The sequence below is a fragment of the Dendrobium catenatum genome, unplaced genomic scaffold (assembly GCF_001605985.2).
Source record: "Dendrobium catenatum unplaced genomic scaffold, ASM160598v2 fragScaff_scaffold_716, whole genome shotgun sequence".
In the NCBI taxonomy this organism is placed as follows: Eukaryota; Viridiplantae; Streptophyta; class Magnoliopsida; order Asparagales; family Orchidaceae; genus Dendrobium; species Dendrobium catenatum.
The window spans coordinates 3,207,290-3,315,316 of NW_021319178.1; the positions used below are offsets into that span (position 1 = coordinate 3,207,290).

The window sequence follows — 108,027 nt, forward strand, 5'->3', positions numbered from 1 at the left end:
GGGTAGAATTGGCATTATGAGACTTCTCTTAATTTTAATTCCTAAATTAAACAAAATTAAATATAAGTCCTTTACATCAAATTTCTTAGAATTTTGCGTAGAATTTTTCAAAATTATTTCCATCGAAATCCGACATCCTCGAATTTTCCACTTAAAACTCGTCGCGACGCTTTGAAAAGCGTGCGAGGTCTAAAACGACGTTTTGCGGGTTTTACAAATATCCCCATCTATTTCACCATCACTCTGAACAATAGACCCAATATATCTAAAACATGTACTTTTACTAATGACTTGATCGCCCAAAGTCACAATCTCCCCATTAGATCTATTATTACTAAAATTACACTCCATATATTTAGTTTTAGATCTACTCAAACGAAAACCTTTAGACTACAAAGTTGACATCCATAATTCAAGTTTACCTTCAACTCTCTCTCTAGTCTTATCAACAAGAAGAATATCATCATCAAAAAGCATACACCAGGGTACAACCTCTTGCAAATGTCTAGTGAGAACATCCATCACTAAAGCAAAAAGATATGAGCTTAAGGCTTGTAATTGATGTAATCCAACTGAAATAGGAAAATAATTGGTCAAACCATCATGTGTTTGAACACAAGTAACAACTCCTACATATATATCCTTAATGACATGAATATAAGTATTATTAACCCCTTTCTTATGTAGAACTCTACATAGCAATTCTCTTGGAAATTATCATATGCTTTCTCTAAATCAATAAAAAATCATATGTAGATCCTCCTTATTCTCTCTATACTTCTCCATCAAACCTCTCAATAAATGTATAGCTTCCATAGTAAACCTACCTGGCATGAATCCAAATTGATTTTGAGAAACATTAGTGTCACACCGCGACCTATGCTACATAACTCTAAATAATAAGAAAGGAGCAAGAAAGCAGAAGTCAAACAAAAATATGATTGCAATATGAAAAACCAAAGCAATGAGAAGACGTCCCAAATAGACCGTTAGTTGCAAAGACTCTGAGAAGCATTATGATTCTAAATGTGGTAGTACCAAAGCACTACTAGATTACATGTTTCAAATTATGTTTGCTAGGACAACTAGAAATCAACAAAAAAATTTTTGATCTGCATTATTTTAAATTGCAAGAAAAATATTCATAAGAGAAAGCACTCACATAATAGAAGCGAGCAAAAAGAATGCAAGAAACTAAATAAATTTGTCTCACCATATTAAATTATTCCATAGCCTAAAATAATTAAGCTTTTGTTGATTGCAAATCTATAAGTGAAAAAACTTCACCATTTAAGCAACAAGATCAACAGCTAAGTCACTAGCATGTAAACCCCATAAATAAAAAAAGAAATGACCAAAGTGCTGGCAAAGTTCATGAAGAGCAGGAAATTTAGATTTGTGACCAAGGAATTCACAATGTAGATTTTCAATCAAAAGTTTAAGGAAAGCTAGATTTTTTTCATGAAGGAAATTGAGTATCAAACAAACTGTTCACTAATTTCCGAGAGGAATGAATCCATGATACTTTTCTTGTTTAGGCCATTTAAATTCATAATAATAGTCTTCACAAATAGCACAAGACAAACTAAACGTTTTCTTGTGAAGAAATGATTAATTTCTAGTATATGATTCAAGTGCATGTATCTGAATGTGGATTGGGTTGGAGGTTGTGGAAGCCGGGATATATATAGTACTTACAATCCAAGAGATGTGATTTTTCAAATCTTCAATGATATTTGGGTCCTTGGATTTCTTAATCAATTTCTGAAGTTTCTGCATGCTTTCAGTAAAAAATTAACGTTAGAATAAAAAAAAATTAGCAAGAAAATCACTACAACAAGTCAGCCAAGAAGGTCTATGTAAAGAATGACATTCACCGCTTTCTCTGCAGGAAGCTCAACCTCATACAAGAAAGAATATCTATTCCTGAACCTGGCATATAGGACAACAGTAAAACACGTCCCTATCAGACATCATTCAAAAAGGTTAATTTGATTTGCAAAGATGGAAACAACTAAGGCTACCTTTTGTAGTTATTATTTTTAATCAATGGTCAAAGCAGAAGACAGTAGCTTTGTCGTGAAAATAAAACCAGAAAAAAAAATGAATCTTTTAAAAAATGCAGTACTTAAACCACATAATTCCAAAAAATAGTTGGCTAAAATGAAAACATCATAAGAGAACTAAAACAGCTACAAATACAAGCCAAGTGAGTACTACAGAATACATGGCAAATGAATCAAATTTGAAAGCTACAGGAGCAACAACTGCAAAATGACATGACATATTAAGGAAATTAAGAAAACGCAACTTAAATATAAGAAAATCTATTATTAATCATATTAACCAGGTAAAAAAATATTTCATCATCACAGAATAAGGCATAATCGGCCACGTAAGTGGCAAACTAGCAATTTCCTTCGCAAATTTATAATAGCGAGAAATCATTTGGCAACTGACTTTCTAAAATGGGGCGTTGTCTTCCATTTCACATTAGAGTTGGAATATGCTTCATGTTTGTACTATACGTTTCAAAACTATGTGATTTAGCAGAACCATATGTTTGTTTGAACATCACTGACGCTAATGATGGAAACAGAATAATAAAAAATGCATGCATCTATCTTATAGGACACCTTTCTCGAGAGAAATAGATAAATGAATGGTTTCCCAAAATATCACAGAAGCAAAAGGTAATCAACCTGGAAATAAGAAATTAAATCCCTCTCAACCATGTAAGAAGATAACGGATAAAACTATATTTTACATCAAAAACCCTGCACTTATTAAAGTGGTCATTAAAGTAATGCATGTTTTTTAACTTACAAATGCATCAAGCTAAGGGTTAATACGCAATCCCACATTACAAGTTGAATTCAGAGATCGAACAAATAACGCAAGTGCAAGTTCTAGCATTTGAACTTAAGATATCAGAACTCACAAGAGAACTGTTTCAAAGACTTCATTGAGTTATAATCTACCGCTCTAAATATTTTCAAGTAAACATTCCCAAGAAAGTTAGAAACCATTCAACATGAATCACACTCCAAATAGCACTTCTTGATTGAAATCCTCGCTAAAATCAACATTTCTCCACTTAAATTAGCCTTGTTCTTTCTCAAGATTCAGGTTCTTGAAACACACTACTCCAATCTTTACAATACCTTCCTCCACTGAAATCAGTTTTCCTGCAGTTCTAGACAACTTGTTTCCAGCCTTCTTTAGCGGTTCATTCCTCCACAGTTTTGGACAGCAACAGGTGATCTGAAACCTGCAGCAGGTCTTCAGCCTCCTTCATCCAATGCAGCAGAAATAGAATCAGGAAGGACAGCAGCCACAAGAGAAAACGGACAGACGGACAACAGCAAAACTACTGTAGGCTTTCTCCCCGAGCCATGGGAAACATAAGAGGAAAAGTGGGAGAGGGAAAGAAAGCAAAGAGGAAATTTTGTAGGATTTGAATTCAAAATAGTGTGTTTACAAACATGATATCTTAGAGATCTTATAGAATCCATATCCAAGGCTTCAGAAATGCTATATAATGCAAGAAACTTAACTAATTTATAGCAGTCAAAAGAGAAATAAATTGGGTTAGTTACAAACAAGCAAACACTCATAACGAGATATAAAAACATATCAACAATCTCTACCTTGATAATATATCAAATTTACTCAACATAGAGCCACAGTTAACATCTTCAAACATAAGTCAAATTTGATAGTAGGCAATGTCTTTGTTAGCTTGCCCACAAAATTATGATCAATTGAAATCTTTATGATCTTCACCAATTCTTTGATCACCACATCCCTGATGAAATGAAAGTCTACGTCTGCATGCTTTGCTCATTCATGATTAACATGATTTTTGGACAAGCATACAGCACCTAGATTGTCATAGCAAATAAGCATTAAATATAAAATATTTTCATTGAGTAGCTCAGACATCAACCCTTTTATCCATAGGGCCTTCTTCCCAACTTCAGACACAGCTATATATTCTGATTCAATGCTAGATAGAGCTACCACAAACTTGAAACTGCAGACAAAATTTTCCACTAACTGTATTTTCAAAGACATAAAATACAAAACCAACAATGATTTATAGTGCCCACGTTTAAAGCAAAATAAGAATCTACATACCCTTCAACTATCTCTTCATCTAGAGTTGCACATGCATATCTCAAGCCCAATTCATATGTTCCATTAAAATACCTTAGAAACTATATCACTGCCTTTAAATGATTCCTGCCTAGATCAGCAATATACTTGCTAACCCCAGTCAGATCATGAGCCAAATTGAGTTTTTTTGCAAACCACGCATACATAATGCTTTTAATTGCATTTTAATAAGATGCCCGCAACATGTACATCTCATCATAATTTGATGGCAACTAATGCTTGCTTAGCTTCATATCTTGATGGCAAATTTGGTTCTATTAACCTCTATTTCAAGAATCTTTTTGTAGGACCTAATCTTTCATTTAAACCTTGGCCTGAAGTATTCTTTTATCTTTTGATATTTTCACCATGCTTTCACCGGGAAATAAACATATAAATGACATACAAAAGGAGAAAAACTATTTTTAAAACTACATTATTTTTATAATAAATGCATGAATTATAATCACTTCTTTTAAAACTAATCTTCAACATGTAATCATAAAGCGTAATATTCTGTATTCTGGATGATTACTTAAGCTCATGCAATAATATTTTGAGAGAATGTGCCTGATTTTCAACTCTCATTTCAAAAAACCATCGAGTTGCTTCATATATATAGTTCTTTCAATTGTCCATGAAAAAATGTCATCTTCACATCTATATGCTCAAGCTTCATTTTGAGTTGAGCACTTATGGCAAGCAAGATCCTGATCAATATGTGCCTCACAACTTACAAGAATATTTTATTGTAGTCCACACATTATGAAAAGCGTCTTAGAACTAATCTAGCTTTGAATCTAACTCCTCTAGATTTACTACAACATTCCTCATTTCTCAACAGCCATTTGCAACTAATTATTTTTTTAGCACTTCGGTGTGCTCATCAATTCCCATCTATTTGCTCCAGCTTCTTTTCGAATTGAGCACTTATAAGTTATGGCAAGCAAGATACTGATAAATGTGTGCCTTACAACTGGAGAGAATGCTTTATTTTAGTCCACATCTTATGAAAAGCTTCTTAGAACTAGTCTTGCTTTGAATCTATAGATTTAGCACAACATTTCTCCTTTCTCAGTAACCACTTGCAACTAATTACTTTTTAGAATTTTGTTGTGTCCACCAATCCCCGAGAATTTTTTTTGCTTTGATGACAACATTACTTCTTGCATAGCTTGTTGCCATGGACTTTTTCATCACTCTTCATGGCTTCTTTGTAGGATTTTGACTCATCTTAATCCATCAAATTTGTAAAAAAGCACAGCTATTCGATCAACATGTCTATACCTTTGTGGTTTTTTAATTGATGTCGAGGTCTATCTCTTGCCCAGCCATAAGTTCTTTGCTTTTGTTCAATAGTTTGTTGTTCAAGTTCTTTAGAATGTGATTCGGCCAACTCTTGATTTTGGACATCATAATTCTCTTTGCTTGGTTGCTCCACCTCAAGCTCCATTGCCTCTTTAGCATCAATTAGTTTGTTATGAGCATTATTTGATGAAATAATTTTAGCAACTTGATGTTCATTGAACACAACTTCCCTATTGATCATGCTTTATAAATCTTGGCTCAAAGCATTATAACTTATACCCTTTACTCCTCAGGGTAGTCCATAAAAATACATTTCACTGCACATGGCTCAAGCTTGTCTTTCTTGATTTCAACAGAAGCTCTACATTATGGATTAATTAATTAGTCTTCCACTCCGAGCTTCTACAGCAGTTCTTAAACCAATAGTTTAGGATGGGCAATTAATGATGAAGTAGACTAATGCTAATCAATTCAGTCTAAGACAACCCTACAATACTTAGCATACAACTTATCTTTCAAGAATTGTCCTCTTGAACCTCTGTGCCAACAATTATATAGTTGAACCATTCTTGATATATAATGTTTTGATATCACATAAACTTTGCAAATTTAGTTAATTCATCAGCACAAAATTCAAGCTCATTGTTAATCCTCAGCTTATTTACTATCAAGCAAATTTGAGTTTCAACAAATTATTTTCATTCCTTGAATTTCCAAAATGCTTCATCCATGTGTTTCAAAAAAAAATAATTACATCTTTCTAGAATAATATTCAATTAAATAAATATAATAACTTGCAAAGACGTTTAAACCACATAACTTCAGAAATCTCATGGATCATGGCCATGAATTCTACTTGAGCATTTGCTTTAAGCAGCCACAGACTGCTTCTTGTTTCTCCAAATGCTAAACATCCCGCATAAATGAACAATAATCAGAAGTGGATTTTCAATTTGTTATTGATACAACCAAGTCAGCATCGAAAAAGATTTTAATACTTACTTCAATCCAATTTTTTGAAAAATAACCCTTTTTCAAGTGCCTTTTTGAGATAATATCCCATATATTGTATCAAGGTACTCCCTTGTGGGTTAATTCAAAAAATAATATTAACAGAAAAATAAATATCATGTCTTATATAAGATAGATAAATATGTTTCCCTACTAACCGTTGGTATCTTCCTTAGTCAATTACGAGTTAAATTCCTTAGTCTCAATTTTATTTATTGGATCCATAGAAGTGTTTGCTGATTTATATCCAAGCATACTAGTTTCCTTTAGTAAGCCCAAGGTTTATTTCTATTGCGAGACAAACATTCCTTTTCTTTGCAAAAGATGTGCTTGGAGTATCAAAGGGAAAAGCTTCTAATAGTAAAAATAGTTGGTGGTGGAATCCAATTGTGCAAGAAAAGATTAAAAACAAGAAGATTTGTTATAAAAATTGATGTTGTTGTTGTTGTTGTTGATCTTATTATTTCTATGCCAAAGAAATATTCTAATAAGCCAAGATCTTTGATTTCAAATTCTTAGCAATGATACATTTCAACTTATTTATCTCTTATTTATGGTCCATTGGCAAGATGAAGTCAAAAACATATACAATCAAGCAAAAATTTTACCTTCAAATATTAATTGGAAAATAAAGTGTGGTCAAATTGTTCTTGAGAGTAGCCATGCCTTTTAAATACCACGATGAATCTATCAAACCAAGCTCTAGATGATTGTTTTAAGCCATATAAGGATTTCTCGAGTTTGCAAGCTTGGTTCGTATTGTTGTTACTCTCAAATCAAAGAGTTATTGTCACATGTATTTCATCTTCTAGGTACCCATTTAGGAAAACATATTTTCATCTAATCGAAAAAGTGGTCAATCTAAATTTGCAGCTAGAGAGAAATTAATCTGATAGTGTTCATCTTAACAAAAAGAGAAAATATTTATTGATAATCAATACCATATGTTTGAGTGAAACCATTTGCCAAAGTATTACTTTGCATTGGTCAACTGATGTAGAATGGGTAGGAGGCTTTGCTAGGAAGAGGATCTCTTCTCCAAAATCTGAAGGAAATTTTGATTTCTTTGCCCAAAACCTGCGAAGAATCTCAGATTTTCTCTTGGTAGGAGAGAGGTTGCAAGCTCCAAACCTCCTCTCCTATAATCTGAAAACAATTTCAGATTTTCAACCAAAAAAAAAAACTGAGAGGAGTTCTCAGATTTTAGTGGGCTAGGACGTATAGAACTTGAGGAGGAGTCTAGCCTTGGTTGTGAATAGAAAGCTGAGAACAAACTTCCTTTACAGGTTTTGGAAGAGAGAGCTTAACTAATGCAATTAGGAGTGAGTAGGGGCGGTGACAGGGAGAGGGGGTCGGCGGGATTGAGAGGGGGTGAGCTCATGTTTCCTAAATCCAACCTCTAGTATTAGGAAATAATTTAGAGCCAAGATATGAATGAGAATTTCGGCCAGGTAAGAGTTACAGGAATTGTAATTATTTCCAAAGGAGGGACTAAGAATTAGGAAACAATTAAATGGAAATTGCTAGGCTATTGAAGGGGGCTAGCGGCAATATCATGGGGAAATTGGGATTTGGTGCCATGTGTACAAGCTTGCCTAAAATAGTTTTAGACTTAGGAAATTAATTAACTCTATTTGAATTTGAATTCAAATATTGATAACTTAAGAAACTTTCCTAAAATAGATTCGCTAATTTATGAAAGATTTCAAAATTCACAATGTTTTGAATTTGAAATGAGGGACTTGTGGAGGGAAAATTTTGAGTAAATGAGGGAGTTAATTAGGAGCATTCATTGGCTCTTAATTTGGCAAAGGAGGAAGAGGGACCGGCCTAGGAGAGAGGGAGGGAGAGGGGTTTGATTTCAAATAAGTGGGCCCCAATTGCTTAAGGGAATTAATTCTTAAATCTAAAATTGAATTTCAGATTTAAAGCTGCGATTAATTCCTTGATTAAATGGAGGAAATTAAGGGGGGATTCAACTCCTAATGCAAATTTGAATTTTGAATTAGAGAGTTAAAACCTTCCAAATATGGATCAAACCCAATTAGGAAAGATTTCAAATTCAAATTCAAAAGGATTTGAAATCTTTGATCATCCCAATTAAATCATCAACCTAAATAGGAAATTTCACGGAGACGGAGAAGTAGGGATGAGCCGGCGGCTTGGAAAATTTTCTGGTGAGATGGCCGGCGGCTTAAGGCGGAAATGGAGACGACGATGGTGGACGTAGGTAGAGGATGACGACAACGGCTAGGAAATAAGAAGGAACAAAACAAAACAAAGATAGAAGATAAAAAAAAAAACAACCGTGAGTCTTGGACCCTTCCAAAGACTAACGGGTGATGCTTTGCCCTTCTCCAAGGGACTTCACGCCACGAGCCCGGACCCATCCTGCGGCTGGTGGAAACTCCGATTCCTTCCCATAGGAATCTCACTATCGTCCTCTCAAAAGAACACAAGTGTTGAACACAAATTTTTAATATCAATAATCCCTCTCTATTACAATAGCTTAAGGCCCTATATATAGGCTACAACATAAGAAAACTCAAAATTCAAAATTGTCCCTTAGGCCACAACACTCATATAAACCAACCTAGGGGTAAAACAGGAAATACATCAAATAAGAACTAAAATTCAGAAAAATAACTCATAATTGAAGATTTAAATTAGTCGTCGATTTACGACGCCTCCTGAATCTTCGTACCGATGTCCGCATCATCAACACTTCCATCTACTTCATATTTCACACCCAAAAACATCTTTCCCTTTAAGTAGATTTGACCATTTCTTTGAAGGACGTGAATTTCTTCATGAATTCATGAAATATAACTATCTATCTATGATGCACTGACACGCCTCTTGAAGATATAATGCAGGGTCGGACACGTGTCAGACACAGACATGTGTCCGACACGGCTGGGACACGTGTCCGACACGGCAGACATGTGTCCAATTAAAATAATGTTTAAATTTAACCTGCACGGCTGTGACACGTTTCGGACACGGCTGAGACACATTTCAGACATGGCTGGGACACGCATGTCCTAATTTTTTATGATAAAATTATTTTAATTATAAATAATATGATATCCAATGAACTATTATGAGAGATGACTAGAGAACTAGAGAGTATAGAAGTAAATAGATACATTTTTTTATGATTTAGATTAGAGGATAAAAAAATATTATGGTAGAGATCTAGCGAACTAGAGAAGTAAACATATATAAAGAAGAACCAACTTTGATTAAATGATATCCAATGAACTATGCAAATCTTTCTCTTGATGAACCAGAGTTAGAAGCAATGATATTCAATGATAATGATATTGAAGGCAAAAAACAAACCTCTGAAGCTAATTCTATTAGTTGAAGCTTGAATGCATTATGTTGTAGTAAGTAATTATTTGCTTATATTTGCTTATAGACACAAGACACGTCGTGCTAATATGTAATGTCGTGTCAGTGCCGTACTCGTTTCCTATATTAAAAAAAAAAACCGTGTCATGTCCGTGTCGTCGTGACCGTCTCCGTGCATCATAGCTATCCATTCAAGTGCATTTAAAACTTCTTGAATACAATTTGGAATTTCAAAGATTAAAAGATTTGTAGTATGGGTATAGACTTGGGAGGTAATTTGTCATAGGAAATATAATGATTAATCGAGCATTTGGCACAAATTCATGTGTTTTTACTTGAAAGCAGTCATAGGAATGTTTAAATCATCCTCAGAATCAATATTATCGTATCCTTGTGAAGTGATGTCAAGAATCGGGTCAAATTTTGATTTTGGATCAAGAGAAATGCTTTGCTCTACCATGTCAATTGATTTTTTCTATCATCTAGAATAGATAATGCATTTACACATTGCTTATTATATGGGATATTCACCCTTCTAGATATTTGAAGGAGTGAGATTCAAATGGATGTGATTCAAGTAGGTTTGAAAGAGGAGTTGGTTGGCAAACCAATACAACAAGATTTTTATTATAGCAAAACTCATATTCATAAAGCGAGCACCAATGCTTTCCCCTTGAATGCTAGTTTTAAGACAGATTGATTTTCAAAGAAGAAAAACAATTGTAACATTGTCAGAGATGAGAGTAACAAATAATAATAAAATTTAATGTCTTCGGGCCTAATTAGCTTCTCTGATAAAGAGGAATATGGACAAAAGTAGAGTAACCAAACACTTTAGGAGGAATGTTGGTTATAACTCAACATTAGCGATATTACTGGGAGAAAGTTTGACAAGGAGCTTTAATTTTTAGGATTCCACCAATAATATTTTAGAACATTATTAACAATCTCAAGAAAGTATTTATTTTTTTCTTTCTGCTCACAATTTGTACAATAATATTGATACGAAAAGTTTGGTGAAAATTTTGTTGTTAGAGATATCCTCCAATAATGACATGGAAATATTATTTCACATTATTAATTCTAAGAACTTGAACTTGGGTTTTGAATTAGGTTTTTATAAAAGAATGTAATTTGTACATAATAGAGTGGGTTTTAGAGAAATTTTGCCATCCTAAACGGATTGAGATATTTTGTGATCGAGTATGGCATAGAACATAATATATTATCTCGAATGACAAAAATATTATTTTGATATGAACTCTAAAACAAAATTCACAATTTTAATTTTAACAGAGATTTTCCCTATTCAATATTTGGTTGAATAGAGTTTATTTTATTCTGGATACAGATGCCCCATAGGGGCAATTACATCTGAAACATTTATTATTTGAAAACACTTTGATTAAACTAGTGGTTTCTTTTTTAAAGTATCAAAACATTGGCTAATCTTATCATTTTAAAATTTTATAAAATTCTTATTCAAATATTTGGTCTTTGGAAATTTCAAGAACGATAAGATCAACTTTAAATCAGATTTTTAAATGAGAGCCAAGAAAGAAAATTGGAACGTATGAGCACTTGATTCTGAAACAACTCAGAAGTGCTATATATTAGGTTTTATATTTTAAAATCAAATTTTTGTTTAAGTTGATCAATTTAACTTATAATATTGTGGCTTTTATTCTAACAACAAATATTTGAGTAAATGTCTAGAAGGTCATATGAAGTGAATGAAGTCAACAATAACCTCGAATCATAAAACTAAGATGAAGACTACTGAGGGGTAGTGCCATGAACTTAAGTCTAACATAAACACAATGAACTTACAAACTACACCTCACAAGAGACAAAGTCAGCCTAACCTCCGGATATATTGCCCTAACTAAAAATGGTTATTATCTAAACCCGCATAATCATTTTTAAAATCATGTAATCCAGTCTTAATGTATATGAAGAGTAGGGGATGACTATCTTATTAGATAGGAGTTATAACTTGGTTTTAGAGCCAAGATGCCTAACCATGTAGATATGCACAATGCTGACTCAAAAAAATGAAAATTTTTATTATATGTTCCTTAAGTGAAGGCTTTTTACAGGAGACATACTTAGCCCTATATGATCATTTTAGTTTTTGAAATATTGGCTCCTTGGAAAGAACCATGCAAATTTTTCTAAGCAAAATAGTTTTATCTGCTCTTCACATGCATTAAGACCAGACTACATGATTTTAAAAGCAATTATGTGGGTTTAGCTGGCAACCCTTTTCAAGTAGGGAAATAAATCCATAGGTCGGGCCAATTATGTCTCATATGAGATGTAGTTTGTAAGTCCCTTGCACTGCGCTAGACTTAGGTTCGACATAATATCCCTCAGTAATCATTACCTTAGTTCTAGAATATGAAGTTGTTGTTGACTTCAATCACTTCATAAGCTCTGGCCTTCAAAGCATTTTCTCCAATGTGTGTTATTAGAATATAAGCCCCAACATTCTAAGTTAAATTTACCATTTTAAATAAAAAACTGATTTTAAAATATAAAGTCCAATATATGATAGTTTGCGCACCCTAAGTTTTCTCATAATTAACTACTCCTACATTCTCATTTTCCTTCCTTAACTCTATTCAAAAATCTGATTTAAAGTTGATTTTATCATCCTTAAAATCCTCAAAGACCAAATCTTTGAGTAAAAATTTCATAAATTTTCAAAATGATAAGATTAGCCAATATTTTGATGATCCTCAAAAGAAAACCATCAGTTTAATTAAAATTTAAAAGTATTCTCAAGTAAAAAATATTTGAGATGTAATTAATCATAAGGGTTTGCCCTTATGGGGCATCTATACTCTAGAATAAAATAAATCATATTCAACCAAATATTGAATAGAAAAAAATTCTTTTAAAATTAAAATTGTGAGTTTTGTTATTGAGTCCATAACGAAATAATATTTTGTCTTTCAAGATAATATATTATTTTATATATCGTGCTTGATCACAAAATATCTTAATCCATTTAGAAAAATAAATTCTTTAACAAATTTTCTACCAACTTTGCTGAGGAAGAAGTGTCTTTCCATCTAAACTAATTGTTTCAATTATTCATCTTAAATATTGGCTAAAATTTTACAACATCAATTTATGTATCGTGTCTCTCCCATTTCAATTCTGAGTTGAGAGATATCAATACAAACAAAATAATGTCTAATGGCTTCAATTATGGAAGCAGCTTTGCACCCATTTTTATTAGTATTAAAGGAAAAAATATATCAATAGCATGCGCAGGTGAAAAGATTGGTAAAAAAACATTGGAAGGGAGTACCGGAAGATAAATATAAACTAAATAAATCAACGTTATGAAGATTTTCATTAAAAAGCTCTATGTTACTGAATATAAAAACATACCCTATAGGAAATGAAATCCCTTATGGCTTCTGCAATATATTGTCATTAATCAGAAGTTCGACACCGCTTCCCAACATTTTTATAATGAGTAAATTTCAAAATAGTCCACCGATTATTCATATATTGTTGCAATTTAGCTTCTTGACTATACAAAATTGATTCAAAATGATCCATTTGAGATTAAATTGGAACCAATTTTATATAGTTGATGGACTAAATTAGGATCAATTCTATATCACAATTACAAAATGAGGGATCATTTTGAATCGAATTTGTATAATCGAAGGATTAAATTGAAGCAGCATGATACCATGGACTAAATTGACCACATAATAATAATTTGGAGACTATTTTGATGTTTTTCTGTTCTAATTAGACATTCACAATAAAGTAACCTGCTGATGGCCAATTTATGCAAAGAAAGCTGTCAATCAGTGCCAGTCATTTCTAGATTTACCTAAGCTACAGACTGGCTATGAAATGTTTATTTGTCAGCTTAGAAATGACTAAACACACATTAAAATTGAATACTAACAAAAAGCAAAATTTATATACCTCGTCTCATTATGTTTAAAACTCCTGCAAAACATTGATATACAGATCTACTAAAAAGGCTTCACAGATACAGTATGAAGTTAAAAGGAACAAATCATGTAAAAAATATAAATTCAGAATGCAAAATTCAAAAAAAAAAAGAAGCATCCAGAGAGAGATACAATTTAGAGTGTTAAAAGATCCATTCTTTTGATACGTACAGTTTGCATGGTTATACACTGATTTGATCACTTAAGATAAACATTTTAACAGCACTCATAGAACATGCAAGTAAAAGTATCAAACTTGAAGACGTGTTTCACGTCTAGAACAACTTGCAAAACAATTATAAAAACAATGTGCTAAACTCTCCTAGTCCCACTCTTTAATAAAAAATTCCATTTGTTATTTGACATGCATCAACAGATTTTCAGTGTTTTGTTAGAAAGGGTTGCCATTACTCCAGCTGAGATATACCACATAAAAGCAAGGCAATAATGCAATTTCAACGCTCCAAAACTAACCCAAATAAGGTATTGCCAAAACAATTAATAAAGCTTCAACCAAGCAAGATAAAATATGTGATATTCTAGAAAACCAACCAAACATAAATGGAAAATCTCCAAGTAAAACAAAATGCCATGTTGCCAGGGAAAAATGAGAATAAGAATAGTATGAATTATACCGTTCAGTATCAAGGTTTCCACATAGAGATTCAAATCGTGGGTCTCGAACAACCTGAAATTAGAAAGAAAGATTAATATAATATATGGAATAAATAAACAAAAGTAATTTCTACAATTAGGATCTACTTAGTAACAAAAAAATTAAAGGTAAGTGCAGCTTCCATATTCCTTGTTAGTGAGAGAAAATTAATCATGTTGTTGGATACAAAACAAAATCTACAACGAACTACAAAGCATGCACTTTGAGATGTTGCAAATTTAAAAACAAATCACTTTGCTTACCAGAAAGTAATCTTATTATGAAATTCAAATCATGATTCTTAGAAGCAATTAGATGCATAAAAGCATTTTTTCCATTCAATTCACCATTTGTCATTCCTCCAGCCCACCAAAAGTCGAGCATGGGACTTTCGACAACCAGCTGTCAATCCAAAAGCTATCTGCTATTGATTGAGCTCCTCATTTTATATGAAACAAAATCATCACTTATAAATGGTTTGTGGAGTTTAAACTGAAGTTGGTTTCAAATTACATATTACCAACTGACGAAATCTGAGAAATTCATCCTTTGCTAAATCATATTTTCTAACAAAAAGCAACTAAATTATCCCGAAAAGGAAAATGTCAAGAACTAAATAAATATAACCAATGACTTCCCCTGAATTTAACTTCATTTATCTGGTGAAATAAGAATGGAAGAATTCATGTGCTAATGTCTAATTAGTGTACTTCCAACCCCTTCATGTTTTTTTTATTCTCTTTTTTATCCAATTCAAGTTTAATAAATTGACCCCTTCATGTTCTTATTGTAGGTATTTCCATCATCAATCGCCCAAAGCCACCACCCTACTTGGGAAAATTCATAGTGCCATCTTGCAATTCTCATTTGATTCTTTAATTGCTGTACAAACAGAACCTTCGTAACAGTTTCCTTTAGCATTCACCATGAGAATTGTAATTATGACTTCTTGGAAGAGGATATATAAATATATATATATAATTTTTTTAATTTTTATCATTTAGCAGAAAAAATTGCAATTGATTGTGTCAGAATCGAGCTAAATGAAAACAAGAAAGTTGTAGAGAATTTTTGTTAGCTTTTTAATGATATTAATATCAAAAGATTCTAACAAGGAATGAGAAAGACTCAAAAATAATGAAACAAATTCTAAATTTAGATTTTTCATTTACGTTTCTTGAAAAATTGAGACCTATCTCGTGGAAATTGGTTGAAGTGGAAAACAAGAATGTTGTAGAGAATTTTATTTCTTTTTCAACTCCGAAAACATATAATTACAACAAGATATGAGAAAATCATACCAAAGATAGTGAGGTGCTGATTTTTGGGAAAACTGTAATTTTATTTCATTTTGATTAACGTTAACTCAAATTGCAAATTTGATTTCGAATTTGAGCTCAAATTTTATTTAAAACTAAATTTTGGATTCAGGATAATAATAAAATACTGTTTCTATTTTAATATTTTTTATAATTTTAAAATAATTATTGGGGCAAAATCATCCTCTTTGATCTAAAAAGAATAATCATTCCAATACATGACCAAACCACATCCACAAATGATGCACACAAGCCACTTAGACCATGTTGATGATCTAGACAAAATAGTGTGATCTATTTTATGAAACAAGGTCCCGATTAAAAAGTTTTATATGAGAAAAAATTACACGCATGACAAAATTCATGCACACAAATCTACACAACACTTTGGTCAACTTAGCATTTCATTTGTCGCATACAATGTCATACATGATAATGAATACGATGCAACTCACAAAACTCATAATATTGTTCAATGATGCATGGTATACCTAGGCCAGTGCAACCTAATGGCTCTCTTAGCGAACAAGAGGCCAGCAGGCTTGGACTAGATTTGTGGCTTCCAAGTCCTAGCTACCATCACCCAAAGGCTAATAAGGCCAAGGTGGATCCTATGTGATGACTCAAGGTTTATCTAGTTTATGTTCTAGGTTGAACCAAAAATGGTGCTAACAATATCATCTTGTTTTTTTAACACCATGCCCCCTCAAATATCATTATTTCCAAAATAAGTTGAGGATTTGACACGTTTGGAGTTGGAATTATTGCAAAATTATAGTACTTGTTCTCGAAAAGATATGTGCTATACAAGTGTAAAGAGCAAGCCAGTTGATACACATAAATAGGATAGAATGCATCTTGCATACCATGCATATTACGAAATTGTGTATGAGAAGATCATCAAACAACAATCCAACCAATCTGGAATCCAAGCTATCTAGAATCCGATGAGTTCTACATAGCTTTGATGAGTAAAACTCCCAGAAAAACTAAAGATTTTCTGATTCAAAATGGTCCTATTTTACAGAAGCCCACCTTTGCATTTATGATTTTTCATAAAAGGGCTTATGTGAGAACGACAGGCTTGAGGGAGCAGTTAGTTGCTTTGATTGGATAAGACCATTTAGCAAAAGATTTAAATGCATGTATAGTTCGCTCAATACACTCATCTAGACTGCTTCAATGAGTAAACCTCCCAATCTCAAAAAAGAATGCTTGATTCGAGAATGATCATTTGTCTGCAAGAACCTACCTTTGCATTTATTTTTGTTCATGAAGGAACCTCCATATAGGAGGGCTGCATGCTTAAGGTTGCAGCAAGTCACTTTGATGGCATAAAGCCGTTCTTTGGTTGAAGAAATAGGCTAATTTGCCCTGCTCTCGATCACAATCTCATATATAGTTTCTCAATACCACACCTGTCAAACGCATATTGGAAAAATAAAAAAAGTAGTATGAAAGAGTGAACAACATAATCCATTCCACCATGGGAAACAATTGACAAAAATCTTATCCATGTCTTCCAGTTCAGTACATTTAGGTGAAATATCAAGGTAGATAGATTTTTCAAGATAGCAAATTCTATCTCTTGCAAAAAGACAATTGATGTACAACATGTGGCGAAGCTTTTTTGGTGAGCTGGTTAGACTGCATTGCACATAAAAATTTAATGCAATTGACAAAGATGTCAAATACATGAGATATTTCTAAAAGCTCTGTGGAACATTGATTAGTACCCAACCTCATCTGTGCTCCGCTTATAAGTTCTAGACCAATGGGGAAAATAAGGTGGTTAATAGTAGCTGAGGGATTTGCATTATGAATAATATGGAAGAAAGACTAAATGCTCCTTGTGGTCAATTTTCCAAAAAATTGCTATAAAATAAGTTCACAGGCATGGCCATTTTGAGATTATTATGATATCACCAACTTAAACCTATAGGTTTAGCTGCATTATTACTTTTTAGCTTGTTATAAACACTTGTCTTCAATCTTAGAATACAATGAAGGAAAATTAATCCTTCTTTAATGAATTTTGTTTCTCATTTTTGGGTTCTCAAAAAATATGCATTATTTTGGCATTGTGACCAGCAAATGTTTTGATATGCACGGGCATGAATAATGGAAGGCCCAAACAGAAGCATCAATAGTTGTTGCCTGATTTTGGTGTATACCTTTTTTTTTTTTGTTTTCTTTCTCTTTCATGCACCATAGTAAACTCTATTACATCTATTTCAAGCCTAGAATTTGCATATGCTTGGTATGATACTTCTTCACTAAACTCTTTTTGTTTATTAGAAAACCTTCAACGACAAGTCAGTTATGTTTCAGCCTAGAATAGTGCGCACGAGTTTTTCTAGAGGGGGAGCAAGCAAAGCAATTACATGACAAGTAATTGAGCCTCTTAGTCATTAACCGATAAAGATGAAAAGTTAGCTTTTTCAAAGTCTGTATCAAGTGAAAGGAACCTTATGTAGGCCATCTACTTTGATTGGAAGAAGCTTGAAATGCTACTACACATGATGATCGTTTGAATTTTCAGTTTAATAATTCAACTAAGAAAATCACAAGGGATTTTCTTTTTTTTTTCTTTTCTATCTCTATCCAAGTTGCAGTTATAAATGGCTCTTAAAAAGGAAGTGCTCCTAATTAGAGATTTTACAAGATATAATATACATGCTTATGATTTGCAATATAGGTCAAAATTGGAAGTATGATGATTACGATGATCAGCTTTCTTGGCCCTATCCTGATTTTTTGGGGGTTAGATTTATGCATGTTGGAGGTATAATGCAAGAAATTATTGAGATATAGGATGATATGAACACAATCGTTCAACAACTCATTAAATGTTGTGTAAAATGATAGAGTGAAACACCAAATTACATATTACACAAATCCCAACAATTTTATATGATGAAAGGAACACAATAGATCTAAACTCGCATACCTGCAAATGCAATATTTCTTGAATTAAAAGAAAAGAGGGAATTTATCAAGAAATTCAGAAAATTTGAAACTGATAGTTTAAAATTGATGCAAGATAGAAATTAGATCATTCACCACAAGATCAATCAGAACTACAAGATCTACATGGAAGAGAATGGGAAGTACCAATATTCAATATTCAACAAAGTGATGGAACCCAAAACTTAACATGGCAAAGTTACGAGAGATAGGATCATTTGTTCCTTGTATTGTTTGACATATATAATTGAAATAGCAATCGTAAGAAAGAAGAAGATGAGAAAACAATGTTTGAAACAAGCTAACGTTTGCATGATTCTTTAAGCATCACATTTGACTTGAATAAAGCGTGTAAATTATATGAAATTAATGGGTTTTAATCAACGAGCCGCCGCTACACCTACTTACACATCCAACACTCTAATCTTCATATTTACACATCACCAAAATCAACACCATCCAGCCAAAACCATTTTTTTTATAACAAACTAACCATATTTGGTTGCTAATGTACACCTTGCCCAAACCCCATCACCATCCCCGCCACCTCACCAGTCAAACGATTGACAGAGGTCCACTGGACATTAATGACAAGACAACCATTGGTGGCCTGATAGCCCATCAATATTCTAGCACTAATAGGAATCTGGCAATAAAACGTTCTTTTACATTTGGAACTCATGGTGCTCCAACGACTAGTTGAAGCCTATCAATCGTCAAACGTTGATCTTAAAGAAGTTTATTATTATGAGATCATCATCCAAAAAGCGTTGAAGGGGAGAGGTGGGAGGATGGCTTAACAAAATATTAATAATTTTGAATGGAATTTAACTAGGATAGGGAACCATTTTACAATATTTAATTATTTTATGTACAAATATGCAGATTAAGTTGAAATATGTCAATTAGGAAATTTTAATGACATATAGGTGATATCTCAAAAATATTTATCAGCTAATGTAGAATAAAAGCGCCATAAGAATTGTAGAAAAGTATAACCGTAGCAAAAACTACTTTGAATTCTATTGCTTAATTCTGCATAAGGTGTCGAAGAAATTATAGACTTCTCCAAAAAGAATTCAAAGGCAAGGTCTCCAAGAGGGGTCGACAGTTAGAATAAAAAGAGAAGGCACACAAATTGCAATCTAAGGTCCATAAGAGGACAGACACAATATTTAGAACTTTTAATCCATGTGCTCAATGATCCCTACCAAGATTGGTTGACTTAGGGGCCACATGATCCTTCAAAAAAATTTATCTTCAAGTACTCTGAAGGAGAATAACAAGTTAAATGCAAGTTATTTGTAATGCTCAAGTCAATTAAATCAATCTAATCAAATTTCAACAAGATATTCAATCCAACACCAAATCGTAACTCCAATAAAGACTAAATTTACACTATCCTACTAAAAGCTCAATGAAGAAATTCTAACAAGTTTCTCATGATCCTAAAATGCTATAATTGTAAAATCTTTGTGAACTAGCAAAGGTGTTTCAAGTTAACTTCCTTCACAAACAATGAAGGAAAGATTAATTTTATCAAAGCTGAAATACTATATTGAGATACTTAAGACAGGTCATCCATGTACGAAACATCACCCAATCAAAAAAAGTCACTTCACCAAGAACTAAACAGGGAAAATTTTAAATTAAAAAAATAATAATAAATGTTAAAGCCACAAACCCTTTTTGGAGCTTGGATAACTTCTTTATATCTTCCAACACGGACCTTGCTGCTCATCTCCATTGGCCTATTTGAAGCAAACCCACAAAACCACAAGCATTTATTAAGATCACATTCTTCTTACGAGAGCCGAAAATATAATACATTAATATCCTAACTCAGGTTATAGAAGGACCTATTCTTGTTAGCACGACCAGGTTTATCAGGTTGCATGTATGCAGTTTTGAGTCGAATAACATGTGAGCCATCAGCTCGTGCCTTTTGTAACTCCTCAAATGGGATATGTGCAAGTGCTTGCTCCAAGTTCTCCTGTTGCTTCTATAAATAGAAATAAAATTTTATGAAAAGAGTTAATAAGAGGTAAAATTGGTCAAATGTTACAGATCATACATGGTCCCATGAACCAATCTTCTCATTTTTATCATTAATAGCAGTTTCTCCTTCAACAGCTACAGTGGGCGCCTTAGATTTCTTGATCACCATGTCTATCCATTGAGAAGATAATAAATCAGTAGAAGAATATTACACAATATATATTATAAAGGTAATTCCAATCACTATATATATATATATATATATATATAAAGATTTATCTCAAATAATCCTAAGAAAAAATTACCACTAGAGATGTGAAAATAAGTGCCTGAAGAAACAATCGTAACCTAACAAAGCAATCAGTTTGGTTTAATTCTTAGAATTCAAAGTTAAAAGAATAATTAAAACTGGTCTAATGGGTTGATTCACAATTCTACTAATCAGATACCCCATAACAAACCCAAACCTATGCCTAAAGGTTCTGAAATATATATATACAAATTCAATGAAATAATCTTCTCAAAAAAAAAGTACCTTGGTCATTTTTATTATAAATATTTAAGTTTTGCATGATTTAATGTGATACCAACACCAGACATTGTATAGTTTCATGCAAATTGATGAAACACAAATATCTACAGTTGCACATTGCAATATGATATTGTTTTATTGAGTTTTAAATGCTACATGATTGTTAAGATTGAACTTGATTTCATTGGGGTGAGATTGTAAATAATGATCAAAGCGTTCTTCTTTGAGAAGCACAAACCACGACAAGAATAATCACAAATCTGCAGGCGTTAACAAGACCAAAGAACATAACCGAAAAAAATATTTTAGCTCCAACTCTATTTTCAAGTAACTTGAGAGTATTGATTCCAACTATGGTTGAACTGAATAGACTAAAAAGATCTAACCTGATCCAAGTTGCAACACTAACAAAACTAAAATATTGCAAGTACTGCCAGATGTTTTGCTATAATAAAGTAAAGGACTATTAGTGAGCCCGGAATCAACAATAGGAATCTTGATGAGATAAATAAAGAGATGGAACAATTCAAAACGACTGTGCAGGTGTCACGCTATTTTTAAAAATGATGCAAGTGCCACATAATTTCTATTAAATTATAGACGAAAATACCCCTTGTGTCTTATGTATGAAGATCACATCAAATCAAAATTTTCAAGTACATCTTCCAAATGATCAGAATCACATGGAATTGAAATTTCTAAGTATGTCTTGTGTGATCACTAATAATCAAAATACATGCAAATCGGGGAAAAAAAAAACTTAAATGCAATTGACAGAAAGCAAGTCAAGGATAAACAGATTGTTGAGTTTAAAGTCCGGTTGAATAAATAATGAATAAGCTAACAAAATATCTAAAAATTTAGAATAAATGATTGACTTTTTTTAGGCTTTAATGAAACAAGACGCCATCAACTTGGTGTGGAGACATGTGAGTTCCTTCACTGAAACATTGAGTCCGCGGACAAATAAGCTTATGAAAATAGAGATAATAATGAGAATCAATAGTTGAAGATAACTTTTTAAATGTTTTCACTTCGGTCTTTGCAAGAGGTCCTACTCAATAGGCACTTATAATTTTATATAGAAATAAGTAGAACCACAATCTCTACTAAATTTACTATTTGTGATGCAACTTTAGCTCTTTCTTGTGAGTATAATTTTTTGCAATGACAATAACATGGAAAATCTCTTTCTTGTAAATAGTATATAGATGATCGTTCTAATTCTTACTCGATCATTTATCCATAATATATCTATTTAGGACAATTCAACACCTTGTATGCATGGGCCTCTCATTATTCCATAGCGTTCATCTTCAAGAGTGTAACAATCTCCAAGACTTGTTAGTTGTTACTAGTCTAAGAACCGGTTGGACTGATTCAATTGAACCGGCCCTAATCAAATCACGGGCAAAGCAGCGGATGAAGCAGATGAGTCAAGCGGGCAAAACCACGAACGCGGGAGCAGCTAGCGAAATCGAATCATGCGAATGAGCAAGGAAATGCGTTCAAATGCGAAAAAGCAACGACTCCTCGTGGGAGATAACTTTGATTCGCTCACTCCTGTGGAATCAAACAAGCAAATGAAAGCAACAACTGAGGGGTAGCCGTGACCAAGAGGAAGAAGAAGGGAGGACATAGAGAGAAAGAGAAGGAAAAGGGAGCGTGAAATGAGCTTGAACACAAATGAGGGAGATCAAGAGGGTGAGTGCTGAAGCGAGGAAGAAGGAAGACACGTGCGTGATAGTTAGAGCTCAGGATTGATCAGCAAGCAGGAGAGTGCATGTGGCACGCGTGAGTTGCGTGTGAAGGGAGAAGGTATGAAATATTTTTTAAGTTATAAATTAAGAAAGATGATTTAAAAATACTTAAAAAGAAAGGTTAGATTTTTTAGAAATTTTAAATTCAATTTATATAGATAATTATTTCTATTTTAGGAGATTTAAAGACTTTATTAGTATTAATTAATCAGTTTATGAGATAGTATAATTTAAATTTTTCATTGAAGAGAATAATGAGTAAAATTATATTTAAAAACATAACTTATGATATATAGAGAACATTTAGAAAATTGACTAAAGCAAAGAAAGATCTAAAACTTAAGATCTTATCTTACAATTAAATAATTAGAATTTATGGAATTATAAAATTAAGATTAATGTTAATTACTATTTAAAATTTATGCTTACATAATTTAAAATTAAAATTAAAATCTTTATGTAATGCCATCTAATTGAATATAATCATAATTAGATTTTAAGGCCAATCAATGGTGTACATTTAAAATCTTCATATAGGTGTCATATCATTGAAGTCAGAACAAAGCCAAAAAGGACAAAAGCTATTTAAATCAAGATGAGTACTCATGTTTTTTTACTTATAATAAAAATTTTGTTTCTCTCATAAATTAAATGCATAGAAAGATAGCAACACCACTTTATTAAGTCTTTATTGCAAGCTAAATTATGATTTGACATTTTCATATCCAATGATTGGTCAATGTTGAATGAAATAAAAATTAATATGTTATGATATACACTTTTCATAGAAAATAAATGAATATTATATGAATGAATTGGTTATATGAATTTGCATGTTGAATGATGGAGCACATCTCATTATGATACTGGCTGGGAACGCAATGTACCATGCACATAAATGAAAAATGTTATAAAAAAATAATATCTTCATTGATACTATTTTAGATTGTGGCTCATGTAACGGTTATATTATTTACTAGAAAGGATGAAGATATGGATGAATATATGACATATGCATAATATTGAAGGTCACAACCGAAATGATTAAATAGAATTATTTTATGATTTAAATTGAGCATGCATATTTCTGATGTCTAGTGTTATTGTAATTTAGAAGCATAATTTACTCACTGGGTTATGTTACGACTCACTCCTAATGAAAATTAATTACAGATATAATTCAATTAACTAAAATGAACATACGATGAGAATGCATATTATAGGTGAGATGTTCCGAGAGAAATGAATTTATCTTATTTGAATTTTAAATGTTTTGAAGTTTTAGTGGCTCTTTCAATTTATTGGAGATAGTTTTAGCAAATGAATTTTAATCACCATCCAAGCGTCTTTTCTCGTCTCGTTAATTCAAGCCTCCAGGCCAGGTCGTGATAACTAGAATAGACTTTTTGTTGCTAATAGTATTTGTCATAATGGTTGTTTATTTGACTTCAAGGAATTCTAAAGAAAACCAATTCCAAGGTAATGGAAATTAACTTAAAGAAAATAAATATCAATGGAATGTTCTTTTTTGTTGACAATTTAGTGAGTAATAAGTTGTATCATGCCATAAATGACCAATTAAGATGATAACTATTGGCTGGGCGAGGATTATAATTTTTTGTAATGAGCAACTTGTTTTATTACATATCATATTGCTTTTAAGTAACCTTATTTTAGGCATTAGGGAAACTACTTCATCAAATGCTAACCATACATCTACTTGAGGATCATAGCTCATTTGCAGAGAGTAAACTCGCACCTTTTAGACTAGTCCTTAAGTAGTGATCACACAAGTCACCTACATTAATTTGCCTCTTGCTTAACTAGGTGAGCATGCATTCAACAAATGAGTTTTTTTTTCCAATTATGATCTAAGTTAACAACAACTAAAGTTTCTTATCTTTAGGCTTGGTTTACTTCAAGTAGAGGTCTAGTTTAAGGGTTTAACTCATAAACAATTTCTCATATATAGGGAACTGTTGATTTTTTGAGTGTTGATGAATTCTAAACTGACAAGGTTTGCAACATGTTAGATTTATTGAGATTGTTTTTAACTATAGACCTATCAAATTTTTTGACTTAACGAGTTCAATGAATCGATGAATATCAAGGTATGAGCTCCCCAAGTATATTGAGTTGTAAATATAATTATGAATTGTGCATTGATGAAATGCCAAGTTGCAAAAATATGATAAATTGATAATAAAAAAAACTCATGCAGAAGAGTACTTGAATTCCTTAGGGATGAATTCACCGAGTCTAATTTGATGTTATCAAAGATGTAAGATTCCAAGTTTGCACGAGCACGAAATTTTCTAATGAAAAAAAAATTAGACTGATAAGCTTTAAAATTTTAGACAAAATTTTCTAGCTCATTTATAGAGAGTAAACTCGCACTTTTAGACTTAGCCTTAAGTAGTGATCACACAAGTCGCCTACGTTAAGTTGCCACTTGCTTAACTAGGCAAGCATGCATTCAACAAATCAGTTTTTTTCCAATTATGATCTAAGTTATCAACAACTAAAGTTTCTTATATTTAGGTTTGGTTCACTTCAAGTAGGGGTCAAGTTTAAAAGGTTGAACTCACCAACAATTTATCGTATAGAGGGAACTGGTGATTTTTGGAGTGTCTGAATAACAATGTTGATGAATTCTAAATTGACAAGGTCTGCAACTTGTCAGATTTATTAAAACTGTTTTTAACTATAACAACAACATCATCAAGCATTTATCCTACTATGTGGGGTCGGCTACATGAATCCATTTTTCTTTATTGTGTCTAGTTAAAAGTTAAATTCTCATTTAAATCTAATAAAAAAGTCATTTCTAATATTTTCTAACCATGTCTTTTTAGGTCTACCTCTACCTTTCTTAACATAAGTCAAATCCAATACATCTATTTTCCTAACCAGGTCATCGGAAGGCCACCATTTTATGTGACCAAAACATCTAAGGCGACTCTTTCTAATCTTATCTTCCACTGGAGCTACTCCAACCTTTTCACGTATATGCTTATTTCGTATCCTGACTCTATGAGTAAAGCAACTCATTCACCTGAGCATCCTCATCTCTGCAACACTTATCTTAATATTATGTTTCTCTTTTAATGGCCAACATTCTAGACCACAAAGCATTATAGGTCTAACCACCATCTTATAGAAATTTCCCTTAAGTTTGGGGGAGACTTTTCTATCACACAACAAGCACGACGCACTTCTGCAGTTCAACCATCCAACTTGAATTCTACTAATAAAATCTTCATCTATTTCACCATCACTCTGAACCAAATATCTAAAATGTGTACTCTTATTATTGACTGAATCGTCCAAAGTCACAATCCCCCATTAAATCTATTATTACTAAAATTACATTCCATATATTTCGTTTTAGATCTACTCAAATGAAAACCTTTAGACTCTAAGGTTGACCTTCATAATTTAAGTTTCCCTCTCTAGTCTTATTAAACAGAAGAATATCATCATCAAAAAGCATAAACCAAGATACAACCTCTTTCAAATGTCTTGTGAGAACATCCATGACTAAAGCAAAAGGATATGGGCTTAAGGCTGGTCCTTGATGTAATCTAACTAAAATAGGAAAATAATTGGTCAAACCACCTTGTGTTTGAACACAAGTAACAGCTTCTACATACATATCCTTAATGACTTGAATATAAGCATTATTAAACTATTTCTTATGTAGAACTCTACATAGCACTTCTCTTCGAACTTATCATATACTTACTCTAAATCAATAAAAATTATATGTAGATCCTCCTTATTCTCACTATACTTATTCATCAAACTTCTCAATAATTATATAGCTTCCATAGTAGACCTACCCGACATGAATCCAAATTGATTTTGAGAAACATTAGTATCACGCCGCACTCTATGCTCCATAACTCTCTCACATAGTTTAAAAGTATGACACATTAACTTAATTCCTCTATAATTCATACAATCTTGTGCATCACATTTATTTTTAAAAATAGAAATCAACACGCTCATTTTCCACTCATATGGCATCTTTTTACTCTTCAAAAAAATATTTAGATCTATCAAATTTCTTATGACTTAACGAGTTCAATGAATCGATGAATATCAAGGTATGAGCTCCACGAGTATAGCGCGTTGTCAATATCTTTGTGAATTGTGCATTGACAAAATCCCAAGTCACAAAAACATGATAAATTGATAATCAAAAGAACTCATGCAGAAGAGCACTTGAATTCTTTAGGGATGAATTCCCTGAGTCTAACTTGGTGTTATCAATGATGTAAAATTCCAAGTTTGCACGAACACAAAATTTTCTAATGAAAAAATAAAATAAAATTTAGACCGACAAGTCCTAAAATTTTAGATGAAATTTTCTAGCTCATTTGTAGAGTGTAATCTCACACTTTTAGACTAGGCCTTAAGTAGTGATCACTAGGGGTGTAAGTGAGCCGAGCCGGCTCACGAGCCGGCTCGGGCTTGACTCACTTATAGGCTCGCAAGCTCGAGCTAGATGTAGATTGGCTCGCGAGCCGGCTCGAATTATTTTTAGGATTTTTTTTAAATAAAGTAATTAATTTTTTTATTAAATTTAAATCTTAAAAAAACTGTAGTTGGCAATTGTTTAAAGGAAACGTGAAAGCTGCATGTGCAAATTTTCACAAAAATATGTATGATAAATGTTAAAGTTGAAGTAACTATAGTGCAAATTTTCACAAAAATAGGTATAATAAATAGTAAAGCTGTAGCTACATTGTTGTAGGATGGTTTTTCAAAAAAAAATCAAATAAAATAAATGCTTTAGCAACAGGTCCGCTGATCTAGAAAACCAACTTTTTTCAAAAAACTACACTTTTTTATCCATTGGAGAATGCAGTGAACTGGGCGGGAAAACAGTCATTGGCGGGCTTGAAAACGAAATTGAGCAGCTCGATGAGCTCCTTCCGCTGTCGTGAGTCGAGCTCGAGCTCGATTTTTTAGCTCAAGCTTGATATTTGACTGTCAAGTCGAGCTCGAACACCCTCTGACTCGAGCTCGACTCGACTCGTTTGCACCGCTAGTGATCACACAAGTCGCCTGCATTAATTTGCCTCTTGCTTAACTAGGTGAGCATACATCAACCAATGAGTTTTTTTTCCAATTTTGATCTAATTTATCAACAACTAAAGTTTCTTATCTTTAGGTTTGGTTAACTTCAAATACATGTCAAGTTTAAAGGTTGAACTCAACAACAATTTCTCATATATAGGAATTAGGTAACTATTGATTTTGAAGAGTTGTGAATAACAATGTTGATGAATTCTAAATTGACAAGGTGCTTATTGAGATTGTTTTTAACTATAGAGTATAAATCTATCAAATTTCTTATGATTTAACAAGTTCAATGAATCGATGAATATCAAGGTATGAGCTCCCCGAGTAAAGCGAGTTGTCAATATCTTTGTGAATTATGCATTGACGAAATCCTAAGTTACAAAAATATGATAAATTGATAATCAAAAGAACTCATACGAAAAGTACATGAATTCCTTAGCGATAAATTCCCTGAGTCTAATTTGGTCAAACAATTTAATTTCTATGTTATTTAAATACAACCATAAAATACAATCTAAGTGATGATGAGATTGTCTTGGGTTTTAATCCTAAGTGCGTGTTTTATTTTTACGTTAGTATTTATTTTGAATCTTGTGTTCCAGTAATATTATTTTCAAGCAAAACATTGTGTTCATAATTTACTTAATATTTTTGTCATTTAATTGAATTATTTATAATTTTTAAAGTACTTTCTTTTTTTTTTTCTTTTTAAGGCTTACACCTCGCCTTGCTTAGACAAAACGCCTTGATTCCCGATTTCGCCTTATAAAACCTTGATTTGGTGTAATCAATGATGTTAGATTCCAAGTTTGCACGAACACGAAATTTTCTAATAAAAAAAAAGAGAATTGACTCAAAATTCAATTTCATTTCTATGTTATTTAAATACAAGATTCTTGAATCAATTCCCCTTTCTAATAAATGTTGATCGCTTAAAAATATGTCAAAAAATTGTTGGTATCATTTGAGAATTTATGGGATTTCTCCTGGTACTTGGATCACTTTCCACATAATTAACTAATTTTCCTATTCCTCCATGATGCCCTATTCAGTCAGGGTTAGCTAGAAGGAACTTATAAAGTTTTCTAACGCAGATGAGCTCATCAACAATGATGATAAATGATGATAAGGCCCTATAGGTGGTGATAATCCTCTATGTTGTGATTAAGATCTTTATAGAAGACAACATTTTGAAAAGTCATGGGTATGGGACATTGTGAGCATCGATAAAAATCGAATAAAATACTCATTGTCTCGTCATCTACAATATTTGCAAGAGAAATGGTTTGCATTGTTCAGATTAAATCAAAACTGATCTTATTTAGTTGATTTAGTTTAGTGGTTGAAGTATCGGTTAGATTACTAGTTGAAGTTTTTACTTTCTTTGGTTTATAGTTATTTGTTCGATTTTTAAAAATGTAAAAAATGTCAACTCAAAAAATGAATTATATTAATTACTTAAATTTTCAATTAATAAAATCAATGAACTACAGATAAATAAGCAAAAGAAAGATCAACGAGGTTAACATTTATTCCATATGCCAAAATTACAAAATTTAGCAAAAATTACTTAGTATTTTTCTTAATGTATTCTATTTAAGAAGAGGGGTCATAGGTTGGATGTAGATGTGTAAGTAAGTAAAGCTGATTCGTGAGGCGGCTCAGGCTCAACTCAGTAAATGGCTCGTGAGTCAATCTTGTTGAGCTAACAAGCCAAGCTTGAGCCAACTCTGACTCGACTCGTTAGCTCGTGAGCCAACTCATTTAAAAAGTATTGATATAAAATATATTATCATTTAGGATTTTAAGTACAAAGTTAAAATATTTAAATTTTATATCATACTTTATTATATTAAGTGACTATTTATTATTTTTCTTCTAATTTCCCATTTTTTTACCATTTTATTAAAAGCGTGGTTTAAATAATAATCATTTTCTTTCTTTTATAAAAAGCAAGCCGGCCCAAAAAAACATTTAAAATATATTATAATTTAAGATTTTAGGTAAAGGTAAATATTTAAAATTTAAATCATTTTATTATATTAAGTGATTGTTTATTAATTTCATCTAATTTCTCTTTCTTTCACCATTTTATTAAAAAATTGCTTGAGTAATAATCATTTTCTTTCTTTTGTAATAAACGAGCCGGCTCAAACTCGTCAAAAAAAACTTGAGGAGCTTGACCTCAATTAATTAATCTTGCTAAAGCCAGGGGTGCTTGAGCTCGAATCATATCATTTACACCCCTAGTTGGATGCTTCTTTCAAGTCTCTCAAGTTGGAGCTTTAGGTTTTGGCAATATCCCTAATGATGATGATGCAACTTCTCAACTTAATTGACCTTTATTGTTGTATGACTCATTTCTACAATCTCGGGATGTTGTCGTGAGCCTCTAATGGGTTCAAAATGGTGCATCTACTAATTTAGGCTAATGTTATAAGATTGTATTCTTTTGAATTAATGTGGTTGTTGGCAATTTTCAGCAACTTGGCCTACATTATCTTGATCATAACAAAAGAACCCTCACAAAGACCATGAATGAACATTATTTGGGCGATAGCATACTCCACATCTTGTATGTTTAGCATCTCACATCAAATTCAAATAGTAAATGGCTAAGTGACTTGATGGCTCCCGCTTATGTTCAATAGGGCTTGGGAATTCTTTAGAAGCATCGAAGCACTAGAAAATTGAGTAATAAATTGATGCTTGAAATCAGAAAACAAGCATTATAATAAATTGATGCTTGAAATCAGAAAACAAGCATTACTCCCTAGCGGCAAACAAGAGGACTACGATGATAGTTTCTTTTTAAATATGAAGAAAAAATGTTTGCATTTCACTACATCACTAACGGTTAAAAGGGAAATTGTTGACTTGAAGCAGGCACGTAAATAGCCATATCTGCATCACTAATACTTAAAAGGGAAATTGCTGCCTTGAAGCAAGCAACGTAAACACCCATATCTAAACATCTCTTATAACAATCTAAAGCAAGCAACTTGAATTTTTTTTATGGCAACGCTCCCACCATCTCTATAAAGAAAGTGTTAATGCGTCGGATCTAACATTTGCTATTATAGCGAGGGAGATGAGTTCCTTTAGTACTCTCCTATGAGAGATCTGGCTCATCAATGTAAGGAGCCGGTGCAATAACTTTGAGAGTGAAGTTAACTTTGAGAGTGAAGTTGTGGCCCTACAAGAGATGGCTAACTGATTCTCTCATGACGAATGAGCTAAAGGAGCAGCTTGAGGAAAACGTCATGAGGATTAAGTCAATAATACTTGTAAGACAATCCTTCAAGTGTTGCGTCTATTAGCATGATGTTTGTTATGTAGGAGCTTTTTTCATTCATCTAGACGCTCCACAATCTAGTTCCTTATTATTAGGCATGGTCCACTATCATCACACATTCTATCCAATGTTGGTTATGGACTCAAACCAAGATGTTACAACACATTAAGATCGATTCAAGGATGAGAATGCCAAAATTCAATTTAGAGATATAAATTAGTGACTTTGGTTTATTGAAGACTTGGTTAATCCTTTAAAGAGAATTATGGTGCAACATAGCATGGTTACAATCAATTTTAAAGAGAGAGTCTAAGAGAGAATCTTAGATAGAATTTAATGTTCAAAGAGAATATTTGGGCCCAAACATCTCATGCTCGTGCTCAAATAATAACCCCTATTTACAGGTAGGGGCAATGCTCCATGGTGCCAAACGATTTACATAAAAAGATAAGTGCATATAAAGATCTAGTGTAGCTAGTTGTGTAGAGAAAGAGTCTAACCGGCATTTTTTCAACTAGCGAGAATTTCAAGCAACTTCCAAGTAAAGGGTGAATACCCTTAAGACCTTAACAAGTTTTTTGGGCGAGAACACTAATCTTCTTAGCAAGTACTTTGAATGAATAGCAGAGTTTTGTAGGCAAATAGCCATGACAAGCAAGCATGTTCATGGATTTTGGGTGGTCTCTCATAGTATCGAGCAACTTCAACCTTTTGGTACTGAGCTGCTTCTTTAACCGACAACTAGTTGAAAAGGGTTCAAGCTTTTGTAATGACTTAATCAACCTAAATACAACGAATATGGGTGTACGGTATTGACATAAGATTAGATGCCACCCATTGTGTTTTTTTTTTTTTACATCTTCATATGCAAGAGTCCAATTTTACCAATGTCATTCAACAAAACAATATAACAGGTTAGAGAAAATCAAACAGCCCCAAAGACTTAAGCAAAAGATTTATCGCACCGTTTTATCCACCTAGGAACACAGACATAGGAGACTAGAAGAATGAGAAAATTGCTTCTTTCTCTAATAATGAGAAGTGGCGCCACCTTGAAGAGGTTGTGTTAAATGGTGTTGTTCGAGGCTTCTGGAAGAAGCTCAGCTCTATATTGGAGAATTGTTTGGTTGGTTATGACATGGAAGCTGTATATTTTGATGTTTGTGTTAGAACCTCAAAGAGAAGACAATTGGAATCAAAACTTCGTCAAGTACGTACTTCACAAAAATGTTTGTTGTGTGAATGCATGCCAATATTTTAGTCTGCATTTCAAACTCATGTAAGAAAACCAAGGAATCAAACAACAGGGAGAATGTACTAAGTTTCTCTTAGAAGCTCAAGCTTCTCCAGTTTACCTTTTTTTTAAAAAAAAAGAATGAGGAACCTCAGCAGTGCCACTACTGGGAGAAGGAATAGCAAAACTCTCACTGGACAATATATGTTCGCTTGGTCGGGGAAGAAGAAGCTGCTTGGGTTTGGCAAAATGTAGAAGTGCGATAGGGCTTCTGAGGGTTGTTTTGTAGCAGGTTTTTAGCATGGTTTAAGAAGGATTTTAGTTAAATATTGACAAACGCAAGAAAATGGCTGCTTAAATCTCACGGCAAGGTAAATCGCCGAAATCCTAGATTTAGTAAATCCTATTGTTCACCCGATATACCGGATTTGGCCGAAGAAGCGCACGAAAGGGGAAGAAAGATAGTTAACTTCGCCGCAGGCTGCCGTCCTGACTTCCGATCAGTCCAATACTACAAGAACAACGTCGTCAAAGAGGCCAAGAAGCTCTTTAGCGACTCTTTCAAAACTCTGCTTCCTGCGATGCACGCCAAGCCGAAGCAAACCCTAGACAGACACAGGTTTCACGAGGCTGCTAAGGTGCTGTTAGGTATCGGATTTACAGCGGGATTTAAGTCGGATTTACGCTAAATCTAACCAAATGGTTTTTGTGCGCGCGTTAAATCCCGGCGATGGGTAAATCCCGGATTTAAGGATTTACGGCTTAAATCCCGGATTTACTAAATCCCCCGGTTCGGCGGATTTATGGATTTGGCCAACGAAGCGCGCGAAAGGTAGAAAGTTACCTTCACAACCAGCGAGCTCCCGTTGTTGCTTCCGATCAAAATGTCGTAACTTCCGATCCGACAGGAAGGTAAAGTCGTCGAAGGAGCGAAGTCGAACGACCACGAAGGAGCCGAAGAAGCGATGCGTGCACTCTCTACACCTCTGCGAAGCAACGAAGCCGAACAGCAACGACGAAAAGAGAAGATGAAAGACAAACCCTAGACGCCTCTAAGTTATTATTGATTAAATTAATTAAAATAATTTAAATATTAATAATTAAATAATTAATGGTATAATTAGTGAATAAATTAATTATATAATTTTACTTAATTTAATAATTAGTAATATAATTAATAATTAACTTAATTAATATAACTTAAATATGTATAATTAATAATGTAAATAATAATTAATGAGTAACTTGTACTTAACATATCATTAAATTTATAACACATTATTTTTTTTTATTTATAATTATCTTCTTCACATTTAAATTCTTAACTGTCATAAATTTTGAAATATGTTACTAAATAATTTTTTAAGATTTAACAGGATTTAATATTTGTCATATCAAATAATTTTCAAGATTTAACACCTTTAGTATTTACTAAATTCGGATTTACAAGATTTACTAAATCCCAATAAAATTAAATCTCATTTGTTGCTAAACAACCCCTAAAAAAGATGCATTTTTCTGCGATGTGAACCTACTAGTGAGGAAATTTTTTCCTTTTTTGTTTTATCGAGGAATCATCAAAATTTTATTATTATGATAAAATTATAAAAGATCTAAATATTTATACAACTAATAAAAATCTGTAAATTATAACTGAGTTGCACCCACAAAAAAATGAAAACTCCAAGTGCGAAGTTGAAAAATCTCAACACTTCAATAAAATGCAATGTAGAAAAAAACCAGATTGACAAACATAGAAAAAGATGAGAGCTATGGGCTCATTTAGCACACAATAAAATAAAGTTTCATACATAGGATACAAGATTAGTAGCACGATTAGAGGCACCGGGGCAAATAAGCCAAAAAGGCTAGGGAAAGTGCCTAATAATCATCGTCCAAGAGAAGTTGAAACTTGCAAAGCGAGACGCCCTTGTGTTGTATGGGCACAAAATTATTATAGATATGCTCTGATTTCATGTTAGTCTTTCCATCTAGAAAGTTTGAAATAGTTCCTCTTTTGATTTCTCATATAAAATAAGAGTAACTTTTGATCTGAAATCCAAATTTTCTTCCATTGGGTTCCCTTGATAGATAGTAAATCAAATCACAAGCCAATAAATAAAAGCCATCGTTTACCCTAGTGGATAAATCATCCCTCCCAGCAATGAAACCCAAAACTTGGCCAATATTGGGATGAAACATATTAGTAGAGAATAATATCAAAAGTATAGTGAAGAGAATGCATATAAGTTTTCACCTTCAATTTTGTCTTTCCATCCCAATTGATATAATAATCACCTTCTCTAAGAACGGGAACAAAGGAGATAATGTGTCTTATTCATTAAGGAAATGTTAGTGATAATTGTCAAGGCCCATTGTGGCATTGTGGATGAAATAAGATATAAGAGAATCTAGTCTAATCATAGAGCAAATAAGGTAATCTCCATCCAAGTTTTAGAATTACCATTACCATTAATCTAAGGGTCCCAAAAGAAAGAAAAGTTACAACCTTCCATAACATTAAACTTCATAAGAGCAAACATGAAATTTGTAGCCTTTTTTAAGCTTTTCCACCATTTAGAAGCATTAGAGTTGCCCTATTTCCATAAAGATAACTATTTATGCTTGAAATAGTTGAACTAAGGAGTACTTTTTAGTTAATCCACATCAAATAAAAGCACAATTATGAGCAAAAATGAGATGGGGAATGTGAGGAATGAAAATACCATCATAAAGAAGAGGTTTGCATGTACTCTTCTATGATACAAGTTGCAATTCCATATCATCGATATCACCATGAAACAAGAACCGAGCACATATTTATTCAGGAATTTAATGCAAGTAATCGGAAAAATTATCCCTCTTATCATATATGCAATTATATTTAGGGATTCTTACATACATAATACCTAAACCTATTGAAAATATATATTTAACATCTAAACTTCTATATTTACTAATATACCGCCTAAAACCCCTCTTTTAATCAATTCTAACATTCCATTTAAACCTTCCATAAAAAATTACTATCAACGACTGTCTTCCCCGTCAATGGCATCCTTTCACAATGAATACAAGTATCTCATGGCTTCAATGGAGTGGTAGAATATAAGGAAAATATGATTTTAGTTTTATTTGATTTCCCATATAACATAAGAGTAACATTTGATCTGAATTCTAAATTTTCTTCAATTGCATTCCCTCGATAGATAGTAAATCAAATCACAAACCAATAATTAAAAGTCATGATTTGCCCTAGTGGATAAATCATCCCTCCTAGCAATGAAACCCAAAACTTGGCCAATATTGAGATGAAACAGATAAGTAGAGAATAATATCAAAAGTAGAGTGAAGATCATGCATAAAAGTTTTCACCTTCAATTTTGTCTAAATTTTTTCAAAATTTTGGTCAACAAAATTTTTATAAAATTAAGTATTTTTTTCAAAATATGCGGGACTTGAAATCTACAAACCATCATAAGATGAGCAAGTAATATTTAAATAAGTGAGATAAATATTCAACCTTTAACAAGCAATTGCAACTAACTATTTTATTTCAAGTCTTATTTCACTAGATGTTCATAGTTGCAAACTTTAATGAAACCAAACTATATAAAGTTTAATTCCTCTTATTTAAAATTGTAAACAATAGAATATTTATTCATGAGCTATAAAATACAAATTTAAAATTCATGCTATTCATTGATCATACATTCAACCATTTGAATTATACTATAATAAATATACCAAAAGTTTCTAAAACATCACATTTACTAAAAACAAGTTAAAGAGAAGAAATATGTTGATAAATAGGACATTATTAATTGATCATGATAAGAGATTATAGTGTAAATTGGATACATACATACAATAGAACCAAAAAGGAGGATATAGGCTACTTGATTATATATTAAAATTTGTTCATCAAATTAATAATATCACATAAATATATAGCAAACATAATGAATTATAAAATGAAAAAGTTCTACTCATATGGTACTCAACAAAAGATCTCTCTTTTTGAAAAAAGTTTGCAATGAATCCCCCTTTTGTATGAACTTCAAAATGAGAAAAGACTGAGTTCTAAACAAGGTGATCTTTTCCTTGACATATAAACTCGATTAACATGCACTTTATAAAATGAAGTTTGTTCAATCATCTAAACCTTAAACAAATCAATACACATGACATGATCACCTTTGACTATTGTTGACCATTACTAGTGACCATCTTCTCTAACCACCAACCATGTACCATTTTTTTTATAAGATATGTAAAAGGGAATGTAAAAGTAAAATTTGAGGTTTATTTGAAAGGCATTTTTTTATTATTATCATGTTAGTTGCATCAAAATATTCTCATTAGCTTACCTCAAAAGAAATATTAAGCAAACAATAAAAATTATAGAATTAAACTTTATATTATAGTTTTACTTCCAATGTAAAGCACCAACAAATAAATTTACGTCTTGTTTTTTATCAAAGCAAAAGATTAGCATCCTCATGCACAGACAAAATCTTAAGATCTAAAATCTTACTCACAAAAATATTTTGGTTAATATTCTTTAAATGCCCCCATCTAATCCTCGAAAAACAAATGAGAAAAAATACACCACCGTGTTAAGGAGAAGGATAGTTCATGGTGAAGAAATAGCTAAAGCTTGAAAAAGTCACATGAGCAATAGATCTTAAATCCTGTAAATTTGTCTACTCTTCCAGTGTTAAAAATGGTGGATGTAATAGAATTGTAGAGTCAAATGAGGGTCGGTCGGACTTAAAGACGAGTAAGTTGAAAATGTGAAGCAAGGAGAAATGAAAATCTAATGAGAAGAAATTAATTAGAAGCAAATTGAAGGGGGAATATTTTAGATATCAAATAAGAATTTGGAGAGTTAAATGAGGAATAAATCAAAATTTAAAATTTTGAATAATGACACATTAATAGTATCAATAAAAGATAGTAAATCTTTCAAATTTTAATTCTTGTTGTTGGGTCCAAGTGGAAGTTCTATTTTTACAGTCATTGGAAATAAAATGTTAAGACTAAAATAATCAAATTAAATATAAAAATTTTTAATGAGTAAAATCAAAAGCCACTTTTATAATATTAATACGCATGCTTGCTTTGAGCACACAACCTTCTATATAATTAGCCTCATACGGAGGGCAAATTATTGCATCCGGTCACCGGACGCGGAGATAGGTCCGGATATTAATAAAATATTATTTTAAATTAAGCGCATCAAAAGTGCAGGTAAAGCGCAAGTAAAGTGCAGGTAAAGTGTAGGTAAAGCGCAGGTCAAAGTGCAGTCAAAGCGCAACTAAAGCGCAAGTCAAAAGCGCAGGTGACGTGGCAAATTTTTATTGGATGTCAGAACCTATTTTCCGCGTCCGGTGACCGGATGCAATAATTTGCCCATACGGAGCCTAAAGAAAGTGTGATTAAGCGGAGCTATGAGGAGGCGGCAAGGTATTCAAAGAATTATTTTGAAGATAATAATGAAATGAGTGGTCTATATTTACATTTGGTAAAAAAAAAAAATGAAAGGTTCAGATTTAATTTGGGAAGAAATTCAAGCAATTTTTATAATAATAGTATATAGATATAGCTTTTCAGGCACAATAATTCCATACATCAATTATTTTAATATATCTTAAAACTGATTAAAAAGAAATCATCAAAACTTAATCTTCCATCAATTATTCCAAATATTTAAATAATTAAAAAAAATTGTGATAATTTTCTTACTGATTTTTATAATATTTTTTTAATACAAAATTATCTTATTAGTAAAAAAATAATAACAAAAAATTATCTCAAATGAAATCTATTAAATCTTATTGTAGCACCAAGGTCAACTGTCCTCATCAAAACATCATCAAAACATCCTAAAGCTAGTGATGTTTTGATGTCCTAAAGCAAGTTTTGAATCAATCATACTAGTTGTAGCTTAATGATATTAATGCCACTATCTCCTCATGCCAATGAGTGCTATGTAAGCTTTAGCGGTCATTTGGTTTAAAGTAAAATATTTATAAGTATTACAAATACAAGGTTTTGAAAATAGTTGTATTATTTAAAGTAAAACAAATGAGTGCAAAATTTTGATATATTTCACATGCACCATCTAATATAAAGTTGGTGCATTTAGAATTTATCTGATTTGAGTGATTTCTAAATACACAAATTTATTGTCATTGTCATCACCTGCAGCCTTCGCCATCACCGCCTGTCGCAATCATCACACCACTCTTACCACCACCACCCGCTGTGGCTGACACTGCTACCAATCACCATCTATTGGCCATCACCGTCGTTGCCACCCGCCATCAAGCATCATCACTGCCGTCCATTGCCACCCGACATTAGTTTCAAGGCGTTCCTATATATGAACAGTACAATAAGGAAGTTAATGACTTATTCTAAGACATTTTACTTGACGAGAACCCCCAACATCCGAATTACTACTCTATACTCATACAAGCTTGTAAGGATAACTCGTAGCTACCTCATAGATAAAATTGAATTCAACAACTAACTAATATTTTCCTCATAACTCTTTACTTACCGCTTTTGTTGCTGAAAGTCTAAGACTTTGTTTGGGACGGCTTTCTTTCTGCTTCTTAAAGCAGCTTTCTTGTACAAAAATTTTATTTTTTATACTAAAAAGTGGCTTTAAAAAGCAGAAAGAAAAACTCCCCAAATGGAGTCTAAGTCATAGTTTCCCACAAAATAGAAATTAAAAAAAAAAAAAAAACTACTGCCATTGCATGTCAGCAAAGATTAATTCCCTTGGTAAAAACAATGACTTCGGCTGCTCCTGCCCTGTTGAGTGCAATCCTTAAGCTACTGGCTACTATTTTTTTTACTTCTTATTCATTTGTTTAGGGTCTATTTTGATATTATTTTTTTTAATATATTTATTTAAAAAATAATTTTTTTTTATTCATAGAAATGCTCAAAATAACTTTAAAATATTTTAACAGCCAACATATTATGGTAAAAAGGGACAACAGAAGCAAAGTGAAAAATGTATCTATCACATCATTAAGTAAGCTATTTGCATTAAAAAAACTCAAATCAATGGTTACTGATTAATAATCAACTCCCAAATTATTTGAATTTCATTTCATTTTCATTATTAGTAGAATTCAAGTTGGATGGTTGGAATAGAAAAATGCATAAGATATGTTTTGTGATAAAAAAGTAACTCTCAAAAAATCTATAAGATGATGGTGAGACTTATAATGCTTTATAGCGCAAAATATTGGCTATTAAAAGATATGAATAAAATTAAGTGTAGTGTTGCATAGATGAGGATGTTTAGGTGAATGAGTGGCTTTACTCTTGCAAACAAAATGTGAAACGAGTATATACAGGAAAAGGTTGAAGTAGCTCCAATGATAAATAAGATTAGAAAGAGCCACCTTAGATGATTTAGCCATATAAAACATCGGCCTTTCGATGATCCGGATATGAGAGTAGATAAATTAGATTTGACCTATGTCAAAAAATGAATAGATAAACTTAAAGATTTGATTAGAAAATATTAAAAATATTTTTTATTAGAATTAAATAAGAATTTAAATTTCAACAAGATATAATGAAGAAAAAGGACTCTAGTTGTTGACCTCATATAGTTGATATTGTTGTTGTTGTTGGACAAGAATATACCCCAACTTCAAAGAACCTCAATTGAATAAACGTTTCTCTACATCTTAACAACTACATTTCTGCGTTCAAGATTTCAAATAGATTGGCATTGCTTAGCTTATTTATCACATGAACTGGGCACTGAATTTAAATAAAACTAAAGCAGAAGGAGAGTATAGTCCCCTGTGAATAGGAAAATCCAAAAAATATCAACACAAGAGTCTGGTTTGAGCAGGAAACTGAACTTAGCAGCCAGTCACTAAAGCTTGCTTGTCTAAGATCAGTTGGCTTGTTTTACAGACGGTTGACCAGAAGAAAGCCTTTGGCTCCGTGCTTTATCAGCTTTTTCCATGTAATCTTGGTGAGATTGATGCTTTGAACCTACAGAAATTTAACAAAGAAAATAATCAGATAAGCAGCAATATCGACAATATAGGATATTGGCATCAACAGCAAGGGGGATGGAAATCAAAGTCCTGCACGGGGTCCTAGATGGGTACCCATTGGGTACCAACTCTATGCATGGGTGGGCTTTGTCCAACCACACCCACCCATGGCGACTTTACAGACGTTGTACCAACCCATACCCACCCACTTCCCTTGCTTTTTGAATGCAGTCCGTCATGGACTGATGGACTTGAGGCTTGTTGCCCTTTTCTTTGAATGCAAACTTTTGAGCCCCATATCAAAATTCATTGTGGTCATAGTAAGATTCAGTGCTGAGTATTACGTAGTAAGGATTGCACTAATATACGACATAGAGTAATTAACAACGTAAATCTATTTATCCCTCGATGCTGAATACCCACCCATATCCACCCATGAGGCCATGGGTGTTCTCATACCCACCCATACCCATTGGGTTTGGGTGGATGTGGGTATGGGTACCCCATACAGGACTCTGATGGAAACCACCATGGAGGGAGAGGAGACCTAAGAGGAACAGTTGAATTGTCTCATTAATCATAAAAGCCTCCAAATGATGGTAGGTAAATTTAAAATAAGGTAGCTATATTTTAGTTCATATTCGCCCTGAATTCTTCCTGCAGAATACCTACAAAAAACAACACGCCCAAGCCTCTAGACCTTACAAAGCTCTTACAGATCTAACAAGCGTATTGATCCTATTTTTAATGAGGAAATATTTTGCCTAATCGAAACTTCGAGCATTCACAGAGCTCAGCCATCACGAATTCGACCAGATTCTAACAAATCAGATAACAATTAGATAATTTGCCGTTCATTCAATCCTTTTTTTTTTTTTGGCGAGAATGCCACCATCAAACGACGCATGGATGAACTATGAAGAGCTTGCCTGCATTGCTAACTCCTTTTTACCACTAACCAATAACAAGAGTTATAGTCCCTCCAGAGGATAGTTTTCACACCGAAAGAGTTGCTAGAGGTCATGAAGTCATTTACCATCGTTAGCAGTATCCTACTCAACAACATGTTAGACTGGGTATTAGTAACTTTTACTTCTCTATTTATTACTTTTCCTTTCTTTTTAAGTAGTAGGGCCATTTATATCATTTTTGGACAATCATGTTGACACAAAGTAGCCCTAAATGTAGCTAAGATCCATGACGAATGAAATGATCAGCTGAGAGGACGCAATAACAATAATATGTACCTTTATAGTGGAAGCACTTCAAGCCAAAGCACGATATTTTTAAAGCAAAATATAACTAGATGAAAATAACTAAAAATAAAATGGATCGACAAGCCAACCCAAGAGAAAAATCTGCAGGGGTCAATGTTAGAACCATATAATTTGAAACCGATATGTTTTGGAGAGTGGTGAAATACTTTCCTGTTATTTCCTCGACTCCAGCATATAGGATTTGAAAGTTCTTGTCCAAATATCCTGTGTATTAGAGATGCTAATATCGGAAGTAATAGAAAAAGAGTCTGGATCACCCAAAAATGAAGCGTCAAAAGCAAAACCACTGGAGGGAGTGGATCACTAATTATGTGAGTAGGCATTGTGACTAGGCTAACAACCCGAGTAGGCATTGAGTCTTAGTTAGGATTTAAAGCATATTCCAAGTTCTACAAAACACTACTATTGCCAAGTCCCAAGTCCTAGATGAAAAAAATGGAGAGTTGTATTAGGTAGTCGACAGCCAGAATAAAACTTGTCGAATAATTATGACATGAATCCTTTAATACATAATGTTAATGTCAAGGCGTTTCCTGGAAGCGTATGTTGTATGGCCTAAATACAATGAGAAGTGTGCAAGGGCCACTGCATCAGCACCCGGGTGCAGAGTATTAAATAAGAAAAGATTCCCAATCAATAAAATATCTATAATTTTCAACTGTCCTACCTGAAATATCTTTATGATTTCTTGGAAATTAATGTCTTGAAATAAAGAATTACATATTCTATCATTCAATGTGAATTGAATCACCAACCGATTTAATAATATAAATCTTGTATCCTTCATATTTTACCACTAAATTTTCAGTATTTTCATATCTATAATTATTGCTTCTATTGCATAATTAACTAATTTGTAAATCAAAAATTCTTTTTGCTTAATGCATCTGCAACTATATTTGTCTTTCTAAGAAGATATTGCATATCCAAGTTATGATCTTTAATGAGCTCCAACCATCGTCTGTCTTAGATTGAGCTCTTTCAGATTAAATATGTATTTAAGGCTTTTATTATCTATAAAAACTTCACACCTAACTTCATATAAATAATGCCTCCAAATTTTAACTGCAAAAATCATAGCTACTAATTCCAAATCATGGGTGGGATAATTTATTTCCCGCTTTTTAACTGTCTTGAAACATATGTCACTACTTTATCATGTTGCATCAATACACAACCTAATCCCCTCAAGAAAACATCACATAAAATTTGGAATCCCTTTGCACCTGTTAGAATTGTTAAAATTGGAACAGTCATTAAGCAATTCTTTAAAATCTAAAAAGCTCCTTCACATTGATTGTCCCATTCCAATTTTATTATCTTTTGCGTTAATCTTGATAACGACATTGCAATCTGAGAAAATCCTTCCACAAACTTCCTTTAATAACCAACAAGACCCTGAACACTCATTAATTTTGAAATTGTAGACGGCCCTGGCCATTTTGCAATAGCTTTAATTTTATTTTGTTTCACAGAAATACCTTCACCACTAATCACATAACGAAGAAAATTTACACTTTTTAACTAGAAGTCACAGTTTGAGAATTTAGCCTATAGTTTATTCTCCTTAAATGTTTGCAATACTGCATGCAAACAATTTGAATGATTTTCTTGATATCTTGAATAAATCAAAATATCATATATAAATACGATCACAAATATGTCCAAAAAAATGTTTTAAAATTCAGTTCAATAGATTCATAAATATTGTTGGAGCATCTGTCACTTTAAATGGCACCACTATAAATTCATAATGGTCATATCTTGTTCTGAATATAGTTTTAATAATATACTTTTCCTTCATGTGCAAGTGGTGATATCCTAAACGCAAATCAATCTTACAGAAAACTGTAGCTCCTTAAGCTGATCAAATAAGTCATTAATTCTAGGCAATGGGTATTTATTTTTAGCTATAAGCTTATTTAATTCATTGTAATAAATGCACATTCTGAAACTCCCATCCTTCTTCATTACAAACAACACTGGAGCTCCCCAAGGTAATGAACTTGGTCTAGCAATTCCTGCAGTTTACTTTTTAGCTCCTGCAATTCCTTAACTATCATTTTATAAAGTGCTTTTACTACTAATTCTGAAACCCAATAATAGACCGATAGTGAATCATATTTCTCTTTCCGATGGTAATCCTGACAAGTCATCTAGAAACACCTCTTGATATTCTTTCACTACAGGTATATCTTTCAACTCTTTAACTTTTTTATTTGTACCTCTTACTCGAGAAAGAAAACCTTGATATCCCTAAAATAGAAATTTACCAACTTTCATATAAGTGATCATCATTGAAGTAATTCTTCCATCTCCATAAAATTTATAATTTTTTTCACCCGAAAATTTAAATTTAACAATCTTCTTTTTGTAGTTTATGATCACAAAGTGATTTGAGAACCAATCCATTCCCAAGATCATATCAAATTCATGCAATGGTAACACATTAGGGGTTGCTTCAAATTTTCTCTCATTTATTTTGAAATCAATTTGACATAAATTATTAGCATTCAGTTTGGACTCATTTGGCATCAAAATTTCTAAAATTCTTGGTGTTTTATAAACATTCAACCCAAAAGATTTAGAAAATTCCTCGATGATGAAGAAATATAAGGCTCCCGTATCAAAGAGAATTTGTACAAGTCTATCTTAAATTGTTATCATACCTATAAAATTTTTATATGAACTATAACACACACACATATATATATAATTCTTTTTTTAATTATTTATGTATTATTTGATTAATCATGCAAGTAATTGAAATTCACATAAATTAAATGAAAAACATACTTATAATCACTTCAGGTGAGTCTTTAGCATCCTGTTGAGATAATGCATATACTCTAGGCTGAGTTTTTGGTCGACTTTGACTTAGTCCTCGATCTGCCAACATTTCTCAGAGAGGATCCAACATTCATCCATAATTCTTCTAATGGTCTTTGCCCCAGAGTAGGGCAGTTCTTAACTATATATCCAGGTTAATGACACCATAAGCAAATATTTATCCCAAAAGTATATTCTCCGTTGTGTTGTTTTCCACACTTGTTGCAGTTATTCAGGCTCATTTGACTAACACAACTATTAGGTTTTATCTTCTTCTAATTAGACTTCCCAAATTGTGAAAATGAACTAACTTGAGAATCCTGGGAAGCTCTCATAACATCTACATTCTTTCTTTTTTGAAAATCACACCTCCTTTGGGTATTTTGAATATCAATTTCAATCCTTCTAGCTCTCTCCACTAATACAGAATAATCTTTAATCCCTAAAAGAACAAGAGGATGACTGATAGCATCTTTTAACCTAGATAAAAATCAATGATATTTTTTTCTACAGTATGAACTAATTGAGTAACATATATAGATAAGGAAGTGAATTCTACTTCATATTGCATAACAAATATGTCTCATTGCACCAGCCTTAGAAATTTATTCTGCATTTATGCCCTCACATAATGAGGCACAAATCAGCCTCTGAACACCTGAGGAATTTTACCACTAAAAATTTAATGTGCAACTGGTGATAATAATATAATCTTCCTTAATGTGCAACTGGTGATATCCTAAATGCAAATCAATCTTACAAAAAATTGTAGCTCCCTAAGCTGATAAAATAAGTCATTAATTATGGGAAATAGGTATTTATTTTTAACTACAAACTTATTTAATTCTTTGTAATAAATGCACATTCTGAAACTCCCATCCTTCTTCTTTACAAACAACACTGGAGCTCCCCAAGGTGATGAACTTGGTATAGCAATTCCTGCAGTTGACTTTTTAGCTCCCGCAATTCCTTAACTATCATTTTATAAAGTGCTTTACTACTGATTCTGAAACCCGATAATATATCGATAGTGAATCATATTTCTCTTTCTAATAGTAATCCTGACAAGTCATCTAGAAACACCTCTTGATATTCTTTCACTACAGGTATATCTTTCAACTCTTTAACTTTTTTATTTGTACCTCTTACTTGAGAAAGAAAACCTTGATATCCCTAAAATAGAAATTTACTAGCTTTCATATAAGTGATCATCATTGAAGTAATTCTTCCATCTCCTTAAAATTTATATTTTTTTCACCCGAAAATTTAAATTTAACAATCTTCTTTTTGTAGACTATGATCACAAAGTGATTTGATAACCAATCCATTCACAAGATCATATCAAATTCATGCAATGGTAACACATTAGGGGTTGTTTCAAAGTTTCGCTTATTTATTTTGAAATCAATTTGACATAAATTATTAACATTCATTTTGGAGTCATTTGACATAAAAATTTCTAGAATTCTTGGTGTTTTATAAACATTCAACCCAAAAGATTTAGAAAATTCCTCAGTGATGAAGAAATATGAGGCTCCCGTAACAAAGAGAATTTGTACAAGTCTATCTTAAATTGTTATCATATCTATAAAATTTTTATAAGAACTATAGCACACACACACACACACACACATATATATATATATATATCTTTAATTATTTATGTATTATTTGATTAATCATGCAAGTAATTGAAATCCACATAAATTAAATGAAAATATATACTTTAATCACTTCAGGTGAGCCTTAGCATCCTGCTAAGATAATGCATATACTCTAGGCTGAGTTTTTGGTCGACTTTGACTTGGTCCTAAAGTGGAAGCAGCTGATTCTATCATCCTTGGTCTGCCAACCTTTCTCAGAGAGGATCCAACATTCATCCTTGATTCTCCTGATTGTCTTTGCCCCATAATAGGGAAGTTCTTAACTATATGTCCAGGTTAATGACACCATAAGCAAATATTTATCCCAAAAGTATATTCTCCCTTGTGTTGTTTTCCACACTTGTTGCAGTTATTCAGGCTCATTTAACTAACACAACTACTAGCTTTTATCTTCTTCGAATTAGACTTCCCAAATTGTGAAAATGAACTAGCTTGAGAATCCTGGGAAGCTCACATAACATCTACATTCTTTCTTTTCTGAAAATCACACCTTCTTTGGGTATTTTGAATATCAATTTCAATCATTCTATCTCTATCCACCAGTACAGAATAATCTTTAATCCCTAAAAGAATGCGAGGATGTCTGATAACATCTTTTAACCTAGATAAAAATCAATTATAATTTTTTCTGCAGTATGAACTAATTGAGTAACATATCTAGATGAGGAAGTGAATTCTACTTCATATTGCATAACAAATATGTCTCATTGCACCAGCCTTAGAAATTTATCCTGCATTTATCTCCTCACAAAATGAAGCATAAACCAATCTCTGAACACCTGAGTAAACTCATAACATTTGATTTGGATGCTAGGTATTCCTCTAAATTTATTATGGTGTTGACCCCTTAACTATATTTTAGCCTCGCCATCAAGTATAAATGTCGCAAATGAAACCTTTCTTTAATATGGGCAAAAAATTCCCTCTAATATTTCTCAATCCTCAATAACCAATTTTCTACTTCAATTGGTCCATATACTCCTTTAAACAATGGTGATCTCATATTCTAAAATAGCTTTAAATATCTATTTATGGTCATACTATTGCTGCAACCACTTCCTTATGATTGATATCTTAGTTCCTGAATTAATTAAGCAATTGTTGTCATCATTTGGGTCAGTGCGTCAGAATTAATAACAATATGTAGCACATCCCTTTCCTCATCTTCTTCAGGATCATTTTGAATCATGTGATAAAATAAATATCTTGCAAAATTGCATACTTTTATATCACATTAATTTTATTTAATTCAATAATAAATCTAATGGCTCTTTCAGTACAATTCATATCCTATTTGGGCTCTAATACCACTTTTGTCCCGACCTTGCCTAGAGACTCGAAATAACAGACGTTCGGATGGAGGCTCTACAGTTTTATGTGTATGTTAAATGTTAATTGTCTATGAGTTTGAAAGAAATATATTAATCATTCGACTGTTTGTTGCCACCTCGTTAATTAGAGTTTTCGGGCCAAGTCGTGACACTCGCTTTGATGGATTCAACGTCGAAACATAGACCTATTAAGCACAAGAATACTTTGATTTTCACAACACCCCTAATTATCATCGTGTTAAATTAACTTTCTTTCATCTTGAAGGGCCTGCAGCTACTTAGTACTAATGGTTACGCATGAAAACTCTTTCTGCTTATTTTCCAATATGCCCGCGGCGGGGGGGGGTGCACCTTGTCATTTCTAATATTTTCTAACCAAGAATTTTTATGCCGGCCAAATCTTATACATCTACTCTCCGAATTGGGTCATCAGAAGGCCACCGCTTTATTTGACCAAACCATCTAAGGCGACTCTCTCTAATCTTATCTGCCACTGGAGCTACTCCAACATTTTCACGTATATGCTTATTTCGTATCTTGTCTCTAAGAGTAAAGCCACTCATCTACATGAGCATCCTCATCTCTGCAACACTTAACTTAATATTATGCTTCTCTTTTAATGGCCAACATTCTGCGCCATAAAGCATTGCAGATCTAACCACCATCTTATAGAATTTTCCCTTAAGTTTGAGTAGTACTTTTCTATCACACAACATGCCCGATGCATTCCTCCACTTCAACAATCTAACTTGAATTCAACTAATAATATCAATCTATTTCACCATCACTATGAACAATAGACCCAATATATCTAAAACATGTATTCTTATTAATGACTTGGTCACTCAAAGTTACAAACCCCCCACTAGATCTATTACTATTAAAATTATACTCCATGTATTCAGTTTTAGATCTGCTCAAACGAAAACCTTTAGACTCTAAGGTTGACCTCCAAAATTCAAATTTACCTTCAACTCCCTCTTTAGTCTTATCAACAAGAAGAATATCGTCAGCAAAAAAGCATAAACAAGGCAACAACCTCTAGCAAATTTCTAGTAAAAACATCCATGACTAAAGCAAAAAGATATGGGCTTAAGATTGATCCTTGATGTAATCCAACTGAAATTGGAAAAATACTTGGTCAAACCACCTTGTGTTTGAACACAAATAACAGTTCGAACATACATATCCCTAATAACTTGAATATAAGCATTATTAACCCCTTTGTTTTTTAGAACTCTCCATAACACTTCTCTTGGAACTTGATCGTATGTTTTCTCTAAATCAATAAATATTATATATATATCCTCCTTATTCTCTCTATACTTCTCCATCAAACCTCTCAATAAATGTATGGCTTCCATAGTAGACCTACCCGGCATGAATCCAAATTAATTTTGAGAAATATTAGTATCACATCGTAACCTATGCTCCATAACTCTCTCCCAAAGTTTTAGAGTATGACACATCAACTTAATTGCTCTATAATTCGCACAATCTTGTGCATCACCTTTATTCTTAAAAATAGGAATCAACACACTCATTCTCTACACATCTGGCATTTTTTAATCTTCAAAATAATATTAAAAAGTTTAATAAACCAAAAAAGTCCTTCATCACCTAAAGCATTTTCACACCTCTATAAGAGCTAAGATAAAGCCAACTTAATTACATTGAACTCAACTCATAGTTATTGGGATTCAAACTATTGCAAAAAAGGAATGAAAATATGAAGGTTGTATCCATGGAAAGCCGCATTGACTATCTTTCCCAATTACATCAAAAGTAAAAGATCCATCTAATCTTGTGTATCCTGATATTCATTGACAACGAAAGCACATACATTCAAACAAAAAAATATAGTCTTCGCTTTAATGATGATTATAATAGTATGGTTGTGTGGGGCTTCATCAATGCCAGATAGCAAACAACAACAAAAGACCAGTGGTCATAGCGGATATTGACAATGTCATGCATAGGCTTGGTTGGATGAGCCTTGATTTCATTGTAAACTCTATTTTGGAAACTTCGTGGCCAATAAACTTTCATTTACAGTCACAACTCATATTTTATTCATTGCATTGTGATAATTATTATCCATTTATTCATTATCTCTCTTTTTTTACTTTCAAACCTACTTACTTTGTTCCGATTAACATAAAGCTTGGGTTAAACATTCAAAGTCACAATAAAATTATGCAAGTCATGATAATTGAATGATAAAGCAAGCAGCTTTCAGAATTATGATGCAACTACCAGGTGATTATTATTTGTTAATAGATTACGAAAATTATTAGTTGAGGTTAAGATAGTAATTATGCTGAAAAATCCAGATTTGAAGATTTAATTTCATCAAATAAGATTCTAAAAAATTAGGATAAAAGCACTAGCTTTAGTTTGTACAGAAATAAGCAATCCTAAAGCAGTGTAGATAAAATGGTGATGCATGTAAGGATTTTTACGCATTAATTGTAGTGGATAGCAGTCCTGCAATTTAAGCTGAACTGCACAACACTCAATATGGTATTCTTTGCCCACACTTAGACTTAGGATACAGGTAAGTATTGTGATAGGAAGTGGATGCAAAATCTGTGAAAATTTATAGTTGAAATCTGATTTCAGCAAACAAGAAATTGGAAAATCAAAGAAAGAACTCACAAGAACACTTTTTTATTCAAAATAGCTATGAATGAAGGACAAGATACAATTGGATCTTCAATTGGAGAAGAAGATCTAGCTCTCCCAAATTTCTAGCCGGCGGCTAGAGCCCAATCAACCTAAGCAAAACTAATTCTAGCAAAATCAAGCATATCTTATATCACCCCATAGTTAGCCTTAAATAGGCTTCTCTAATTCCCTCTCAAATCAGCCCACTTTCCCTAAATAATTCACTCTTATATTTGAATTCAAATTAAATTTTTTCTTAATTAATTCCCTCCCAATTATAATTAAAACTTTCCTAAACAATTCTCTTCTTAATTTCTCTTTTTCCATAAATAATTCCCTTTTAAATTTTGAATTCTATTTAGATATCTTGCCCTAAATAATTCCCTTCCAATTATAATTAAATTTTTACTACACAATTCTCCTTTAGTTTCTCCTTACATAATGAATATTAACTTCCCCGGGCTTTCCATAAATAATTCCCTCTCATATTTGAAATTCAAATTAGATTTCTTTCCCTAATTAATTACCTCCCAATTATAATTAAAACTTTCCTAAACAATTCCCCCTCTCTCTTCTTGTCCACAGCCCACCCTAGTGGGGCCCACCGGCTCAGTCGTCGATCCATCATTGATGTAGACAAGGAATATAGGGGACCCTATATTTCTTGAACACAAAAGACACACAAGAAGAACACTGACAAAATGAGTATAACTTAAAACAAACTTTGTTAAATAAACTCAAATGACCCAAAACTTGACAAACACAACAAAAGATGCTAGGAGAAAGAAATAAAGAAACTTAAAAAAGATGCTATCCTCAGACAACCGTCAGAGCGGGTTCCTCACATGCATCGAATTTGTAGGTTAAATAAGTAAAGTGCATAAAACTAGCAAACCGATGAAATAAAATAGAAAACACAATATACTAATGTTCTAACAAAATAAAAAGTACAGAATTCTTGATTTCATCAATCATATTGCAAGAAAGGCTCTTCCTATCAATTGCGGAATTCTTAGGTCCTAAGCCCTAAATTAAATTTTCCAAACAAGAAAACAAAAATCCAATTCAAGAGAGATTTAATGCTCAATCATAAAAAATAAAAAAAATAAACCCTGGGATATACCTCAAAAAAAGTAATTCTACTACAAATGGGCAACTACAGGGCTTGGGGTAGCCCTTACAGCAACTTCTAGAATAAGGACTGGCTGGAGCGGCAATAGTTGGCAATAGGCGGGAGAAGGATAGGTGAGTTGTTGCAAACTTTCAAATTCAATTTAAAATATTTTTATTCGAGTTTAAATTGGGGGAGGATATATTATGGTGATTGCTCAAAGAAGAGAAGATGGAATGGTTACTTTAAAGGGAAGTAAATGATAAGAAAATTTTAAAAATGAGAAAAATTTGATAAGACTGATGCAACTAACTTCCGATTTTGATTTAAAATGAATTTTATATTTGAGTTGAATTTAAAAAAAAATCATACTCATGTTTTCTTTTTCTTTTACAAATTTCAAATTCAAAATTTATTTTCTTTTGAGGGTGTAGGGAAGCTAAACAGCAGTAAACAAAAAAGAAAATATTCAAAGGTCACAGAGATGGACAAATAGGGAAATTAACCTAAAGAAGGTTTTGATTGTCGCACAACTATTAAATTACTCAGAGATAAGTCACACAAAACACAAAGGGAAACATAAGATTGCTAGTCATGGGCTCCAAATGCATGAAATTCAAGTTTTACATTCATCAGCCAGGTCTAAAAGTGGGCATGTTAAATATTTATAAACATAACATGACTTGCAGAATTATAATGAGGCATATACATTAAAAAACAAAACCAACTTGGACAAGGATAAACAATAAAAAATTTTATAACAATAAAATTTAAAAACAATAAACATAAAGAAAATATCATAATACTTAGTTTAATATAATCTCCAGTGGAATATCAATGGCAATGATGAACAAACTCTGGCACATTACACTACATGATATGCCTGATTTTGGAGTCATTAGGCCTTTTACAGCTTATTTCAGTTCTTTAAATTATCAATGTGTTTACTCCAAAATCCTAGTTGTGTGTTAAGGTATAATATCATTTACTTTATCCAAGTATTTGGGGAAAGCTACCACCTAGTGCAATATTAAAAATGAATGAAAATGAGTATTCATAATGCTAAATATTTGGGATAACATTGCTTATGACATTGAATCTCATTGATACAACAACAACAACATCATCAAGCCTTTATCCCACTATGTATTATCGATTACATGAATTCTTTTTTTTTTTTGTGTTCTGTTAAGAGTCAAATTTTTATTTAAATCTAATAAAAAAGGTTTTCTCTAATATTTTCTAACAAAGTCTTTTTAGGTATGCCTTTATCTTTATTAACATATGTCAAATCTAAAACATCTGATCTCCTAACTGGGTCATCGAAAGGCCGACATTTTGTGTGAACAAACCATCTAAGGCAATTCTCATCTCTGTTAATTGGGTCATCGGAAAGCCGACATTTTGTGTAAACAAACCATCTAAGACAATTCCAACATTTTCATGTACTCATTTTGCATTCTATTTCTAAAAAGAAAGCCACTCATCTACCTGAGCATTCTCATCTCTATGATGCTTAACTTAGTTTTATGCTTCTCTTTTAATGGCCAATAATTTGTGTCATAAAGCATTGCAGGTCTCACTACAATCTTATAAAATGAAGAATTTAAAATAAAACATTAGGGCATTTAAAGTCGGCACAAATAGGTGAAATAGGTTTAATGATGATATCGGTCCTGATTGATAGAATTAGGAATTTGAAGTTAAAAATATGGCAAAAAACGTCATAATGTTTGGAGATTTAAATAGTTGTTAAATGGTTGACGATGATGTCAGACCTCATTGATGGAATGAGGAAATTGAAGTAAAAAATGATGATAAACATCAAAATATTTGAAGAAATCTTCAAATTTCAATTCCATTATCACAAGGCAGCACTTAAACCAAAAGTTGCCTACAAATTAAGTGTATAAATTCAATTAATTCCAGATTCTCGATCTCTGTGCACTTCGAAATTTTGAGGGGGAAATCTAATGATTTACATAAATGCCTCCTATAGCATCATTAAAGGAGGCACCCCATCTGAATATCATCTAGGATTGGGGGAGCTGCGCAGAAGAACTTCTAAATATAAACCACATTCGTCGGAGTACATGGTCAAGAAAAAATGCATAAATGTCTCTAATACCAACAATCAAATAATTTCCAAATAAACAAAGACCAAAAATCTCAATTATGGGTCTCACAAAACTGCATTTACAGCTTCTGATGCTTGGCTGCATCTCCAAAATCAATCACCGTTTCACAAATTTTACAATCAACAAAAATAACGAAAAGCGTAAAGGGATGCCTCCATAAATAATTCGTGGAAGGAATGGAAAGGATACCTCGATTCATAAAGAACCAAGGAGCGCCGAAGACGACCGATATGATAGCGATGCCTGCGAACACGTGCTTCTTATCACCGCTATACAAGAAGTGCTCAAGGCGGGATCTGAAGCCGCCTCCGCTTCCTGTGCTGCTGTCGCCACCGGCCATTTTATGTTCTCCTCGTCTAGCCTGCCTCCGTTCGATCGATAGCGTTGATCCGCTCGCTCTAGAGCACTCTTCTAGGTCCCGGACCTCCCGGTTAAGCCAACTCGACCGAAGAACCACCACTCACACTACCTAATAAATAAATATAAGGGAAATTTACATACATACCACTTTATACCTAATATTTTACATATCTAACACCTCATTCATTAATATTACATATTTACCACTCAAATCCCAACTTTATAACGTTTCTACCACTCCATCTAACGCCTCCTCACGACGTTTCTCTGCCTTCCGAACGACGTTTCTCTGCGTTACTGTTGGACGGCGTGAATCTGAGAGTCGGTTAGGGCAGAACTGGAGAAATCAGAGCTTGGGGGAAGAAGGTAAGCTCTCATGCATTCTCTCATTTTTGTTGAAAACGATTTGTTTTGCTCGGAGACTAGCTTGCTCGGAGACTAGCTTCTTGTTCGTCAACTAAAAGATGAGTTCTGTTAAAAATAGCCGGATCTAGTTCAAATATGTTGGTATTCCTGATGCATTCCTTGAAAATGATCTTTTAGGTTTTCCGGATCTCGTTCAACTAGCTTCTTGAAAATGATTTTGTTAGGTTTTCCGGACATTTGCTTAGGTATTCCTGCTTGCATTTCTTGAACCCGTACAGAAAGAAGTATCGAAATTGTTAGAAATTCCTTGCATTTCTTGCAATACTCGTTGTTCAAAGATCCATTTAGCATTTCTTGCATTTACTTGAGTTTGCTGAAATTCTTAGCATTTCTTGGTGGAGGCCGATAACTTAATTCCTTGCATTTCTTATTAATTTATAAATGGCTAAGCAATCAATCTACTGTTGTGCATAATTTTAGGTTTTGCAAAAGTTTTAATGAGTTCTTCCAGCTCTTCCGTTGTGAAAAACAGGCTGCAACATTCTAAGGTGTACTGTCATTGTCATCTGAAATGTGTCTTATTTACCTGCCACTGAGGACCAAACAGTGGAAGGCAGTTTTATAGGTGTGTTTATAATAGAAGTGAGGACGACTGCAGTTACTTTAAATGGGTGGATGAGCAAGAAGCCCCATCTTATGTCACACATTACGAATTGAAGGCATATGAAGCAAGAAATTCTAAGAATTTTGACTCGATTCGTCTTACATTGAAAGTTTTGTTAGTGATGGTTTTTATTGACATTACAGTACGAGATTATTTTGGTTAGTGTCATATTGTGTTCAAGCATATGTTGTGCTTGCTTTTGTGGAATGCAAAACAAACTTTGGTGTAACTTGGAGAAATGATCTCCTTCTATTGTATGAAAAAGAAACATGTATTTTCAGCTTTTGTGGAATTAAAACAACTCCTTATTATTTTAATGTTAATTTCTATTTGAATCCCAAATTATAGATATGAAATATGGTACTAGCTCCAGTTCAGTTTGGCTCCAGGTAATACCAATATTCGGTTCCAGTATCCAGTTCTGATTTGCTCCAGGCTTAAGCTAGTAGAGCAATGCTTATGTGCAGAATTGAATGGAGTATTAATTGCGCAGCCTCAAAATCATGTTTAACCTCACAATTGAATGCTTATGTGCAGATTTGAGTTTTAATTGTTCAATCAAAATGGAGTATTAATTGTTCAATCAATGCTTACGTGCAGAATTGAATGCTTATGTGCATAATTGAATGCTTATGTGCAGAATTGAATATAGCATACATGTTCAACCTTCTTATCATATTATTTGTAATCATATGAACTTCAAAAAACACAAAGTTATGTGTACAAAAAATTAAGACCAAAAACATTGTCAGCCAAAAAAATCATATGCGGTCTTCAATTTAGCTCAGAGACCTTCAACATACGAACAATCATTTTCACAACCCTCACTGAAGTCTTGTGGAGTCCGTTGACTTGGCAATTTAGCTAGTTTTGGTTGGCCCACTTGTGATAATAATGCGTCATCAATGATACTCCTTAATGGATTCTTGCATGTACTTCGATGATGACCCCAAAGACCACATCTGCTGCATTTATGGACCTTCTTATCCTTCTCCAAAAAATTAGGCAATCTTTTTCTTTTGGGTCTTCCTCTAGGTCTACATGTATTTGGTACTCCAAGCTCTACCACATCATTAACTACTTGCCACTGACCCTTCCCAGGTATAGTGGCGATTGCTCCATCATACGTCATCCGGTACCTAGAAAACTTGTAATCATTAATGATTGTTCGTATGTTGAAGGTAATAATAACATAGTAGTAATATTACGGTGAAATCATTAGCTTGTAATCGTTTATAAATATTACCTGTAAACGTAGTAGTAATCATTAACATATGTATGCCACAACGGATGCTCCCAACCATAAACTGACTTCGTGACCACTTGTAAGGTAATGAAATAAGGTACGCATGTATAGTCTGATTTAAAACACTTAGTTCAAATAGCTTGGTATTATACTCTGTGCAAGTGTATGCATTCGCTGCTGCCCAAACCAAACCTTGGAGTTTATGGCCATCTTTGCAATGGAAATTTTTTTTAATATTCTTCCACAAATGACGAATACATATTCTATGTTCAGCTCCAGGGTACACTTCTCTAATGACGAATACATATTATATGGATGACCCTTAATCCATGGACATATTCTAGCAATCTCTCCTCTATGTGTGAAAATTGTGAGTTGTCCCTTCTCAACTTTAACAGTCCTTTGTTTGCCACCATCATACCTCTTTCTATGTTGGTCATTGGTTTGAACCCAGATTCCACCATACTTAAATACAACAGAAATATACTCTTTTTGCTCTTCATATAAATTTTCTTCAATATTGTCACCATATGCCAGCAGTAACAATAGTTAAAATGTTATTTGAACATTAATTAAATCTTGCATATGAATCATTGAACACTTACATAATTGGTCGTCTTAGAAACCATCAGTATTTGCTTCAAATAAATACACAATTTCCTTCAAATTTCTGTTTCAAACAACAAACAATGTTTATTAATGCCATGTAAGTTTATCCACAAAAGCTACAAAAAAAAAATCTGTTTTATTTGAAAGAAAAAATTTCTGTTTGTTTATCCACAAATGCTACAATGGCACAAATAAAATTTTCTGTTTTATTTGTCTCCTAACTTTTATTTATGTTTTAAAAATTTCTATTTTTTTTTTTAAATTTCTGCTTATATCCACAATATCTATTTAGTGCCATTGTAGCAATGACGAGTTTTCTGTCTTATCCATAAAATCCACAAAATTTCTGCTAATCCACAACTGATACAATTACGAAATTCTGCTTCTTTTTAAAAAATTATATTTTGTTTTCAAAAATATGTAGTAGTTCGTATTAGTGCCATTGTAGCAACCTCAAGGAAAAACGGCAGAAGACATTACCGTGGAGAGAGTTGCGATCAGCAGCAACTGTTTCGGCTTCAGAAGGTGGAAAATGTGAGACGTCCGACAAAAGGCTCCAACAAAAGGAAATATGAGATACTTAGCAGCAACGGGTATTTCGGCGGGAAGAGATACTTCCGTCAATCCGTCACTGGTATTGGGCGGGAGGTAGAAACGTCGTGAGACAGTGTTAGATGGAGTGGTAGAAACGATGTAAAGTAGGGATTTGAGTGGTATATATGTAATATTAATATATGAGATGTTAGATATGTAAAATATTAAGTATAAAGTGGTATGTATGTAAATTTCCCTAAATATAATTACTCATGCGTGAATAAAATGAACAATTATTACGTCTCTGACGGGACTTAGAGGAACTTCCGGAGGTCAAATCTGGTCAAAAATCGAGCAAATACCGAACAATATCAAACAATAACAAGGAATACCATCACGTGAAGACTCAATACCGAGTTATACCGAGCTATACTGAGTTTTTCCTAGAAAAAACTCGGTACAACTCGGTATTGCTCTGTATAGCTCGGTATAATTCGGTATTGGTCTTCACAGAGCGGTATTTCTCGTTATTATCAAATAATACCTAGCAATGCCGAGCAAATGCCGAGTTTTTTGGCGGGATTTTGCCTCCGATCAGACGTTCCTCTACATCCTTACACCGGACCTAATAAAAGTTCGAATAAAATACATGAATAACTCATGCACCATATTGGTTAAGGCTTGAAAGCACCTCCAATTTGATATATGCATAAATAACAAACCCATGTGCAATTCTTTCTTCAATGCACATAAAAGTTGAGCAGTTTTTTAAGATCAAATATGATTTGCAGAAGAACGGATCTTTGAGTTCAATATCCAAAATTTTAGGCGAAGACAATTAATGTATATAACGTATTTCTAAAAAATAATCATGAAACTTATAAGTTATAAAGATACATTTTTTAAGATTTGAAATCATTAGAATGCATTGGCTCTCTGAATGTTTGAGGCCATGACCATCAATAAGCTTTGAGTTCAATATCAAATTTTTAGGGAAAGACATTTAATGTATATATATATATAACATGCTTCTAAAAAATAATCAAGAAGCTTATAAGTTACAAAGTTAACAAAGTTAGACATTTTTAAGATTTGGAATTATTAGAATGCATTGGCTCTCTGAATGTTTGAGGCAATGACCATCAATAAGTTTAGTCATGACTTATTGTATATATAATTAAGGACAAACTTGTTGGATGAAAAAAAAAATTGATGTCAAAGATGATATTATTGTATATGAAGAGAAACTAAATGACTAATTTGTTATATGAGAAGGCCTAGCAATGCAACAATGTAGTATTTATTTATATAGAGGATCTCCTAAAGCGATTCAGAAATGTTTATTATAGACATATTAAATAACAAAAATCTATGCACATCAATTGAAATTTAGCTTGACAATTAAGGATAATTTAAGTATGCAAACTTTTGTTTAGGTGTTTGTATTTGAAACTATAAATATATGTCATTTAGTGTTATGTGTCAACGAAATATTTCTCAATAAAACATATGAAGGTGCCTTAATAATGTTTGTGGCAAAAACTGATGGGAATGTCTCAGCCATGTGAGCAGTATTAGCCGTTGCTACTCCACTACCGCAATACCATAGTTGTTTTTCCCTTTCTGTTATGCATGTGCTTTCCTCGACCTTTTTAATTTTCCTCTTTTAATAGGAAGTTAGTTACTAGGCAGGCATATATACTCAAGAGACACAACATAGGACATATAAAAAATATACTTCCTGTTAATTATTGTTCCATTGGAATTGTGTGTTTCTAACCCTCTTACAGGTCTCCTTTAGGTGTTCTACCTCCGATCGGCTCCGCTCCGGCACTTTGTCGCAGGTGAGAGACATCAGGTTGGTATCAGAGCTAGCGCTTGGAGATGGTTGCAGAGAGTTCTCGAAAGGCTTCTGATGATGATCGAAGTTTGAATGTCATGTGAGCAGTGTGCAAGCTAACGTCGCTTGGCAACTGAATGAACTGAGGGAGGACTTCATCCGCCTCTCCATGGAGCTCCGTAACGACATCCAGTATCTCAAAACTTCCATCGAAAATGTTCCCACACCAGGTCAGCACCAAACAGAACCTGCACCGGTCATGAGAATTCCTCTGGGCTGAAAAGGACGATACATGCATCATCATCCAGCTGCGAGAGAACTCTCTGATTCGGGTGAAGATATTAACTATCAAATACAAGACGATTTCTCATACTCAGAAGATGAAGGTTATCATCGGCACCACAATCGCCATAGGCCTTGTGAATTTTGGCAGGGCGGACAAGCGGAATTCCGGGTAAAACTGGATATTCCATTTTTTGAGGGTAGATTGCATATCGAAGACTACCTCGATTGGGAACGAGCGGTTGAATCGTTCTTTGAATATATGGAGATCAGCCCAAAAAAAATAGGTTAAGTACGTCGCTTGCCGTCTAAAGGGTGGTGCAAGTGCGTGGTGGCTACAGCTATTACAAAGCTGTCGGAGGGAGGGCAAGGGACCAATTCGTAATTGGTTTCGCATGAAACAACTACTCCATGGACACTTCCTCCCTATTGATTATGAACAAATGCTATACATGCAATACCAGCATTACTCGCAAGGTTCCCGCTCGGTAAGTGAGTACACCTAGGAGTTCTACCGATTGAGTGCCCAGAATAACCTGCAGGAGTCCAAAAATCAGCTTGTTGCGAGGTATATTGGTGGATTGGGGGATGTGATACAAGATAAGCTTGAGCTAAATTCGGTCTGGACCCTCTCTCAGGCAGTAAATTTTGCGTTGAAAGCTGAAACACAGCTTGTCCGTCATTCTCGCAGCCATTCTGTCTGCCGGTCATATGTGGAACAGAACACTGACTTCAACCAGAGCAATGTGGCTACTCCCAAGCCACCACGAGGGGCCAAACCGCCTACTGCGTCTCTTCCTAATTCCGAGTCAAATGTCACGACCGAACCTAAAGGACAAGGCAAAGCACCTGTTCCAGCCAGAGAGAATCCATATAGCATACCCAGTAGTTTGAAATGTTTTCGCTATTTTCAACCTGGACACAAATCCAACGAGTGTCCAAATCGACAGCGTATTCAAATCCTAGAGGGTGACATTCATAATGTCGAAAGCGAGCAGACTTTTACGGAGCAAGAACCTGAGGGAAGTATTGAAGACGTTCATGGTGATGACGGCGAACCCCTCGTGTGTGTCCTACATAAATTACTATTGGCACCTAGAAATCCTAATGCTTCTCAACGCAATGCCCTATTCCATACACGATGTACCATTCAAGGCAAAGTCTGTGATTTGTTAATTGATAGTGGTTGCACTGAGAATGTAATATCCCATTCGATTGTTCAGGCATTGCAATTGAAGACTACCCGCAATCCTCAGCCTTATAAAATCAGTTGGATCAAAAAGGCGATGGATGTGATGGTGTCTAATATGTGCCAAGTTAACTTCTTTATTGGGAAACATTTCGTTTGCGAAGTGTTATGCGATGTCATCGACATGGACATTTGCCATCTTATCTTGGGGAGACCTTGGCAATATGATATGAACGCCATTTATGAATGCCGACAAAACATCTACACATTGGAATGGAAGAGACGAAAGCTCAGGTTATGACCGCAGACCCTAACTGCTCAGGGAACCAACAAAGATCCAAATGCTATATTTCTGACTTCTGGTTAATTGCTGGTACAATCTCGGCAAGATGTTCAATCCCTATTGGCTCTAGTAGTATCTGACAGCTACAAAGAGTCTGCTCCTGCTTTTTATACACTGGAGGTACAAGAGTTGTTGAACAATTTCAGCGACATTCTTCCAAATGAGCTACCATCGAGAATGCCTCCCATACGCTCCGTACAACACAAAATATACTTGGTCCCAGGAGCCACATTGCCGAACCTACCGCTTTACCGAATGAATCCGAAGGAGTGCTCCATTTTACAGAATATTGTAGCTGAACTGCTTGACAAACAGTTAATTCAACACAGCCTGAGTCTGTGCGCCGTCCCTGCTTTATTGGTTCCCAAAAAGGATGGACAGTTGTAATGTGTATCGACAGCCGGGCAATTAACAAAATTACAGTCAAATACAGGTTCCCTGTACCATGGATCTCTGACTTATTTGGATCATCTTTCTAGGGCTGTCATATTTTCCAAGTTAGATCTGCGTAGCGGTTATCACCAGATACATATACGCCTGGGGGACGAGTGGAAGACCGCCTTCAAGACGCGCGATGGGTTATACGAATGGAAGGTCATGCCTTTCAGTCTTTGCAACGCACCATCCACGTTCATGAGATTGATGCATGAGGTGTTACAACCATTTTTGGGTAAAACATGTGTCACTTACTTTGATGATATTATTGTGTTTAGCACTAACCTTTCAGACCATCTTTGCCATTTGGCTGAAATCATGCAAGTTCTTCGCCACCGTGAACTATATCTATACCTGGCAAAGTGTGAATTCGCAACCACCTCGGTTCACTTCTTATGATTCATACTCTCTGTGAATGGTGTGGAAGTTGATCCCAGGAAAGTTGCAGCTATTCGAGAATGGCCCACGCCTCAATCTCTATTTGATATTCGAAGTTTCCACGGGCTAGCAAATTTTTACAGGCGTTTCATCAAGGGATACAATATACTGGTATCTCCGCTCATGGACTCCTTGAAGTCCAGCAGCTTCAAGTGGACGCTCAAATAACAAGCTAGTTTTGACACATTAAAAATGGCACTGAGCTCTGCCCCAGTACTCGCTTTGCCCAACTTCGATAAGTCATTCCATGTGGACACATATACTTCCACCCTTGGCATTAGAACTGTTCTGTCGCAAGAGACTCGTCCGATAGAGTTTTTTAGTGAGAAGCTAAGCCCCACCCGTTAAAAATGGTTGACTTACGAGCAAGAGTTATATGTTGTTATTAGAGCATTGAAACAATGAGAACATTACCTTCTTCACCAAGATTTCGTTCTATGCAGTGATAACCAAGCACTACAGTAGCTCAACAACCAAAAGTCCATCAATCGGATGCACGCTCGCTGGATTATCTTCCTACAAAAATTCACATTAGTATTACAACATAAGGCGGGAAAACTGAATCGGGTTGCTGACGCGTTCAGTAGATGATCAGCTCTGTTAGTAAGGCTTCAAATAGAGATTACATGTCTACAAGAAATGATGAGCATGTATGCTGTGGATACATATTTCGCTCAGCCCTGGGAAAGGTGTACAAACGGACAACCCAACGATGACTATAATATACGGCATGGATTCTTGTTTAAAGCCAATTGTCTATGTATTTTGAATTCATCATGGCGACAATTCCTTATAAAAGAATTTCACTCTGGAGGCCTTGCTGCTCACTTGGGATGTGAGAAGACATTGGCTCAGCTTCAAGATCATTTCTTTTGGCCTGAACTAGCTCGATACGTCTCACGGTTCATCGAGAAGTGCTCTATGTGTCAAACTTACAAAGGAACTGCCCATAACATTGGTCTATACTCTCCACTCCCGACACCGGATTACATTTGGGAGGACCTAAGCATCAACTTCGTTCTAGGCCTACCTCGGACTAAAAACGAAGTTGATTCTATCATGGTGGTTGTTGACAGGTTCTCCAAGATGGCTCACTTCGTGCTGTGCAAGAAAACGTTTGATGTCATTCATGTGGCTAAGCTGTTTTTTAAAGAAATCATACGCCTCCACAGGATACCACGCAGCATTACCTTCGATCGCGACATTAAGTTCGTAAGCCATTTCTAGCGTGAACTTTGGAAACGTCTGCGGACATATCCCAAATTGAGCTCAACTTACCATCCTCAAACCGATGGACAGACGAAGGTTGTTAATAGAATGCTGGGTAACATGTTGCGATGTATAGTCCAAGAACATCCAAAGAAGTGAGAAGATATGCTCAGTCAAGCAGAGTTTTCTTTCAATTCTATACCGAATAGGTCGACTGGATGCAGCCCCTTCAGTATTATTTATACAAAGATTCCAAATCATCTAATGGATGTGGCCATTCTCCCAAAATGACGAAGTACCCCCACCGCTCAATCAGCTAAATAGTTCCAAAACATTGTAGAAGAGGTACATGCTAAACTGGAAGAATCTAATTTGAAATATACACAGGCGACAGATGTGCATCGTAGGAGGAAAGTCTTTAATCCCGGCGATTTAGTGATGCTCCGCGTCCGGAAGGAACGATTCTCTCCAAGTACCTACAACAAGCTTAGTCCACGTAAAATCGGACCCTTTGCCATTTTGAGGAAGATCAATGATAACGCCTACATTATCGACTTGCCGGCTCACATTCAAACTTTACATACCTTCAATGTAAGTGATATCCACCCTTATCATCCTCCTGATGACGACAACACTCACTTATCATCATCGGAGACCGGCTCTTCTGAAGAAGGGGAGACCTTATGGGAATGTCTCATCCACGTGAGCAGTACTAGCTGTTGCTACTCCACTGCCGCAATATCATAGTTGTTTTTCCCTTTCTGTTATGCACGTGCTTTCCTCAGCCTTTTTAATTTTCCCTCTTTTAATAGGAAGTTAGTTACTAGGCAGGCATATATACTCAAGAGACACAACAGAGAACATATGAAAAATATACTTCATGCTAATTACTGTTCCATTGGAATTGTGTGTTTCTAACCCTCTTGTGGATCTCCTTTGGGTGTTCTACCTCTGATCGGCTCCGCTTCGGCACTTCGTCGCAGGTGAGAGACACAAAAACTAATATTTATAAAGTACAATTTGTATTAGTTGGGTTAGAAAATAATGACTCGTTGATATTTTATATGATTATATTAAGAGAGTTAATAGGCTTAGTTGAAAACTCAGTGTTCAACATAATAATATTATCAATGCTTATTTATAATAATTTTAATTAAGCATGCATCATAGTTCTTATACTTATCACATAGGGATGAATATCATCTTAAAGTTTAAAATGAGTACAATTATGAAAATGTTACTTGACGTACATAGTTTGTAAGGGGTTAATTTTGATAAAATTGAAATGAGTGATTCAACAATAAGAATAAAGTTAGCTTCGAGAGGCAGGCATCTACTTTTCTATGGGAACTAGTACAATTTAATGTTAGTTGGTTTAAAAAAAAAATCTTTAATAATATTACTAAAACAATGTGCACTTATAAATGATCATTTTGATATAGTTCTTAAGTCTGACAAAAAAAAGTCTCTTTTAAAGATGAACCATCATACTAAATGTTCAATTTATTTTGTCAAAACAGATTGAAAAGCATTAGGAAAGATCATGGCCAAGGCTCAAATATTAGTTGTTTATCTCATTATCCAATTTGATTGCATGTCCTTGAAAGTGATTTTAATGGTGAGGTAAATTTGAATAAGGAAGCATGACCATGATGAAATTTTTATGCAATGGGCCTATCATGTGAATATTTACTGGTTGCAACTCGTGATCAGGGTGCAAGCTACTACAACCTATGCTCAATGTTTTATACGCAAGAAGCATGATAAATCTATATTCTAAGAATATATATCCATTAGGAGATAGGATCGTGAGAGATTCTAAAAAAATAAAGAATAACATTTTGTTGCCTTTATCATTGATGTCAAATAGTTATCATGGAAATGAAAATAAAATACTTTCAATGGATAATAAAGGAAAATAATAAACTTCTAATAGTTCCAAATTTCTTGAGTTCTATATGACTTTTTTTAGCGGACCACCTAAAATCAATAACATAACTACGTAAATAAACATATCTATTCTAGAAATATATTTTTATTAACTTCTAATTAAATCTCTATCAATATATTTAACTTGCATAAATTTGTCTAGAGGACCTTTACTTGTTTTCAATATTTTTTCTCCATTGAATGGCTTTATTATGTCATTGTATAAAATAATATTTATTTGTATTAAGTGCTATTAAAAATTTTCTAAAAGAGTTAAACTTAAACATCACTGAAAATAATGTTGAATGCCTTAAACTTCATCAAATGTAATGTAGGTTGCATAGAATGTCGTCAAAGACAATATTAGACATGTCAAGTGTCACTTAAGACAACATTGAACATCTTAAGTTATTAATCCATATTTTTACTTGCATTACCTATCACATTCCATGAAATAGACAAAGTTAGGTATAAATAAATTGCATTAAGTACCTCAATTTATCTTCCTTCTCATTAAGTCAAGAATTCATCTATTGAGCTTTTTACCATCAAATAATTGTACCACAGTTGATTCAATCAAAATGTAAATAATAACTTTAGTTCTTCTATTTTTTATACAAAAGCTTGCAAACTCCTCTTTTTCTTTATTTCAGTTGAGCAGGAAATGAACACCCAAATACTTTCTTCTCTTTCTTCCTATCGGTCAAGCATAAACTCCTCCTTCACCTTTGTCTTCTTATTTCTCCTTCATTGAGCACGAGGGAGCTTCCCTCTCTCCCTTGGCCTTCTACTCATCCAAACTAAGCGAATTCAGTTTTCCTGGCATAATGAGTTGTGTCTAATTCCCATTCACGCCAGCCACACTTCCTCATTGTTGCTACTTCACTTATATTGCTTGTGTGCTTATTTACGGTAACCCACCCATTGCTCGATCAACTAGCCCGCTTAATCACTTGCTCTCCCTCTTTGATGCCTCTTCGCTGTTGTGCTGGACCGATTTAGTTGAATCGATCCTACTGAGTATTGAGCTTGCCATTTTAAAATCAAATCATAAGAAACCCATCGGAGTTAAGTGACATTTGTGCCTGATATGCACAATTGATTCTGATCATGGAGGAAAGATGAGGAAGAATTAAATCTTGCTCTTAAACATAATATGGATAATCTTTATCAGTCAATCCTCTTTGTCTTATAATTAATTATTAATTAGATGGATGTGAGGTAGCTCATTGAATGCATAGCTATTGCTATAAGTAGGGTTATTTGTATTATAGTTATCAACTCCCACACCCCGGGTCCGAAAGGTGACACACCACAGCAACATGAGACGTAATGAAGGGATAGGAAGACACGTTTTGTATTCACCAAAAAAAACATGCGTTAACAAAAAGAAGCATGCATATATCTGGAGATTGTGCAATACGATTCTGCACAATTAGGAGCAAAATCATAGTTGTTTTATCAAAATAAAAGAAATGCATGGTTGTGATTTCATCTTACCTATACTAGGAAAGCTTTCTAAATATTACCTAGGGTAGATTAAATGGCATGAAACTTTAAAAAATTATAAAATGCATCTAAATAAGATAACATAGTGTTTTTTTATGCTTAAAAACCAATCACACGCAAAGCAAAGTAAATCTTAGACGTAAGAGATAGGGTTGAGGATTTACCATGATTGAATTGATGGTTTTTTATGTTCAATGGCTTGCTGAGCTTGCAGATTGTCCTAGGATGATCTTCTAGAAGGAATAAATGGTTAGTAACGACTGGATCATGAGCCAAACAGGTTGGTGACTCTTCTCGTCAGAAACTCATCGACGACAGTTGTTGGCCGGTGGATTTTAGCTGGGGAAGCGAAGGGGAGTTGCTAGAGAATTGAAACAAAATAAGGGAAAGGAAAATGGAGCTTTATGGACTGAATGATGATGAAATGAGGATAATTGGACCTGTTGGAATGTCTTAGAGTTAGAGTTTGAAATGGAAGGTTGTGATGCATCAAGGGCCTTCATTAAATGCTCTACATCTGTCTCAGGTGGTTATAAAACAGAGGAAAGGTTGGGCTAAGCCTCTTGGTCATTGAAGGATTTTGGAGATGGGGGACCACACTTTTCCTCTTTAAGCTAAACCAAGTTATTAGCTGGGTTAGAGAGCTCCTAAGAGAGCTTTGGCTCTCATTTGGGCAATTCAAACTAGGTGTTTTGAAAGGGAGATGAATGTGAGAGGGTGTTTTAACAATTTAAGAGGATTTGAGCTTGAGTTGATTAGTTTGACCAGTCAACTAGTCAAGGGCTGAGGTGGACAAGGAGTGGTATTTTGGTTGCTGGTTGAGTGAACTCCAAGACCTTGAAGCAATGCAGTTGAAATTTGGAGGAAGAGTTGACCACTTTAAAAGAGGTTTGAAATGCTTGTTGACTAGTTTGACCAGCCAACAAGGTCAAGGTAGTTAAAGTGGCATAAAGAGAATGTGAGAAGTTATTTGAGTTAACTCTCAAAGGCTTGATTAGATACATATGAGGGTTTGACCAAGAGTATGGCAATTTGACCAAGCCTAATGAGTTGACTTGGTCAAACTCATCAAGAGTTGGCTCTCCAAAGGTTTAAATATACTTGAGTCATGGATTGGAGTGGGGATGAGGGGTTGAAGAGGTTGATTTGGTTAAATGGGATGATTTGAGTACTTAAATGGGTCAGGTTTGACCAAAGTTGGACTTTGTGGACTAGGTAGATTGTTAACTAGGCCAAAGCATCCAATCAAGTTCAAATAACTAGGGAGGTGTTCAAAATGATTTTAATAGATTTAGGGTTGAATTAAAGCTGGATTAAACATGAAGAAGGGTTAATGGTTTATCTTGTCAATCAAGGTTGACTTGGTCAACGAGGTCAGACCAGGGGTTGAGTCTTGGCTCAACAAATTTCTTTTGATCAATGAAGACTATTGGGTGTGGTTTATTACATTAGATAGGTCATTTAGATTGAACTGGCCTTTTGGACCCTTAAGGGACATTTTGGTCAACCATGTCACACCAAAGTCTAGGTTTGAGTTCAATATGTCCCTAAAGATGTTTAGGACACATCATAGAAGATTCCAAGTTTTGATATGATCAGACCATATTGAGTTATGGAGAAAATTTCAAATTTTCTCTTAAAGAGCATTTTGGTCATTTTGACCCATAATCAACTCATAGTCAAATTGGGTCCATCAAAATATAGTTTACTAGTTAACATGCCATAATAAAAGTCATTGACATGGTCAGGGTTCTGTAAAAGGCCCCAAGGTTAACTTTTATAGGGTGGAGGATCCAGTGGCATTGGCTATAAATATTTGAAGGTTTTACAACCTTTAAAAATTAATTAGTTTCTGAGGCTAGAGGCCTTAGATTATGCTCATATTTATAGGGTTGACCCTAGGGACATGCCCAATCAACATGCAACTGATATATCATGAATTAGTTGTCATTAGAATGAGTTTCAAGTATACTGAAAAAACACCCAAAGAGAGTTTTAGGACATAAGCCTTTAACCCTGGATTTTGACATGGAGTTTGGATTTGAGGTGGATTTCGAGTTTGAATTATCCACATCAATCACAATCACATAAATGATTAAGATTGGTTGGATATGATTGAAACTTGATTGAGGGCTGGACTGGAGTCTAGTGTTGAAAAATGATTTGGAAATGGAATTAGAAATTGGGTTGGAATTTGATTAAGGAATGGATTGGAATTTTACTAGGACCTATGTAATTTACAAGTGGACACTTGCCAACCATCGTGACACTAAGAGGGAGCCTATGTAGGACATGATGACTTCATATAAAAATGATCGAGGTCAACAAAATCTTATTTGAATTAAATCATATTCATCATGTTTGAGATGCGAATTGTATAAGAGCTAAGTGTAGTCTATATATGTAGACAAGTTGTATAATTTTAGGCCACATCCTAATCATCTTGATATACTTCATTTTCACATGATTTAGTGAAACACTAAACCCAAAGTGAATTCCCGTATCATTGTCATCCACATCCTTTTGTTCACTCATTATAGCATATATATTAGTCCTAAGTGTAGACACAATTAGTTCCAACACACATACTATATTTAATATATGGAAGTATTTATGTATCAACTTGCTTGATCTTAGCATGTATACTATATTCAATGCATATCATTTCAACCAAAATAATTACAACAAACATTGATATGATATATTGACTGCTCTCTTTTTCAACACGTGCGTCTCATTGTGACTACAATGTAAAAACAATGATGTGAATACAATCACAGGGTAGGGAATCTAGTGGCATAGGCTATAAATATTTGAATGTTTTACAACATTTGAAAATCAATTAGTTTTCGAGGCTAGAGGCCTTAGATTATGCTCAAATTTGTAGGGTTGACTCTAGGGACATGCCCAATCAACATGCAACTGATATATGATCATGAATTAGATCTCATTAGAATGAGTTTCAAGTATATTAAAAAAAACACCCAAAGAGAGTTTTAGGACATAAGCCTTTAACCCTGGATTTTGACATGGAGTCTGGATTTGAGGTGGATTTCGAGTTTGAATTATCCACGTCAATCACAATCACATAAATGATTAAGATTGGTTGGATAGGATTGAAACTTGATTGAGGGCTGGACTGGAGTCTAGTGTTGAAAAATGAACTGGAAATTGAATTAGAAATTGGGTTGGAATTTGATTAAGGAATGGATTGGAATTTTACTAGGACCTATGTGATTGACAAGTGGACACTTGCCAACCATCGTGTCACTAAGAGGGAGCCTAGGTAGGTCCTGATGACTTCATATAAAAACGAGGTCAACAAAATCTTATTTGAATTAAATCATATTCATCATGTTTGAGAGGCCAACTGTATAAGAGCTAAGTGTAGTCTATATGTGTAGACAAGTTGTATAATTTTAGGCCACATCCTAATCATTTTGACATACTTCATTTTCACATGATCTAGTGAAACACTAAACCCAAAGTGAATTCCCGCATCATTGTCATCCACATCCTTTTGTTCACTCATTATAGCATATATATTAGTCCTAAGTGAAGTCCTAATGTGTAGACACAATTAGTTCCAACACACATATTATATTTAATATATGGAAGTATTTATGTATCAACTTGCTTGATCTTAGCACGTATACTAGATTCAATGCATATCATTTCAACCAAAATAATTATAACAAACATTGATATGATATATTGACTACTTTCTTTTTCATCACATGCATCTCATTGTGAGTACAATGTCAATCCAATGATGTGCATATGGTCATTGTAGCCATCACCATTCGATTATACCCATCTCATTATGAGAACACTCTATGTTTTATCGTGTGAACCTGTAATAACCTATTTTGTTTGAATCATACATGTTCAACACAACTATTTATAGCTGGTTCTCAGCATTGTTGCCTTACATTTTTTTGTGCAATCCATAATGGAGGTTTTTAAAATCAATAAAGGATCTCGTGAGAGGGAGGGAGAGTTGTGGCAAGAAGAAGAACAGAGAGGATGCAGTCGAGCCAATGAGTGGGACATATAGAAGGCTGATTGGTGGCTTTGACAACCCAACAAGCCATATGAAGAGGAGGCAAGACCAATAGCTCCTCTGTCGGCTGCAAATCCTTGAGTTAGCTCTTGCTGTCGAAAACCATAGGGAAGGAGCCGGGAATGGAAAAGGGGGAAGAAGGAAGAAGATCTCATCCTTTTCTTTTTCCTCTTTTAGACCTTTATCTTCTTCATCGAATTTGATTTGGGTAAACCCTAACTCAAATTTCCTACTTTTATACTTTTTGTAGTAATGTTAGGTATCATAATTTGATTTACCTACAACATTAAATTGAATTCATGTTTCCCAATGCTAAGTTATGATATAAATTGATTTAGAATTTGGGTAATATAAAGATTTGCCAACTTAGTTAACTTATAATTTATTTATTAGTATTATTATTTTGAATTCTATTTGAATCAATAGCTTTTATGTTCCTCATAAATTTGTTAAAATTACAACTAAATGAATTTTGTTCTAGTTGCAACCGTGGATTATTATTATTATTACTATTAGATACCATTTAAACTCATAAATAAAGAATGAATATTATGCATATGATTTAGTAATTAAAGTGATTATTAAATTATGAGATCATCGAGGTATACTAGGTGGCATATAGCAATATCTGATGATTATGATACAAACCATTAATGCGTTTTTTCTTATAAGTGGAGGTAGATTTTAGTTTTTTTTTTCATAAAAAAAGACTTAATTATGATGGGTTAACTTATGGTTAGGGGTATATCTAGAGACTAGAATGATGGAAGCCATAAAGCATTAAAGATAAACGTATTCCATGAAAATACTTAATTTGTTAAATATAATTAACTTAATTATTTTGGCTGCTAAAAATATTGTGCAATGTATTAAATATTTGAGTTATTTAGATTCTTTTTAATCTAGGATTGTGGAGCAGAAAATGTTGAAGAGAGAAAAATTGAAATCAAGATCGAAATGTTCAACTACTTATGAATTCAGTCTTGTGGGTAATTATTTACTGAGTAGATGATAAACATACAATTCATTGCAAGGGCCACTTCTCTTGCTGCTTGTTGTATGTTTTACTTACTGATAGTAAATGTAATACACGCTTTTCCATTCATAGTATTTAAAGTGACTATTTTGACATTATATGATAGTTAACTCTACCATTTTACTTGTTGCATGATTTTATAGATAGCTCATGCATTTTATTCTAATTATTGTGTATAATTATTGCTCGTATAATTCATGAATTTTGTGATGCCTATAAATGAGTTTAATTATGTTAAGCATTATTATTGAAATACAATATGCATATAATACAGGGTTGTGTATTTGATGAATGCAAATGTCAATATTTAACCCTTTTAGATACCAACGGTTCTCAAAGTGACGACTCAATAAGAAATCATTATACTTCTTTGGAATTGGTGCTTAATTTTCTTGGCAAGGTATCATATTAAAACAACTTTAAATGTTTACATACTGATACACAGAAAAAAAAAAAAAAAAAAAAACTAATGAGTAATTGATGGATGCATAGATATTACATACTTGTAAGTGAATGTGTTTACATTCGAATGCAATGAGTTATTAGTTGGAACATATATTTCCTTTGAATTTCTATTATATAAGAAACTTTAACAAGTGAATTATATGTTCAAAATCTCATGCCATATACATTGTTTGAATGCTATTGTATTCCATTGCTTATTTTTCACTTATATTCCTCATTTTGCTCATATTTATGCTTATGCCTTGCCGTTTATGTTTTACTTAGTAGGATTTTACCTGTTGGGTTTATTTCTTGGAAACTCACACCTATTATTTTATAATTTTATGTTGCTAGTTGTGTTGCTACTGGAGGAACTTATAGGTTAATGCATTAGGTTCATCTATGATAGGTATTTGAGGTTAGAGTTATTGAATTGATTTGGTTGTATAGTTGAATTTCTTTTATATTTGGCATTTAGAATATATTTGGGTTTAGATGCTCTTATGATTTATTGGTGAATACAAATTATTGAAATATCATATTTCCAATGTTTTGAAATGAAGTTGTAAATTTTATTTAGCTCGCACTCTACCATTGAGTTCAATGAAATTTTCTTTGAGGGTTGGCGACGGGGGTGTGACAGGACCCATCTGTGACCATAATAGTGTGTCACGACCCGACCCGATGGGGACGGATCCCGCCCGAGCCGGACCGCGACCAAACCTCTTTATCCAGGATCTGGCTTTGGAATTTGGTTACTGAACTGAATCTTCCAAATAATTAACTCAACAGACACACCAACACAGAACAACAGAGCTACTATAAGTCACCAAATGCAGCGGAACAAAACATCTATATTTTTCTTTTCCTCAAAACAATCATCTACAAATACAGTACATGGCTTTTGAACAGAAAGAAAGACAGAACAGAAAAGCCATGACTGTACAAAAATTAAAAGGTACAAACAATACCTATACGGATCAGAACTCAGAAATCTACTCCTGGACTTCCTTCCCTTTCCCAGAACCTGAAAACCACCAGAAAACAAGAGTGAGCTCAACAGCTCAGCAAAGCAACAAACCTCCAATCAAAACTCTCAGAATCCAAAACCAAACTCATCAGACAGAAATCAGAAACTCAGATCATATCAGAACAGAATTGTACGGAAACAGAAGTCGTATTAAATCAGAAACAGAAGGACGATCAGACCAAATTGGATCGTCCTGGACGGTTCCCAGAACTATTCTCAGGCCGACATTTTCTACAGTGCCGATCGGCCTGGACGATGTCCAAATCGGCCTGGACGATATGTACAGAAAATCACCTGGAGCAAAACTGGATAAATTCTGGAGCAAAATTACAACTGATCGTCCTGGGACGATCCTGGAGCAGATTTTTGACATTACATAGTGTGTGCCATATCATACCTATGGTGTGTCCTTTAATCCCATGCACTCCATCGCGATTGCGATATAAGCTTGATCACACACGCCCCTTTGAAATCATTATTTTCATTCGATCGTATGTCTCCCCGTGAATCGATTATTATGATGGTTCATCTGATTACATGAGACATATCATAATTGTGTTATCTATTTGATCATGTGTACCCCATTATGATAATAGTCTTCATCCAATCATGTATATCTCATAATGATCACAATATATGTTTGATTGCAAATATGTCTCCACACTTGCAATCTCCATCGGATTTCACATGTCTTATTTGTTCAGTCTCTCCTTGCTAGAAATGGTTGATCAATCAAGTTTGGCTTGATTTGATTGATCAAGTTAGTACGCGATGGTTTTTTTGAAATTTTTTGAATATTTAATTACAAAGTGGTAGTTATTTACTTAATTAGACATTGACTTAATAGAAGTTATAAAATTAAATTCAATGGGATTCAATTATGTTGAATTTTAAACATCAAAATGCACAAATTTTAATTTATTTTTGGGAAGTACATGTGCAATCCTTGACATCACATCTTGACCTTCTACTTAACTATGGCTGATTGTTCATGTAGATGTTGCTCGAGCGACAATGATTATATTTGATGTTTGGAATGAAGGTGCTTGAGCCTTGAGGGAATATCTTGCACGGATATTTGCATTTTTTTCTTGAAGATTATAACTCATATTTTTGTTTGCAAAATTATTTCAATCAAAATAATATTTGATAATTTTTTTTCTAAATAAACATATGGTGGATACATTTGTTCAATTATTAATAGCATGATATATATAAAATGAAAATTTTTATTTATAAACGATGTGGAGAATTTAGTGGGCTCATGCAAGAATTCGGGTATAGAAAGCCACGAATATCATCGGGTCGGCCCACGCTTGATCTCAGCCAGAAAGAATTCAAAAGCCTTGTTCCGAATTCCAAAATTTCCCTCCAATGGTTCACTAGTGCAGTCCGAGGAGCGAACCCTAAAGTTGTATTCTGGTTACCTTCCAGAGAACCGTGCCGTGATCCATGTCGCCCAAGGATAAGCTGCAGCGGAGTGCCGGCGAATTGGAGGAGGACACTTGCACGAGGAGGAAGAAGTCGAGGCGAGTCAGCTTCGCAGAGACTACCGTCCACGTTTTCAAACGTGATGACGAGTCCGAGAGCCCGGCAAACTCAACTCCGGCTCCCAGCGAAGGTTTCGGACATTCGGACAGTGAGGGGACGGTAGGTTTCAGAGGGCTTCAATCTCAGGGCGATGATTCCGTGGAGTCCGCCCCTGATGACGAAGGGAAGAATGGTGCGCGGTTCAGGTTCGTAAGGGATATCGATTTATCTTCTCCAGGAAGCGCTGTTGGTTCTGTCACGTCTAATGAGGGTACCGTTCATTCACTATGTGCATTTTTTGGTCTCAATCTTTTTGCATGTTTAATTAGTTCAGTTTGTAAGGACTAAGAAATGTCATGTATGATACACGATGCGATAGATAAAATTAGTAAGAAAACTTATGCTAAATGCAAAGTTAGGATCATACTAAATTTCATTCACTTGAAGCAACCCATTGTAGGAATCATTGCAGCACATCGTCTGTACTGTATTAATAGATTTTTATGAATATGCTTGATAAACAGATTAATCGTTGGATTCGAGTTTTTTTTTTTTTTGAATCATAAATAGTTTCAAAGGTGGAGATGAAGATTCACGATCCTGGTCTAGATTTGAAGCCCTTCCAGTGAAAAGTATTTATTTATTTATTTTGGTAGGAAATGTATGCATATTCCATACCAGCAGGACAGAGCCTACTATCATTAATTTGGGTAAAATAATCCTGCATTGCGGGATTAATTAACTTAAGCTTCTTAGATAAAGAGTTTTCAATTGATGAAGATCAAAGGCTACTCATTGATTGTTCTACATCATGTCGCTTGACAAAAAAATATATGAAAATATATATGATGAATGCTTTTTTAGATTGTGATTTTTTGAAAAATTTTCTAACTGTTGGATTCGCTTTTTATATACAACGAGTGTGCTTGGCTGCAACTTCCCCACCGACCTCTTAGTGTTGAAGTGCCTGGACGACAGGAGGGGTCGGTCCCCGTCGAATCCTCTACGTTGGAGAAGGGGCAGCCTCCCAAGAGGACTAGGTTGATGTAGGGGGTGCTCAATTGTCTTAAGGTGGCGGTACCAAAGAGGCTTGCAACTCTTAAAGAACAGCGATTCCTCGTTGAGTCCAAGGAGGAGATGACTTATAGGAAGCTTGAGTCGCCCAAGGAACAACATCCTCCCGCAAAGTCCAAGGAGGCAATGACTTCCCAGACCGCCAAGAAATTGAGGGTGCCTCCTCCCGCAAGAGGAGTTAGTATCAACGAGGAGGCGGCCAAGGAGAGGGCCGAGAAGGAGAGTGCTCCCCTTGTGCTAGAAGTGGCACCAAGTAGGGGGAAGGAGGTCGCCGTTGAACCCATTGAGGTGGGTAGTGACAAATATGCAGAAGCCCAACTACTCGCCTTTCGTGGACATTGGCTCCTCTGAGAAAGTCGGAGTGGGTCAAATCCCGTAAAAGAACTTTGATAATGGTCATGCCGTATTCTCCAAGATTATTGAGGAGTATTTGATGCCGCTCTTGATTGATGAGGTTGGCTTCTTCGCGATGAATGCTATAGTGCAATCATGGCAGACAACCTACTTCCTTGCTTGCCACCATCGACCCGCTCTCGGGAAGATGATCAATTTGGGGTGAAACCTCAAGGATGCTCGGGAGCTCTTGGGAACGGAGCGGATCCCAAAGTTCACCTCGATGGTTGAGGTTAAGGTTATGCAGGGAGAACTCGCCAAGGTTAAGGCTGAGTTGGAGGAGCCTGAAGGAGTTGGCGCTAAAGGCAAAGGGGCTCTACTCCTACCAGGCGACATAATTAAGCATTTGGATGGCAAACATTTACACGAATAATTAAAAACCATATGTATTTAAATCATGCATGCATTGCAATATGATTGTCAAATTTAAGCGTGATGCATCTAAGAACATGTAGGCGCCTTGATAAGCATGCAATTACCTTGATAACTGTGCAATTGTTTCAACAAGTGTATATCATCCTAGAGAAGCATGCTACTATTTCAAGAATTGCCATCTTTCTATAAAACACAAACTCATCAAATAAATGCATTAAAGAGTGTGCTAGAACACTGTGCATATGCATTGGAAAGTGTGTAAGTGCATTATATAAGCATTCAAAAAATGTGCAAATACATTGGAAAATATGCAAGTATATTGTTTGAATGCAAAAAAAAAACATGCAAGTGAGTTTTGTTTGTGCATCAAAAAGCACGTAAGTGTAATATGCGAATGTATTGAAAATGTAAAAAGGCATAAAAAAGCGTGCATGACACATCAAATTGTTGTTATTAAATTTATTTGCTCGTGTTTATACAAGCATGTTGAATATTTTAAGATAAAGTTTGAAAATGCTACACGGGCTAATAAATATGTTTAAATAATAATTATCTCATTTAAAAATTGTGCAATTACTTTACAAAGTTTTGTAATCTTTTTAAATTTGCAAACTCATTCAAAAACTAATTTGTATGCATGTGTCAAAGCTTGAACAAAAATTATGAGAATGCCGCATAAATTTAAAATAAGAGAAAACTGGTATTAACTTGGCTCTTAGAATCGTTTTTACTCTTTTTTAGAAAACTAGCCACTATTTTGAAAATTCACAAACTATCCATTATGTGCAAATTCAAGCTCTCGATTTCACAAGATATTCTTGAGAGAATCACCTTGCTATAGGGCAAGATCGTAAGTCCCACATTTTAAGTCTAATCGTTCTCCTTGCGTGGGCTGGAGTTGACGAGCTGAACCTCAATTATGGCCGTGTTGCTTGAAATTCCCCATTGGAAGGGACTACATAACTTATTTTGTATATCTTAATTCTAAATAGCAATAAGTGTAATAGGAAAAAAATCTGCATGCTAATCACTAAGCATTTTAATTGAGTAACGACTAAAAAGTTTATTCATAAGCGTGCCATTTGAAATAAAAGTCAGGATCACGGATTAGATTGTAGAGTGGCTAAAGCAGTTGTCATAACATTTGATGTCTCAAGCAAAATATTGGCATTTGAGTATCATTGACATTATCATGGTTCATAGCTTAGATTGACAAAGCTTTTACATTAAAAACATAACTTTACATTCCTTCCAGGAGCTTGTAATGGTAGCCTATTGTAAACTTAAGTTGTCACTTTATCCCCCTTCAGCACAAGTGGGGTGTAGCTCATACAACTACTATTCTAAATGAAAATAATGTACCTAGTGCACCACAAGTCAATTTATTATCTGTTGGCACAAGCGGGGTGCATCTCATGCATTCTTTGGTGGCACGATTAGAGTCATAAATATACAAGTACAATAGAACACCCAATTAATATCATACGAGGGGCTTCGTCTATTAGCATGTGCTTTTAAGTTTATGTTCTTTTAATGTTGCATGTGTAGGAAGACATCCATTTTTGCCAATGTCTTGTATATATTAAGTAAGGTGGTTATTTTGATGTGAGATGTGACATACCGCTCATGGTTGTTCCTCATGTTATCGTATGTTGCCCTTGAATTTATAATATGGATATTCTCTATTATTATAGAGCTAAAATTTATACTTTAAAAATTTATGGATACAAACATGAGCTTTACATTATTAAAAAATATTGAATTAAAACATCTGTTTGGTTATGTACATCATACTACTTAGAAATTATCTTATAAATCTATTTATCATATGTACCCTAGATATCCTCTATTTCTCATTATTCACATCTTTTCCAAAAGCATATACATAAACTTTACATCGATCTAACATTACAAGATTCTAACCCGTTTTGTATTTGTTAGAATTAGATCATATTTTTTACATCACAAACACTTAGAAAGCCCACAAAAGCTTCTTGTTCTTGTGGAATTCTTAGAAAATTACATTCAAATACTTATTTAATTGATTTTCCTTTAGAATAAAATTTTGCCTTGTATCTTCGAGCCTTTAGTACCTATGAATATTTTTTTTCAAGGCAAGGCTTCTATTTTTGTAAGCAATATTGCTATCCTCGTGCTTCCATTTTTAGTCACCACATATTGAAGACATTATTTTGATGAAATCATCATAGGTGCTTCTGAAGTACACAAATACTTGGTTCATTGTGATAATCAACCTTATGCCAAATATTATTAGATAACATAATGGAAAATGGATGAAGATGACACTATATGTACTTGAAGAAGAGTACCATAAATTTGCCTTTTTTAAGTAGAATTCTTTTCTCCTATTGGATTTGATGTGGCACATAAACCCAAATAGAGTTGTGAGAATAGCCAGCTTAAACTTGGCTCGTTAAAGAGCTCAAGACTTGAGCTTATTGAGCCACAAGCACTAGCTTGGATTTGAGTCATATATTATAAAATCTTGAGCTTGAGCTCAATAAGACTCGACTTGTTAGCTCGCGAGCCAGCTTGAATTACTTTTAAAGCCTTAATATTGATTCTTTCTTCGTCTTGTAATTTAAATCAACACTGTTGGTGTAGTGAACTCGATCCCTAGGCTTATGAACTCCTCAATCCCGTCTCATGAACTCCTCTTCTTCATCACACGTTAATTTTGACGATACTTCTCTAGTGAATTCCTGTTGATGCGATTTCCTACAAAGCCCACTTTTTCATCATGCATCGCTTGTCCCAACTCTCAACGATGCCTTCTCCAACAAACTTCAGTCGATGCAATCTCCATCAAACTCTTTTTATTCATCATGAGCAGTTGGTCTTGATAATGTCTTTTCCAACGAATTCCTCTTCCACATAAAAAACCATTGGTCTGGGTCGATCAATGAACTTTGCAGCTCCTTCGACGCCTTCTCTAGCGTGTAGCAATTTTGGCTTGAGCTCATGAGTTAAGCTCAAATCTATTGTTCCTTGGCAATCCGAGCTCAAGTGCAGTCTATAAGCTTGACCAGAGCTCGGGCTAAGTTTGAGCATGACCTTGTGCGAGCGTGTTGAGCTTGAGTTAGGCATGAGTTGAGTTTAACACAACTCGTTTACACCCTACACACAAACCTAGAGTGTGATTAGACCCACTTGTAAAGTCTATCCAAATCACATCAGTTTATTAATTTAAATTGGGAAATTTGATTTTATATTATCTCATAATAGAAGATTTCTTGAGATTAGCTCGAATGGACCAATTTCCGACTTTCACATGTAATAGGTCAAATATCCTCGTAATTTGTTAATTCGGGAAAAATGCATGTGTTTTGATGAAATAACTCAATATAAAATATGTTCTTTAGTGATATTGCCAATGCTGAAAGGACATAGTACATCTCTTTTCTAACTGCAATTGTTGTCTTCCAAACATTGCTTTTCCTCACCTTGGGGTGATCCTTTGTTGTAAAGTTTTACTATGTGCTCTTTCAAATGACAGAGGTTAGCATCTTTTTTTTTTTGGTTGTTTAAATTTGAATGTAATTATCAAGCAATGGTTATAGAAGGAAATAGATGGTAAGAGAACCTTAGGTTCGAAAAGGGAAACGAACAAGCTTCGAACACCATATTTAGTTCTTAATCCATGTTCGAACAAAGATTGAATGTATGTTTCGATCCTAGGGTTCTACTATGCTATGCAAAATTAGGTTTGAAGCTGTTCTCTAATAATGTTTGAACTTGTTTGAATATGGTTTGAATCAACACCTATTCTCTCTTAGGTTCTTGCATAGATGAAGATAATTATGTTGATGGGTTGAAGTTAGAAGCGGCAAATAATATTAGAATTCTTTAAGAGGAAAGAAAATTAATGGTTTGAATGAGGTTCGGACCTCGTTAGAACATGGTTCGAAGAAGGTTCATTTAAGGACCTAGGATTCTCCTTTTATATTCTGCATATTATCTCTTGGACTTTCAATATTTGAAGGGTGATAATTGCATTCAATCTTATATAATGAAGAAATTTTAATAATGTCATTTGGGTTGTTTGATGGGGCTTGTGATCACCAAATTTATACTCCAACTCTGGCTTATTATAATTGTAACTTTGATATAATTGTATTTGATTTGAAATGTTGGCTTTTGAGTTTGTAATGATATATCAAATTATTGGTTATATGATATTATTGACTGTTTCAATTTAATATATTTAAGTTTTATTAATTCATGTTGTACGAGTTATATTAGTGGTTGGTTATATTTAAGTTCTAATACTTGTCCTTATATTGTTCTATTTTTTTTATTAAACTTCAAAATATTGATGTTCTTTCAACACCTTCTTGTTGCATGAGATTCTAGATTTAACAAGCTATAAAAATGCAATCAAAAGCTACAACAATTATAACACTTCAAAATACCATTATAATAAATTTTACACAAAATATTATAAATGTGATAAGGGAAAGTACATCCACAATAGTAATAACAACGGGGACTAAAACTTTGATATGATAGATATAGAGTTCAATTATAATGTATATAGAGTTAAATTATAATGGCTATAACATAATATAATTAAATTTCAATTGTATCTCAGGTTAGTGTTATGAGCAATTAATGCTCATAACATCTTTATGCTCGTACTTAATATTGCCATAACACTATGCTCGTACTTACAATAACAACCAATTATTATTGATGTTCTCAGATGCTCTATTAGCATGATATAAATAATCAGTAAGAGTCATGTTTTAATAAAGGGTTTTGAACGCCAGACCCAATTGGAATCAGATCACCGAAGTTTCACTGGGCTTTGCCCGAATTATTTGTGTTTGTAAGACACTATGCTCGTGTCACACCCCATTTTGACCCCCTTACAGTCAATCTGGAGTATAATAAAGAATGAAAATCTAAATAGGTCCATTCTTAGTAACACCCATTATGAGCTACTTTTATTAGAATTAGATGGGTAAAAATAAATCTATTTACTCTCCTAATAATTCAAGCTTTATACTTAACAACATGAAACATGCAATATATCTCAATTAAACATCAAATATACTTTAAAGAAATACAGAGTTTTATTAAAACTTTTAAAATTTATTTACATACCTCAAAAGTCTTTGTACAAACATCCCTTGGACCTCTATGCACACCCACAAAATATGTACATTAAAAAGAACAATCACCCCTTCAGCCTAGTGCCCTACTGTCTCATTCCTTTTTCATGCAGTAAAACCACTGCTAATGAGCTTGGGCTCCATGAAATACATAAGCAATAATAATAACATTTTGACAATTAATTTAAAAAATATTGTAATTCCATACCATACTGATTATAAGAAATGCATATTATCACTTTATGTATTATTATTGTTCAATACCTTTAGACAAGTCATATGATGACTATAGACTTTTGCAGAATGCCAGCTTTATAATTAAAGGTCCGGTCCGAATTCTCTACTTTTAAAATTGAAGCTGATCTCTCATTCAAGGTTGGGGCTGCATTCCCAACTTTTAGAATTTCGAGCATGTAGGCTTACCTCGTCAGGTCATTTGCCTTTACTTGTGTGGACCAATCCCCCATATATGACTTATTTTACAGTTTTTACTTTCTCATATCATTCGCTTTTCACAGTTATAAATATAATCATTACTACTTAATGAATCAACAAAAAACTAGAATAAATTGAATAAAGGCTATCATAACATAACAAATATGAATTTGCAAATATAAGAACTTATTATTTCCTATGTATCGTTTGGGTATCTCACCTCATCCTCTAGGGTAGTTGGGTGATGTTCTTCGAAGCCCCGACCTCTTTTTCGTTTATAAAGAACCTAAGCATAAATATTTACCTTTTATATACATTCTACCACAAATTCAAGCTATATAAAGAAAATCTTACATGCTTACTTCAAAAGCACTCTTCCTCATTTAACCCACAATTTTTTTCTTCTACTCCCTAATCTCCCTCTTTTCTTCTTTTTGTTTTTTTTTTTCTACTGAAATCAGCAAACTGGTTTCAGCACACAAAAATTTCATCAAAACCAACATTCAGCCTTCAAAAATTCTTTGCTGAAATATTGAATACCAGCAAACCCCTTACCTGATTTCAGCTTTCCTCCACTCTTTTCCTTATGAATTTCAGCTAACGGTTGCTGTTTTCTGCAAATGGGTTTCAACAAAATTTAAGAAACATTGCCTTCAGCAAACATTGCCTCATCCCTACCTAATTTCAGCAAGCAAGCAACTATACCTGAATTTATTACTTTCTATTATCTGATTTCTGCATATTGGCTTCCCCTTCAAGTAGCCGAATTTTCCCTGCAGCTACTTCTTTGCTCTCCACTATCCACTCGAACTCCAGAGAACAACAGTGGGTGGGGAGAAACGAATGGAAAAAAATAGAAGCTATAATGCTTTGGCTTTAGGGTAAGCTTAATATTATAATATAATTAATGTTCCATTGCAGAATTCCACTCACCTTTCCCAGCTTTCCCCACCGTTGCTTAAGGTACTCTCTAATCAATTCCTTTGTATGCCCATTTTAGTGGGATTTGCTGCTATCCTACAATAACAATAATTAGGATTTAGTTGTTAATAATTAACTTTTATATGAAGCCTTTAAGAATGATATCTATATATACTATTAAATTGATTCTTTTTAGATACATTTATATATCTATCAAAATACTCAAAATTAAAAGTAAAATTTAATGAAAATAAGTTGACATCTAGAGGAAGTTTAGGCTTACATTTATTTTGAACATATTGAATATTATAGCTCGTTCTTAATATTGTTTTATGAACGGGTATACACATATCTAGCTTTGTTTTCTACTAATGTGGGACTAACGGAAGAAAGCTGAAATAATACTATATTCTTTGAAGTTTTCATCAAAATAGGACACTTAGATTGAGCTTGCTTCGATGGATACTTTTGTTCCCTAATACTTTAATTTGTTTTAACAGGTTTTGAAGATAGTTTTCTCAAACAATCCATTCCTTGCCAAGTTATAGTCTTACTTTGTAGATATACTCTGTAAAATAATCATTGTACCAAACTAGCTTTAAGTTGCTATTTGCCAATCTTGAGCACATTCGCATATTTTTTGTTGTTTCAAAGATATTGCTAAAGTTTGTGAATACTACAATTTTTTCACATCTTATTTTAGACGACAATTTCTTTGGGCCTGTATCCACGAGCTTTATCAACTCTGGCCATCTAAGCGAGTCTGGAATGCCAGATGACAACAGTCATGACATTACACTAGATTCGACAGCCTTCTCCTTGCATTTCAGGAACATAGCTCCTCCGGATGACCAGTCAGTTAATTCTGCGGGAAGCCTGAGAACGCCTATCGGAGACACAATGCCTACAATGCCTCTGGGCTTCTTTGTTGGAAGCGATCAGACTGAGAAACTGTCAAGTAAATGTTCTGTTGGTGAAAAGAGCAATGTTTCTGGGGATCGAAATAATATTAATCTGAATATTGGTGGGTTTCGCAGTCATGAATATGGGAAGTTGTCTCATTCGTTGGAAGCACTCATGGATGAAGTAAACTTGAGAGTGCAACAAAAATCTCCAATCGGAGATTGTAGATTTATAATTTCTAGTAGTCAAACTGATAAAGTTGGAGGCATTAGGAAACTGTGGAAGGATGGAGAAGAGGTTGGTAATCAGAATTCTTGCTGTGATGAACCTGGTCATGTTATTCCCTGCTCAGTCTCTCCAATGGGACTTCCAATAAGCAATGAATCCTTGTTGCATGCAAAAGATAAAGCATTAGCAAGTCACTCAAACAGTGAGCAAATAAAGGTGGGAAGTTCATGTATGATGTTCATTCTCCCCTCTTTTTTGAAATACTGTTCGAATTGTTGTCTAAAATGTAACATGAAGCAATAAGGCAACGTGCAATTTTAGATGCTTTTCTTTTTATTCTGAAAAACAACACCACCCTGTTCTTCAATAAATGAGCTCAATGAAATGGTTATATTCATGCCCTTGTCTTCTAGAAAGTTGGAGATCGACAAAAAAGTGAGTGATAACATCTATTTCTCTTTGTTGTTATTTTTTGGATTGTGGGATGAAGGCTTGTTGTTGTTGTATTTGTCAAAAGCATTTTATTTTAATTTGCTTCATGTTCTTCTTTTAATGACAAGACATAATGAACAACTATGTTAATTAGTTTTATTAAGTTGCAATGAGAGGTTATATTTTAGTGAATTGTTGATGTAGTATTAGTTAATTAATGCCGTGTTGCTCCGAGTGTAAACATTTTAATTTGTTAGAGATGTTACTTGCAATCATTTTGTTTATCCTCAATTTCATCATTTGTTCTATTCTAAAAGCCTTTTTATTAAATCACATATTTAAATGTGCTTTCCACGTTGTTCAAGCAATAGGTGCATTAAATTGATACGCCTTGGAAACAAAAATAACAAATGAACAATGGAAAAACCACATAAATACTAATAATAGTGGCTGATTGTGGATTATAACTTCAATTTGAAAGCAAGATACAAGTGATATACAATTCGAGAGGTAGATCGACTCACCCTCAAAGAAAAAGCTATATCAAAACCAAATCAAAATCTGAATAAAGCAAATAAACCCTAAGCATATCCTTAAATAAGCTTCTCCTACTTCACTCCTAAATTAGCCCCCCTTTCTAATATATTTCCCTTTCCAATTTGAATTTCAATTAGGAAATCCTTCATAATTAATCCCTTTCTAAATCAGCCCCACCCCCCTTTCCTAATATATTTCGCTCTCCAATTTCAATTTCAATTATGAAATCTTTCCTAATTAATTATTTCCTTTGTTCATTTTCTCGCATAATGAATTAATGTTTTAATCGGTCCCCTAAGTGCTGTTGATGTATCAATACCCCCCTCCAAAAAAAAAGTACAACCTTGTCCTCAAGGTGGAATGAAAGAAAATGATGGTGATAATCTGGTAGGACTCCCACATGGCCTCGTGCTCCTGTAGGTCATTCCACCTGATTAACCTTCCTTGTTTCAGGACTCCCACGTGGCCTCGTGCTCCTGTAGGTCATTCCACCTGATTAACACTTCCTTGTTTCCTGTTACTCTCTGTCGCACTCCTTTGACCTCCAATTGTTTTAGTAACACCTCCATGTTGTCCGCCAAGGTCAGGGGAAGTGAAGAAGATGAAATGGGCTCTTTTATCATCCGTTGCAACAGGGATACATGAAACACCAGATGGATGGATGATGACGGCTGTAACTGTAGGCGATATGCCATGTCCCTGATGTGCTCTACTATCTTGTATGGACCAAAATATTGGGCACGATAACTTATCATTTCGTCACCTTGCCAAGGTTTTCTGTCTGTAGGGATGAAGCTTCAGTCAACCATGTCCCCTACCTCAAACTGAACTTCTCTCCTTTGAGCATTTGCTTTCCTCTTCATAATTTGTTGAGCTCTAAATAAATGCCCCTTTAGTTCCCCCAGGATCATGTCTCTGTCCCCAAGTACTGCTCTTTTGAAGCCATCGGTGTGGTTCCTTATTCATAATATATCAAGTGAGGCGGATCTCTTTTGTATAACACTTTGAATGATGTGGTATGAGTTGCCGAATGATAGAAAGTGTGATACCAATACTCAACCCAAGCCAACTATTTTGCCCATAACTTTGGTGTATCCGATATAAAGCACTGCAGATAAGTCTCCACACTATGATTGACCACCTCTGTCTGTCCGTCCGTCTGAGAATAATAAGCATTGCTCCTTTTCAAAATGACCTCCTGCATTTTGAACAATTTCTTCTAGATTTGGCTCAAAAAAATTATTTCTTGTTCTGATACAATTGATTAGGGATTCCATGTAGTCTCACTACCTCCCTCGTGAAAATCGTGGCTACTATTACTGCTGTGTAGGGATGGAGAAGGGGAATGAAATGGTCATATTTAACCGATCCACTACCACCAGTATCATAGTGTTCCTTCTGACTTTGACAACCCTTCAAAGAAGTCTTGGTCACATCCTCCCACATCTTTTATGGCATAGCTCGCAGTTGGAGGAGCCATCCTTTAGACATAGCTAGATATTTGTGCCTCTGGCATATATTACAGCTAGCCATTATCTTCTCGACACCCTTCTATATACCCTCCCAATATAGTTATGCTGAGAGCTGACAATATGTCTTTTTGGCCCCTGAATGCCCCCCCCATTGGCCTTCCTATGAAACTCCTGAAGCAAGCAGGGAATGTAAGAAGAAGTCTTTGGAATCACAAACTGTCTATAATGGAGTAACTTTTGTCCCGCCATTGAATATCCTGAATGACTATTTTTATTTTCTGCCAACTCCTCCGTAATTTTCCTTAACCCTGTATCCAGTTTGTTCTCTCTCATTAGTGCTTCCCAGTCAACCACCAAGGGCACAAACAATGCCACATCTGTGGTTCCTCTTTGCACCTGGATAAACCATCTACTGCTTTTCAACTCCAGGTTGGTATCTAATCTCAAAGTCATAGCTCAATAACTTGGAAAGTCATCTTTGATGCTCCCCAGTGACCATTCTTTGCTCCAACAAGTATTTTAAACTCCTATGGTCGGTTCTAACAATGAAATGTTTTCCCAATAAATAAGGCTGCCATTTTTGGATGGCAATACAATTTCCATCAGCTCTCTTTCATAGATAGACTTGAGCCTTGCCTTGAATGTTAACACTTGACTGAAATAGGCCGTTGGTCTCTAGTTCTGCATGAGTATTGCTCCCAACCCAAAACCTAAGGCATATGTACTCTTGAGCCGTTCCATCAACGTTGACTCTCCCCTCTTGAAGTTGTCCTTCTTGAGCTGTCCGTCAACTCTCCGCTATGGAATCGTATCCTTTCACAAGTTTCCATTAGTAGCTTGTGAGTCCCAAGAATCCTCTAAGCTCCTTTAAAGTCTTAGGTATGGGCCATCTAAGCATGTCCTCAATCTTACTCTGGTCAACCCCTTTTGAGATACCACATGACCTAAATACTCCACTTTGGGTTGGGCGAAAGAACACTTATTCTGATTGGCAAACAAATGGTGCTCTCTTAAGGTGGACAACACAACCCTTAAATGCTCCAAGTGCTCCCCCTCAAACCTACTATATACCAGTATATCGTCAAAAAATACTAGCACAAACCTTCGTAGGTATGTCTGGAATACCTTATTCATTTGGGATTGGAAGGTGGCTGGTGCATTAGTGAGGCCAAAAGACTTCACTAAGAACTCATACTGTCCCTTGTGCATCCTAAAAGCTATATTGTTGGTGTCACCTGGTCGCATTCAGATCTGGTGGTATCCGGATTTTAAATCGATATTGGAGAATATCATAAATCCACCCAACTCATCTAACAACTCATTAATGTCTTGTATGAGAAACTGATCTTGTACAATTTCCTTATTGAGGGCATGATAGTCTACACGGAATCTCCAGCTTCTATTCTTCTTCTTCACCAACAATATAGGACTATAAAGGGCTTACACTGGGCTTGATAATTCCAACTTCAAGCATCTCTCTAATTAGTCTCTCAATCTCATCATTCTGGACCTGAGGGTTGTGGTATGGTTGTACATTAATGGGAGAGAATCCTTTCTTCAGAATGATAGGGTCCTCATGCTCACAAGGAGGTGGCAATCAAGCTGGAATACCTCCTTGAGTTGCTGAAAAAGTGGTTGGACCATGTTTGGAGTGTTCTCTATCCTCTTTCTCTCCTCCTTCCAAAGCGGATCTCCACCAAGAATCCCCCTCCTTCCTCTTGTAGGGCCCGAACCAGGGTTTTCAAAAAAACCACGGCTTTGGATAAGCTGGGGTCTCCTTTAATTATCACCTTTCTCCCCTCTACTTGGATCTCCTTAGCTAATGCCTTTTATTTTACCTTGGTTTCTCTAAAGGTTTGTAGCCACTTCATTCTCATAATCAAATCAGTACTTCCTATCTCTAATGAGAGAAAATCCTCTCTGATGTGAATCCCCTGCAGCTCTACCATCAAATCCTGACATATCCCTCTGCTCTTCTCCACGTTTTCTGTGCCCATCATCACTCCAAAACATCTCTCGTCTACTAGTTTCAGCCTCAGTTCGTCGACCATCTGATTCGGTATGAAATTATGGGTAGCCCCATTGTTCACTAGGATTGCCACTGCCTCTCCTCCTATCTGTCCCCTCACCTTCATAGTGTGATTCTGGGTGAATCCCACTATAGTGTTCAGTGAAACTTCAGGCTGTCTTCAGCCACCTTCAAGTGTGCAGGCTCTTCTGCCTCTTCTTCCTCCCCTTCCTCCCTCGCTGCCTCTGCCTTGTTCATCTTCTTATCACACACCAAGAGAATCTGCATGGTAAGATTTTTTCATTTATGTCATGGTGTAAATTTATCGCCGCATTTATAACATAACCTCTTTTGCCCTCCTATCCTATATAATTCCCAAAATGTTCAAAATAAATGTAAGTATAAATTTCCTCTAAATGTTAAATTATTTTCATTAAACTCTACTATTATTTTCGTGCATTTTGATATCTGTAGGTGTACTTCATTACAAAGTCTAATAATTTATATATTCAGTTAAAAGTATTTAATTAACATTACAATTGTTAATTAAACAGTTACTGATGAGGACATCAAGACATGGAAAAATCTACTAGAGGCGTGATCGTCAATCAACGGCCACGATTACATCACGCTACTTATGATTTTCATATTTATGATTCATGTATTATTTTTTTATTTTATGAAGTTGATTATGCTTTTACTTTTTTTGCCCTTACTTAAGAGCTTAGGTATGTGTAAGCCCTAGGGGCATTGTAGTACTTTTTATTTTCTCATTGTATGGGCTATTTAAAGCCCCCCTATACTTCTTTGAGAATTAATGAATGAATGATTATTTGATAATTTTGTCTTCTTGTTTGGAGTTCTTGAGAGATCTTGAGAGATGGGAGAGAGATCCCTTAGAGAGGGATATTGGCGCATCACCCACTAACCTTGGAGACGGTCGGGTTCGTGGTTTCCTATCTTTGATTTCCCTTAACCCTATCACCCACCTTTCTTCACGATCTTACTTCTCCTTCGTCGTTTCCTTCCACTCACCAAAACACCTCCTACATCTCCACCTTGCCGCCGGTCCCTTACCCGCCCCCATTCAAACCGCCGGCCTAGCCCTCTCCCATCCCCATTGCCTACTTTGGATACTTCCTAATTTTGGATTGTCATAATTTAGTTGGTCTTTGAATTCAAATTTCCCCAAATTTGAAATTCAAATTCTTTCCTAAATTATAAAATCTATTTTAGGAAAGTTTTCAAGTTTTCCCTCTTGGTTTTCTCCCTCCATCACCAACTCGCCATTAAACCTTTCATGAAATATTCTTTATATTTTAGATAACTCTATTCATGAGTAAATTCAAATTTATTTGAATTTGAAAAGTTACCTAAAATACCAATCCTATTTTAGGAAAGTTTCCAAATCCCTTCCTCTTTGAGTTTTAAATTAATTTGGGATGAAATATCTCTTCCCAAATTTAGTTCCCAAACTCAAGGAAGCATTAAAGGTTTCCATAAAAATTTCCCCAATTCCCCTTGATGCCGCCGGCCCTTCCTAGCTCCCACCTACTTAATGTTTTCCAAAATAAAGCCTCTCATGTGGGAAAGAATTAAATACTTTCCTAAGTTAGTTCATCTTAACTTTGGAAAGAATTCAAATTTCAAATTCCAATTAAATTGAATTTGAAATCCTTTCCTAAAGAGATTGATTTATTTTTGGAAACTTCCAAATCCTCTCAAATCTGAAATTGATTAGAGATTTCTCTCTAATTCTCTTTCTCCTTTTTGCAACCCAAGTTTGGAAGGAATCATAAATTCCCCAATTAACTCCCTATGCATGGCCGGCCGCCATCTCTCTTTTCTAATTAAAATCCTTCCTTAAATCCTCAAATAAAGCTCTCCCTATTCAATCCCATATTCAATCCCAAATCCAGCCAGCCCCTTCCAAGCCGTCCCTGGCGTTACCCTCCCGTTTTGGAATTTTTTGCTTGCTGTCTACACAAATCAGAAGAACCATTCTGCTATCCTGCACTACTGGAGTTCTTGAACTATTATCTAAAAGTTCCCAGCATCATCTAGCAGCCATTCAAGGCCTTTATAAGCACTTGAAGTTGCTGTCCAGCTTTTCCCAAGAGCCAAAAGTGCTGTAGCATTGCTGTCCAGAATTTCTGGACAGTGTCGGGAAGCTGTCCCGCTACTCAGGATCACCGTGTGCTGCCCGGAAGGTTCAGGTTACTGCCCAAACATGCCAGCCGAGATTAGTTTGCTGTCCACCATCCCGAGATCATCAAATTATTGTCCTAAGGCGGCTAGGAATTGAGAACTGCTGTCTACTACCTCACAAGCGCATAAACACCACACCGGAGCTTTGGTTTGTCTTGTTTATTTGGGTGATCTTTTCTCCTACTCTTTTATCTTTTAATCGCTCTCAATTGTAGCTCTAATTGATTCATGGAAAGTTGTGTTAACTCTTCCCGCTAAAGCCTAGATTAGGGATTTCTTGTTGAAACTCATCTCGTTTGCAACGTCTAGAGCAATTGATTATTATGTGGTTTTTACTTTTTGCAAGTAACTTGGCCTAAGCTTGTGTTTACCGCTCCTTGGTTTTATTTCATTGTTGAATCATCATAAAGCTTTAATTAATTAGCTCTTATTCAATAAGCATGCAAATTCCTTATTAAAATAGTGTTTTCATATTTGTCCTGCATCATCTGGTATCAGAGCATGATTAGCTTAGGATTTTCATACTAGAATTCATCCTAAGGCTTGTTGTAATCATGCTTAGTTATTTCCGTATGCATAACATCTATAAAAACATTTTAATCTTCACTTACATTTGCTGTTCTGAAATTTCTACATACATTTAGTGAGCATTAAGTGTTGATTTTGGGTATTTAAGTGCTGCCATCTTTGTAATAACTCTTCTAGTTGTCTTGGAATACTTTGCACTTTGTTTTAGTTGTTGTCCAACTAATTCCTGCACCATTTAGTGTCATTCTAGGGAGTTTACTCTTGTGATAGGTGCTGTCCACTACTTTGTTTCACTCTCATGCACAAGTAAAGGTGAAATATCTGACGTGATAAGCTTACATCTGGAAATTTTAAAAATTAGGAATTCAGACTCAACCTTGAATGAGAGAGCAACTTTAATTTTAAAAATGAGTAGTTCAAATCCAATCTTGAATTGGAAAGATGGAATGATGCAAAAGCCTATAGGCGTCATGTGACTCGTATAAAGGTGTTGAATAGTAAATATAACAGAAAATGGAGTTATGTACTTATTATATTTCATATAGAAATATGCACGTGTTTGCATTAATTGACAACTTGTTCACTATTATTTCTTATACATTGCTTGCGTATTTCATTGAGCTTTAGCTCATTAGCAGTGTTTGTAATGCAGGTATGGGGAATGAGTTAGTGGGATAATAGTCAGGACAATTGACTACTGTTTTTAATACATACACTTTTTAGGTGTATAAAAGGATCTGAATAGGAGCTATACAGACTTTTGGGTATGTAAGTAAATTTTAATACAACAACAACAACATCAAGCTTTTATCCCACTACGTGGGGTCGGCTACCTGAATCCTTTTTCTCCATTGTGTCATATTAAATGTCAAATTCTCATTTAAATCTAATAAAGAAAGGTCATTTCTAATTTTTTCTAGCCAAGTCTTTTTAGGTCTGCCTCTACCTTTCTTAACACAAGTCAAATCTAATACCTCTACTCTCCTAACCGGGTCATTGGAAGGCCACCATTTAATGTGACCAAACCATCTAAGGTGACTCTCTCTAATCTTATCTTCTACTGGAGCTACTCCAACCTTTTCACGTATATGCTCATTTCGTATCCTATCTCTAAGGGTAAAGCCACTCATCCACCTGAGTGTCCTCATCTTTGTCACACTTAGCTTAGTATTATGCTTCTCTTTTAGTGGTCAACATTCAGCACCATAAAGCATTGCAAGCCTCACTACCATCTTCTAGAATTTTCCCTTAAATTTGAGGGTACTTTTCTATCACACAACAAGCCCGATGCATTCCTCCACTTCAACCATCCAACTTGAATTCTGCTGATAATATTCCCATCTATTTCACCATCACTCTGAACAATAGATCCAAGATATATAAAACGTGTACTCTTATTAATGACTTGATCGCCCAAAGTCACAATCCCCTCACTATGTGTATTACTACTAAAAATACACTCCATATATTCTGTTTTAGATCTACTCAAGCGAAAACCATTAAATTTTAATAATTTTAGTAAAACTCTGTATTTAATTTAAGATGTATAGTATTACATATGCTTCATGTTATGAGTTATAAAACTTGATATGTTATGATATGTTAAGATATTTTGAATAGACTATTTCTTATTCCGTGATTCTGATAGAAGTATTTCAGAATATGTGTTAGTAAGGAGTTTTGTTCAGATTCTTCTGCTCTGTTACACGCTAGATTGACTATAAAGGTTAAATTGGGCTGTGACATCCTATACCTCTGCTTTTTTGAGGTGCTTGAAATTTTTTCTAGGGCGAATTCCAATGCTCTTGTCGTTTAACGCTTCCCTCTGAAAAGACACCGTCTGGGTCCTCGATGCCAGGATCATGGAGGTATTTCTGTAAGTGCCACATGGTGTTGCTTATGCTAGCCTTTTTCCTCTGATGTTTCTCTTCCACCCTTTGTGCTAGTTACACGTCTCCCTCAACCCCCTTGGCCTCAACACCCTGAGTTATGCAATTATGTCTTATTGCAGACCCTTCATGAAATTCCCCTACAATCCTTCCTTATTAATTCCCCTTAGCCTACCCGATAGCAGCTCAAATTTTTTCAGGTACTCCATGACTGTCCTGTCCTGGGTCAAGACATAAAATTGCTAGTGGAGGTATTCTTCTCGGATGGCTCGGAAACGTTCCAACAATCCCTCTTTAAATTCTCCCATGAATGGGGTGAGTACCTCGCCCCTCCCTCCACTAAAACTAAGCTATGACTTTTCCCTTCAAACATAGCCCTGCCGCTATGAGCTTTTCCCCATTCGTAGCCAATTGATAGCAAAGTAACGCTCCACCCGATACACCCATCCTTGAGCATATTCGCCTTAAAAAATCAGCATTTAAATGTTCTTTCCACGTTGTTCAATCAATAGGTGCAGTAAATTGATACACCTAATAAACAAAAACAACAAACGAGCGATGGAAAAATTGCAGAAAAACTAATAATAATGGCTGATTGTGGATCATAACTTCAATTTGAAAATAAGATACAAGTGATCTACAATTTGAGAGATAAATGAATTCTCCCAAACAATCTAGATGCCGCTAAGAAGCTCTGAAAGAAAAGGCTACAGCAAAATGAAATCAAAATATGCATAAAACAAAGTAAACTCTAAACTTAGCCTTAAATAAGCTTCTCCTACTTTCCTCTTAAATCAGGCCTCATTCCTAATTTATTTCCCCCTCCAATTTGAATTTCAATTAGGAAATCCTTCATAATTAATCCCTTCCTAAATCAGTCCCACTTTCCTAATATATTTCCCTCTCAAATTTGAATTTCATTTTGAAATATATCCTAATTAATCCATTCTTCAATTCCTCCTCTCATAATGAATTAATGTTTTACTAAGTCCCCAAGGGTTGCCGATGTATCATAAACTGAAATTTATTTTGGGAACTTATTCCTCCCCCTACCTGAAGAGTTAATGTCAGTTGGCTTGATTGTTTTACCTAATAATATTTTTCTTTCCAAGATGTGAGGAATTCTTATAATTCTCCTTTTGATGGTTTCTGTTCATTAAAAAGTGCTTGCTATATATTTTATTAATGAGTAGGGTGAAATATTTAGTCTTTCCCTTTTTTAGCTTTCTTAATCCTTCTTATCTGTTGCTTTCAGAATTTGTTTTTTCTGTAACTTCTTTGGGTCTTTTTAGTTTGCATCATGCTTTAGGTGGTTCGTTTGATTTATACTCTCAGAACATCCATTTATCGATGATTCTAGGATACTTTAGCATAGAATTATCATATCAATTTTGAGTCATGCAAATTACTATTGCGGTATCATGGTATTGTGCTCTTATGTGTGATAGGAATTGGTGAGAATTGGTTGACTATTTAATTTCAACTTTTGTGTAGTGTTTACAGTCCTAGAGAGGTTCTAATAATAGGGTACATATAAAAGTCATAGAATAATAATTATAAAATATTTATAATATTCTACAGACCATGAATATGAGTAGGTGTAGGATTCCATGAATTAAATAAGGTAACAACATAGAAGGTAGAAAGATGGAAGCAGTCTTGGTGAGTCCGGGACTCAACTGATGAAATTTATAGAGTTTAAATTCTTCTATTTGTTTGATTCTTATAAGATCTCTAAATTTCTTCATATTTTCTTCTTTCAATCCATTATATAGCGTTGCTTGTGTCTGACCTTGTAATATGTTTATACTTCATTCAATCGTACTAACATAATAATAGATTATGCTTGGCTAGATAATGGATTCTACAGGGATCTGTTAGCATTCTGTTCCAACCTTTTAATTTAGAAATTCTCTACATCTTAATTATACTTTATTATTATTTTGTTTATATTGTTAATTGAGCTTGAACATCAATTCCTGTTTAATGCTGTTAAATATTTGATTTCGAGGTTATCCAATCCCCCTTAAGCAGCTTGAAGCCATGCAATTTGATCTTAAATCGATCCAAGACTTGTAATTGGCAGCCTTGATGTAATACACACACGGCTGATAGCCTATTGACTATTCATATATAGCTAATTTTGTCCGAGAATGTCACGTTGCTCCAATTTTGTTTCCCAACTATATAAAATCTATTCAAAATGGTCCCTTTGGGATTAAATTGATATCAATTTTGTATAGTCGAGATACTGAATTGAGAACATATATACGTACTTGCATATATATAAACAACAACAACAACAACAACATCAAGCCTTTATCCCACTACGTGGGGTCGGCAAAACGAGAAGAACAAATAAAGCTCAAATATACATATACATACGTATATATGGATCTGATCCTCAGATAGCTTGATTTGATCCAAACTCTGGTCCTGGATCTGATGTTGAGATTGCTTGATTTGGTTCAAACTTGGGTCCATGTCAAGACTGATTCATTGACTTTGATCCAATGTTGATCTGATCCATACTGATCAATTCTCTGGTGATTTCGATATTTGAACCAAACTCACAGCCCTTTATGTGATTGATTGAAATGGTTATAAACTGTTTTGCTTCAGGAAATGTTTTCTCCTGTGTCTGTTGATAGAGTTGGGAAAGGCTATGAAGCGGTTCATCCTGAAGTTATCATTGCCAATGGTGATAACTCTAAGCTGCTGTCTCTCTCGCCTGGAAAGTTACAGAATGATTTGAACGGGCAAGGTTGCCGTGTTAACAAAGAGTCATTTAGATGTACAACAAGTGAAGGCAAAAGCCATCCTGATTCAAACCTCCACTCCATTTCAAGTGTTCTATCAATATCAGATGATGTCAAACAAAAGTTGGATTCTGTCAGTATAGCACATACTCCTAAGAATGCGACTAAATTATTCCATACTTCTGCTCTCCAAGAAATTACGCCATCTTCACACGGCTGGGAGCAGCAGCACTTTCTTAGTCAAACTGTTCCACCTTCAAGTAAATTTTTGGCTATGCCAGCTAGAGAAAAACTTGCTTTTCGTATGCAGACCCCTGTTAATGCTGTTAAGGCATTCCAGTTTTCTTCATTCAAAGGGTCTACATCCTCTTTCAAGGTCGGACAGCTGCAGACACTAAATTTTTCTCCTCTTTCCCAAAGTGAATTGATGCATGATGCTGCTAGGCAGCAATCTGATTATCTGAGATGGGAACTCATGGGACGTGGAGAAAGTATTTCTGCAAGTAAGAATCATATAACTACGTCAAATGTTAAATCAAGAATGCAGTCTGATTATGGCCCAGCACCATCATGTAATGATCTTTTTGTCACTGCTTTTCAGAGTACTCCGAATGATATTTGTGATGATCATAACATGAAACTTGCAGGTGTCTCTGATGTGAATCTGGGTACTACCAAAGTAAATGCTGCTGAACAGATGGAAGGTATGAACATCGTCAGGGATGTTAATTGTCCGGGGAATATTAGTTGTTTGACAAAACCTGAAGAAAATTCTGCCCTGGAAAGTATGAGCATCACTATGGAGACCCCTGATAATGCTGTTAAAACATGCCCGTTTTCTACATTGAAAAGTTCTATATCCTCTTACCAGGACAAACAAAGGAAGCTACAATATCGTTCTGTAATGTCCCAAGGTGAATCACTGCATAGTCCTGCTAGAGAGCTATCTGCTTCTCTGAAAATGGAACTCAAAGTGCACGATGAAAGAATTTCCGCCATCAAGACTAGTATAACTAGATCGGGATTTAAATCAAAAGTGCAAACTGATTGTGAAGCTGCACCATTAATAAAGGATCTTTTTATTACTAATCTTCAGTGTTATCTGAATGAAATTGATCCTTACAAGAAACATGTGGGAGCCTCTGATGTGAATGGTGATCCTAACGGCCTAACTGCTGTTGAACAGATGGAAGGGTTGGACATTGTTAAGGATCTGAATAATTCTAGCAGTTGTTTGACAGGACTAAATAAAAATGTAGCTTTTATGGAAACTGTTGAAAGAGATCAATCAGAAAAATGCATAGAATTTTTCTGTGATAGTTCTCTTAAGCTGCCCTATACCCTTGGTCAATCTCCTTCTTCAATAGACCAAATTGAAGCTGATCTGAAAGAATCAAATAAGGACATATCAAGAAAGTATGCATTACCAAATAAAGAAAAAGCAACTATATCTTTGAAGGGTCACTTCACTTCAGGAGTTGATGAAACTAGTTCAAGTGACTTGCTTGAACGCAAGAGCTTGCAGCCTGCTGCTTGTCTTGTAAGTCCTTCTGTAGAAAAGTTGAGTAATGGCAAAATACTGAACTTACCTGTGAGTAGCGGTACCTCGGTGCATTATGGAAAAACTGGCATAGATTCAAGAAGTTTCCATGTTGGAGGCTTGTACTATAACAAAAACTTAAATGAAAATTCAGCAAACAGACCAAACAAAGTCATTGAAAGACCGATGAGTGATCCTTCTAAAGCACCTGGAGTGGTTCTGGAGGCCAATACAACCTTAAACAAATCATTAGAGGTTATTGAAATTTTTATTTAATCAATTATGTTTCTCCTGTTTGTGCTTTCTTTGTCATGAATTTATTTGTTATTGGGCATTTGTAATTTCTCACACTTTAGTGGGCATTCTTATTACTTAGTTTAAGCTTGCAAAACTTGTTCTAATATGCAGTCTATAGCTGGTAAGATTGTTCTATCTCCTAACAATCATTCTTTTAATAAAACGGATCTGGTCTCTGCAAAGAAATCTTAAGCTGTCTTATCCTGTTTTCATGGCTCGAGACATCAGGATACAGAGTTTCAACAGGGGACAAATTGTCGCTGTGATATTGCAGTCGTTGGAGAAATAGGAAATAAACAAACATGTCACACAGAGAATGCTGGTTACAGTGAAAGTTACAGAATGCAGAACAGTCCAGTTAATGTGCCTAATGTCGTAGGTGATTCTTTGATTCTTTTAGCAGATCATATGCATCACGACGAAGCATTGGATATTGCAGGCAAGGCAACATTGAAGTGCTGGACTGATGTATGGATGCATGTTTTATATCTTTTTTGCTTAATCAGGTTTCCGTATGAATGGTGACTTGTTGCTATCGTAACTTCTTGAGGTTATTTTAATGCGTTTAGTTTGACTTGGCTGTAATCTTGTCTTGCAGGTATTCTCCAAATTATCTGATTCAACCAACCACCTGCTGCCACAGTCAATATCTGAACTAAATTTACAGAAGGTTCAACTTTTTTGCATTTGTACGCATTGGTCATTTATGACTTCTAAAGTTTTTGTGGGAGATGTACTTTAATGAAATTATATCATCCTTAAGAGGTCTTTACGTGCATATCTTGACACGTATGACAAAAAAATCTGGGAATACATTTGTTAGAATAATCTGCATGAGATAGCTACATTTTTCAACACTTTTATTTCTGGCAAGAAATATCAACAACAGCAACAACAACAACATCAAGCCTTTATCCCACTACGTGGGTTCGGCTACATGAATCCTTTTTCTCCATTGTGTCCTATTAAAAGTCTAATTCTCATTTAAATCTAATAAAAAAAGGTCATTCCTAATATTTTCTAACCAAATCTTGTTAGGTCTACCCCTACCTTTCTTAACAAAAGTCAAATCTAATACCTCTACTCTCCTAACCGTGAATTCTGCTGATAATATCCCCATCTATTTCCCCATCTAATTATGCTGGCAAGAAATATCATGAATGACTTTTTTTGTTTAACGTCATATTATTTGCCTTAGTCCAACTATTCTGGTTTGACTGGTTAACACACTTCCATTCATTCTTATTAAGTGCTAAATTTGGTTGCGGTCTAATTTGTGAAGTATTTTGGCCATATTATGTTTAATTTGTCTCATTTTCTTTTTAATCCTTTCACATTAGTTCTCTCAAGCAGTTTTAATGGTTTTTTTCTCTCTCTGTGTTTTACATGTCTGAGCCACCGATGTCTACTTCCTAACATCATATCTTCAATAGGAAATACTCTTATAGTTCCTCTGATATAAATCTATTCATACTCTATACTTTTTAATCTTTACCTATTTCTATTTTAATATTGTCATTTCTGCTACCCTTTGTTTAATAGTGATTTGATTTGTTGCTTAAGAATCTGATCACTGCCTCACATAACTAGGCCAATTAAAGTTTTACACAAATAATTGCCTTCCTAATTTTCTTATGGCGTAATACTCTTTTGAGGTGCTTTATAGTACAGAAATTAAAGTTATTATTGAGAAATTAATTGATATTCTAAAAATATTGCTTGGTAACAAGTTAACATGCAAGAATTTGTACACAACATGTTGACTTCCTAAATCATCAGCTAAATACAAAAACAAATTTACGTGCGCAAAGTTCTGAAGAGTTTTAGATTGTACAGCTGTGGACTTACTTTTTGGTTAATGAAGAACTCTTTAGGCTAGTACAGTTCAACTGAATCATCTGATTAGGATGCCACGTATTAAATACATTAAATAATACTCCTAAAACTTGATTAAGGCTCAAGAAAAGCTTTTCTTTTTGATAAAACTAAATTTCATAAGGCTGCTTTTAACTTCTGCACGAAATCTCAACACCTTGCAAGAACGTATTTACTTTTAAGATATTTGACAAAAATTAAATGTCACGAAAAATAAAATGCATGAAAGGACTCAGTTAGATTGTTTCATCTTGCATGATAACTGAGGTCAAATAAACGAGGAACCTCTTTTTGCTTTCTTTTGTTGCTGTCTTCCATTTTCTTAGTTCATTCATATACCTTTGTGTGCATTGTTCTCCAATGTCCATTCATTTTCTTTTTTATCATTTACACTGTTTTGAATAATTTTGTTGCGTTGTTTATAATTTTTCCTTCTCTGAATGAAGCTTGATGATATGGAAAATTTTCTGGATGAGCTACAGACTGCCAGGAACTATGAGGGGCTTTGTATTACCTTGGTACAAACTGAGATTATTCAAATTTTTAGTAACATGATAGCAATTTTTCAATAGTGTACGTCATGAGATTATTAGTGTGATGTCGTGTATTGTGATTAGCTACCCATTTGTTTTGCAGAGAAATAAAGAGTGCTATGGTCATCCGCACCAGAAGAGGTGATATTTTATTATTTTTAACGTTTTGTTTTGCATTGCTCTTGTTTCAACAGATTGAAGTCCAAGGACTGTTTTACTATGGAAGGATTCTTATTTATGGCATGACTGTTCCCAGGGTCATTGATGCAAGATTCTTGCTCGAAAAGCTTGGAATTGCTAAAGCAAGAAAACAGTTGAAGTGCATGAAGTTAAAAAAAATACGTGTAGGCCATTAAACGTTTGTTTTACCGATTCATGCTTTTAAAAACTTACTATCTTCGTAACTTGCTTATGCTTTTCTAATATAGGATAAAGCACAAATTTTACAATCCCAAGTTGAGGAATTTGACAAACTGAAGTCAAATTACGCTCAAACGCGTGACCTTTGCACAAGAGTTGTTGAATCGGATGAGTCGTCTTACTACAAAAATAAGATGCATGAGATGAAACCGGTGAAGCTCCTTTTTTTTTTAATTTAATTTTTCACTTCTTTCATTACTACTAATAAAATTAATAGCTTTCTTTTGCTGCATTTTGGTCATTTTATTTCTTCTTTGTACTTTTGAAGCTCTTTTGTTATTATATTTTGTATTTCTACAAAATCATGTGGGTATATATCTGATAGACAGGCCAAATTTGATTGGGAGGGAATTAGAAAATCTCGTAATCAAGAGGGAGTTGTTTAGGAAGATTCTTAATCAAAAGTAAATTAATTAAGAGATGTTTCCTAATTGAAGATAGAATATATGGAAAATTATTTGGCCAACGTCGTGCGTTAGTTTTAGGTGCTGGTCGCCGATTTTGACCGTTTTCATCCGATTTGATTGTGAGGTGGCCCCCCTTAGTTAAATTCGATGCTTCGATCGCAACGGTATAGTTCGTTCGGTGATTGGAGGTTGTTTGACCATTAAGGGATGTGTCGCGGCCGCCGACCGTCACTTGAGTTGCTAATTTCACTTTGTTTTCATGTTTTTAGTGCATGGGTCAACATTTCAGTATTGGTTAGAGTCGAATTCCACACTAAAAAAACTTCAACTCAAATTTGGGGATGTTCTAGTGATGTGTATGTGTCCATAACTCTTCGACATAGACAAGGATGCATTTGGAAGTGTATGTGCTTCCTAGCCTGGTGGCTGAGATCATTGTGGCAGAGCTTGTGGGTCTCCATTATCTTCATGTGCATCGTTGATAAGATTCTCATTTTTTCTTTGATTGTGGACTGATTTGCAACTTCTGAAGAACTCTTTTTAAATTATTTTAGATTAATAATTCATTGGGCACATATCTAGCTTTTTTATAATACTTGGATAAATAATTCTGTTCTTAGTGCTGCTAAAGATTTTTAGCTATGATACACTGACACTTCTCCTCAAAGAGGCGTGCAGTATCCGACACTCATTTGACACGATGAAAACGTGTCTGATTATAAAAATATTAAATACAAATTGAACACTCGTGTTCGACACATGTGTCTTAAATATTTTATGAATTTTTTAAATATGATTTCTTATATTTAAATTTTTTATTTAAAATAGAAAAACTAAATTTCTTATATGCTATCCACACTCAATACCCCATTCATTGAGTATTCTCATTTTCATTTCTCTTTGGTGGGTCGTGACTTTGGTTTCACACAATGCCCGATGTCATCTCAACTTCGACGTGTGATGTCGTTATAATTTCGACATTTCAAAACCATCTCAACATAATAGTCGAACACTATCTTGACATTGATGCACAACGTTAGCAATTTGTCACTTACAAATTGACATCTCATTTTTTTTCCAACGTCTTCTTAACATTGACATCTCATTTTTGTCCAATGTCTTCTTAACATTGACGACCAACATCCTCTCAACATCGACGACATACACCCTCTTGAAATTGACACTCGATATTTTCTGCATAGCATCGATGTTTGACTCTTGACAATATTGTGTCTCCTCTCTCAATGCCTGAAACACGGCAATGACATCCAACTCTCGACATCCTAATATTAATCATTTTAAACACAAACTCTAGTTAAATTACTTATTATTTCTAAATTATTTTTAATATTATACTTATTTCATTTCTATACACTATTTTTAAATATTAAAATTATAAAATTGTGTCCAACCCGTGTCCGTATCCTAGATTTTCAATAAATTACGTGTCCTGTGTCTGTGTCGTATCCGTGTCGCCGTGTCCGTGTCTGTGAATCATAGATTTTTAGGATAGATTTTTCTTTTTTGCTATCTGAAATATTTTAATTGAAAGGAACAACTATACTTTTCATCATGAAGGGATGGTTACAAGGCTATTTGGTATTAACATCATTTGTTTGGCAGATTTCTGGTTTCACTCTACTAAATGAAGGAAAACTCTCATAATTACTAACAACGGGGAAGTTTTTTGTCTTCAGATACTGCTAGTCATTCTTTTTGTTTAATTATTTGATTCTCTACTTTGTATGTATTCCGATTTTGTTGTGCTCGAGTTGTTTCCTTGTAATTTGAAGCTATTCTCCCAAACTATTATTTTTAGTGAGAAGGGTTTCTAACCATCTTTTCATTAGAAAAATAAAAGAATCTTCTTCGCCATTAATTCCTATTAAGGGCTGCATCCACTGTTAACTCCAGCTTGTGCAAAATCTTTTGCTCTTTGTTGTGACTGAAATAATTCTAGCTTTTGAAAGAATCAAATGCAATACATGAGAACTGGGAGATGGGAAAAAAATATGAAATTGATTAATAAGTAGAGAAGAAGATAATGAATTGAATCATTTGGGCATGATTTTACCCGTTCTGTCAAGCTACACTTTTGCCCAACAAATAATGAATTTTTATATTATTTTTCCAAATGGCAAAGAATAAACAAAGCAATATTACTTACAAGTGAACTGATATGTGTTATTCATATGACATGGATCTCTTGATTGCTGTACATTAATTGTTAATGTAAGAAAATTTTGAATCTTCTAATGTCTCCCTCACCTAATATTCTTGGTTCACGTTCCAGCAGAAGTTAGTTTGGTTGGTAGCATTCAGCATCCATCATCGTACATATAGTTGTAGTATTCTTTTTGAAGATATGAATTCTCTCTCTCCATGTCATGATGTTTCGTTCATTCCAACTGTTTTCCCTATTAATATGCATTGTTATTTCTTGCACATCATGTTTTTTAATTTATAAAGAGACAGTTTTACTATTTGTTTTTGTTTTTTTACTAGCTTTTGACATTCCTAGTTGAGTTGTGTTTATATTGCTTGAACCCTTTGAGTTCTAAGTGAAGATCTAAGATTAATTAAATCTGTACGGAATCATGATTTTGGCAGGAAGAACAGAACAGACTGATGGCAATGAAACAAGAGCTTGGAATTCTTGAACAAAATATCAAGCTTTTATTGAAATCATTTGAAGCTTCTTGTAAGCTAACATGGAAAATGAGCTGCAATGACATCATTAAAGCAGTTGATGAGCAAGTAATGAGAAGACAGTTTTGCAAGGAGATTCAAAGACATTGTCGGGTAAATTTCTATCTTTAATCTCTATATTTTAACCTTTAAACCTTATTTTTTTAAAATTATGTTCAATTGGTGCCAGCTATGGAGTTTGCACGATGTAGTTATGGTGAACGGCCATTATGAGATCACGCTTGGTTATTGTAATCTACTCTTTCAAAGGTGGCAAGACAGTCTTCAAATTTTAGATATTTTGTTTGGTTTTTTATTTTAATAATATATCTCCATTGATTCTGAACTTTTATTCAACAGGTTCACATTAAACAATAGTAGGTTTTCAAGCATAGTTGCTAATATCTTTTCCGATGCTGCAAATATTATAAAGGTTAAGCTCTTTCATGTTGTAACATTGTGTAGAAAATTGTATAAGTTTCTCTTATTATTGTTTTATATATAAAACTCCATGAAGTATCTTTTTCTGTCTTGTACTTGTTCAGAAATACCCAAACATGAATGCATGCATAGCCTTTGAGTTCGTCTTTAAACTCAATGTTGATCAGAAGTTTGCCGGTTCAAATTGTATTTACGAGAGGATAGTGGTAAGTGTGCAATTGCATGATTAACATTATGTGCTTGCTTTCTATTTCGTGGCAAATGTCGAGTGATTATCAACTTCCATTCTAGATAGTGGAACAATTTTCTTTTACTACTATGCATACTCAATTTTTATGCTTTAGATATATCATTCATTTGTTCTTGTTCTATATCTCTTTTAACTTTCTTTTGTTGCCTATATTTTACCATTTTAATGGGAAAATATTGTTTGTGAGATTCCTTCGCCCACTCATGATAAATTCATGTGCTTATACAAATATTACTTGAATGCTTTGATTATGGTATTCTGATTTAGACTTATGTTTGACATCAACAACATGATTGATTAGATATATTTTTGCTTTATTTAGTGATTTATATTTAAAAAAATAGATGGGGTTTTATTTTTCAAATTTATATTATGATTTTAATTTTATATTTTAGTTTTTTCTCTTCGACCCGAAGAATCCTTTTTAACAATAAAGAGAATATCTGGGAATAGGATGAGGTTACGACAACGACAATAACAACAACAAGCTTTTAGCCCATTATGTGGGGTCAACACATGAATCTTTTTTCTTTATTGTATCCTATTAGGAGTCAAATACTCATTTAAATATGATAAAAATGTTATTTTTAATATTTCATAACAAAAGCTTTTTAGGTTCACCTCTACCTTTCTTAATATATGCTAATGTTTTTGTCAAATTTTTGATAATAAAACTAATGTTTAGTTTATAAAATGTCTTGAGATATGCAACAAAGAAATTTTTGTTAATTATTGTTTGAAAAATTAGAACTTCTTGAATTTTCCCACTATAATAAGATTCCTATTCTAGGCAAATACAATCAATAAGATAAAAGGAAATCATTAAAAAAAAATGATCTGAATGTCTTTAATTATGAGGATGTATTCCCATGTAAAGACAAAATATTGAATTATTAAGAACTTCCAATTTAGTAAAATTTCTATTATGGAACCCACTTAGGCTGTAGCATATATGCTAAATAGATTTAACTTGCAGTAATGATTGGAAAAATAAATTAGTCTTAAACCTTTGTAAACTTATCTGCTAATTGTTTTTTGTTGTAGACATAGTGATGGCCTTATTTGATAGAACACATTTTCGATGAAGTAGCAATATGCTTAAATATATTTTATTCTTTCGTGAAAAATATATTTACAAGTAATATATTTTAGTTATTGATCATTATAGTTTAAGAACTTTGGGTTGGGGTTTGAAATCCATTGGCATGAAATTAGCTTTACAGTAAGGGGTGATTAGTCCCCATATGTGATGATTTAGAAGAATTCCATTTCAATATCTATTGCATGCTTGAAGTTTGGATGAAGCCACACTTCTTGATAAGTACTGGGAATAAAGATAGCAGATATAGACGAGGCAAGCATATGAAGGCAAGAGGATGTACGATCAAATCTTGTAAATGATTGTATTGGATGACTAGACAATGTTGTGTACCTTTCCGGAAAGAAATTTGGAGATAAAGTTATATGATTTTAGGTGTTGGTAGATGCCCTATTATAGTAAATATGATGACAAGTACTAGGAATAAAGAATAGATTGTGGGCTCCGAAAATTCGGCCCCGGCCTCCACTCGCTTTTCTTATTCGGCGATGGAGTTTTAACGAACTAAGTTCCGAGGTAAATTTTGGAAGGCAGATGGGTTTGTAGATAAGACACTACCCAGAGATTTCGCCCGCTTTTCTTATGCACGTGCGGGGGTATTCTTGGAATAGACGCCTTTTGTCTGCTTATACGAATGTTGCGGATCCGGTGGCGTGGCGTTGTAGTTGTGGACGCCTTCTGTCTGCTTGTATAAATGTTGCAGATCCGGTGGCGTGGTAGCAGCTTCTGAATAGAGTTGTTTACTACTTCGTACAGGTAGACTGTCGTGCACTACTTATTGATTTTTGTAGGCGGATCATAGTGCACTAACTAATCTCATGCCTTATACTTGTATATGCTTGCACTTGTTGTATTCTCCATGCATTTTGTTGATCTTTTAAGTACACCAGCAACTGCTACATGTATGTAGGTAGATGTCTTCATTTATAGGCTGAAATTGACTTCAGGATACTGCATTTACTGAAGTCCTTCTGCATCTACCCATAAGTGGCATATTATACATACATCCATATTTATAAAGAGAATGTATGTATTGCAGATCTTTATCTTTACCTACAGTGAATCAATATATTTCATAACCATTGATTGTTTATTGACTGCAAGTGTGTTGTAGCATTTGTTATTCGTTATTGATTGACATCGTTGCATACGTGTATGTTTGTTGTAATTGGTGTATTTGCTTGAACATCTTTCAATCCTTCTAGCAATTGTTGCTTGTATCCTCAAGACACTACAAGTTTCTGTCAAGTTCATTATTGTTGATAGAAGATTTACACTTTTGTTGGAGTAGCTTTCATGGGTCAACTACAATATCCATTGAAGTTTTTTATACAATAATCATCCAATTGAGATGATCGCGTTCACTGGGATTCAATTCCATTAACATCATTCAACTCCTCTTTGCAAATTCGTGGACCCACCAATGTGGATGATATGGATATCACTTTATTTATATGTATACTGAAGGTTTTCCATTGTCTTTGATGGTTGATTGTATCTTGAGTGCTGCTTTTTTTTCATCGATGCTTGTATAATGACCCTTTATGAATACCTCATTGGCTCATGAGAAATTCATGTTCAATGAGATTTAAATGTAAATCTTTTATTGCTTCGTTGTTCCCTGTTCTTTGCATGATCAAAATATTTAATTGCTATAGAGATTAATTCTCTTATGATTATGAGCTTTGACTTTTAACGAATTCTTTCATTCTAACCCAACCTCACAAACTCCTTCAGGTTGGATCAGAGTTCTTCACATTCATATTAACTATTTAAGTCCACTTGGCCTTGTTCAAATTCTTTAGAGCTCATGCTCATTCAAGTTTGAGCTTAATGCTTGCAGATTCAATGTCATATGAGTCCAAGATCAGACTCAAATCCGATATAGGTTCAAGCTCATGTAATGTTCAAATCAAGTTTGAGTGATCAACTAGCAAGCTTAAGTCCTTGCTCAAATTATTCAAATAAAATCCTTTGTAGTATTTTGAGTTCAAAACATGTTCGAGAGTAGTCCTTGTTGTCTTGTAGAGTCCAAGTCTTAATTCAACGAATAAGCTCAAGTCCCATATCCATGAGTTTGAGTTCATGTTGTTTAGTCATTTGAGTTCAAGATTGTGTTCAAAATACAATTTCAAGCTCACAAGTTCAAGTCTTGTTCAATTTTGATTGAATTTCAGTTGAAGTTCAATTCTTTTATGGTTCATTTAAGGTTTGAGTTCAATTAAGTAGATTTGGTTCGACCAAGTTCAAGTCCGGATCTTTGTTCAAAATAGCTCTTGCATGTCCTTTCAGTTCAATCAAGTCCAAGTCCAAGCTCCTTTCTTTGTTCAAGTCCTTGGATTTTCAATCCAAATTTCGGCAGCCTCCCGGCGTCTCCCCCGTTAAGGGGAAAAAAAC

General features: G+C 34.2%; 4 protein-coding genes across 7 annotated transcripts in view; 2 read left to right on the forward strand and 2 right to left on the reverse strand.

Annotated features, from left to right (window-relative positions):
* Positions 1-1,682: 1,682 nt before the first annotated feature.
* Positions 1,683-33,711, reverse strand: LOC110096707 (rRNA biogenesis protein rrp36). The gene is made up of 7 exons (XM_028696029.1): positions 33,516-33,711; positions 20,836-20,930; positions 20,621-20,763; positions 20,446-20,512; positions 14,456-14,508; positions 1,878-1,932; positions 1,683-1,780 (listed from the first exon to the last, which is right to left on the reverse strand). The coding sequence occupies exons 2-7, from the start codon at positions 20,926-20,928 to the stop codon at positions 1,754-1,756; spliced, it is 438 nt and encodes a 145-aa protein (XP_028551862.1). The 5' UTR covers positions 20,929-20,930; positions 33,516-33,711; the 3' UTR covers positions 1,683-1,753.
* A 6,606-nt stretch (positions 33,712-40,317) lies between these two features.
* Positions 40,318-54,186, reverse strand: LOC110096866. The gene is made up of 2 exons (XM_020822997.2): positions 53,917-54,186; positions 40,318-40,705 (listed from the first exon to the last, which is right to left on the reverse strand). Exons 1-2 carry the CDS (start codon positions 54,065-54,067, stop codon positions 40,605-40,607), a joined length of 252 nt encoding a protein of 83 aa, XP_020678656.1. The 5' UTR covers positions 54,068-54,186; the 3' UTR covers positions 40,318-40,604.
* A 3,091-nt stretch (positions 54,187-57,277) lies between these two features.
* LOC110096825 lies at positions 57,278-62,201 on the forward strand. The gene is made up of 10 exons (XM_020822949.1): positions 57,278-57,284; positions 57,397-57,620; positions 59,297-59,364; positions 59,455-59,576; positions 59,655-59,800; positions 59,916-60,116; positions 60,171-61,111; positions 61,244-61,543; positions 61,640-61,959; positions 62,023-62,201. The coding sequence occupies exons 1-10, from the start codon at positions 57,278-57,280 to the stop codon at positions 62,199-62,201; spliced, it is 2,508 nt and encodes an 835-aa protein (XP_020678608.1).
* Positions 62,202-74,549: 12,348 nt separating this feature from the next.
* Positions 74,550-108,027, forward strand: part of LOC110096713 — a 55,690-nt gene continuing 22,212 nt past the window's right edge. Inside the window, exons 1-14 of one of the 4 annotated variants that reach the window (XM_020822795.2) lie at positions 74,551-75,054; positions 83,820-84,463; positions 95,944-96,652; positions 96,728-97,875; positions 98,146-98,385; positions 98,516-98,587; positions 100,239-100,310; positions 100,429-100,466; positions 100,582-100,669; positions 100,754-100,897; positions 103,763-103,954; positions 104,031-104,110; positions 104,201-104,273; positions 104,386-104,487. In XM_020822795.2, coding sequence (XP_020678454.1) covers positions 74,706-75,054; positions 83,820-84,463; positions 95,944-96,652; positions 96,728-97,875; positions 98,146-98,385; positions 98,516-98,587; positions 100,239-100,310; positions 100,429-100,466; positions 100,582-100,669; positions 100,754-100,897; positions 103,763-103,954; positions 104,031-104,110; positions 104,201-104,273; positions 104,386-104,487 — 3,951 coding nt within the window. In that variant the 5' untranslated portion in view covers positions 74,551-74,705. Of the gene's footprint in view, positions 75,055-83,819; positions 84,464-95,943; positions 97,876-98,145; positions 98,386-98,515; positions 98,588-100,238; positions 100,311-100,428; positions 100,467-100,581; positions 100,670-100,753; positions 100,898-103,762; positions 103,955-104,030; positions 104,111-104,200; positions 104,274-104,385; positions 104,488-108,027 lie in introns of all 4 variants that reach the window. The other 3 variants (XM_028696031.1, XM_020822788.2, XM_020822775.2) reach the window with 3 other exon arrangements.

Excerpts from the sequence above, each read along its gene's own strand:
- LOC110096707 (XM_028696029.1), bottom strand. The coding sequence starts at position 20,928 with ATGGTGATCAAGAAATCTAAGGCGCCCACTGTAGCTGTTGAAGGAGAA. Across the intron at positions 20,513-20,620 it reads GGTCGTGCTAACAAGAATAG|GCCAATGGAGATGAGCAGCA; the intron begins GTCCTTCTATAA and ends TGCTTCAAATAG. Across the intron at positions 14,509-20,445 it reads TTATCCAAGCTCCAAAAAGG|GTTGTTCGAGACCCACGATT; the intron begins GTTTGTGGCTTT and ends TTCTAATTTCAG.
- LOC110096866 (XM_020822997.2), bottom strand. The coding sequence starts at position 54,067 with ATGGCCGGTGGCGACAGCAGCACAGGAAGCGGAGGCGGCTTCAGATCC. Across the intron at positions 40,706-53,916 it reads TTGGTTCTTTATGAATCGAG|GTTCAAAGCATCAATCTCAC; the intron begins GTATCCTTTCCA and ends AAATTTCTGTAG.
- LOC110096825 (XM_020822949.1), top strand. Across the intron at positions 59,577-59,654 it reads CGAAAATGTTCCCACACCAG|CTGCGAGAGAACTCTCTGAT; the intron begins GTCAGCACCAAA and ends ATCATCATCCAG. Across the intron at positions 61,112-61,243 it reads TGGAAGAGACGAAAGCTCAG|CTACAAAGAGTCTGCTCCTG; the intron begins GTTATGACCGCA and ends AGTATCTGACAG.